General features: G+C 37.5%; 3 protein-coding genes across 4 annotated transcripts; all 3 read left to right on the top strand.

The window, feature by feature from the left end:
* The first annotated feature begins 26,490 nt into the window (after nt 1–26,490).
* Nucleotides 26,491–28,105, top strand: LOC140802040 (serine/threonine-protein kinase BLUS1). Its single transcript, XM_073157449.1, has one exon. The coding sequence runs from the start codon at nt 26,491–26,493 to the stop codon at nt 28,000–28,002; it is 1,512 nt and encodes a 503-aa protein (XP_073013550.1). The 3' UTR covers nt 28,003–28,105.
* A 3,589-nt stretch (nt 28,106–31,694) lies between these two features.
* Nucleotides 31,695–91,018, top strand: LOC140802151 (uncharacterized). 2 transcript variants are annotated; one of them, XM_073157593.1, is made up of 4 exons: nt 31,695–32,092; nt 32,170–32,234; nt 32,645–32,688; nt 90,773–91,018. In XM_073157593.1, the coding sequence occupies exons 1-4, from the start codon at nt 31,736–31,738 to the stop codon at nt 90,826–90,828; spliced, it is 522 nt and encodes a 173-aa protein (XP_073013694.1). In that variant the 5' UTR covers nt 31,695–31,735; the 3' UTR covers nt 90,829–91,018. The 2 variants fall into 2 exon arrangements, with proteins under 2 accessions (XP_073013694.1, XP_073013695.1); XM_073157594.1 differs by lacking the exon at nt 90,773–91,018 and adding an exon at nt 80,429–80,567.
* A 39,466-nt stretch (nt 91,019–130,484) lies between these two features.
* LOC140801852 (amine oxidase [copper-containing] zeta, peroxisomal-like) lies at nt 130,485–143,444 on the top strand. Its single transcript, XM_073157194.1, has 12 exons — nt 130,485–130,959; nt 132,326–132,435; nt 132,551–132,856; nt 133,931–134,043; nt 134,151–134,481; nt 134,575–134,790; nt 134,893–135,129; nt 137,964–138,149; nt 139,188–139,328; nt 140,361–140,629; nt 140,910–140,991; nt 143,175–143,444. The coding sequence occupies exons 1-12, from the start codon at nt 130,740–130,742 to the stop codon at nt 143,292–143,294; spliced, it is 2,331 nt and encodes a 776-aa protein (XP_073013295.1). The 5' UTR covers nt 130,485–130,739; the 3' UTR covers nt 143,295–143,444.
* The last annotated feature ends 735 nt before the right edge of the window (nt 143,445–144,179 follow it).

Genomic DNA, 144,179 nt, shown 5'->3' with positions numbered 1-144,179 from the left:
CCTTCGCTCTTCGCTCCTCCACCTGGGCAGGTGTGAGAGTTCGAACGGGGGGTCTTGTGCCTCTTCTAACATCGGAAGAAGGTCTCAAAGGTGGTCGTGGTCTAGTACTCGCAGCTGCTATTTTTGAAACTGCAGAATTTCAAATCGGCGTTCTAGGTACAAATTGCCTGTCTCGGTTGCCCCAATTGGTTTTTGTTGCCATCTTTTGAGCCTTATGCTTTTATTCCATCATCACGGCCTTCTCAAAGGCCTCCTCATGAGTAGTAGGACATAGAGCACGAACAACCGCTTGTATCTCATCCTGCAGCCCTGAAATAAATGTACTCATCAATGTCCGTTCGGGCCACGGTAGCTCATAATGACTACTAACTCTTTCAAACTCAGCTTGGTACTCCAATACGGTTGTCCTCTGAACTATCTTGCTTAATGTGGAAGCAAAATCTTCATATGCCACTGTCCCAAATCTGCGCATAATCCTCCTACAAAATTCTGCTCATCTGGTAAATTCACTACCACGAAGAATTGATCTATACCAATACAATGCTGTTCCTTTGAGGTGAAAGCTTGCCATCTGGACTTTTGCATCATCCGCTGTACCTTGACAATCAAAATATTGTTTAACTTGAAACACCTAATCCGTTGGATCATCGCCTTAGAATTTTGGCAAGTCCAAGTGTGTGGTTCTCCCCCAAATAACATTGTCAAGTTCACAAAAGATCCTTTGTTCAGGCCTAAACCTTTGTCCATGTTGATTACCTTCTCTAAATCCTCGAGCACGTCTATCACCATCTCCATAGGGATCAACCTCATCCTCATAGTGCTAATCCTCCTCATCGACGAAGCGCACCAGTGCCGCACGATTCTCTGGTTCCACCACCGCCGGTCTTGGGTTTTGCAATGGAGTTGGGGAATGATATGTAGGCATAGGTAAGAGGGAATCATTGACACTCACATGACGCACCTGGACCTGTGGGGTATCAATTCGATGAGGTCTCACTGCTGGTCCTTCTTGAAACTCCGATCGCCGTCAAAGAGATAACGAATCAAATCGGTTCATGACATATTCCTTGAAATCATTGCGATCATTTTCAATTGAGTCAACTCTATGCATCAATGTATGGAACATGCCCCTAAGTTCGTCCATATTCGCACTCATGGACGTTGGTTGACTCGGTCCTACCGTTGTCGCTCCAAAGAAATCGACCTCATAGTTAGGGTCATCATGGATTGAGTCTTCCCTTATCGGTGTGCTCTCCATAGGTCTCCTTGTTGATGTCATCTTCCTTATTTCAACGATTAATGGAGGTCTGAGGTTCGCCTACTCTAATACCAAATGATAGGGCTTTGATACCAAATAATAAGCTCTGATACCAATTGATAAGTTTTGATACCACTTGATGAGTTCTTGAACCAAAGATAGGTTATGCAATGATTTCTTCAAGATCTGGATGTATTATAGGAATCAGTCTATGCGACCGTGGGAAACTATTCGTCAAATATTCTCCCGTAGTCATAAAATTATGAAACCAATTGGGTAAGATCCATAACTTCCTGATCTAGAACTTTCGTATATGCCCTTCACAGATTCGTACTCTAACAAGGACAAAAATATGGAATAATGTGGGTGATAGTGGTGGTGACGGGTGGAGTGGATGTTAAGGTTATGATGGGTATGGAGATGAATGTGGATGGTGGATGTGATTAAGAGATATAGACGAAGGGAACAAAGTGGTCGAGATCCCAAAGAAGAGGAATGGCTCGATAGTCGAAGAAGATTAGAAGTTAGGAGAAACCGTGCCAACGATAGAGGTGGAAAGATGGTTAAGAGGGAGAAGTCTAGATAGATGATAGAGAGACCAGAAATCAATAATCCAATATCATAATGAAGTTGGCTACCATCCACATATATATAGAGGCTAGCCAAGAAGTCCTAGAATAATATGAAACCCTAATTCTAGAACTTTCCTATCGATCGCGTTCGAACGCGCCCGATCGTGTTCGAACACACCAAAAGACGTTCTCTGATACCAATTGATAATATATAGAGGCTCACCCTAGGGACTTATCAACTAAATTATACAACTCTAACAAATCCTAACAAATCAACAACTAAGTTAAAACCCTAACAAACCAACTAAATCAGTCTTTCTTATCTTCTTGGATTAACTCTCGGATTAAGCTTTCATTTTGTCACTGATAGACTCTGAATGTGGAGAAGTTATGAATATCAAAGTTGTAGATCTGAGATTGGTGACCTTATCCAACAAGTTTGATATTATTTGAATATGTGTAGAATATTCTGCGAATATTTTCCCAAAACTGTGCAGAGTTGGATTTAGCGAATTAAATAAAATCCTAACCTACTAAAACTCTAACTAAACCAAACAACCAAATAAGATAATTAGACTCAGTCTATTGAGCCTAATCTCCCTTTGATGTGATCCGATCTGATCCGGTTTGTATCATCTACTCCTAAAAAGATAAAACGATCTAACAGCTAGATAAAAGATAAAGACGAAAATAATAACTTAGCTAAACTCAGATTCATTCCATTCAATTCAATGATTATTATCAATGCATGTCCACTCCTATTTATAGGAGTAAAAATCCTTAGCAGATTGAATCCACATGTGGATTATCCGATTTATTTGAAATTCAAATAATAAGATAAAGCTAAGTAAATAACTTGACTTGACTCGACTTGATTCAACTTAACCCATGTGGTCGGATCGTAACATTGTGCAACGAATTACTATTGGTACTTACCAAGAGGAGTTCAAGAAAATCAGTAGTAGATGCAATCCGACTTGGTTAGATGTGCTTCTACAAATTTCTTTCGTGTCGGGCTACGAAGTGAGATTCAAGCGGACATTAAAGTTTTGCATCCAACTACCTTATATGATGCTTTTTAGTATGCTATATTAATGGAGAGGAAGCATAAAGAACTAAGGAGTAAAGATAAGGAACTATGGCCTAGATGGGACGACAACGATCCTGTTCGACCGACTATGACTACACGTGATCAAGTTGCAACATTGATACTAGCAGTAGCTTTTCTAGGCCTAGTGGATCTACTCGAGCCTTCAGCGAACGTGAAGTGAAGCCATCCACCTGCTGTCTGAACTCTCACACCTGCTCAGGTGGAGGAGCGATGAGCATTAGGTATTTGCTTTCGCTGTGACGAGTGCTTCACACCCGATTAATGTTGCATAAATGATGGGAAGCATGATGCTAATATATGGTCATGATGATGCTAATGAGGACATGGGAGCTTTAGATAATGATGGATCATTGCCTTACTCTACACCTTGAGGACAAGGTGGGGAAGCGTGATGGACTGTAATAGTTAGCTAATAGTTCTTTTGTAGAAGAAATAAAAGTTCTAGTCAGTCAAAGAAGCAAGTCTTGGGATGGGGTGTTTATGCTCTCTAGGCCTTTCGAACGCATTTACCTGAAACCAGAAGATTAATTGGGTTTCAAATGTCTCAAGGCCGTTCGAACGTCCGACGGCGATGAACTCTAGTTTATGTGTTTTAATTAAGTGTTTTTTCTTATGTTAGGCAATAGGATATGAGTGTGTTCGATCCTATTGCCAAGTCTAGTCAAGTTAGGGAGTCACCTATAAATCGATGTGGTGTGCACTTGCATAATCATCTTGGATTATTGAAGTTAATTTGCAAGATCGTCTCCCTCCTTGTTCGACTACCTCTATGCTTTGGAACTCTAGCCACCATCTAGGATCTTCATTGTTGCCTTCAGCTTCGTCAAGTCTCACCCCCTTGACTCTACGGAATGGCCCTACTTCTTCTCTGTACCTTCTCAACCGATTTCATCGATTACCGCCATTGCCATCTCCACCACCTAACCATAACCCTAGGCCAAGCACTACCACGCCTCTTCGGCCTCTCCTTTCTTCAATCCATCTCGATAGATTTGTTCCATCTCAGATTATGTCAATCCCAAAAGTACTATACTATCTAACCGTTTGATCTAGAGTTACATCTTAACTTGGGAGATCCACAATAACTCTAACTTTCTACTCGTGAGTCAAAATCTAATTCCGTCTTTGAATTTGGACTCACATTGATCATGGGGTTAGAAAGGTGTTCGTTACAAGATATTTATTTCATTGGTTTGCTTAATCCAAGATTAGAGGAATATTTTAGTCTTATTTTCATGTGAAACAGAGCAATGATTAAGTACATATATATCACGTTGAAACAAGATTCTATCTTTTGATCTATCAGAAAGGTAAAATTCTAAGCATTTACTTACTCAAATTGTTAATTAACTCCCAAAATTTAAGCATTACTTAGTAGTTTTCTTAGGTATCCTTTAAAAAATTGTGAGAGTTTAATACGATTAGTAGGATTATATAAGAGAGAAGAAATAATTTGACTACTTTACTCTTAAAAATTGGAAGATTGACCTACCGTATTTCCAATCTAGCAGCGAGTACCTACTTCTAGTCATATTTATAAAATAATATACAATTTCAGTTGCTCGATTAGTTGTAAGTACTAAATTATTTTTCATGAAACTACTGGCAGCTTTGACAGTCACAGCCCATATGTACGCCGTTAGAAGCTCACATTGGGTGATGGTTGAGAATCAATCACCAAAGGAGTGGTTCGTGGCTCAAGCGAATATGACCTTGTATATATAATTGCGGATTGATGAATAAGCCGATCTTATAATTATTCGGTTATTAGTGATTAGTTTTGATATGAAATTCGCAATTTTTATCCAGATTTAAGATCTTCTATTACAGACCAGATCTAAACGTAATAAATTTTGAAAATTTAGGTCAGAATGGCTTCTGTTACGGACCAGAGTTTAAATTTTAAATTCATGATTTTTATCTAGATTTTTATCATGAGATAGAGTTCTAATGGCTTTAGTTTCACGTCAATCAGATGTCTGAATGAAAAGATATAATTAAAATAGTGGAGCAAGGTCAGAACGATACAGAATAGTAAATATCTGACGTTGCAACAGTCATTGGAGGGTGAAGGATGGCCAAGAGTGGCTGCTGGATGAAGGTAGTGACTAGGTTTTGGGTGCTTAGAAGGGTTCTACGATTACGATTTACTCCTATGAAGATAAAGACTATCTAACGGATATAATAAAAATGGTAAATGCGATAATAAGAAATTAATTAAACTCAATTAATTCTCAATGTTTTGATACTTGAATTCATAAACAAAGAAGCCCAAGCCCTCTATTTATAGAGCTTGGGTACAATTAGTCCTACTCAGACTTAGCTTTAAAGGCTTATACAACTCGAACTAGAACTTATCTTAGAGACTTACATGACTTATTTAAACTTACCTTAGTGACTTACATGACTTAATTGAACTTGCCTTAGTGACTTACATGACTTAACTAGACTTGCCTTAATGACTTACATAAGCATAAATTAATTAAAATATAGATAGGATCTATCAAGCTTAATGTTCTGATGATGTGATCCGATCTGACCCGATTTGTATCACTTTCACATAAAAATCTTTGTGTTTGTGATTATCTATTTACACTTTATTTCTTATATTTTATGATTGATATTTAAGATCTAATTTCACATTTATAAATTTTCATATGGATATTTGATTTTCGATGGATCATTTTGTACCAATTAAAAGAAGCAATTACTACTTTTACTAGCAATTGTGTTTGCTACTATAATTTTTTAATATTTTTTTATCATTCAAGAGCTTAAGGCTAGATATGGACGAGTATGGCCCCATTAAGCTTTAGTTAATATACTAAGCTTTAGTTTAGGCTTCAAACCATGTGTGTCACCGCTACCGAATCATCAACTGACCCAAGTCACCAATCAACTATCAAATTATTTTCTCCACAATAATTGTTTAAAAGTGGAGTCATCTCATGACTTTCTTGGTTATGGGAAAGGTAGCTACCAACTTTACTAGAGTTAGTCGGCTCTATAATCTTTTAAGCTACATTTATAACCATCACAATTCATTCTATTTATAATAGTGATTGGATTTTCTACTGTATATGCCAAACATATACAACAAATATTAAATTAACTCCTAACATTTAGTGACGATAGTTAATGCAGCAAATAATAATTTTTTTTGCTACTAAAAGTTGTAGAACAAAAAATATTTGGCTTTTAGCAGCCGATCTCCCCTTTAGGCTAAGGTTCGATCTATCCCATTTTCAGATCTAGAAAGAATCTGGCATGGAACTTTGGAAATGGATCCTGAATGATGCAGCCACTAAATCGACGTCAAATTTTGATATATTAGCCCTTGAAAAGAGCTTTCTAACAAATCTAGTTTCAAGGAAATCGAAAAGTAGGATCGCGAGATATTATCCAAGAAGTAGACAAACATTAGGGAGTCCATCTATGGATCCATGGATGGAGGCATGAGATCCTAGGTGTTGATGGATGGTGGTGGATCGGCGATAATGGGGTGACGCCGGTGAGTAAGTGGAGATGGAGGGATTATGGATGATGGAAGGGTTAGGGCAAAAATGTGGCTCCCTTGGTGGTGCAGCCCGGGTTTGAGTAGGGAACTCGATCGCCGCCATACCCCTTGGTGCGCCTATGAGGACTTGAGTCATCGCTTCCATTGATGCTTGCATGGCTCGTAGAGGTCTCTGGAGACGTTTTGATCAGTGAGTTAGGGTTGGCATCCGATCTGATAATCTCTGTGGCCTCTCCCTCAGCGGAGGTGCCTTCATTAGGTCTTGATGCCATGGATCTAGTGGTTGGCATGGTGGCCGAGGAATGGTGGCTCTAATACCACTTGTTTTGTTTCGAACATCCACTTCCGATTGAATGTAGGAAAGTAGCCCGCGCAGTCGGAAAATTATTCACTAGATATTCTACTATAGACGGAAAATTATGAAACTAGAGCTGGTCGATCCATAACTTCCTAATCTACGTTTGAGTATTTACGCCCCTCGTAGATTCTGACTGACACCAGGATGAAAATACTTAAAAGTGATAGGTGGTGGTGATGAAGAGGTAAGGGATGATAATGGCGATAGGGTGGATGGATTGTAGTGTTTAGGGGATAAGAATGAAGGGGGAGAAGGGGTTGAGATCCCAAGGAGGAGGGAGGACTCGAAAGACGAGGGTTTTAGCCCTGGAAAAGGTTCGATCTATCCCATTTAGGCTAAGGGTCAATCTATCCTATTTTTAGATCTGGATAGAATCTGGCATAGAAATGTGGAAATGCATCCCGGATGATGTAGTCGCTGGATCGACATGATATTTTGATATGTTGTAGCCCCATAAAAGAGCTTTCTAAAAAATCTAGTTTCAGGAAAATCGGACGGTGGGATCTCGAGGTGTCATACGAGAAGTAGACAAACATTAGGGAGTCCGTCTATGTATCCGTGAATGGAGGCACGAGATCCTAGGTGCCGATGGATGGTGGTGGACCGGTGATAATGGGGTGACACCGGTGAGTAAATGGAGATGGAATGATTATGGATGATGGAAGGGTTAGGGCAAGGTGATAGATAGATTGGAAGAAGGGGGGAGGAGTTGGCCGCCCCTAAGGGACTAGGGTGAGTGGCCGGTCGAGGGAGGTTAGAAGCGGCGGAGCTGGAGAATGAGAGAACGAGAGAGAAGAAGATGAAGGAGACTAGGACAAAACTCAATTCATTCAATAATGACTCATTGGTTGTCATCCACATCTTTAGAGGCTAACCAAACAATTCAAAAATGGCAATTATTAACCCTAGAAATAGTGGATTTTTGCCGAACGTGTTCGATCGCGTTCGAATGCACATTTTGCGTTATTTATATTTGCGAACCTAATGCAGGCGTTCACCCGCGTTCGAACGTGACATACAAAATTTTTTTTTGGTGAAATAAACACTAAAACAAGAATAAAAGACACCCCTAAAGTTATCCATGCTCGAGATGACATCGGTGGAGTCTGAATTGCCAGTGCTTGCAATATCGACCCTTGCCGTGGTTGATTTTCATCCAGCAGCACTCTTCGACCATTCCTCTGAAATGTAAGCGTGAGGTTTGAAGAATCAAATGTTACAGGTCCTAAGCTTTGAAGCCATTGAGTCCCCAAGAGAATGTCGGCACCTCGCAAGGCCAACGAATAAAGATCCAATGTGAAATTTTGGCCTTGTACCTTCAACTCCACACCACCACAAATAAAATCTGCCTGCAAGGTGGTGCCATCTCCAATCATCATATTGAACTCATCCGTGGGTTTTGACTCAAGCCCAATCTTCCTAAGAAGCCTCTTGTCAACAAAGTTGTGGGTGGACCTGGTGTCGATCAAGATTCTCACTGTGGTTTTTTTGACTACACCATTCACTCGCAAAGTCTTTGGCGCAGCTATCCCGGAATAGGTATGGAGGGAGATTTCAGCTATCATATCCTCCACGGGTTGCTCCTCAGCTACTCCTCCTTACTGTCTAGCCACATCTTCATCTTCAGCTGCAATCTCATCCTCTACCTCCTCCAATCCGTCTATTAGCATCACCAATCCTATCAGTTTAGCGCAGCGATGTCCAGGTATAAACTTCTCATCACAACAAAAGCATAGGCCTTTGGCTCTTCGTTCCTCCACTTGAGCAGGTGTGAGTGCTCGACCCAGACCTCTAGGTGCGTACTTCACATCTTAGGAGGGCTTTAGGGGTGCTCGAGGAGGCACCATTACAGCGGCGGCTCTTGGTACGCTAGTAACATTTCTTGTTGCTATGGTGAGTCGAACTAGATTGCGGCTTTCTTAGTTTGTCCAGTTCTGTTTGAGGTGTATCTTCATGGCTTGATGTTTGTCTTCCATGAATACTGCATCTTCGAAGGCCTCCTTTAAAGTTCTAGGCCTTAAAGTCCTCACGTCGGCTTGTATGTCTCCTTGCAATTCGGATATAAAGGTGCTATGAAGTTGTTGATCCGTCCAATGAGGTTGGCATCGACTACTTATCCTCTCAAATTCTTCTTGGTATGCCCCAACCGTGGTCCTTTGCACTGTCTTTGAGAGGAGAGCATTGAAGTCTTCACACCTCACCGCTCCAAATTGCCGCATGATATCGGTGTAGAAATCGGCCCAATTTTCAATCATCTCATGGGCATTGGCTGCTCGAAACCAATGAAGAGCCGCATCTTCAAGGTGGAAGCTCGCAAGCGTCACCTTATATTCTTCTGCTATACCCTGGTACGCAAAGAATTGTTTCGCCCTATACAACCAATCGATCGGATCACCACCTTTGAACTTGGGAAATTCGAGACACACGATTTGCCCACAAGATCTGTTCTCTCAATCCGGATCATATCCTTGTCTAATCGGAGGAGGATGCCCCATGAATGGGTGACGATCCCTCCTTCGGTTTTGGTTTACTTGATGCGGTTCTGGTTCGTATTGCCCCGCCCAAGGATCTAGATCTCCAAGATGATCCCTATTTTGGTTCGCTCGTCGAATGGGCTCACCTGCAATTGAGCCTGGTGGATGCTTGCCTCTCCCATAGGGTGGTGGCAGCAAAGGTTCTTGTTGGTGCAAATTCTAAACCGGTGGTGGCAGGTTCATGGGGGCGGACTCGCGTAGTGGGGTCGTTGGTGCATTTCCGTTCGCCATGGCTTCTCTTGTTGCCCATATTTCCCACATCATCTCTATCATCATCTGGTTATTGATGGCCATTTGCTCGGAAAGAGACCCAATCATGGCTTGAACACTAGGCTCTTCGGTATTTAGATTTGGTTGGGCGGTTCCGCGGGTGAAAGTTCCCGCAGCCATCTCCCCTCCTCTATTGGGGGGATCTCTTCCTCCTCATTTTGCCATGCAGCCATAGCTCTGGTAGTTATCATCGGAAGCGTGTGTCCAAGAAATGGTGGCTCTGATACCACTCTTGATATGATCTCCCTTTTAGGCTAAGGTTTGATCTATCCCATTTTCAGATCTAGACAAAATCTGGCACGAAACTTTGGAAATAGATCTCAGATGATGCAGTTGCCAGATCGATGTGAAATTTTGATATGTTGTAGCGCTAGAAAGGAAAAAAATCTAGTTTTATGGAAATCAGACAGTGGGATCTCGAGATATCATCCGAGAAGTAGATGAACATCTGGGAGTCCGTCTATGGATCTGTGGATGGAGTAAGTGGAGATGGAAGGATTATGGATGATGGAAGGGGTTAGGGCAAGGTGAAAGATAGATTGGAAGAAGGGGGGAGGAGTGGGCCGCCCTAAGGGACTAGGGTGAGTGGCCGGTCGATGGAGGTTAAAAGCGGCGATGCCGGGGAATGAGAGAACGAGAGAGAAGAAGATGAAGGAGACTATGGCAAAACTCAATTTATTCAATAATAACTCCTTGGTTGTCATCCACACCTTTAGAGGCTAACTAAACAATTCAAAAATGATAATTATTAACCTTAAAAATAGTGGATTTTCGCCGATCGCATTCGAACGCGACATGAGCTTGTTTATATTAATCTATTCATTAGAGGTAGTCGTTACTCTTTTACCTTCATTAATGATTATAGTAGAAAGATATGGGCTTTTTTTTCTTAAAGAAAAGAGAGGTGTTGAACCGGTTTAAAGCATTCAAGACCTTAGTCAAAAAGCAAAGTAGACTTACCTTTGCCTTCCGATCACAGAGGTGAGAAATCAGATGGCGAATGATAAATCTGCACAATAAGATTTTATCATAAAAAATGGGATGGTGAATGATAATTAACAATATTTTATCTATTTCTTTTTCAAAGAGCATGTAATAAAACATCAATTACTACTCGCTATATATCACAACAAAATGGGATGGTGGAAAAAAAGGAACCGAACTATTATGGAGCTTGCTAGAAGTATGATAAAGGCCAAAGGGATGCCTAATATATTATTACCCAAAATCGTTGCATATGTTGTCTATCTTTTGAATCATGCAACTTCCAAAGGTATGCATGGCATAATGCCTCAAGAAGCTTGAAGTGGACATAAACCTTGTATCGCTCACTTGAGGGTTTTTGGTAGCACTACATATATGCATGTGCCTGAAAAAAAGAGAATAATTTTTTATGATAAATCTACAAAATATATTCCTATAGACTATAGTGAAAGATCCTAGGCCTGTAAACTTTTCAATCCATTTTCCAATAAGGTTATTGTAAGTAGGAATGTAAAATTTAATGAAGAAAAATCTTGTGAGTGGGATTCAAAATAGAAGAAAAATATTCTATTCTTGTAGGTGAAGGAAAAAGTCAAGACGGTGATTTTGGAGGAGAAGAAGAAATTACTCCACTTATGTCCCCGTTGTCTTCTTCCATATCTTCTCTAATATTTTCCACCAAAGATAATGAGGAGCATTAGAGAGAACTATAAAGTTACAATAGAAGTATCAAATTAAATGAGGATGTAAACTTTCAACTATTTATTGATGCAGATTCTATCATATTTGAGGAGGCTTCATATAAAAAAAATGGAGGCATGTTATGAACCAAGAAATTGATTTAATCACAAAGAATAATTCTTGAAATCTTCTAGACCTTCCTACTAGGCATAGAGCAATTAGTGTTAAATGAATCTATAAGAACAACTTGAATGAAAAAGTTAAAGTTGAGAAGCACAAGACCCATTTGGTAGCAAAAGGCTACAACCAAAAGTATAGAGTCGACTACGATGAAGTCTTTGCCCTTTGAAAAAACCCCTAAACACACGTATGTATCTAAACACTAGGCAATGATCTTGCTCATTCTCTTAAGTAAAAATTAGAAGAAATATTAAAAACGAAAGCAGAGATGAACACCAAGATTTTAACGTGGAAAAACCCAAATAGGAAAAAACCACAGATCCAAACTCGGATCAAAACCAATCACTAGAATAGTAGCAGTTACAAGACTGATTCACAAAACAACCCGTCGATCCAAATGACTTTGTTCCTCTCAGTCTTGATCGCTAGAACCCACGATTCACTGCTTCTTGTGATTGAAGTCCAATCTCAGTAGCCCTCGAGATTGATCTTTCGTCTAGATAGCCCTTAAGACGAAAGATTAAATTCTTGTAGATGAGTGGAACCTTGTTAGTTGAAGAACCAATGTAGCCTCAAGAAGTCTCCTTCAATAATGCTTCTTCAACCACCCTAGAGATAGGGTTTCACAATCCTTATATATGATCTCCAAGATAGAGCCAAATCCAAGTCTTATCCGTACTCACGAAAGTACAAGATAGAGCCAAATCCTAATCTTATCCGTACTCATGATCTTTAAGATAGAGCCAAATCTGAGTCTTATCCGTACTCACGAAAGTCCAATATTCTTAAACTTTGTTAGTGCGTTCGAACGGGCTCGAGTGCGTTCGAACGCGACAGCTTGAATTCTTCAGGTTGCGTTCGAACGCGTTTGTGAACGCAGCTCTTGGTCAGTGTGAACGCAGTACCAGCGTTTGAACGCGTTTGTGAACGCGGCTCTCTGTCTGTCTGAACGCAGTACCCGCGTTCGAACGCGTTTGTGAACGCGGTGTGAACTCGACGGCTTTTCTCCAATAATCTTGCAATTCTTCAAACCAGAGATATTCTAGACTTGTGTAAAGCTCATATATATGAAAAGATATACTTAGAATATTTTGTACACAATTGCCAACAAATAAAAACCTAACAATCTCCCCCTTTGGCAATTTGTGACAAAACACCTAGGTTACAAGATATTACACAGACTTCAAATGAGCAATCAAGAAGACTAGAATATTTTGCACATCAATCCCTGCAAATAAACATATACCAATCCAAGATCAAGTGAAAATAACTTGAAATGACTAAACAATCCAACCACAAGTTATCAATGGAGCATAAGTTCAAAAGTACTTAAACAGACAAAATTCATAATTTCTCCAAGCAAAGTTATAAGCAAGATTAGAAAGACAGAAAGACTCTAATAAACTCCCCCTATTGCCATGCTCCCCCTACACACGTAAACTCTAAAACTTTAAACTCGCACCACACACGACACACTAGACACTCTCCCCCTTTTTGACACAAATGCCAAAGACTAGGAACTCGGAGGGAACTGACGATGAAGAAACCATGAAGGCCCTAAATGAAACCCATCTTTCACTTGAAAACGCTAAGATATCACATTCAATCGCACAAGAAACATCAAGATATTAACTTTAACGTGATCAAAACTCGAAACCGCACGAAATCAATCAAGATCAAGAGACTTAATTGAATAAAAAATAAGAAAATTGATGAATGATCATACCTCGCATAAAGTGAAGAAAATCTTGAAGTTTCGGCCAAAAGATTTTAAAAGGGTTTGAAGTGAAAATTTTGATGAAAAAGATGAAGATCTAGAGGATTTGGATTTTTTTTTTAAATTTAAACTAAAACAAATCAAAAATCTTTTTGGAGATGCACTTCTAGAAAATTCAAAATAGATTCAAGACATAGAATATGACAATCAAATGAAATAAGTCATACACAGATCAATCAAATCATCAAGAGCATATTATCATCAATTCTAATGCATCACTCAAAATTAAATTAATCTTGATTGATCATAACGATATGCATATGCAAGATGAGCATAGATAACATGAACCAATCTTCTTAAACAAACTTTCATATATAAATAATGATGCAACACAGTAGTCAAACCGACTTAGTATTGAAATTTTGCACTTTTTGACTTATTCTCCATAACATAACAGGAATTTTCCTATATTTTAAAAAAAAAAAATAGTTGCAATGATGACTTTCACACATGAGTAGGTAGCCATTTTCTTGTAATACAAATCAAACAAAGTGCAAGAAGAAATTCACATATAATTTTTTGAATTTTCATATAATGTACTGAGTCAAACTGGACTCGAAACAAGACGGCTTTTACACTAACTCATTGTAGCCCTTTTCATTGATCTTTTATGAACATATTTTTTATGACTAAGCATGAGGTCAAACTGTGCAAATCAAAGTTAATAGTGAGCTATTTAAAAAAAATATTCATGATATCATGCTCACACAAGAATACACATACGTTATGAGTGCATTAAAATTTTTATTATTATAGAAATCGAGGGAGTGACAAAATCAAAATTGAAACAATATACTACAAGATGACAAAATTGACTATAATAACTCATAATCAAGAGAAAAATCATATTTTTATGTCAAGAGTATATTATTGAATCTGGGAGTGAATCAATTTTTTTTAAGCAAAAACTCTCGACAAATCTGAAACTAAAACCAAAGAAAATTTCAGAGTAAAATAAAACCTAAAAAAAATGAAACGAAATAACAAGAAACTCGCAAACTAAAACACAAATCAATCCAAAGCACAAATCCCTAAAGAAGTACGAAGATACTGAAATCTCTATAAATCCAAAGGTTTTGTAAACAAATCACCCAACTGTTTCTCCGTCTCAACATGTTCTAGTGCTATTGTTGTCTTGTTACATTTTAGATTATATGAAGTTCTAACAACATAGCAATTATCAGATGTTCTAGATCCAAAACATATAACATTACCATCATGATCTAGAATAGTACAATCATTTTTAGAGAATTTTATCTCATAACCTTCATCACAAAATTGAATGATGCTTAATAAATTTGCTTTCAAGCCATTAACATAAAGAACATTTTCGAGACTAGGAATACCTAGAGTACTTACCTTTCCTTTACCTATTACCTTAGATGAGTTACCATCTCCAAATGTCACAACTCCCCCTTCATATTCTTCGAGATTAGAAAATAAGGATTTGTCGCCTGACATATGTCTTGAACAGCCACTGTCTAAATACCACAAGTCAGAATTTAAAGCTTTCAAGGCAGTATGTACAACATAACATTTCAAATCACTTTTCTTGACCCATATGGCCTTTGTTTTCATCCCATAAATAAAAGCACTTCTAGGTTTTTGCAAAAGTTTGCAATGAGGTCGAATATGCCCTAGAATGCCGCAATGATAGCATGTCGGAACAAACCTTTTTCTACTCACCTTTTGTCGAGGAGTGTGACTAGAGTTTACTACCGTCGAAGTTTCACTAGTTTGTAGATTCAACTTCAGTTTAGAAGCATTCATCCAGGATTGCTTTGTAAATGCGGTTGATGACTTCAAATATTCTTCCTTTTGTATACCTGCAGAAACAAAGACAGTTTTGTTATTATTTGAATTACCAGTGGATCCAACACCATACCTGTCTTTTCCAGAGATCTGAGCTTTTAGAATCTCATCAAGTTTGTTCTTCCCTTTTAGAAATGTCACTTCCTTATTAAATCGCTCTAGTTTAATTTCATCAGCCTTCATTTTATTTTTCGCATTGTCAAGTTGTTCAGAAAGGTCTTTGACACGTTCAAGTTCCAATTTGTACTTCTCCTCAAATTGAATTCTTTCAGATTCGATTACCTTGAGTCGTTGAAGTAGTCTAAGATTGCTTTTCTTGAGTTTAAACGACTCCAGGTACAAGTCATTATATGCCTTTTGAATTTCAGATTCATCTTTCTCAGCTGGTAACATATCAAAATCATCTGTACTATCAGTATCAACAACAGAGTCAATATTAAGTAGAGAAGAGGTAAAAGCTACAAAGTTTTCTTCATCTTTTTCAGAATCAACATTAGATTCATCTGAGTCATCCCAAGTAACTTTCATAGCTTGCCCTTCCTCTTAAGACGATTAGGGCATTCTTGTGCGATGTGTCCAAAACCAGAATATTCAAAACATTGAACTTTATTCTCAGAACTCTTATTTTTCTATTTGACATTGTTGTTAGTACCACCTATATTTGAACTCACAGTATTCTTCTTTTTCACAAAGGCTTTATTTTTTTCAAATTTTTCAGCATTCAACTTGTTTGGCTTCCGAAAGAATTTATTGAACTTTTTGACAAACATAGTCAACATCTCAACATCTAAATCACCTTCATCATTAGACTCCTCTAAATTTTGTTCAACTGTGGATAAGGCCATCCCTTTGGACTTCCTCGGTTTTGAAAAGTTGGACTCAAATGTTTGTAAATTTCCTACCAATTGTTCAACTTTCATAAAATCGATATCCTTACTTTCCTCAATAGCTGTAACTTTTGCCTGAAACATTTCTAGAAAAGACCTAAGAATCTTACGGACAATTCTGTTTTCAGGAATTTTCTTTCCTAGGTTGAAACTAGAGTTGACTATATCACTCAATTTTGCATAGAACTCATCAAATGTCTCATTCTCCTCCATACGTAGAGTTTCAAAACTAGTAGTCAACCTCTGAAGTTTCGAAAGTTTTACAGTCATAGTTCCTTCATGAGTTGTGTTAGGTTTTTATTTGTTGGCAATTGTGGACAAAATATACTAAGTATATTTTTTCATGTATATGAGCTTTACACAAGTCTAGAATATCTCTGTTTTGAAAAATTGCAATATTATTGGAGAAAACCCGTCGAGTTCACACCGCGTTCACAAACGCGTTCGAACGCGGTGCGTTCACAAACGAGTTCGAACGCGAAATCTGCGTTCACACAGACAGAGAGTCGCGTTCACAAACGCGTTTGAACGTGAAATCTGCGTTCACACAGATAGAGAGCCGCGTTCACAATTGTGTTCGAACGCGGGTACTGCGTTCACACAGACCGAGAGCTGCGTTCACAAACGCGTTCGAACGCAACCTGAAGAATTCAAGCTGTCGCGTTCGAACGCACTCGAGCCCGTTCGAACGCACCAACAAAGTTTAAGAATATTGGACTTTCGTGAGTACGGATAAGACTCTGATTTGGCTCTATCTTGAAGATCGTGAGTATGGATAAGATTTGGATTTGGCTATATCTTGTACTTTCGTGAGTACGGATAAGATTATGATTTAGCTCTATCTTGTACTTTCGTGAGTATGGATAAGATTTGGATTTGGCTCTATCTTGGAGATCATATATAAGGATTGTGAAACCCTATCTCTAGGGTGGTTGAAGAAGCATTATTGAAGGAGACTTCTTGAGGCTACATCGGTTCTTCAACTAACAAGGTTCCACTCATCTACAAAAGTTAATCTTTTGTCTTAAGGGCTATCTAGACGAAAGATCAATCTCGAGGGTTACTGAGATTGGACTTCAATCACGAGAAGCGGTGAATCGTGGGTTCTAGCGAGCAAGACTGAGAGGAACAAAGTCGTTTGGATCGACGGGTTGTTTTGAGAGTTAGTCTTGTAACTGCTACTATTCTAGTGATTGGTTTTGATCCGAGTTTGGATTCGTGGTTTTTTCCTGTTTGGGTTTTTCCACGTTAAAATCTTGGCGTTCATCTCTGCTTTCGTTCTTTATATTTCTACGGACTTTTACTTAAGCGAACGAGTGATATCATTTCCTAGTATTTAGATACATACTTGTGTCTAGGGGTTTTTTCAATTGGTATCAGAGCAGGTTCTCTCACCCTTTGAGAGAGATCAGATAGGCATGGATTTTCATAGAGATGGACCATCATCTATTAGACCTCCTATTCTAGATGGATCAAATTATGGATATTGGAAACCTAGGATGAGAGCTTACTTGAAGTCTATAGATGAACGAGTATGGTTTGCCGTTGTGAACGGTTGGAGTCCACCAATGTACATGGTGGATGATAAACTTGCTGATAAACCGATAGAGTCATGGGATAGGTCGACTATGAAAAAGTTGGATGGAATAGCAAGGCAATAAATGCAATTTTTAGTTGTGTTTCCTCGGAAGAATTTCTACTTGTGAGACAGCAAAAGAAGCTTGGACGATCTTAGAAACAACTAATGAAGGAACTATGGCTGTAAAACTTTCAAAACTTCAGAGGTTGACTACTAGTTTTGAAACCCTGCGTATGGAGTAGAATGAGACATTTGATGAGTTCTATGCAAAGCTGAGTGATATAGTCAACTCCAGTTTCAACCTAGGAGAGAAAATTCCTGAAAACAGAATTGTCCGTAAGATCTTTAGGTCTCTTCCAGAAAGGTTTCAGGCAAAAGTTATAGCTATTGAGGAAAGTAATGATATCGATTCTATGAAAGTTGAACAATTGGTAGGAAATCTACAAACATTTGAGTCCAGTCTTTCAAAACCAAGGAAGTCCAAAGGGATGGCCCTATCCACAGTTGAACAAAATTTAGAGGAGTCTGATGATGAAGGTGATTTAGATGTTGAGATGTTGACCAAGTTTGTCAAAAAGTTCAATAAATTCTTTCAGAAGCCAAACAAGTTGAATGCTGAAAAAGTTGATAAAAGGAAAGCCTTTGTGAAAAAAAAGAATACTGTGAGTTCAAATACAGGTGGTACCAACAAGAATGTCAAATAGAAAAATAAGAATTCTGAGAATAAAGTTCAATGTTTTGAATGTTCTGGTTTTGGACACATCGCACAAGAATGCCCTAATCGTCTTAAGAAGAAGGGTAAAACTATGAAAGTTACTTGGGATGACTCAGATGAATCTGATGATGATTCTGGAAAAGACAAAGAAAACTTTGTAGCTTTTGCCTCTTCTCTACTTAATATTGATTCTGTTATTTATACTGATAGTACAGATGATCAAGATATGTTACCAGTTGAAGAAGATGAATCTGAAATTCAAAAGGCATATAATGACCTATACCTGGAGTCGTTTAAACTCAAGAAAAGCAATCTTAGACTATATCAACGACTGAAGGTAATTGAACCAGAAAGAATTAAATTTGAGGAGAAGTACAAATTGGAGCTTGAACGTGTCAAAGACCTTTCTGAACAACTTGGCAATGCGAAAAATAAAATGAAGGCTAATGAAATTGAACTAGAGCGATTGAATAAGAAAGTGACATTTCTAAAAGGGAAGAACAAACTTGATGAGATTCTAAAAGCTCAGATCTCTGGAAAAGACAAGTATGGTGTTGGATACACTGGTAATTCAAATAATAACAAAACTGTATTTGTTTCTGCAGGTATACAAAAGGAGGAATACCTGAAGCCAACAATCGCATTTACAAAGCAATTCTGGATGAACCCTTCTAAACAGAACTTGAATATACAAGCTGGTGAATCTTCGACGACACCAAAGGCAAACTCTAGTCACACTCCTCGACAAAAGGTGAGTAGAAAAAGGTTTGTTCCGACATGCTATCATTGCGGCATTCTAGGGCATATTCGACCTCATTGCAAATTTTTGTAAAAACCTAGAAGTGCTTTTATTTATGGGATGAAAACAAAGGCCATATGGGTCAAGAAAGGTGATTTGTTTACAAATGTGTTCGAACGCGGGTACTGCGTTCACACAGACCGAGAGCTGCGTTCACAAACGCGTTCGAACGCAACCTGAAGAATTCAAGCTGTCGCGTTCGAACGCACTCGAGCCCGTTCGAACGCACCAACAAAGTTTAAGAATATTGGACTTTCGTGAGTACGGATAAGACTCCGATTTGGCTCTATCTTGAAGATCGTGAGTATGGATAAGATTTGGATTTGGCTATATCTTGTACTTTTGTGAGTACGGATAAGATTATGATTTGGCTCTATCTTGTACTTTCGTGAGTATGGATAAGATTTGGATTTGGCTCTATCTTGGAGATCATATATAAGGATTGTGAAACCCTATCTCTAGGGTGGTTGAAGAAGCATTATTGAAGGAGACTTCTTGAGGCTACATCGGTTCTTCAACTAACAAGGTTCCACTCATCTACAAAAGTTAATCTTTTGTCTTAAGGGCTATCTAGACGAAAGATCAATCTCGAGGGTTACTGAGATTGGACTTCAATCACGAGAAGCGGTGAATCGTGGGTTCTAGCGAGCAAGACTGAGAGAAACAAAGTCGTTTGGATCGACGGGTTGTTTTGAGAGTCAGTCTTGTAACTGCTACTATTCTAGTGATTGGTTTTGATCCGAGTTTGGATCCGTGGTTTTTTCCCGTTTGGGTTTTTCCACGTTAAAATCTTGGCGTTCATCTCTGCTTTCGTTCTTTATATTTCTACGGACTTTTACTTAAGCGAACGAGTGATATCATTGCCTAGTATTTAGATACATACTTGTGTCTACGGGTTTTTTCAAGTTGTTTCTAAGATCGTCCAAGCTTCGTTTGCTATCTCACAAGTAGAAATTCTTCTAAATTCTTCCGAGGAAACACAACTAAAAATTGCATTTATTGCTTTGCTATTCCAGCCAACTTTTTCATAATCTTTCTTATCCATGACTCAATCGGTTTCTCAATAAACTTATCATTCACCATGTACATTGGTGGACTCCAACCGTTCACAATGGCCATCCATACTCGCTCATCTATAAACTTCAAATAAGCTCTCATCCTAGCATTCCAATATCCATAATTTGATCCATCTAGAATAGGAGGTCTAATAGATGATGGTCCATCTCTATGAAAATCCATGCCTATCTGATCTCTCTCAAAGGGTGAGAGAACCTGCTCTAATACCAATTGAAAAAACCCCTAGACACACGTATGTATCTAAACACTAGGCAATGTAACTCTATCCGTACTCACGAAAGTACAAGATAGAGTTAAATCCTAATCTTATCCGTACTCACGAAAGTACAAGATAGAGCCAAATCTGAGTCTTATCCGTACTCATGATCTTCAAGATAGAGCAAAATCCGAGTCTTATCCGTACTCATGTGAACGCAGTACCCGCGTTCGAACGCGTTTGTGAACGCGGCTCTCTATCTGTGTGAACGCAGTACCCGCGTTCGAACACGTTTGTGAACGCGGTGTGAACTCGACGGCTTTTCTCCAATAATCTTGTAATTCTTCAAACCAGAGATATTCTAGACTTGTGTAAAGCTCATATACATGAAAAAATATACTTAGAATATTTTGTACACAATTGCCAACAAATAAAAACCTAACACCCCTGTTGTTCAACTTAAAACTATTCACATGGTCTTAGCTTTAGTCGCTCAAAATAGTTAGAAAGTGTATCAAGTCATTAAATCAGTATGCCTACACGGTGTTCTTAAATAGGAGGTTTATATTTTTAGGCTACATGAAGAAAGATGAAAAACATAAAATATGCAAGTCAAAGAAAGCCTTTGGAAGTTAGTAAGAGTACTTTCAATTATGCTTTCTCTAGTGCAATTTTATGTTCTTCAAAGAAGTAAGCTATTGTCCTTCTTTCTTGTTAGGTTTTTAATTGTTGGCAATTGTGTACAAAATATTCTAAGTGTATTTTTACATGTATATGAGCTTTATACAAATCTAGAAATTCTCAAGTTTGAAGAATTGCAAGATTATTGGAGAAAAGCTATTGAGTTCACACCGCATTCACAAACGCGTTTGAATGCGGTGCGTTCACAAATGCGTTCGAACGCGGGTACTGCCTTAACACAAACCGAGAGCTGCGTTCACAAAGGCGTTCGAACGCGGGTACTGCGTTTACACAGACTGAGAGCTCTGTTTACAAATGCGTTCGAACGCGGGTACTACGTTCACACAGACTGAGAACTGCGTTCACACACGCGTTCGAACGCAATCTGAAGAATTCAAGCTGTCACGTTCGAACGCACTCGAGCCCGTTCGAACGCACCTGAGATCAAGTCAGGCCGTTCGAACGCACCCGGGCCGTGTTCGAATGCACCAACGAAGTTTGAAAATCTTGGACTTTCGTGAGTATGGATAAGACTTGGATTTGGCTCTATCTTGGAGATCATATATAAGGATTGTGATGCCCTAACTCTAGGGTGGTTGAAGAAGCATTATTGAAGGAGACTTCTTGAGGCTACATCAGTTCTTCAACTAACAAAGTTCTACTCATCTATAAAACTTAATATTTCATCTTAAGGGCTATCTAAACGAAAGATCAATCTCGAGGGCTACTGAGGTTGGACTTCAATCACGAGAAGCAGTGAATCGTGGGTTCTAGCGAGCAAGAGTGAGAGGAACAAAATCGTTTGGATCGACGGGTTGTTTTGTGAGTCAATCTTGTAACTGCTACTATTCTAGTGATTGGTTTTGATCCGAGTTTGGATCCGTGTGTTAGGTTTTTATTTGTTGGCAATTGTGTACAAAATATTCTAAGTGTATTTTTTCATGTATATGAGCTTTACACAAGTCTAGAATATCTCTGGTTTGAAGAATTGCAAAATTATTGGAGAAAAGCCGTCGAGTTCACACCGCGTTCACAAACGCGTTCGAACGCGGAATCTGCGTTCACACAGACAAAGAACCGCGTTCACAAACGTGTTCGAACGCGGTACTGTGTTCACACCGACAGAGAGTCGCGTTCACAAATGCGTTCGAATGCGGGTACTGCGTTCACACAGACAGAGAGCCGCGTTCACAAACGCGTTCGAATGCAGGTACTGCGTTCACATAGACAGAGAGCCGCGTTCACAAACACGTTCAAACGCGGGTACTGCGTTCACATAGACCGAGAGCTGCGTTCACAAACGTCGAACGCAACCTGAAGAATTCAAGTTGTCGCATTCGAACGCACTCGGGCCCGTTCGAACGCACCTGAGTTCCAGTCATGCCGTTCGAACGCACCCGGGCCGCGTTCGAACGCACCAACGAAGTTTGATAAAATTGGACTTTCTTGAGTACGGATAGATTTGGATTTGGCTCTATCTTGGAGATCATATATAAGGATTGTGATGCCCTATCTTGAGTGTGGTTGAAGAAGCATTATTGAAGGAGACTTCTTGAGGCTACATCGGTTCTTCAACTAACAAGGTTCCACTCATCATTAAAAAGTTAATCTTTCATCTTAAGGGTTATCTAGACGAAAGATCAATCTCGAGGGTTATTGAGGTTGGACTTCAATCACGAGAAGTAGTGAATCGTGGGTTCTAGCGAGCAAGACTGAGAAGAACAAAGTAGTTTGGATCGACGGGTTATTTTGTGAGTCAATCTTGTAACTACTACTATTCTAGTAATTGGTTTTGATCCGAGTTTGGATCCTGGTTTTTTCCCGTTTCGGTTTTTCCATATTAAAATCTTGGCATTCATCTCTACTTTCGTTCATAATATTTCTACGGACTTTTACCTAAGCGAACGAGTGATATCATTGCCTAGTATTTAGATACATACTTGTGTCTAGGGGTTTTTTCAATTGGTATCAGAGCAGGTTCTCTCACCTTTGAGAGAGATCAGATAGGCATGGATTTTCATAGAGATGGACCATCATCTATTAGACCTCCTACCTAGATGGATCAAATTATGGATATTGGAAAGCTAGATGAGAGCTTACTTGAAGTCTATAGATGAATGAGTATGGTTTGCCGTTGTGAACGGTTGGAGTCCACCAATGTACATGGTGGATGATAAACTTGCTAATAAACCGATAGAGTCATGGGATAGGTCAGACTATGAAAAAGTTGGATGGAATAGCAAGGCAATAAATGCAATTTTTAGTTGTGTTTCCTCGGAAGAATTTAGAAAAATCTCTACTTGTGAGATAGCAAAACAAGCTTGGACGATCTTAGAAACTACTCACAAAGGAACTATGGCTATAAAACTTTCTAAACTTCGGAGGTTGACTACTAGTTTTGAAACTCTACGTATGGAGGAGAATGAGACATTTGATGAGTTTTATGCAAAGCTGAGTGATATAGTCAACTCCAGTTTCAATCTAGGAGAGAAAATTTCTGAAAACATAATTGTCTCTAAGATCCTTATGTCTCTTCTAGAGAGGTTTCAAGCGAAAGTTACAGCTATTGAGGAAAGTAAGGATATCGATTCTATGAAAGTTGAACAATTGGTAGGAAATCTACAAACATTTGAGTCCAGCCTTTCAAAACCGAGGAAGTCCAAAGGGATTGCCCTATCCACAGTTGAACAAAGTATAGAGGAGTTTGATGATGAAGGTGATTTAGATGTTGAGATGTTGGCCATGTTCGTCAAAAAGTTCAATAAATTCTTTTGGAAGCCAAACAAGTTGAATGCTGAAAAACTTGAGAAAAGCAAAGCATTTGTGAAAAAGAAGAATACTGCGAGTTCGAACACAGGTGTGAGCAACAACGGTGTCAAACAGAAAAATAAGAATTCTGAGAATAAAGTTCGATGTTTTGAATATTCTGGTTTTGGACACATAGCACAAGAATGCCCTAACCGCCTTAAGAAGAAGGGTAAGCTATGAAAGTTACTTGGGATGACTCAGATGAATCTGATGATGATTCTGGAAAAGACAAAGAAAACTTTGTTGCTTTTGCCTCTTCTCTATTCAATATTGATTCCATTTTTTATACTGATAGTACAGATGATCAGGATATGTTATCAGCTGAGGAAGATGAATCTGAAATACAAAAGGCATATAATGACCTGTACCTGGAGTCGTTTAAACTCAAGAAAAGCAATCTTAGACTACATTAACGACTCAAGGTAATCGAACTTGAAAGAATTCAATTTAAGGAGAAGTACAAATTGGAACTTGAACGTGTCAAAGACCTTTCTGAACAATTTGATAATGCAAAAAATAAAATGAAAGCTGATGAAATTGAACTAGAGCGATCGAATAAGGAAGTGACATTTCTAAATGGGAAGAACAAACTTGATGAGATCCTAAAGGCTCAGATCTCTGGAAAAGACAGGTATAGTGTTGGATACACTAGTAATTCAAGGTCAAATATTTCAAGACTCAAGACCAATTAGCAGACAGACATTCACCAAGCTATGCTACTAGCCCTAGCATACTTCTTAGCTAGGGTTTGGGCTTTCCTCCTCCCCTCCATCGAGGGTTTTTCTCGTCGGCCGCCGTCGTCAACGTCTTTCTCCCTCTCCCCTCCTCTTAGCCTCGGCTGGTAGGAGGGGAGGGGGTTTTTCCCATTCACGGCAAGGTATTTCTCCTCTCATCTTTCCTCTTTTATCTCCCCTTCTCCCTTTCATTCCCTTTTTCTTCCTCCTCCTCCCTCCTCCCTCCTCCCTTCTCTCTTCTCTATTTCTTCTTCTTTCTCCCTCCCCTCCTTGTTTTGCTTGACCAGGGTCATCGTTGTTAAAGCCGCAGCAACTATGGTCGTCGAGGCTGTAGTCATTGTGGATGAGGCCTCTACAACAATGGTCATCTAAGTCGTGGTCCCTCTCTCATCCTCTTCCCCTCTCTTTCTCACATTCTTGTTCCCCTTTTCTCCACTTTTGTACCACCTCCTCATCATGCCGCCCCTAGCCGGTGACTCCCCTCTGTCGACTCCACCTCTTTTTAGACACTTACTCTGTCATCTCCCAATCCGTCATTGTTCGTCGCCACAGCCGCTCCGCTACCGCCCACTGCCTACCTTCTCCTCCCTTGCCGGCGAGGGTGATGACCATAGTTAGTGGACGCCGAGTCACATTGTTCCCTAGGTGATGATTATTTGATCTTTCTGCAGCATGAAGCTACGTCGCTTCAGATCCGTTCGAGATCGAAAAGATGCTTAAGTTAGCTTGTTTGTTTGTCTAATTAAATGAGTTGGGTGTACTTTATTCAGATCTTGTATACCCTTAGGGCTTGATGCTTATTTTTCTTGTTGTGCCGATAGAGGGGCTCTTAAAAAAATCTCCCTTTCCTTTGTGTATCAAAGCTTGTAAAAGATGTTTGGCTTTAATGGAATTATTGGTCTATGGACCTTCTATCAAAAAAAAAAAGAAAAAGAAAAAAAAAAAGACATTCACCAAGCTCTGGAGATGGATACCTTTACCAAATTGATGAAAAAGCTTGCCATGGAAATGATCTAGTTTAAGAGGAAAAGTTTGAATTATTAAACTAGCTCATTTGACTAGTCAATTAGATTAATTGGCTAGTGTAGAATTTAATAATGATTTAACATTAGTGCTTTAGTTTTGGGTGACTCTTAATCTTCTCTAAGCCTTAGAATTATAACAACCTTTTGGGTTCTCTAAAAGTTAGAAAATGAAGAGTTATGTAATATAACTCAGAGCAATGTAAACCATTATATATAGTCTTGTCTTATGGAATGGCAAGCAAATGAAGTAAAAAAAAAAGTTTAAAGTTTTTATCTATTTCATCTTATGCTAATTGTCATGAGAACAATATTCTTCTCTTGAATTTTCTACCTCTTCTAACACTTATTTAGTAGTCCTTAAATAGATCACATCTCCGGAATTCTTATTCTTGAAAATATAGGAGGAAGTTCTTCAGTTATATGCAGTTTCCATAACAAGTGTGGTCTCTGGTTTAATTTGCTTCATTTGGTTGGTAGTTAATTTGGGACTTATTTCTGAAATGGAGGTACTTGTTTTAGACTTTGGTTAACTAGATGATCCTTTGTGGTGGTGAAAAGAAATGGATGATGGTTATTATAGTTGCTGACATGATGTGATTACTGCAACATTATTGGCCACAACGATCATCCATGCCCCCTTTCCCCCATAAATTAGGAGCTAGCCTGCAAAAGATACCACATATAATATATTCACGGGAAGCTCAGTTCCAGACATGACTCTGTGGCACTTCCATACACCAAGCATCCTCATAATCTACCTTTCTACCCCTTCTCACATGAAACTATCGATATGCTGTGTAGCAAAACGAACCCTCCACCTGTGTGAATACAAAGGATGCCATACCTACCAAGGAACTCTTTATGCCTTCCCATTCATGGAAAAGCCTTATAAGAGGCATCCAAACTGAAACAAATGAAAAGTAGTACTCCTGGCAATGGCTAGAAAAATGTACCCTCTTGATTCGAAGTCCTACAAGCTTCTCTGCGAAGTAGGCAGTGGAGTAAGTGCAGTGGTTTACAAGGCTGCTTGCCTGCCGATGGACTCGGCAATCGTTGCAATCAAGTCCATTGATCTCGAGAGGTCTCGCGCAAACCTTGATGACGTGCGGCGCGAAGCCAAGGCGATGGCGCTGCTCTCCCACCCCAACATCCTCCGCGCGCACTGCTCCTTCACCGTCGACAGCAATCTATGGGTGGTCATGCCGTTCATGGCGGCCGGGTCGTTGCACTCCATCATATCCTCTTCGTACCCAGACGGCCTCCCTGAGCAATGCATCGCGGTTGTCCTCAAGGAGGTCCTCCACGCCCTCTCCTACCTCCACGGGCAAGGCCACATCCACCGCGACATCAAGGCGGGGAACATCCTCGTCGACACCGACGGCTCCATCAAGCTCGCTGACTTCGGGGTCTCCGCGTCGATATACGAGTCGCAGCCGTCGAACGCCTCCATTCATGTATCGCTAACTTCCTCTTCGTTCTTCAACGACATGGCCGGGACTCCATACTGGATGGCTCCTGAGGTGATCCACTCCCACGTCGGGTACGGCATCAAGGCTGACATATGGTCGTTCGGCATCACCGCGCTCGAGCTTGCTCACGGCCGCCCACCGCTGTCCCACCTCCCGCTCTCGAAGTCGCTCATGATGAGGATCACGAACCGCCTGCGGATCGAGGATGCCCATGACAAGAACAACAAGGACATCAAGAAGAAGAAGTTCTCGAAAGCGTTCAAGGATATGGTGGCCTCTTGCCTCTCTCACGACCCCTCCAAGAGGCCGTCGGCCGACAAGCTTCTTCGGCATCCCTTTTTCAAGAACTGCAAGTCACCGGATTACTTAGTCAAGAACGTTCTTCAAGTGGTGCCCTCAGTGGAGGAGAGGAACAAGAGTACTACAAGTATAACGAAGTGCTCTAATATCGAGATTGATCATAAAGACGTTGAATCGATGTCTCCACTCATAAAACATCGAAGGGTGAGCGGTTGGAATTTTAATGAAGATGGACTTGAACTAGATCCAATTTACCCCAGCTATCAGGGCCAAGAGAAAATGGAAAACAAGGTTGTTGTACATGATCAAAAAGGAGAAGAAAGAGATCAAGGAGACAAGAACGAGGGCATGGCTCACGTAGCATGCGAAGTTATACCATCCTCGTCAATCTTCAAGCAAATGTTGGTTCCTAACTTGGTTTGTCTCCTTGGCAGCTTAGATTTGCAGAGAGGAATGGTGATGAATGTGCTGGCACGTTGTGGTTGCATGGATGTTGAAGCAAGGGAGCAGAGGGAGCATGAGCTAATGGCGTATTTGAATGGCTTGCAGCAGACTGTCGATGATCTCAACCTCCGACTACAGAAAGAGATGAAAAAGAATGCTCATCTGGAGGAGTTACTTGATATTATTAGGATGAAGGGCAGTGATCAGGAGAGACAATTTGGCAACAACTTTTAAACAATGCTCTTTAATAAATCTCAACCAGCTCTGTAACTGCTATTTTAACTTGATAGCAGCTTGCTTACTCTAGTAGAGTGTAATACTACTCTCTTTATGGCTATTTATGCGCCCTTCCCTCTAAACCCTGAACTCTAATGTAGGTCAGGAATAAAAGTAACTCTTACAATTGGCATTGATAATTTTCAAAAAAAACTTTGATAAAAATTTAAAAAGTAAGAATTTACAGGTAACAAAGAATTATATCGTACAAAATGGAGAAAACACAAAAAAATCAAACAATTATACATAACATTGAAATATTTAATAAGAGAGATAGGATTCCTACATTGATTGGATTTAGAGATATAAAAGGTGAAAGCCAAAATCCAAGTCTAAAGACAAAGTTCAAATCCGAATTAAACTTGGTCTATTATACTTAGAAAACCAATTTCAAAATTATATTAGAAAACTGAAACACTAGGTCTACAAGGATTAAAAAAAACTAAATACTACTTAAACTATCAAATTCGAACTCAAGTTGGAAAGTGAAAAATAAGTAAGAGTAGGCGACAACTATACTAATGCACGCGGGTAGGTGTATAAAATATGATAATGCGTGATTTTGTTTGACAACAATAATTCATTAATTACCTACCGACGTAAATTCATATGTATACTCTCACCATAGTAATGCACACTGATAAGTGGGTAAAAAATGATAATGCATAATAATACACTATTCGGTGCATGCATAGCATACCTATTATATATTATTTTTTTCTCTATCTTTCCCATTAATATATTTTAAATTAAATTGAAAGATATTTTAATAATTTTCTTCTATCTTTCTTATTTACTTTATATCACATCAAAAGTAATTTTTATGCCCTTATTTTATAATACAAGTAAACATATGAATTGTTATTCGTAAAATAAATCTCTTATTTCGGTAATAACAAATTGCCATTTGCTATTCATATTCTACTCTATTTTATATGTGAACACAACCTTAAAAAACTAAAACACATTAAATGTCATAAATAGATACCATAAAATTTTTATCCCTATATTGTTGGAGGAAAATAATAGGTTTTATTAGTGATAACTTAAAATTATATATCTACTCTTAGACAATATCGATTGGATGCTCTATCTTTCACCTTACCCAAATGTTGTCGCATCTGGTAGTTGAGAGAACAAGAGACACGCAAGGTAAAGCTTCATTTTTCTCTCTTTTAGTCCCATCTTCTTCTTCTTTAATCCATTACTTTCATCGCCATGCGGAACTCTCATCTAAACTTTTCCCTCTCAATTTTGAAGGATGTCAAAGTATAACTCATACTTTAGAAAAGACGGGAGATGCATACATCAGAGAAGATCGATGAGGAAGATAATTTGGGGAAGGACTTGAGAAAGAAGAGAGCAAGTGCCTTTTTAGTTCAGTTTAAGGAAAGGGGATGAGGGCAAAATTGTTTAAGAATTATTTTTTAACTTTTACGAGAGTAATTCAGTTCATAAGCTTAGCATATGAGTTTTAACTCACAAAAGGCTAATAGATAGATGTTATAATAGTTTTTCAAAAATTTAGGTAGGTATTTCTACGCTTTTATAGTTCAAGGGGGGCAAAAGTGATACTCGTAAAAATATAAGGGGAAAGCTATAATTAAGCCTTAATTAAATTATCCATTAGAAAAGTTGGTATAGCTAATGACTATGTTTGCACTTTAATATTAGGCCCGCTGCGAAGACAGTCTAATATGCCATGCAACCAAAGTATGGTGTGGTTCCATCATAAAGCTTACTATGCCAAAAGAAACATAATTCACCAAGTCTGAAATATGTATGAAGCCTTTTGTTATTAATTGTAAGATTACATGAGAAAGCTTAAAAAGAAAGATCGAGGTACTTAGATTGCTCTTTTATGAAATCAAGAATTTTCTATTTTAAGTGAATCTATTGGGTGCTTGCTGTATATCCATTTTTTTTTTCCAACACAATCTGTATACATTGCTTAGCATAGATGATATTTTAGTGTCCAATAAGTATTGAAGTACTTTATTTATTTTATTTATTTTGGACAAGAAAACCTAAATCCTTTAAATATTGTATTTTGCGTGACTAAGATAAAGAATTAAGAAGCATTAACTCTGTAATGAATTTGTAATCCTCTTTTAAGTTTGAGAATGTCACTTTGACGATTATGTTTGAGAATGTCACGGTGTAATTTAAAATTGATAAATTACTTTTTATAATCCATATATATACTACGTAGTACTCTGTAATAAAAAGAAACTTATATATATATATATCGTAAATATACTTCATATTCTATAGATACACTAAATATATTTTTTAAGGATAATTTCTTTTCACTCCCAATATTATCATCATTTTCTATCAATGACCCTCTAAACTTTTATTTTTGGTACATAATGACCTTCTAATAGAAGGAATCAAGTCATATATTTTTAGTAGTTCAAAGGGTCATTATGTACCAAAAATAATTTAAGGGCTCATTGTCGAAAAGAGTAATAATTCAGAGGGTAAAGAAATAATTATCCATATTCTTAATGATATATAAATATATAATAAGTACTATGTCATGAAAAGCAATGTGAAACTACAGTTGAGAGTATTGGAGAACCTTTAACCTTCTTCTCTTCTTGTGTTTGATATTCATTTTCAGTATTTGAATTCTTAGGTCAATTTTCCTTATCAATGGGATGTATAAGAAAAGAGAATATTTGCATAATAAACAAACCAACCAAAGTATTATCCACATATTCAGAATAAAAAAATGGTTAAATATATTTTATCCCCATGTACTTATGCCCAAAATTATTTTATCTCCGTGTACTTTAAAAAAATCTCAAACTAGTCTCTATACTTATGACTAAAGTGAGACCATTAGTTTTTCTGTTAAATTTAACCGAGTATCATGGGTATTTTGGTAATTTTGCTGTATGATATTAAAATCTGCATGTCTTCTCTATTAAACACAATAGGGACATTTTGATGTTATTTAGTTAAGTTTAACGAAAAAACTAACGGTTTCACTTTAATGATAAGTATAGGAACTGATTTGAAACTTTTTGAAGTACATGAGGTAAAGTAATTTTAGGCATAAGCATAGGGAGTTAAAATGTATTTAACATAAAAAAAAACTAAGCCCGATTTTAAGTAATACCTCTTCCAACAAGTCCACTTGTTCTCTTTCTCTACTTTTAATATAAATGAATTAATTCATCAACAAGAAACTTAATGTTACAAATGGGAAATAAAAATAAGGAGACTTGCGTAAGCTTCATACTCTCTGATTCTTCAGCAAAAGAAAGGAGAAGGCCCGGCTGCGTGCACTAGTTCAATTAGCCGTGTACAAAAGTGGGTTCAAGAAAAGGAAAGCTCATTGGCAAGGAAGATAGTAATGTTTTGTATAGTTTACAATTCTCAAAGGTGGCTTCAAGAAAAGGAGAGCTCTCATTGGCGAGGAAGATAGTAATATTTTGGATAGTTTACAATTTGGAGAAGAAGGATTACGAAAATAATAATTAGATTTTTCTTAATCTACAAATAATATCTTCCTGCATTTAATGCATCAAGATATACTCAATATTGGTGCACGGGTAATTTTGATATTTTAAAAAAAGTTTGGGTGAAGTTAAAATGGGTAGTTTATGTTGCAAATCGCCCAATAAAAGCCGTGCGAAAATGAAAACCTTTCAAATTCTTCAATCGTTGGCTACTCCATTTTATGGCACTCTCCAATCTCCCAACTTTCTCCGCCGGAATCCTTTCTCTCCCGCACTCCGATTCCCAAAACCGCTACTTCCTATCTCATCTCTACCCAAAACCGCAAACCTCGGCAAAACCCTTCATAAAACCCTTCGAACCACTTCTCCACCTCTACATTGTCGCCTCTCCAAATCCCACACTCAGTAGCAGGCCTCCTCCTACTCTCCCTTGCGCTTCCTCCAAGGAGTCTTCTTCTGAGGAAAGCCTTGGAGATCTCCAAGAGCCGATCCTCTACTCAATGGGTGGTAACCTTGCAGATAGATTGCTACGGCGAGCCATCTTTGTCGGTGCTGCGACGGTGGCAAGCAAGATTCTGGTATGTTTCTTGATGTTTAGAACTTGTTCTTCCTTAAATTTCCACTTCTTAGTGAGTCATCTATGTGATGATACAAGGGGTTAGTCAGAGAGATTGTATTGGCTGCGGTTATTGGAGTGGGTCCTGTGGCTACTGCATTCAAGTATGATGTCTTCTTACCTTACTTTTTTTTTTCCCTCTTGCTGTTGATGCAGTCTGATTGTTTTGATTCATAACGCCATCATTTGGTGCCTTGAGAAATCAAAAACTTGGACCGCAGATAATTGGCTCGATTTAGTTTGTAAAGTAATTTATCCTGTAGTGGGTGAAGAATAGTCACTTCATTTCATTTTAGTTGCGTATTGGGATTATTTATCTTTGTTTTAGTCCATAGATGTTATTGAATAGTCTGATGGCTCATAACTCTTATTTAGTCAGGAGAAGAAAGTATTGAGAAAGCTTTGACTTGTGTACGTTTAACAAGATTGCCTATTTGTTGCATTGCCAGCAATTTTTGCATGCTGAAATTTCAACTTTTTACTAAATGGTCCATTTTTATATTGTGCGTTTCAGTTATGCTGCAGTCCTTCCGAGGTTCTCTACATCCTTTTTGGGAGGTCCATTCTGAAACTCAAGTTTCATTTTGAAAAATAAGTAAGAGTAGTGAATTTAAAGTTGAGAGCAAATAGGAAAACAAAACCTCTCAGTCGGTCGTGAATAAAAGTACCGTAGATCCACATAAAATCGATGGATTTGTTTTACAAAGCAATAAAAATAAGATTTACTTACAACCTCCCCTAACACTCCAATGTCGTAGTGTTTAAGTAATCTCTTGAACATAAACCACTTGTCTAATTATTCTTGTGAATTAGATCGCCTCTCTTTAGTAAGCACCCTAGTGACAGATAAAAATCTCAAACACAAGTGTGTTAATGGTGATAAATGTCAATGACCAAATTCATGCTAAGGAAAACACATGGCCACAAGTTTTTAACATGAAATCCTCTCTTGCATAGAGAGAAAAAACACCATAGATATCTTTTTCGGGTCAATCAATTTTACACTTAACCGTATATATAAGATTCTCTTACAATCACTCTTATCGTACTCTTGATGATATCTTTGATTAAAGTCCTTCTCTTGCTCAAATTTTTCACATAGATGAACTACTTGGTGGTATAGATCGCTCCTCGTTAATTGTCCTTAACTCTCGATGTGGATCAAACTCGCAAGGTCGTCGTGCAATGTAGGTGTTGATGTAGAAACTTTGGTTCGACTCCTCAGATGGATGATGATTATCTCTAATGTAGCTTAGCACATTGACATATGTCGATAGCTATCTTAACACTTTGTGATACAAACCGAGTTGGGGTCAATCGGAATCACAACAGTTCTGCACAGTCGAGAGAGAATATTCCCCAAATATTCTCCTAATGCTACAAAATTACAAAACTGGCTTGGAATAGCTTACTAACTTTTCAATCTATGTCTTTAGTATTCAAACCCTTGTTAGATTCAGATTAGATTTAGGTCAATTGTAGATGGAAAGCAGACGGTGGTGCGGGTGTTGTGTTGATTACTATTTAGAGGGTAGCACGGGTGGATCGGGTTGTAAATGTGATGGAGATGGCATAGAGAATGGATAATGGTGACGATGAATTGATAATTTAGAGGTGAAGAGGGATGATGATACATTTAGTTAGGGTCTTTTCTTATTACATTAGTTATTTATTTTCATTAAAATAAATTTACTATAGGTCGCGTTTGAACGCAGTTGGGGGCGCGCTCGAACGCATTTGCAAACGCCTGCATTAGGTTTGTAAATACAAAGAACGTGAAATGGGCATTCGAACGCAGTCGGGCGCGTTCGAACACCTGAATCGCATTGCATCGACAGAGAATGCCTTTTGTGCGTTCGAACGCAATCGAACGCGTTCAAATGTGATCGGCGAGAATCTTCTAGAATTAGGGTTAATAATTATTATTTTAGCTTGTTGGCTAGCCTCTATAAAAGTGTAGATGACAGCCAAAATTATTATGCAATTGGATTATTGGTTTCTTGCCTCCTATCTTCTCTCTATTCTCTCTACCCTAATCTCCCTCCTCCCTCTTCACCAATCTACCACCTCTATCATTGGCAAGGTCTAATCTAACTTCTAATCCCCTCGTCTGTCGAGTCCTCCCTCTTCCTTGGGATCTCGACCACTTCTTCCCCTTCGTCTTTATCCCTTAAACAACATCACCCATCCACCCTCATCTCCATTATCATTCATAATCCTAACGTCCACTCCACCCGTCACTACCACCATTATCCGCACTAAATTATAATTTTGTCCCTATTGTATTTCGAATATGTGAGTACAAAAAATGTATATTAGGGAGTTACAGATCGATTCCACTTTGCTTCATAATTTTCTAACTATGAAATAATATTTAGTAAATATTTTCTCTTGGTTGTGCAGACTGCTTCCTACAATAAATCTAGATCTTGAAAGAATCATTTTGTAGCCTATCAATGGTATCAGAGCCAGTCGAACCTCAGACCTCCATTAATGGTAGAAACAAGGAAGATGACATCAACAAGGAGACCAATGGAGAGCACACCAACAAGGAAAGACTCAATCCATGATAACCCTAACCATGAGGCTGATTCCTTTGGAGCAACCATGGTGGACCGAGTCAATCAACGTCCATGGGTGTGAACTTAGGGGCATGTTCTAAATATTGCTGCATAGAGTTGATGCAATGCAGAATGATTGTAATGCTTTAAAGGAATATGTCATGAACCGATCGGCTTCGTCGTCTCCTCAACGAAGATCGATTCCTCAAGAAGGACCAGCGGTGGGACCACACCGAACCGATACCCCACAGGTCTAGGTGCAACATGTTAGTATAAATAATCCTCTTTTACCTCTGCCTACATATCATTCTCCACCTCCGTTACAAAACCCATGACTAGCGGTGGTGGAACCTGAGAGGCGAGCGGCACAAGTGTGCTTCGTCGATGAGGAGGATTGGCACTTTGAGAATGAGGTTAATCCCTTTGGAGATGGTGATGGATGTACTCGAGGATTTAGATAAGGAGATCAACATGCACAAAGGTTCAAACCTGAACCAAAGATCTTTTGCGAACCCGACAATGCTATTCGAGGGAGAACCGCATGCTTAGACTTTTTAAAATTTCAAGACAGTGATCTAACGCATTGGGTGTTTCAAGTGGAGCAATATTTTGATTGTCAAGGGGCAGCTGAGGGCACAAAGGTCCTGATGGCAAGCTTTCACCTCCAAGGAACGGCATTGCATTGGTATCGATCAATTATTCATGGTGGAGGATTTACCAGTTGGGCTGACTTTTATAGGAGGTTTACACGCAGATTTGAGATAGTGGCATATGAAGATTTTGCTGCCACATTAAGTAAGATGGTTCAGAGGATGACCGTTTTGGAGTATTAAGCTGAATTTGAAAGAGTTAGTAGTCATTGTGAGTCACCTTGGCCCGAACCGACATTGATGAGCACATCATTTTAAGGCTGCGGGATGAGATATAGGCGGATGTTCATGCTCTTTGTCCTATCACTCTTGAGGAGGTCTTTGAGAAGGCCGTGAGGATAGAGCAAAAGCATAAGGCTCTTAAGATGGTAGCAAAAACAAGTTGGGGCAACTGAGATGGGCGATTTGCGCTTAGAACATTGGCTGGAAATTCTACAAGTTCAAAGACAATGGCTGCTAGTACAAGACCACGACCATCTTTGAGACCTTCTTTTGATGTTAGAGGAGGCACAAGATCCCCCGTTCGAACTCTCACACCTACCCAGGTGGAGGAGCGAAGAGCGAAGGTCCTTCGCTTTCGATGCGATGAACGTTTCACCCCCGGTCATCGGTGTTCCAAACCAATCGGGAGTGTGATGCTCATCGACGGTCTCGAGGAGGACGATGAGGTGGTTGGTGATGAAGAGTATTTAGAGGAGGTCCATGAGGAGGCCGTTGAGGATGGCGCGGAGGAAGATATCCAAGTAAAAATATCGATACATACATATTCGGGTACTTCTGCGCCGAGGACACTACGGGTAGACGGACTTGTTAGAAAGTATTGTGTGCATATCCTCATTGATTCCGAGAGTACACACAACTTTCTAGATGAGAGGTTAGTAAGGAGATTGGGCTTGGATGCTGAACCGACCACGGGGTTTGATGTTGTTATTAGAGATGACATGAAGCTTAAGGCAGAGAGCTTATGTCACCAGGTCGGTATACGGGTGCAAAGACATGACATCATTATGGATATGTATCCGTTGGCACTGCTAGGAGCGAACATTGTCCTTAGCACTCAATGGTTATAGAGTTTGGGACCTGTCACATTTGATTCCCAGTTCATGTGGATGAAATTTAAGCAAGGAAACAAAAATGCAGCTTGATGGCATTTGATCTCCGTCGATTCCTGCGATCCAGCCGATGGTGGGGCTGGCATGTGCGAGTGATTTGGCTTATCTCCTTCAGTTAGGACCAGCAGGAGACGAGCCTAAAATGAGTCAAAATACTACCATCGAGTTGTCTAATTTATTAGACAAATTTGCTGGACTGTTTGAGGAATCAAAGGAGTTACCACCAAGGCGAACGACGGACCATCACATAGAGATTGTGCCCAGGGCTACACTGACGAATGTGAGGCAATATCAGTATCCACATGTGCAAAAGGAGTTATCTCCAAGATGATAGTCGAGATGTTAGAGCAAGGCCTCATACAACCAAGTTATAGCTCTTACTCATCGCCTGTGCTATTAGTGCGAAAGAAGGACGGGACATTGCATTTTTGTGTCGATTATCAGGCACTAAACGCTATTACCGTCAAGGACCGATATCCCATTCCGATTATAGAGGAGCTGCTGGACGAGTTTATAGGGGCGACCATATTTAGCAAATTTAACTTGAGAGTCAAGTATCATTAAATTAGAGTTCACGCGGCGGATGTGCACAAGACTATATTTCGGATTTCGAACGGGCATTACGACTTCTAGGTGATGCCTTTTGGTCTCACCAATGCTCCAGCTACTTTTCAAGGCCTCATGAATGATATATTTTGTCCTTTATTGTGAAGGTATATTTTGGTATTCTTTGATGATATTTTGGTGTATAGCCGGACTGAATTGGAGCATTGGTGGCATTTTGAGGATGTGCTGAATTTGTTGAAGCAAAACCAGCTGAATATCAAGAAGTCCAAGTGCCTATGTGGGGTACCACAAGTGGAGTATTTAGGCCACATCATCTCAGCAGAAGGTGTAGCGGCGGATCCTCAAAAGGTGGCATACATGACCGCTTGGCCGATTCCTACTACCACCACATGATTGTGAGGATTCTTAGGGCTGACTGGATATTATCGCCGCTTCATCACCGAGTATGGCAAGATCGTTACTCCTCTCACTTCTTTGTTGAAGGATTCTTTTAGATGGACGTATAAAACCACTACAGCCTTTCAAAAACTAAAAACAACAATGATGACGGCTCTCGTTCTAGCGCTACCGAACTTCACCAAAGAGCTCATTGTGGAATGTGATGCATCGGGAGTTAGCATAGGAGCTATACTAATGCAAGGAGGACGTCCCATAGCCTTTTTTAGTAAGGTTTTATCACAAAAATCTCAGCAATTATCGACTTACGAGAGAGAGATGTTGGCAATTCTGCATGCAGTGACAAAGTGAGGCCTTATTTGATCGGTAGGAGATTAATTATCCGGTCAACATATACACACTCTGGTATAGCAAAGATGGGTCACAAAATTGTTGGGGTATAATTATGAAATTCAATACAAGAAAAGAACAAAAAATAGAGCGGTGGACGCACTATCACGCCAACCCGATACCGCCGAACTTGCAACCTATTCTTCTCTTACTTTTCCTTTTCTTGATGAGTTGAGGTATGCATGTACATCTGACCCAGATGTTTTGAGATTGTTACAGGAGGTGTTGGATGATCTGGAGTGCCATCCCGAGTTAGAGAATTGAGGCGGTTTGCTGCTAGACTACGGATGCATTCGGGTGCCCGCAAATGATGGATTGCGGCAAAAATTGTTGGAGCATTTCCACCAAACTCTAGAGGCTGGTCATGAGGGTGTCTTGAGAACTTATAGGAGGATATCATAGAGTTGCACATGGCCAAGATTGAGGTGGGATGTGAGGAGTTTTGTCCATGCTTGCGAAGTCTATCAAAGGGCTAAAGCAACCACATTGAAACCGACCAGATTACTACAATCTTTACTTATACCAGATAGTGTTTGGAAAGATATTTCTATGGATTTCATAAAGGCTCTTTTGCTGGTACATGGTTATTTAGTTATTTTTGTAGTCGTTGATAGGTTGAGCAAGTATGCGCACTTTTCGGCATTATCATATCCCTTTTCCTCCAAGTCAGTAGCTAAAATTTTTGTGAGAGATGTTGTTCGGTTACATGGCATGCCAAGCACGATTGTCTTGGATCGTGATCGTGTATTTATGAGCAACTTTTGGATGGACTTTTTTAAATTATAGGGGACTCAATTGAAGTTCAGTTCGGCCCACCATCCATGGACGGACGGCCAAACTAAGGTGGTCAATCGAGGCATTAAGCAGTACTTGAGATAGTTTGTTGGAGAGATGTCGAGACGATGGTTGGAGTTCTTACCGCTAGCAGAGTGGTCTTACAACACCGCCTACCACAATAGCATTGACATTACTCCATTTCAGGTAGTGTATGGATGCACGGCTCCGACATTACGCACTTATGTCCTAGTGACATCTGCAGATCGGACGGAGGTGGACTTAGCTTTGATGGATAGAGATGCCACATTGAGGAGGTTGTGTGCCCATCTTAAACTTGCTCAAAACTGCATGAAGCAAATTAATGATCATAGCCATAGGGAGCAGGAGTTCGACATCGGCAGTTGGGTGTTTGTGAGGGTGCAATTGTATCGACAGGTGACCTTGCATCCGATGCAAAACTAGAAGTTAGTACATCACTATTTCGGTCTGTTTCGGGTGTTAGAGCGTATTGGTCCGGTTGCATATCGTTTGGAGTTGCTAGAGTAGTTGAGAGTGCATTCTGTCTTTCATGTTTAATTATTGCGGGAGCAGATCGGAGATCATGAGGACGTTGGATCAGTTTTACCAGAGCCATTGGAGGAGACAGAGATCGTAGAGCTAGTTCGTATACTTACTAGGTGCCGACGACGTCATGGTACCAAATTAGAGATGGAGATTCTAGTCGAGTGGCTTTGCCAGCCATCCGATGAGGCGACATGGGAGTTGGAGATGAATATTTTGGAGCATTTTCTCGACTTTTCACCTTGAGGACAAGGTGGGGGAAGCGTGGTGGGTTGATACATTTAGTTAGGGTCTTTTCTTATTGTATTAGTTATTTATTTTTATTAAAATAAATTTACTGTAGGTCGTGTTTGAACGCGGTTGGGGGCGCGTTCAAACACATTTGTGAACACCTACATCTGGTTCGCAAATACAGAGAATGTGAAATGCGCGCTCGAACACGTCGTTTGAACGCCTGTATTGCGTTCACATTAATAGAGAACACCTTTTCTGCATTCGAATATGATTAGGTGAGTTCGAACGCGATCGGTAGGAATCTTCTAGAATTATGATTAATAATTATTATTTTGGCTTGTTGGCTAGCCTCTATAAAGGTGTGGATGGCAGCGAAAATCATTATGCAATTGGATTATTAGTTTCTTGCCTCCTATCATCTCTCTATTCTTTCTACCCTAATCTCCCTCCTCCCTCTTCACCAACCTATCATCTCTACTATTAACAAGGTCTCTCCTAACTTCTAATCTCCCTCGTTTGTCGAATCCTCCCTCTTCTTTGGAATCTTGACCACTTTTTCCCCTTCGTCTTTATTCCTTAAACAACATCACTCATCCACCTCATCTCCATTATCATCTATAATCCTAACATCCACTCCACCCGTCACCACCACCATCATTAACACTAAATTATAATTTCGTCCCTGTTACACTTCGAATATGCGAATGACATAAATACAAAAAAACGTAGATCAGGGAGTTACGGATCGATTCCACTTGGTTTCATAATTTTATGACTATGATAGCATATTTCGTGAATATTTTCCCTCAGTTGCGAGAACTGCTTCCTACAATAAATCCAGATCTTGAAGGAATCGTTTCTTGTCCTATCAGAGGAGAATCAGGCCGGCCCTATGGGAATAAGGAGATCGACGAACGAGAGAGATTAGAAGCAAGATGAGACTATTCCAATAGAAGAGACGGTGGTAGTTGCTGATGGGAAAAGTTGAGGCTGACAACCAAATTGAGAGATAAAAGCAATGTAGTATTACTTACCCTTCTCTGATTAATTCTTCATTCTGCTGCAAATAGAGTTCAAATATGAAAAAAACTTTGAATATAAAAGTTTTAGATCATGATGTCTCCAATCTTATTCAGCTAGTTCCATAATATTTGGACGTTAGACGAATATCTTCATAAAATTTTCTCAAATTTGTGCATAATTAGATTTAGCTAATTAAACAAATTCTAATCTACTAGGATTCCGACTAAATCGCATAAGATAATAAGATAAATAAACTCGATCCATCAAACCCGATGTCTTCTGAGGTGATCCGATCTGACCCGATTCATATCACTTTGATATGTATGTTCTATGAGAGAACTAAAATCTCACAAATAATGAACTTGAAACTCCTTGAGTTCTTATTGTGTCCTATTAACTAGTTTGGTTCCTTTGAAATGCTACAAGTAATAAAAGATGTGTGACTAACATTCTGACTCAAATTGTTCTCCATGCAATGGTAGAAATTTTAAGTTTTACATGAATGACTCTTATATAGATGAAATGCTTTGTCTACCTTTAGATTGTGCAACACATTTCAAAGTGTTTTACGTTCAGAAACTTGCAATTACATAAATTTTGCACTTACATCCCCATTGTAATTTCGTGACATAATTGTTTGTAAACAATTTTTTACCCAATAATACCTTCCTACGATCGCATCATGTTCAGATTTGATTGATACATCTTATGACCTTGATGGATTTCTTCACTTAGATTTTGAATTTATGGTTTACATGAGTTTTTGATTGCACCTACACTAACATGAAAATTGAGTGATACATAGTTTAGTTTTGAACCAGACACCGAGGCAATCTAATTTCACATAGTGATTCATCAAAAATGAGTTCAAGTACGAGATGAACTTCAATCCAAGGTCGCTATAATGCCCTCGCCCAATGGGCATGTGCATGCCCATGCGCCCACACTCGACACTCGTGCATGCGATAGAATGGACATGGTCATCATGCGCAGAGATACACATGTACTCATATACTCTATCTCAAGATAAATTATACTATCATTCAATTAAACATATTAGCATATGGCAATCCAAATTCATAACAACTATACTAGATGACTACATGATCTAGCAGAACCCATATATACTATGATAAACTATAAAGATACAACTAAAATAACTGATACACGAGTATAATATAATCTGACTTGTATAATATAAAACACTGTTTAATACAATAGAGTACAAATATATTCAAAATAGTACAACTCAATTTCTATATAAACTAACTTCTATATCATCTCACATCTAGCTCATCTCATCTTTAGTCTAAAATATCTCTTCATAATATCTTAAGTCGCTATCAGGTACTACATATTTTGGGGGGTTAGAAAAGAAATAAATAGACTCAAGAGTTAAAATCATAGTGAATAGACCTTAGCCTAAATTAGCAAAGTAAAATATAGAGTAAATTATATACTGAATAATATGAATCAAAAGTGAGCATTATGTCATGAATGAGTATATAAATGTCTCATTAATAATATAAAATATTATAGGTATCATATCATGATTGATCAAAAATATAATTCTATTCAATATATACATAAATCTTTAGTCATACCATTATTATAATACTCTCAAATATAACACATCTGATGCATGCCAACCATGACCATACTATGATATTAAATACAACCATAATATGCATGATGACCACTCCATAATTATGCATATCAAATGATAATAGAATCAATGTATTTCTCAATATCTCAATCATCAATATTATCTTTGAATAACATTATTTTACTAGACCACTATGCACTGTTAACACCTGGTACTTAGTCTAATAATCTAGCCCGAATGCTTAGAACATACCCTGCCAACCATTAAGAGTATCTTAATCATAATTATACTCATGCGAATCGGAATAGATCAGATCACATCATGGGTACATTGAGCTCAATGGATTGAGTCCAGTATCTTATTTGCTTATTTGGTTTAGTTAGAGCTTTAAGTAGTTAGGATTTTATTTAATTAGCTAAATCCAACTCTATGCAGTTTTGGGAAAATATTCGCAGAATATTCTACAGATGTAAGAATAATATCATACTGACTGGATAAGATAGCCAACCTCCGGATCTACAAATTTTATATTCATGACTCCTCTATATTTAGAATCTATCTGCAGGGAAATAAAGGATTAATCCAAGAAAAATAAGGAAGGCTGATTTAGTCAAGTTAGTTAGTTAGCTTTATCTTATTGTTTGAATTTTAAATAAATTGGATAATCTGCATGTGGATCCGATCCGCTATGAATTTTTACTCCTATAAATAGGAGTGGACATGTGTTGATAATAATCATGGAATGGAATCATGGAATTATTGAAGAAATCTGAGTTTAGCCAAGTTATTATTTTCGTGCTTATCTTTTATCGTAGTCGTTAGATCGCTTTATTTTTCTAGGAGTACATCATAGTCATATGAACATCCCAACTTTTCAAACCCTAGCCACCTCCTACCTCCAGCAGCCACCCTACTATACGACCGTCCTCCACTGCCGTTGGCCATCCGCTACAACATCGGATATTTACCGTTCTCCCCTCTCTGACCTATCTCCACTATTTTATTTTTAGCTTTTCATCTCGATCTCCGATTTAGGTGAAACTAGAGCCATTAGAACCCTATCTCATGAGACTACCTCCACCTAAACTTTTTTATGTCTTGATTGGTTAGATCTGGTCCGTAACACATACTCTGCTTGTCATTAAGGGTATCAACATCATCCAAACTAATGTTATGATGTGACCATGTGGGTCAAGTCAGTTAAGTCAATTGAGTTAAGTTAAGTTAAGTTAGTTAGTTAGATTTACTTATTATTTTTAAAATTCAAATACAGTGGATAATTTACATATGGATCCAATCCGCTAGGACTTTACTCCTATAAATAGGACTAGTCGTGAGTTGATTATTATGGTTGAATAAATCTTGAGTTAGCTAATTTATTATTTTTACCTTTATCTTTTATGATAGCCATTAGATCACCTTTATTTTCATAGGAGTAGATGGTAACTGTAGAAACCTTCCAAGCTTTCAAACCCGAGCCCACCATTCTCCACCATGAGCTACCATACTCTATGGCCGTCTACCACCACCCTTGGTCATCTGCCACCCTTCAACGTCTACCACAATATCGGATATTCACCAATCTGTTCTATTTTAACCTTCTTTCACTATTTTATTTTTAACATTTCATCTTGACCTCTGATTCATGTGTATCTAAATCCATTAGAACCCTAACTCATGAGGCTACTCTCATATAAAAAGATCATAATATTTTTATGTCCGTATCATTCCAATAATATTAGTATCAAAGCTGACATTCCTTAGAGAATGATTAACACGCGATCCTAGATAAATGAGGAAGGAGCAACCACGGAGGACTAGGAACTCGTCTCCAATTCTCTGGGAGTTTCTTTGGCACCTCCACCACCAGCAACCACCGTGGACAATGAGCCACCAACATGAGCTAAGGCATTTTTAAAGAATTTCTAAGGAGGTCATTAGATCTACCGTGGAGAGCATCGAGAGGATGGAAAAGTCTATTCAAGCCTTGGTGATAGCTCTCCTAGCACACACCTACGTCGCCAATGCTATCGGTCACAGCCAAAATGGGCCCCCACGGTGAGAATAATCCAAGCCGAGATGGAGGGGACAAGCTAGCTCAAATTGTGACCTCACCCTCCTCTAATTGTAATGGAGGCCCCCCGACCACTACAAACCTAGAACACCGCCATAGTGATGCCAGAGTAGACGGTTGAGATGGGTTCTAGGTCGACTTCCCCACCTGCGGTGGAAGCTAGGGACAAAGACCGTAGCTTTCTATCGATAGCGATTCAGCCCCCACTAGTCCAAACCTCCACGTCTAGTTCTTTCCATGGGACCTCCGCACCCTAGCTAGGTCAACTACAACCACAAGAGATGACCAATAGACTACCCACGATGGTTCTCTCGACTGCAGCGAACTCAAGCTATGTTGCCTCAAGATCGGCATTCCTACAACCATTGGTGGCCACAGTCAGCTTCCACTAGCCACTAGAAAGCATTAGATGTTGGGCACGATGCCCTTCTACTTTGCTACCTTCACCGAGCCTCACCTCGTCGGAGCCACTCAACATTCATCTCACCACCGCAGCTCCATTATAGTGGAGCCAAGGGTACCAATCATAGCCCAACACGCGTGCAGCCCAAGCACGACATTAGTTGGATCCGTGGGCCCACCCACATTACCAGCATCAACTATGAGATCACTTGGCGCACGACGATAGGCCACATTTTGGGATTTAAGCTCGGACCGTCAAGCTTCATTTTCTAAATTTTTTAAGAATAGACCCGCTTGATTGAATCTATCTAGCGGAGCAATTTTTTACGTACCATGGCATGCCCAACTACTAGAAAGTCCAGCTCGCATTATTTCACCTAGTGGGCATGGCGATCAGGTGGTACTAGTCGATAGAATGAATTCGATCATTCAAGTCTTAGAAGGACTTCTCTAATGCAATTTGTGATCAGTTCAATCAGACCCATGCGAGTCTTGGCAGGACTTCTAAGCTATGTTGACTAAGTTGACTCAGTCAATAATAGTTCAAGCTTACCGAGAAGAATTTAAATAGATCTGCAATCGGATCACTAACTGGTCTGAAAAACCCCTAGACACAAGTATGTATCTAAATACTATGCAATGATATTACTCGTTCGCTTAAGTAAAAGTCCGTAGAAATATTAAGAACGAAAGCAGAGATGAACGCCAAGATTTTAACGTGGAAAAACCCAAACGGGAAAAAACCACGGATCCAAACTAGGATCAAAACCAATCACTAGAATAGTAGTAGTTAAAAGACTGACTCACAAAATAACCCGTCGATCCAAACGACTTTGTTCTTCTTAGTCTTGCTCGCTAGAACCCACGATTCACTGCTTCTTGTGATTGAAGTCCAACCTCAGTAACCCTGGAGATTGATCTTTCGTCTAGATAACTTTTAGGACGAAAGATTAACTTTTTAATGATGAGTGGAACCTTGTTAGTTGAAGAACCGATGTAGCCTCAAGAAGACTCCTTCAATAATGCTTCTTCAATCACCCTATAGATAGGGCATCACAATCCTTATATATGATCTCCAACGCGGCCCGAGTGCGTTCGAACGGCATGACTTGATTTCAGGTGCGTTCGAACGGGTCCGAGTGCGTTTGAACGTGACAACTTGAATTCTTCAAGTTGCGTTCGAATGCGTTTGTGAACGCAGCTCTCGGTCTGTGTGAACGCAGTATCTGCGTTCGAACGCGGCTCTCTATCTGTGTGAACGCAGTACCCGCGTTAGAACGCATTTGTGAACGCGACTCTCTGTCTGTGTGTACGCAGATTCCACGTTCTAACGCGTTTGTGAACGCGGCTCTCTGTTTGTGTGAACGCATTACCCGCGTTCGAATGCGTTTGTGAATGCGGTGTGAACTCAACGGCTTTTCTCCAATAATCTTGCAATTCTTCAAACCAGAGATATTCTAGACTTGTGTAAAGCTCATATACATGAAAAAATACACTTAGAATATTTTGTACACAATTGCCAACAAATAAAAACCTAACAATCTCCCCGTTTGGCAATTTGTGACAAAATACCTAGGTTACACAATATTACAAAGACTTCAAATTGAGCAATCAACAAGTCTAGAATATTTTGCACATCAATCCCTGCAAATAAACATATACCAATCCAAGATCAAGTGAAATAACTTGAAATGAATAAATAATCCAAACACAAGTTATCAATGGAGCATAAGTTCAAAAGTACTTAAACAGACAAAGTTCACAATTCCTCCAAGTAAAGTTATAAGCAAGATTTGAAAGACAGAAAGACTCTAATAAACTCCCCCTATTACCATCCTCCCCTTACACACCTAGACTCCTAGACACCTAGACACTCTCCCCCATTTTGACACAATTGCAAAATACTAGGAACTCGGAGGAAACTGACACTGAAGAATCGTCAATAGAGAGTCAAGTACAGTCCCTTGATGAGCTTGCTCAGCTCGTAAATCATTCACTGCCGAATGGAGATCCTGCACTTGAGTACTAAGCTGATCGAAACGATCCGAGTACTGTGGTAACTCCCTCTCAGAGTGAGATGTGTCACCGTCAAAGCTATCATCATAACTGTCGAGGTGCGATGAGCGACCAGCGGCGGAAGAGGACGGCTTGAGAGGAAACGACTTGTCGTGAGCTTGACTCCGCTTAAGAGTAATCCGATCCAACGGTTTGTGCGAAGTAAGAGAAGGTTCCGAAGCATCCACATGTACCCCACTCTGAGTGCATAAATTTGTAATAAAGATGCCAAACGGTAACCCCTCACGAGGTGCTTCTTTCTGTGCAGCTGTGAGTATTGAATCATAGATCACCGCAGCCAAATCAACCGAGACTCCAGTTAACATTGCATGAAGAAGGAATGCACGATCCAGACTAATACTTGAATGTCGAGTCTTGGGGGTGACATTGTACAGACAAAATAGGTGAAGCATGCGAGCCACGGACGTCAGCTTCGCATGCGGCATCATGTTTCCCTTACAATGTTCCCCTTTGATCAGTACAGTGCCAGCATATTCATCGACATCTGGAAGTGGAGCAGACGTTGGATACTGGAACTCACCATTAGGAAGACGAAGTTCAGCGCGAATAACATCTGAGTCCAGGTATACAAACACCCCACGAACAGTAGAACGTATACAACGGTCTAAAACCGTGGCATTACTAAAAAATTCCTGAACAACTTCCACATAAGCAGTCCCGCTCATCCCACACACCGATAACCATCCTCGCTTAGTAAATATCTATTCTATCCCCAAAGAAGAAAAATTAGAAATGACCACGGGTCGTTCACAGATAACAGGACATGTGCCAAAATTATGTTTGTAATGCCCCGCAGCCGTAGATGTTGAAAACTTGGGAGCCGAAGTAGGTGAGGAAAGCGGCCTAGGTTTCTTGGAAACTGCAGCTTTTCGAGGCATTCTTGAGAAAGAAACAAGATGCAAAATTCAATACATGCCCAAAGCAAACAAAAAGATAGCAAGAAATAAAAAAATCCAAGAGATCATGAAGACCCTAAATAAAATCCATCATCCACTTGAAAATGCTAGGATATCACGTTCAATCACACAAGAAACATCAAGATAGTAAGTTTAACGTGATCAAAACTCGAAAACGCACGAAATCAATCAAGATCAAGAGACTTAATTGAATAAAAAATGGAAAAATTGATGGATGATTATACCTCGCAAAAGTGAAGAAAAGCTAAGAAATTCGGCCGAAAGATGCTAGATCCGGAGGAGAACTACTCTTTAAAAGGGTTTGTGGTGAGAAATTTGATGAAAAAAATACCAAGATCTTGAAGATTTGAGAGGGAGAAAATGAAGGGTTTATAGGGTTTGGAAGATGGAAGATGAAAACCCTTGGGTTCGGACGAAATATATAAAGAATCGTCGAGTGCATTCGAATGCACTAGTCTGCGCGTTCGAACGCGCTAGTCACCGCGTTCGAACTCAATAATTTGCGTTCGGACGCCCCTTTTTTTTTAAATAAAAAATCTAAGAAAAAATCAAAAAATCTTTTTGGAGATGCACCTCTAAAAATTTAAAATAGATTCAAAACATAGAATATGACAATCGAATGAAATAAGTCATACACAGATCAACCAATTCATCAAAAGCATATTATAATCAATTCTAATGCATCACTCAAAATTAAATTAATCTTGATTGATCATAACAATATACATATGCAAGGTGAGCATAGATAACATGAAACATTCTTCTTAAATAAACGTTCCTATTTAAATAATGATGCAACACAGTAGTCAAACCGACTTAGTATTTAAATTTGCACTTTTCGACTTATTCTCCATAACCGAATATGAATTTTTCCTGTAATATTTTTTATACATAAACCATATAGGTGCAATGATGGCTTTCACTCATGAGTAGGTAGCCCTTTTCTTGTATTACATATTAAACAATGTGCAAGAAGATATTCACAAACATCAAAAAATTTATTTAATTTGCAAGCAATGTACTGAGTCAAACTGGACTCTAAACAAGATCGCTTTCACACAAACTCATTGTAGCATTTTTCATTGATCTTTTATGAACACATTTGTGATGACTAAGCACGAGGTCAAACTGTGCAAATCAACGTCAATAGTAAGCTATTTAAAAAAATTTCATGATGTCATGCTCACTCAAGATTATACACACGTTATGAGTGCATTAAATTTAGTTTAATTATCATAAAAGTCGAGAGAGTGAACAAATCAGAAATGATATAATATACTACAAGATGACAGAATTGACTATCATAACTCATAATCAAGAGAAAAATCATATTTATATGTCAAGAGTATATTATTGAATCTAGGAGTGCATCAAAAATTTTTTTTATGACAAAAGCTCTTGACAAATCTAAAACTAAAACCAAAGAAAAGTTCAGAGTAAAGAAAACCTAAAAAGAAACGAAAAGAATTAATAAAAAAAGAAACACGCAAACCAAACCAAAAAAATTCAATCCAAAGCACAAATCCCTAAAGAAGTGCGAAGATACTCAAATCTCTATAAATCCAAAGGTTTTGTAAATAGATCACCCAACTGTTTCTCCGTCTCAACATGTTCTAGTACTATTGTTTTGTCTTCAACTAACTCGCGTATAAAATAATGTCGGATATCAATATGCTTTGTACGCGAGAGTTGAACAGGATTTTTTGAAATATTAATAGCACTCATGTTGTCACAATAAAGCACCATAGTATCTTGTTCAATGCCGTAATCTTTGACCATCTATTTCATCCATAGTAATTGAGAACAATAATTGAGAACAATAACTTCCCGCTGCAATGTACTCGGCCTCCGCAGTAGATAAAGATATCGAGTTTTGTTTCTTACTGTGCCAAGCAACTAGATTATTTCCAATATAAAAACATCCACCTAAGGTACTTTTTCTATCATCACATGAACCTGCCCAATCAGAATCCGTGTATCCAGAAATGATAGCTCCCGAGTCATACGTAAACCAGATACCTAAGTCAACTGTGCCACCAAAATATTTTATAATATGTTTCACAGCAAACAAATGTGTCTCCCTAGGTTCAAACTGAAACCTAGCACACACACCGACACTAAATGCAATGTCTGGTCTACTAGCAGTTAAGTACAAAAGACTACCAATCATGCTCCTATACTTTGTACTCATAGGAGTTCTAGCATGTTTTGCATTTTCTAAACCGAATTTAGTCACAAGATCCTTAGCATACTTGGTTTGAGAGATAAATATTCCTCTTTCCAACTTAAGTAATTTGAAGTCCCAAAAAGAACTTCAACTCACCCATCATGCTCATCTCAAAATGACTATACATAAGATTTGCAAACTCCTTAGCTAATGATCGACTCGTTGCCCCGAAGACAATGTCATTCACATATATTTGTGCCACAACTAAACTCTTGTTTGACCGTCTAATGAACAATGTCTTGTCCACTCCCCCTCGAGTGAACCCCACATCCACTAAAAAATTTGTCAACTTCTCATACCAAAAACTCAAAAATATTTAACACTAGGTTTCTTACATTTCCAGATTTCATACGTAGTCATTTTTGTACCTGGTCTTAGATAAACACGATTTATCACATGTACCGCTGTATTGACTGCCTCCGCCCAAAACCTTTCAGTAACCTTTTTAGCGTGAAGCATAACCCTAGCCATTTCGTGCACAACTCGGTTCTTTCTTTCAACAATCCCGTTTTGTTGTGGAGTTATAGGAGCTGAAAACTCATGTTGAATACCAAGAGAATCGCAAAATATAGAAAAATTTTTATTTTCAAATTCTCTACCATGATCAGAACGAATCCTAACTAGGGTTATAGATTTTTCATTCTGCAATTTTAAGCATAGTGATTTAAAAACTTCAAAGGTTTCAGACTTCTCATGTAGAAAGGCAACACAGGTATATCTGGAGTAATAATCGACCATTAAGAATATATAGCGTTTACCTCCAAGACTTTCCGTTTTTGTTGGACCCATCAAGTCTATGTGAACTAATTGAAGCACACGGTCGGTGGTAGCTGCATTTACTATCTTGTGTGAGATCCGAATTTGTTCAAGTGAAAATAACTTGAAATGAATAAACAATCCAAACACAAGTTATCAATGGAGTATAAGTTCAAAAATAATTAAACAGACAAAGTTCACAATTTCTCCAAGCAAAGTTATAAGCAAGATTAGAAAGACAGAAAGACTCTAATAAACTCCCCCTATTACCATGCTCCCCCTACACACCTAGACACCTAGACACTCTCCCCCTTTTTGCCACAAATGCCAAAGACTAGGAACTCGGAGGAAACTGACGCTGAAGAATCGTCAACACAGAGTCAAGGACAGTCCCCTGACGAGCTTGCTCAGCTCGTAAATCATTCACGGTCGAATGAAGATCCTGCACTTGAGTACTAAGCTGATCAAAATGGTCAGAGTACTGTGGTAACTCCCCCTCAGAGTGAGATGTGTCACTGTCAGAGCTATCATCAGAACTGTCGAGGTGCGATGAGCGACCAGCGGCGGAATAGGACGGCTTGAGAGGAGACGACTGGTCGTGAGCTTGACTCTGCTTAAAAGTAATCCGATCCAACGGTTTGTGCGAAGTAAGGGAAGGTTCCGAAGCATCCACACGCACCCCATTCTGAGTGCACAAATTTGTAATAAAGATGCCAAACGGTAACCCCTCACAAGGTGCTTCTTTCTGGGCAGCTGTGAGAATCGTATCATAGATCACCGCACCCAAATCAACAGAGACTCCAGATAACATTGCATGAAGAAGGAATGCACGATCCAAACTAATACTGGAAATGTCGAGTCTTGGGGGTGACGTTGTACAGACAAAACAGGTGAAGCATGCGAGCCACTGGTGTCAGCTTCGCATGCGGCATCATGTTTCACTTCCAACGTTCCCCTTTTATCAGTACAGTGCCAGCATATTCATCAACATCAAGAAGTGGAGCAGACGTGGGGTACTGGAACATACCATTAGAAAGATGAAGTTCAGCGCGAATAACATCTGAGTCCAAGTATACAGACACCCCATGAACAATAGAACGAATACAGCGTTCTAAAATTATGGCATTACAAAAAAAATTCTCGAACAACTTCCACATAAGCAGTCCCGCTCATCCGACACACCAATAACCATCCTCGCTCAGTAAATATCTGTTCTATCCCCAAAGTAGAAAAATCGGAAATGACCACGGGTCGTTCACAGATAACAGGACGGGTGCCAAAATTATGTTTGTGTCGCCCTGCAGCCGTTGAAGTAGAAAACTTTGGAGCCGAAATAGGTGAGGAAGGCGGCCTAGGTTTCTTGGAAACTGCAGCTTTTCTAGGCATTCTTGAGAAAGAAACAAGCTGCAAGTTCAATACATGCCCAAAGCAACCAAAAAAATAGCAAGAAATCCAAAAACAATTCAAGAAACCATGAAGGCCCTAAATGAAATCCATCTTTCACTTGAAAACTCTAAGATATCATGTTCAATCACACAAGAAACATCAAGATAGTAACTTTAATGTGATCAAAACTCAAAAACGCACGAAATCAATCAAGATGAAAAGACTTAATTGAATAAAAAAATTGGAAAATTGATGGATGATCATACCTCGAAAAAGTGAAGAAAAACTCAGAAATTCGGCCGAAAGATACCAAGATCTTGAAGATTTGAGAGGGAGAAAATGAAGGGTTTCTAGGGTTTGGAAGATGGAAGATTAAAACCCTTGGGTTCGGACGCAATATATAAAGAATCCTCGAGTGCATTCGAATGCACCAGTCTGCGCGTTCGAACGCGCCAGTCACCGCATTCGAACACAAAAATTTGCGTTCGAACGCCCTTTTTTTTTAAGTAAAAAATCTAAGAAAAAATCAAAAAAAATTTTTGGAGATGCACCTCTAAAAATTCAAAATAGATTCAAGACATATAATATGACAATTGAATGAAATAAGTCATACACAGATCAATCAGATCATCAAAAGCATATTATAATTAATTCTAATGCATCACTCAAAATTAAATTAATCTTGATTGATCATAACAATATACATATGCAAGGTGAGCATAGATAACATGAAATATTTTTCTTAAATAAACTATCCTATTTAAACAATGATACAACACAGTAGTCAAACTGACTTAGTATTTAAATTTGCACTTTTCGACTTATTCTCCATAACTGAACATGAATTTTTCCTATATTATTCATTTTTATATATTAACCATATAGGTGCAATGATGGCTTTCACACATGAGTAGGTAGCCCTTTTCTTGTAGTACATATCAAACAATGTGCAAGAAGATATTCACAAACATCAAAAAAAATTATTTAATTTGCAAGCAATGTATTGAGTCAAACTGGACTCTAAATAAGATGGCTTTCACACAAACTCATTGTAGCCTTTTTCATTGATCTTTTATGAACACATTTGTGATGACTAAGCATGAGGTCAAACAGTGCAAATCAACGTCAATAGTGAGCTATTTAAAAAAAATTTCATGATGTAATGCTCACTCAAGAATATACACACGTTATGAGTGCATTAATTTCAGTATAATTATCATAGAAGTCGAAAGAGTGAATAAATCAGAAATGATACAATATACTACAAGATGAGAAAATTGACTATAATAACTCATAATCAAGAGAAAAATCATATTTATATGACAAGAGTATATTATTGAATCTAGGAGTGCATAAAATTTTTTTTTTTATGACAAAAAACTCTCGACAAATCTGAAATTAAAAACAAATAAACTATCAAAGTAAAGAAAACCTAAAAAGAAACGAAAAGAAATAATAAAAATGAAACATGCAAACCAAAACACGCAAACCAAACAAAAAAAAATCAATCCAAAGCACAAATCCCTAAAGAAGTACGAAGATACTCAAATCTCTGTAAATCCAAAGGTTTTGTAAATAGATCATCCAACTATTTCTCCGTCTCAACATGTTCTAGTGCTATTATTTTGTCTTCAACTAACTCGCATATAAAATAATGTCGGATATTAATATGTTTTGTACGCGAGTGTTGAACAGGATTTTTCAATATATTAATAGCACTCATGTTGTCACAATAAAGCATCATAGTATCTTATTCAATACCGTAATCTTTGACCATCTGTTTCATCCATAGTAACTGAGAACAGCAACTTCCTGCTGCAATATACTCGGCCTCCGCAGTAGATAAAGATATCGAGTTTTATTTTTTACTGTGCCAAACAACCAGATTGTTTCCAATATAAAAACATTCACCTGAGGTACTTTTTCTATCATCACATGAACCTGCTCAATCAGAGTCCGCGTATCCAGATATGATAGCTCTCGGGTCATACGTAAACTAGATACCTAAGTCAACTATGCCACCGACATATTTTATAATACGTTTCACAGCAAACAAATGTGTCTTCTTAAGTTCAGACTGAAACCTAGCACACAAACTGACACTAAATGCAATGTCTGGTCTACTAGCAGTTAAGTACAAAAGACTACCAATCATGCTCCTATACAGTGTCTGATCGACACTTTTTCCTAAAATATCTTTACCTAGTTTGGTAGTTGTACTCATTGGAGTTCTAGCATGTTTTACATTTTCTAAACTGAATTTAGTCACAAGATCCTTAGCATACTTGGTTTGAGCGATAAATATTTCTCTTTCCAACTGAGTAATTTGAAGTCCCAAAAAGAACTTCAACTCACCCACCATGCTCATATCAAAATGACTATGCATAAGATTTGCAAACTCCTTAGCTAATGATCGACTCGTTGCCTCGAAGACAATGTCATCCACATATATTTGTGCCACAACTAAACTCTTGTTTGACCATCTAATGAACAATGTCTTGTCCACTCCCTCTCGAGTGAACTCCGCATCCACTAAAAAAGTGGTCAACTTCTCATACCAAGCTCTTGGAGCTTGTTTTAGCCCGTAGAGGGCCTTTTTCATTCTAAACACATGAGAAGAAATTTTTTGATCTTTGAACCTTTTCAGTTGTTCTACATAAACATCTTCATTCAGAGTACCATTCAATAAAACACTTTTCACATCCATTTGAAACAATTTAAATTTTAAGTGATAAGTAATAGCAAGCAGTATACGAATAGATTCTAATCTAGCAACAGGAGCAAATGTCTTATCAAAATCTATACCCTCAACCTGAGTATATCCCTATGCTACGAGTATAGCTTTATTTCGAACTATATTGCCGTGTTTATCACTTTTATTCTTGTAAATCCAATTTGTTCCAATGACGTTCGCATTCTTAGGTCTAGGAACTAAATAGCAAACATTATTCCTAGAAAATTGCTCTAATTCCTCATGTATAGCATTAACCCAAGAATCGTCTAACAATGCTTCATTCACATTTTTAGGTTCAAAAGAAGATGTATAACAAGTAAATGATACCTCACTTTGGATTTGTCGTCTTGTCTTAATTGGTTCATTTACGTCTCGATCACTTGTGACAAGTGGATGATCCGATTTCACGGCGAGATGGTTCCGGTACGTTGCAGTCATCTTTGTTCATTTCAACTTTGTCCTCGTCCTGATTCTCAATTTCCAAATCAAGCTCCTTTCCTATTTCTTCGTCATATGTATCTGTAGAAACAGAAATAGGAGTAGCTTCAGTTAAATCAGTAGTGGATTCATCTATCATAACATTAGCAGATTCCATAACCGTAGAAGTGTTAAGATTAAATACTCTGTAGGCTCTGCTATTATTCGAATACCCTATGAAGATGCCTTCGTTACTTCTAGTGTCAAATTTAGTCAAATATTTTCGATCACGCAAGATATAGCATTTACTACCAAAAACTCGAAAATATTTAACACTAGGTTTCTTACCTTTCCAGATTTCATATGCAGTCAATTTTGTACCTGGTCTTAGATAAACACGATTTATCAAATGTACCGCTGTATTGACCGCCTCTGCCCAAAACCTTTGAGGAACCTTTTTAGCGTGAAGCATAACCTTAGCCATTTCCTGCACAACTCGGTTTTTTCTTTCCACAGTCCCATTCTGTTGTGGAGTTATAGGAGCTGAAAATTCATGTTAAATACCAAGAGAATCGCAAAATATGGAAAAAAGTTTTATTTTCAAATTCTCTACCAGGATCAGAACGAATCCTAGGGTAATAGATTTTTCATTCTGCAATTTTAAGCATAGTGATTTAAAAACTTCAAAGGTTTCAGACTTCTCACGTAGAAAGGCAACCCAAGTATATCTAGAGTAATCATCGACCATTAAGAATATATAGCGTTTACCTCTAAGACTTTTCGTTTTTGTTGGACCCAACAAGTCCATGTGAACTAATTGGAGCACACGATCGGTGGTAGCTGCATTTACCTTCTTATGTGAAATCCTAGTTTGTTTTCCAATTTGATACGAACCGCACACTCTTTTTGACATTTCTATCATCTTAGGTATTCCTCTTACCACTTCTTGTTTGGACAGAGTAAATAATTCCTTATGATTCACATGTCCAAAACGTTGATGCCAAAGATCTGCAATATCAAAAGATACACTGTTACATTTCAGTTTATGTGATGTTCCAACAAAATAGCAATTATTAGATGTTCTAGATCCATAACATTTAACATTACCACCATGATCTAGAATAGTACAATCATTTTTGGAGAATTTTACCTAATAATCTTTATCACAAAATTGACTGATACTCAGAAGATTTGCTTTTAAGCCCTTAACATAAAAAACATTTTCAAGAATAGGACCCCCCGGAGAACTTACCTTTCCTTTACCTATTACCTTGGATGAATTACCATCTCCGAATGTCACAACTCCCCCTTCATATTTTTCAAGATTAGAAAATAATGACTTGTTACTTGACATATATCTTGAAAAGCCACTGTCTAAATACCACAAATTAGAATTTAAAGCTTTCAAAGCTGTATGCACAACATAACATTTCAAATCACTTTTCTTGACCCATATGGCCTTTGTTTTTAACCCATAAATAAAAGCAGTTCTAGGTTTTTGCAAAAATTTGCAATGAGGTCGAATATGCCCTAGAATGCCGCAATGATAGCATGTCGGAACAAACCATTTTCTACTCACCTTTTGTCGAGGAGTGTGACTAAAGTTTACCTTTGGTGCCGTTGACTTTTCACCAGTTTGTAGATTCACCTTCTGTTTAGAAGTATTCATCCAGGATTGCTTTGTAAATGCGGTTGATGACTTCAAATATTCTTCCTTTTGTATACCTGCAGAAACGAAGACAGTTTTATTATTATTTGAATTACTAGTGTATTCAACACCATACCTGTCTTTTCTAGAGATCTGAGCATTTAGTATCTCATCAAATTTGTTCTTCCCTTTTAGAAATGTCACTTTCTTATTCAGTCGCTCTAGTTCAATTTTATTAGCCTTCATTTTATTTTTTGCATTGTCAAGTTGTTCAGAAAGGTCTTTGACACGTTCAAGTTCCAATTTGTAATTCTTCTCAAATTGAATTCTTTCAAGTTCGATTACCTTGAGTCGTTGATGTAGTCTAAGATTGCTTTTCTTGAGTTTAAATGACTCCAGGTACAGGTCATTATATGCCTTTTATATTTCAGATTCATTTTCTTCAGCTGGTAACATATCCTGATCATCTGTACTATCAGTATCAACAACGGAATCAATTTTAAGTAGAGAAGAGACCAAAGCAACAAAGTTTTCTTCGTCTTTTTCAGAATCATCATCGGATTCATCTGAGTCATCATAAGTAACTTTCATAGCTTTATCTTTCTTCTTAAGACGATTAGGGTATTCTTGAGCTATGTGTCCAAAACCAGAACATTCAAGTTCCAATTTGTACTTCTCCTCAAATTGAATTCTTTCAAGTTCGATTAGCTTGAGTCGTTGATGTAGTCTAAGATTGCTTTTCTTGAGTTTAAACGACTTCAGGTACAGGTCATTATATGCCTTTTGAATTTCAGATTCATCTTCCTAAGCTGGTAACATATCCTGATCATCTGTACTATCAGTATCAACAACAGAATTGATATTAAGTAGAGAAGAGGTAAAAGCAATAAAGTTTTTTTTGTCTTTTCCAGAATCATCATCAGATTCATATGAGTTATCCCAACTAACTTTCATAGCTTTACCCTTCTTCTTAAGGCGATTAGGGCATTCTTGAGCTATGTGTCCAAAACCAGAACATTCAAAACATCGAACTTTATTCTCAGAATCCTTATTTTTCTGTTTGACACCGTTGTTGCTCACACCTGTGTTCGAACTCGCAGTATTCTTCTTTTTCACAAATGCTTTGCTTTTCTCAAGTTTTTCAGCATTCAACTTGTTTGGCTTCCGAAAGAATTTATTAAACTTTTTGACGAACATAGCCAACATCTCAACATCTAAATCACCTTCATCATCAGACTCCTCTATACTTTATTCAACTGTGGATAGGGCAATCCCTTTGGACTTCCTCAGTTTTGAAAGGCTGGACTGAAATGTTTGTAGATTTCCTACCAATTGTTCAACTTTTATAGAATTGATGTCCTTACTTTCTTCAATAACTATAACTTTCGCCTAAAACCTCTCTGGAAGAGACCTAAGGATCTTACGGACAATTCTATTTTTAAGAATTTTTTCTCCTAGGTTGAAACTGGAGTTGATTATATCACTCAGCTTTACATAAAACTCATCAAATGTCTCAGTCTCCTCCATACGTAGAGTTTCAAAACTAGTAGTCAACCTCTGAAGTTTAGAAAATTTATAGCCATAGTTCCTTCGTGAGTAGTTTCTAAGATCGTCCAAGCTTCTTTTGCTATCTCACAAGTAGAGATTCTTCTAAATTCTTCCGAGAAAACACAATTAAAAATTGCATTTATTGTCTTGCTATTCCATCCAACTTTTTCATAGTCTGAAATATCCCATGACTCTATCGGTTTATCAGCAAGTTTATCATCCACCATATACATTGGTGGACTCCAACCGTTCACAACGGCAAACCATACTCGTTCATCTATAGACTTCAAGTAAGCTCTCATCCTAGCTTTCCAATATCCATAATTTGATCCATCTAGAATAGGAGGTCTAATAGATGATGGTCCATCTCTATGAAAATCTATGCCTATCTGATCTCACTCAAAGGTGAGAGAACCTGCTCTGATACCAATTGAAAAAAAGCATAGACATAAGTATGTATCTAAATACTAGGCAATGATATCACTCGTTCGTTTAAGTAAAGTTCGTAGAAATATTAAGAACGAAAGCAGAGATGAACGCCAAGATTTTAACGTGGAAAAACCCAAACGGGAAAAACCCACGGATCCAAACTCGGATCAAAACCAATCACTAGAATAGTAGTAGTTACAAGACTGACTCACAAACCAATCCGTTGATCCAAACGACTTTGTTCCTCTCAGTCTTGTTCGCTAGAATCCACGATTCACTGCTTCTCGTGATTGAAGTCTAACCTCAGTAACCCTCGAGATTGATCTTTCGTCTAGATAGCGCTTAAGACGAAAGATTAAGTTTTATAGATGAGTGGAACCTTGATAGTTGAAGAACCAATGTAGCCTCAAAAAGTCTCCTTCGATAATGCTTCTTCAACCACCCTCAAAATAGGGCATCACAATCCTTATATATGATCTCCAAGATAGAGCCAAATCTAAGTCTTATCTGTACTCACGAAAGTCCAATTTTACCAAACATTGTTGGTGCGTTCGAACGCGGCCCGGGTGCGTTCGAACGGCATGACTTGAACTCAGATGCGTTCGAATGGACCCGAGTGCGTTAGAACGTGACAACTTGAATTCTTCAGATTGTGTTCGAACGCGTTTGTGAACGCGGCTCTCTCTCAAATTAAATTCTTTCTAGTTCGATTACCTTGAGTCGTTGAAGTAGTTTAAGATTGCTTTTCTTGAGTTTAAACGATCCAGGTATATGTCATTATATGCCTTTTGAATTTCAGATTCATCTTCCTAAGCTGGTAACATATCCTGATCATTTGTACTATCAGTATCAACAACAGAATTGATATTAAGTAGAGAAGAGGAAAAGCAATAAAGTTTTCTTTGTCTTTTCCAGAATCATCATCAGATTCATATGAGTTATCCCAACTAACTTTCATAGCTTTACCCTTCTTCTTAAGGCGATTAGGGCATTCTTGAGCTATGTGTCCAAAACCAGAACATTCAAAACATCGAACTTTATTCTCAGAATCCTTATTTTTCTGTTTGACACCGTTGTTGCTCACACCTGTGTTCGAACTCGCAGTATTCTTCTTTTTCACAAATGCTTTGCTTTTCTCAAGTTTTTCAGCATTCAACTTGTTTGGCTTCCGAAAGAATTTATTAAACTTTTTGACGAACATGGCCAACATCTCAACATTTAAATCACCTTCAAAATCAGACTCCTCTATAATTTCTTCAACTGTGGATAGAGCAATCCCTTTGGACTTCCTCGGTTTTGAAAGACTGGACTCAAATGTTTGTAGATTTCCTACCAATTATTCAACTTCCATAGAATCGATGTCCTTACTTTCCTCAATAGCTGTAAGTTTTGCCTGAAACCTCTCTGGAGGAGACCTAAGGATCTTACGGACAATTCTGTTTTCAGGAATTTTCTCTCCTAGGTTGAAACTGGAGTTGACTATATCACTCAGCTTTGCATAGAACTCATCAAATGTCTTATTCTCCTCCATAAGTAGAGTTTCAAAACTAGTAGTCAACCTCTGAAGTTTAGAATGTTTTATAGTCATAGTTCCTTCGTGAGTAGTTTCTAAGATCGTCCAAGTTTCTTTTGGTATCTCACAAGTAGAAATTTTTCTAAATTCTTCTGAGGAAACACAACCAAAAATTGCATTTATTGCCTTGCTATTCCATCCAACTTTTTTATAGTCTGACCTATCCCATGACTCTATCGGTTTATCAACAAGTTTATCACTAGAATAGTAGCAGTTACAAGACTGACTCACAAAACAACCCGTCGATCCAAATGACTTTGTTCTTCTTAGTCTTGCTCGCTAGAACCCACGATTCACTACTTCTCGTGATTGAAGTCCAACCTCAGTAACCCTCGAGATTGATCTTTCGTCTAGATAACCTTTAAGACGAAAGATTAACTTTTTAATGATGAGTGGAACCTTGTTAGTTGAAGAATTGATGTAGCCTCAAGAAGTCTCCTTCAATAATGCTTCTTCAACCACCCTAGAGATAGGGCATCACAATCCTTATATATGATCTCCAAGATAGAGTCAAATCCAAGTCTTATCTATACTCATAAAAGTCCAATTTTATCAAACTTCGTTGGTGCGTTCGAACGCGGCCCGAGTGCTTTCGAACGGCATGACATGATCTCAGGTGCGTTCGAACGGGCCCGTGTGCGTTTGAACGTGACAACTTGAATTCTTCAGGCTGTGTTCGAACGCGTTTGTTAATGCAGCTCTCGGTCTGTGTGAACGCAGTACCCGCGTTCGAACGTGTTTGTGAACGCGATGTGAACTCAACGGCTTTTCTCCAATAATCTTGCAATTCTTTAAATCAGAGATATTCTAGACTTGTGTAAAGCTCATATACATGAAGAAATGCACTTAGAATATTTTGTACATAATTGCCAACAAATAAAAACCTAACATGGTCAAACTCGACCATGAAGAGTACCTTTATCAGTGGGCTCAGGCTTGACATTCAGGCAAAGGTCAAGGCTTTGAGGCCCACTACTTCTGATGAGGCCTTCTCCCTAACTATTCTGATAGAGTCCAAGTTGGATCACTTGAACCAAATCTGTAAGGAGGAGAGAAGAAAGATGGCCTAAGCCCATGACCCACTAAAGACTATAGCTATCCCGAGTCAGAACACAGATGTTTCAACCCAACCACCACCAGATCTCGCGCCACTTTGTAGGCAATGACTTGGAGGAGCGCAAAAAGAAAGGCTGATATTTTTACTGTGAGAATGGTTTTACCCCTATTCATAAATGCAAGCATTAGCCAGCCCACGCCATGTTCTTAGGTAGTCTCGAAGAGGATGAACTCAGGTCCTCCGAGTGGCATGACAAACTATATGAGTACAATGATTTGAGAGACTAGTCACCTCGAGGATAAGGTGTCAGAAGCATGGTGAATGTTACGAACTCGGGTAGTCTCAAAGAGGATGAACTCGGGTCCTCCGAGTGGCATGACAAACTATATGAGTACAATGATTTGAGAGACTAGTCACCTCGAGGATAAGGTGTCGGAAGCATGGTGAATGTTATGAACTAGATCTGGAATGATCCGTTTGTAGGATGATCCTAATATTTTGAGGTAGTAATATCGAAAGTCTCACATCTAATAACTTTGGAATGAAATCAATCGGAGATCCGGATGGAAAATTATGGTTAAAATAGTGGAGCAAGGCCAGATAGGGTAGAATGGTAAATAACCGACGTTGCGGCAATCATCGGAGGGTGGCGAATGACCAAGGGTGGTAGTGAACGACCACATAGTAGGATGACTACTAGAGGAAGATGGTGACTAGGGTTTGGATGTTTGAAAGAGTTATACAGTTATGATATACTCATATGAAGATAAAAACGATCTAATAGCTACCATAAAAGATAAAGACGATAAGAAATATTTGGCTAAACTCAGATTCATTCAACACATAAATAATTAGGGCTACAGTCCACATATTTATAGAGGCTAGTCCTAAATTGACTCAAACTATGATTTCCCTTAAGGGCTTACATTAAATATAAACATGACCTAGAGATAAACATAATTTAGCTAAATCACCCTTTCTTATCCTTCTCAGAATGTTTCTTCGTTCTGTCACAGATAGAGTCTTAATTCGGAGAAGCCTTGAATATAAAAGTTGTAGATAAGGATGACTTCGATCTTCTCCAAGTGATTTAGTAATATTCGGTCGATTGATCGATATTTGCAGAATATTCTTTTGAAACTACACAAGAGTTAATTAAACTAAACTTAGGTGATTAAATAAACTCTAATCTACTTAGACTCTAACTAAAATACATAAGTAGAATAAATAAGATAACTAGACTTGATTCATCGAGCCCAATGTCTCCATGATGTGATCCGATCTGACTCAGATCGCAACTGTGAATTGTTATGATCCGGCCACGTGGGTTAATTCAGTCGAGTAAAATAGAGTCAGGTTAAGTTAGTTAGTTAGATTTTTTTATTCTTTTTAAATTCAAATAAAGTGGATAATCTGTATGTGGATCCAATCCATTAGGACTTTAAGTTGTTAGTTGATTATTATGGTTGAATGAATTTTAAGTTTAATCAATTTATTATTATTGTCTTTATCTTTTACTATAGTCGTTAGATCGCTTTTATCTTAATAGGAGTAGATCATAACCATAGAACCCTTCCAAGCTTTCAAACCTTAGCCACTATCCTCCACCATGAGCCACCTACTAAACAACTATCCAACACTACATTGGCCGTCCGCCACTCTCCAACGACCGCTGTAACGTCAGATATTTACCGAACTATCATGTTCTGACCTTCTTCCACTATTTTAATTTTAACTTTTCATCTCAACTTTGATTCATATAAAGCAAAAGCCATTGGAACCCAAACTCATGAGGCTACCACTTATAAAAATATTATACGTCTAAATCGATCTAGATCTAGTTCGTAACAACCTAGATATCCAACTAGCTGATAGAAATCACATGAGGATAACTCACCATATATTTCCTAGCGAACGACATGTGTTCAAATGTCTGCTCGCACACAAACTACTAAATTTTAATGTTAGCCCACAGAATTATGAATATATCAAGCAATTAATCAACTTTAAGCATGTTACAAACTAGATTTGGAGTGATTTGGATGTAAAAAATTATAAAACTTTAGGTTGTGGTAGTCCATGAGTTAGGGTTTTAATGGCTCTAGTTTCACCTAAATTGGATATCAAGATGAAAAGATATAAATAAAAGAGTGGAGTAAGGTTAGAACGGGGCAGAATGGTAAATATCCGATGTTGTTGCAGTTGTCGGAGGGTGGCGAATGGCCAAGGGTGGTAGTGGATGGCTAATAGGGTGGCTACTGAAGGTGATGGTGGCTTTAGGTCGGAGGTAGAATTATGATTCTAAGTTAAATCTACTCTTAGGAAAATAAATGACTGTGATTAATTTACTTCTATTCCTAAGATAGTTTAAGGCTAAAATATAATTCTTAATTCTTCATTAGATACTTGGATGATTAAACAAAGAAGCTCAGCCCCTCTATATATAGAGGTGGAGTACAATGAGTCATATACGATTTAACCCTAAGGCTTATACGATTTGAATTAGGACTTGCCTTAGAGGCTTATATGACTTAATTGAACTCGCCTTAATAACTTATATGACTTAATTAAACTTGCCTTAGTGGTTTACATGTCTTAATTAGACTTGCCTTAAGGGCTTACATAAGAGATAAACATGAATCAATTAAAAGATAAATATACTTAATTCATTGAACCTAATGTCCTCATAATGCAATCCAATCTGACTCGGTTCGCATCAATCCACACGCTTTCGACCACCTTATCCTCAAGGTGTCCATGGTGATTTTTGTACCTTCCATCACTCTTGAACTGCATGTGGATCTAGTTTATCACATAGAGGAGGGCCCCAAAGTGGGTTCTGCTCTAGGGTTCAATTATTTGAGCCATAGTCTACCTTAGCCATGGGTGGCTCAGGCTAAATCTATAACGCCCCCAGCTGGCACAGGCACGTGCACGCCCACATGCCCACACGGCACGCGACAGGTTGGGCGGGGCCCATCATGCATAGGTACTCCTATGCACATATAAGCATGACATCATCAAATAAAATCTGCTAACCTATCCATGATCACATAATCCATCACCAAATAAATCATATTATTAACCAAACAAACTTGTTAACATAAGAATATCTAATTCCATAATAATATACACTAGACCACTACATAATCTAACAGGACCCACACAGGTCACAACAAACCATCAAGATACAACCAAAACAACTAATATAAGAGTACACTATGATTCGACCTGTATTATACAAATCATCGTCTAATACAAAAGAGTACAAATATTAAATACTCGTACAACTCAATTTCTATATAAACTATCATCTATACTATCTCGCATCTATAGCTCACCTCATCATCACTCTAAAATATGTTCTCAAGATATCTCAAGTTGCTATCACGTACCACATATCTAAGGGGGTTAGAAAAAAATAAAGATAGAGTCATGAGAAAAAGGCTTAGTGAATAGACCTTATCCTGAATCAGTGATGCCAAACAGAGAGTAAATCATGTACTAGATAATATAAATTAGAAAGAGCATTATGTCATGAATGAATATATAAATATATTCCCAATAATACATAACTGAAAAGTTGATAACATGTCATAACTAATAAATTGTATAATCCTCAACAATGAATAAACAAATCTCTATGTCATACTATCATCATAACTCTCTCTCTCAAATATGACACATGATGCATGCCGACCATGACGATGCTATGATATCAAATGTAACTATATATGATGTATAATGACCACTTGATAATTAGGTAATCAGATGATAATAAAATCATATGCATTTCTCAACATCACAATCATCAATGTTCGCTCTATATATCATCATCATACTAGACCACTATGCATAGTCAACACTCGGTACTCGGTTTCAACATCATGCCGGAAGGCTCAGAGCATACTCTGTCATCCGCAAGGAGTATCTCAAATATAACCATACCCTGCTATCCGCTAAGGGTATCAACATCCATCCAAATCGGGCACCTTTCTAGCTGATAGAAATCTCCTAAGGATAATTCGCCATATATGCCCTAACAAACAGCATGTGTCCGAATGTTCTGCGCGCACACAGACTAACGACCTCGGACGTAAGGCCACAAGATCGCAACTATGTCGAGCGACCAATCATCCACCAAGCGCGTCCTAACCCTTGCGCCTACTTGAGTATCCTTACGCTTTCTATCAACTATCATATCAATCATATTTCATGTTTTTCTTCTAAATGACAAATCATATGCATATATCTAATACGATAATAAGTCAATGCATAACATGAATTAAGATGGAACAGGAATAAAGATAAAAATAATGCAATTTAATCTCCAACCATATAGTCAACATATGCATACTCATGTTCATCTATTACATGCATACTCATGCTACATTATAACAGTATAATCATCTCTCATTATCTCTATATATCACCAATGTACTCATATCCCAGATTAGCCTAATCAAATGCATGATAAAATAAGCTCGATTGTAATCATCTCTAGATAAAGTCATATAATCATGCTGAAGGCCAAAACATGCATGCACATAATATATAATATAACATAATTTGAGAAAAACGTCTAGGGGATAAGACTACTCACTATCTGATCAGAAAACCCAATACACATATCCCTCACATCCGCTAATCAACCGAGTGATAACTCATCACTAGCAAGGTCCACAGGGCCTCACATAAGGGGGTTCGGGATCTGAAAATATTTAAGTAATATTAGTTAGTCGTTTATCTATTTAGAATTAGTTCAAGTAGAATATAAAGGTTTATTAGGTTTAAAATCACTTCTTTTATTTTGCACATAACTAGATTCGCATATAGGTACAATTCAAATACTATAACATACTATTATCATAAAATGCTAGTTATAACATAAGGAGAAAATTTTGTTTCTTTTTATTTATAATATTCTAAATATATAATTATAAAGTAAAAGCTAAATAATTATAAATGGGATATAAGTATAGATAAGATCTATTTATAATAAATTTATAATTCTTAGTCTATTTTGATTAATTAGAAGTTATATAGTATTTACTTAATTATGTAAAACAATTAATTAATTAATAAGACTAGTATCTTATTTTACACACAATAGTATATAATAAATTGTTAAGATTACTTAAATTGCATATATTATGAATATCAGTACATAAATCTAATAATTATAATTTACAACACTATCTACTAATCTAATAGAAATATAAATACATAATTAAATAAAAATAAGTATTACCTATATTTATGCATAATAGTTTATAACCTAGTTAATCATTAATTATACTAATTATAATTAATAATCATCATGTTGAAGAATATACATTATTATTAAAATAATTAATGTCTAAATAATTTATCTGCATTAATTAAGAAAGTAATACCTAATTAAATAAATAAACAAATATAAAATAAAGTAGATAATAAAAACAATGTCATCAGTGCTGGGCTGACTCAGCCCAGCACTGCTTGCTGTAGTGCTGGGCCGAGCCCACCACTATTCCAGAAGTAGAGGAAGGAGCTTAGAGAGAAGAAGAATGGAAGAAGAAAGAAAGAAAAAGAAGAAAGAAGGAAGAAGAAGAAGAGAGGAAGAAAGGAAGGGAGAAAGAGGACTTGGTGTCGATGGGAAGGGCACCGGTCGCTGGAGGCCATCCCGCGGCCGGCCTCTCGCCGGTGGCTCGGCTTCGGCGAGCCCGAGCTCAAGAGTGCAAGCGAGCAAGCGAGAGAGAGAGAGAGAGAGAGAGAGGAGGCTCATGGTTGCTAGTGGTGGCGGTGGCACTTGATAAGACCCAATCGATATGGAGATGAGTTTTTGGTCCTCTATGGTTGCTCCCTTGGGTTAGCTTTAGATCACGCGTTCACCATCGTGAAAGGAACATCGGCTCTAATATTAATGTTATGAACCAGATCTGGACCGATCTGAATGTAAGAAAATTATAAAATTTAATGTGTTAGTAGCCTCATAAGTTAGAATTCTAATGGATCCAATTTCACCTAAATCGAAGGTTAGGATGAAAAGATATAAATAAGAAAATGGAGTAAGGTCAGAATGTGGCAGAATGATAAATATCTCACATTATGACGGTCATCGGAGGATGGTGGACGATCAAGAGTGGTGGTGGACAGCCGTAAGGTAGGGTGGCTACTAGAGGTGATGATGGCTTTGGGTTGGATATAAAATTAGGGTTCTAAGTTAGATCTACTCCTAGAAAAATAAATGATTATAATTAATTTACCTTTACTCCTAAGTTATCTTACTCTTACTCCTAAGATAGTTTAAGGCTAAAATATAATTCTTAATTCTTCATTGGATGCTTGGATGATTAAATGAAGAAGCTCAGCTCTTCTATATAGAGGTCGAGTATAATGAGTCCTACCCAGACTTACCCTAAATGCTTATGACTCAAATTAAGATTTGCCTTAGAGACTTACATGACTTAATTGAACTTACCTTAGTTACTTACATGACTTAATTGAACTTACCATAGTAGCTTATGTGACTTAATTGAACTTATCTTAGTAGCTTACATGTCTTAACTAGACTTACCTTAAGAGCTTACGTATTAAGAGATAAATATAAATCATTTAAAAGATAAATAGACTCGATCCATCAAGCCTAATGTCCTCATGATGCGATCCAATCTAACTCGGTTCGCATCAAAGCACACTCAAACCCCTTGCGCCCACTTGGGTATCCTCGTGCTATCTACCAACTATCTTATTTTTGAGATCTTATGCATTTCGTATGTATTTATCCAGTACTATAACAAATCATGCATATTAGAAATTTAGGTGGTAAGAAAGTCAAAAAGAAATATAATATAATATAGTCTACAATCATATATCTATCACGTGCATACTCATGCTAGTCTATCACATGCACACTTTTACTAAAGATTATCTCGTCATAAAGACATGATAATATAATCATCTTCAATCATCCCTAAATATTATCAACATATTCATAACGAAGATTAGTCTAATCAAATGAATGATAAATATGCTCAACTGTAATCATATTTAAGTATGATCATATAATCATGTTAGAGGCTAAAATAAAATATTTACATATAATATATCATATATCATAATATGGGAAAGCTCTCTAGGAGGTAAGACTACTCAAGGTTTGATCATAAAATATAAAACACACCCCTCACATCCGCCAACCAAGCGCCAACGCATCTCTAGTAGAGTTCATGGGGTCTCAAATAAGAAGTTTGGAATCTAAAAATATTTACGTACTATGTAGTTAGCTATTTATCTAAACTAGAATCTATTCATATAATTATGATGATTTATTAGATTTATAATTAACTAGATTCCTATGATATATTTAATTGTGATAAAATGAATATTACTACAAATTATATTTAATTATTAAGAATCATAGTTTGCTAATTAAAGAGTAAGCATATAATAACTAACCTCTTTTTATATATAACATACAAGGGCAGCATATGTGATTTATAAATAAAAAATATAGGCATAAAAATGTACCTAATAATTATTTAATGATTCTTACTCTTGTTTAACTAATCATTAATTATATCTAACATGGTCATTATCCCATTATGTAAATATGTAAGCTTAGTACTTTTTTCTATATAAAATAGTATATAAGATGAATATAAGATTAATATTAATATAACTATATGTATTAACCTAATAGCAATGTATAAGCTATAGTTATATTTATATACAATTATTTATAATTATAATTAATCAGTTATTATACTAATTATACTTAGCTAATAATCATATTAGTTAGTATATATCATTAGACTAATTAACTTTCCAATTAAATCTAATTTATATTAATAAAGTAAAACAAATAAAAAAGGAAGCAAAAATCCCCTACTACTGTGTTGGTCTCAACCTAACATTGTAGCCAAGCCTAGCAATGTTGTGGAGAGGATGAGGAGGAATCGAGGAAGAAGAAGAAGAAGAAAAAGAACAAGAAGAAGAAGAATAGAAGAAGAACAACAACAAGAAGAACAGAAGGGAAAGAGAAGAGAAAGGGAAGGGAAGGGCTCAATCGCTGTTGGCCAGCCGATGGTTAATCCAAGCGAACTCGAGAGAAAGAGAGAGGAGAGATCTAGAAGAGAGGAGGAGGGGCTCACCTTAGTATTAGTAGGTCGGTGTCGGCAAGAGGAAGAGAGAAAGAGAGCTCGAGAGAGAGGAGAGTGGGAGAAAGGCTTCGAAAGTGAGAAACCGAGAGAGAGGAGAGTGGGAGAAAGGCTTCGAAAGTGAGAAACCGAGAGAGAGGGAAATATATATAGAGAGAGAGAGAGATGAGAGAAGAAGAGAAAGGAGAACACACCAGTGCTAATAGCATAGTAGTGGAGGCAACGACGGTGGTCTGAGGTGGTATACCGAAAGGGATAGAGACTTTGACGGTGAGGTGGGAAAGAATGAGAGAGAGAGAGTGAAGGAGAATGAGAGAGATATATGTAAAGAGAGAATAGGTGGGGGAGTACAAAGCTGGGGGGCTCACTACAGCCAACTAGCACAGCCCTCTTGGCTAGGCCAGCGGTCAGGTGCACGTGGCACCCCCAAAGCCTGCCACGGCTCCATGGGTGCGAGGCTGGCCACATTGTGGCTCGCCATGTTGTTCCCATAAAATTTTGAATTTTAAATTTTTTTAAGGGCTAGGTTGTTACAGTCACGAGGACAGATTCAAATTGAATCATGTTTCTATGATTTAAGTGATTAATCTAGTTTGGAAGGATCTGTAGTTATTTCCCCTCTTTGGTGAGAGAGGTTTGTAAGAGTGATATTTTTATAATGGCAAATTCATGGATAAATCACATTTATTTGACTAATACAAATTTACATTCACATATATGGTCAAATCACATAACTTATGGAAGAACGGATCATTAGAAGAAATTGAGTCAAATATTAAAAAAAATGTATCGAACCTCGTCCTGAATAGGACTAAACATGTTTGTACAGTCGGAATACAATCACTTAAACTAAAGTGGCATCTGGATAGGATAAGTGGCATCTGAATGGGATAAGTTGCATCTGTATGGCTTGTCTAGGACAGCAACGGAATTTAGATTTAGAGACATATTTGGAGATTTCTTAAGTAACTTATCCTACCAAAAATCATCCTCACTTTATTTGAGGTATAGAGAGCTAGAGGTTGAGACATTGATTGGAAGGAGAATTCTAGAAACTTCTACTCTCATCTTAAATGAGTTCTCTAGTTTCCTCACAAAGTTTTTGTTCCATCAATGAATGAGGAGACTTGTACACATGTTCGATTGCTTATGCTATAGGTAAGGATGACCCTATATGATTGGAAGGAGCTAAATTTGTTCGTTGACTGCTACTACCATCAAAACTTGTGGTTAAGGATTGATCTATCGTTTAGGTCTTTACCAAATAGAGGCGATCTATCGTTTCATTTTTATTATTTCTTTTCATTTCTTTTTAGGTTTTCTTTACTCTGAAATTTTCTTTGGTTTTAGTTTCAGATTTGTCGAGAGTTTTTGTCATATAAAAAAAAATTGATGCACTCCTTGATTCAATAATATACTCTTGACATATAAATATAATTTTTCTCTTGATTATGAGTTATTATAGTCAATTTTGTCATCTTGTAGTATATTGTATCATTTCTGATTTATTCACTCTCTCGACTTCTATGATAATTATACTGAAATTAATGCACTCATAACGTGTGTATATTCTTGTGTGAGCATGACATCATAAATTTTTTTTTAAATAGCTCACTATTGACGTTGATTTGCATAGTTTGACCTCATGCTTAGTCATCACAAATGTGTTCATAAAAGATCAATGAAAAGGGCTACAATGAGTTTGTGTGAAAGCCATCTTGTTTAGAGTCCAGTTTAACTCAGTACATTGCTTGCAAATTAAATAAATTTTTTGATGTTTGTGAATATCTTCTTGCACATTGTTCGATATGTACTACAAGAAAAGGGCTACCTACTCATGTGTGAAAGCCATCATTGCACCTATATGGTTTATGTATAAAAAATATTATAGAAAAAATTCCTATTCGGTTATGGAGAATAAGTCGAAAAGTGCAAATTTAAATACTAAGTCTGTTTGACTACTGTGTTGTATCATTGTTTAAATAGGAAAATTTATTTAAGAAGAATGTTTCATGTTATCTATGCTCACCTTGCATATGTATATTGTTATGATCAATCAAGATTAATTTAATTTTGAGTGATGCATTAGAATTGATTATAATATACTTTTGATGATTTGACTGATCTGTATATGACTTATTTCGTTCGATTGTCATATTCTATGTCTTGAATCTATTTTGAATTTTTAGAGGTGCATCTCCAAAAAGATTTTTTTTAAAATTTTTTTTTACATTTTTAACTTAAAAAAAAGGGGCATTTGAATGCAAATTTATGAGTTCGAATGCGGTGACTGGCGCGTTCGAACGCGCAGACTGGTGCGTTCGAACGCACTCGAGGATTCTTTATATATTGCATCCGAACCCAAGGGTTTTCATCTTCCATCTTCCAAATCCTAGAAACCCTTCATTTTCTCCGTCCTAAATCTTCAAGATCTTGGTATTTTTCATCAAATTTCTCACTACAAACCCTTTTAAAGGGTCGTTCTCCTCCGGATCTAGCATCTTTCGGTCAAATTTCTTAGTTTTTATTCACTTTTGCGAGGTATGATCATCCATCAATTTTTCTATTTTTTATTCAATTGTCTCTTGATCTTGATTGATTTCGTGCGTTTTTGAGTTTTGATCACGTTAAAGTTACTATCTTAATGTTTCTTGTGTGATTGAACGTGATATCTTAGCGTTTTCAAGTGGATGATGGATTTCATTTAGGGCCTTCATAGTTTCTTGGAGTTTTTTTATTTCTTGCTATCTTTTTGTTTCCTTTGGGCATGTATTGAATCTTGCATCTTGTTTCTTTCTCAAGAATACCTAGAAAAGCTGCAGTTTCCAAGAAACCTAGGTCGTCATTGTCACCTACTTCGGCTCCAAAGTTTTCTACTTCAACGGCTGCCGGGCGATACAAACATAATTTTGGGACCCGTCCTATTATCTATGAACAACCCGTAGTCATTTCTGATTTTTCTTTTTTGGGGATAGAACAGATATTTACTGAGCGAGGATGGTTATCAATTTGTCGAATGAGCGGGACTGCTTATGTGGAAGTTGTTCGGGAATTTTTTTGTAATGCCACGGTTTTAGAATGCTGTATTCGTTCTACTGTTCGTGGGGTGTCTGTATACTTGGACTCAGATGTTATTCGCGCTGAACTTTGTCTTCCTAATGGTGAGTTCCAGTACCCCACGTCTGCTCCACTTTCTGATGTCGATGAATATGCTAGCACTGTACTGATCAAAAGGGAATGTTGGAAGGGAAACATGAAGCCGCATGCGAAGCTGACACCAGTGGCTCGCATGCTTCACCTGTTTTGTGTGTACAACGTCACCCCCAAGACTCGACATTCAAGTATTAGTCTGGATCGTGCATTTCTTCTTCATGCAATGTTATCTAGAGTCTCGGTTGATTTGGCTGCGGTGATCTATAATTCAATACTCACAGTGCACAAGAAAAAAGCACCTTGTGAGGGGTTACCGTTTGGCATCTTTATTACAAATTTGTGCACTCAGAGTGGGGTGCGTGTGGATGCTTCGGAACCTTCTCTTACTTCGCACAAACCGTTGGATCGGATTACTCTTAAGCGAAGTCAAGCTCACGACCAGTCGTCTCCTCTCAAGCCATCCTCTTCCGCCGCTGGTCGCTCCTCGCACCTCGATAGCTTTGATGATAGCTCTGACGGTAACACATCTCACTCTGAGGGGGAGTTACCACAGTACTCTAACCGTTTCGATCAGCTTAGTACTCAAGTGCAGGATCTCCATTCGGCAGTGCATGATTTACGAGCTGAGCAAGCTCGTCAGGGGACTGTACTTGACTCTGTGTTGACGATTCTTCAGCGTCATTTTCCTCCGAGTTCCTAGTCTTTGGCATTTGTGGCAAAAAGGGGGAGAGTGTCTAGGTGTCTAGGTGTATAGGGGTAGTTTATTAGAGGCTTTCTGTCTTTCTAATCTTGCTTATAACTTTGCTTGGAGAAATTGTGAACTTTGTCTGTTTAAATACTTTTGAACTTATGCTCCATTGATAACTTGTGTTTGGATTGTTTATTCATTTCAAGTTATTTTCACTTGATCTTGGATTGGTATATGTTTATTTGTAGGGATTGATGTGCAAAATATTCTAGTCTTGTTGATTGCTCAATTTGAAGTCTTTGTAATATCTTGTAACCTAGGTGTTTTGTCACAAATTGCCAAAGAGGGAGATTGTTAGGTTTTTATTTATTGTCAATTGTGTACAAAATATTCTAAGTGTATTTTTCATGTATATGAGCTTTACACAAGTCTAGAATATCTCTGGTTTGAAGAATTGCAAGATTATTGGAGAAAAGCCGTCGAGTTCACATCGCGTTCACAAACGCGTTCGAACGTGGGTACTGCGTTCACACAGACAGAGAGCTGCGTTCACAAACACGTTCGAACGCGGGTACTGCGTTCACACAGACAGAGAGCCGCATTCACAAACGCGTTCGAACGCGGGTACTGTGTTCACACAGACCGAGAGATGCATTCACAAACGCGTTCGAACACAACCTAAAGAATTCAAGTTGTCGCGTTCGAATAAAATCGGGCCCGTTCGAACGCACCTGAGTTCAAGTCATTCCGTTCGAACGCACCCGGGCAGCGTTCGAACGCACTAACGAAGTTTGATAAAATTGGACTTTCGTGAGTATGGATAAGACTTGGATTTGGCTATATCTTGGAGATCATATATAAGGATTGTGATGCCCTATCTTGAGGGTGGTTGAAGAAGCATTATTGAAGGAGACTTCTTGAGGCTACATCGGTTCTTCAACCATCAAGGTTCCACTCATCTACAAAACTTAATCTTTCGTCTTAAGGGCTATCTAGACGAAAGATCAATCTCGAGGGTTACTGAGATTGGACTTCAATCACGAGAAGTAGTGAATCGTGGGTTCTAGCGAGCAAGAGTGAGAGGAACAAAGTTGGTTGGATCGACGGGTTGTTTTGTGAGTCAGTCTTGTAACTGCTACTATTCTAGTGATTGGTTTTGATCCGAGTTTGGATTCATGGTTTTTTTCCGTTTGGGTTTTTCCACGTTAAAATCTTGGCGTTAATCTCTGCTTTCGTTCCTAATATTTCTATGGACTTCTACTTAAGCGAACGAGTAATATCATTGCCTAGTATTTAGATACATACTTTTGTCTAGGGTTTTTTTAGATCCGTAACTTCCTGATCTACAACTTTGGTATTTATACCCTTTGTAGATTCGAACTGTTGCAGGGACAAAAATACAATTTAACGTGGGTGATAGTGGTGGGTGGAGTGGATGTTAGGGTTATGGATGGGTATGGAGATGAGGGTGGATTGTGGAAGTGATTAAGGAAAGTAGACGAAAGGAACGAAGAGGTCGAGATCCCAAAGAAGAGGGGTGACTTGATAAACGAGGGAGATTAGAAGCGAGAAAAACCTTGCCAATGGTAGATGTGGAAGAATAGTGAAGAGGGAGGAGGGAGGAGTCTAGAGAGAAGATATGAGGTAAGAAATTAAGAATCTAACAGCATAATGAAGTTGACTGCCATCCACATATTTATAAAGGCTAGCCAACAAGTCCTAAACTAATATGAAACCCTAATTCTAGAGGATTCCCATCGATCGCGTTCGAACGTGCCCGATCGCGTTCGAACGCACTCAAAAAAACACATTCTCTAGATTTGCGAACGCGACACAGGCATTCAAACGTGGGCGTTCGAACTCGCCCGACTGCGTTCAAACACAGGCGTTCACAAGGCGTTCACAAGGGCGTTCGAACGCGACTCCACCTGCGTTTGAATTCGACCTACAGGAATTTTATTTTAATAAAAATAAACACCTAATGAAATAAGAAAATATCATAACTAAGTGTATCAACATATCATATACAAGTATTTTTTGGTTGATGCACTCAAGAATTTCAAATTGACTTATGAAAGAAAAAAGTCAGACTCATTATAAAGTTAAAAGGTGATAGATGCACAAATATTTATATTAGCATATTATAAACTAAGTAGTTTGATCACTCAAAATTATCAAAAGGAAATATCAAATTGTAGTATCTCGATAATTCGCTCTTTTAAAGCACGAAAATATAAGACAATTCTAAGATATCAAACTTCAAAAGAAGACACTAAACTAAAGTCAAACCAAACTTAGTTCACATTCTCCCTTTTTAATTCAAAAACATTTTTTTACATTTCATTTTATTTTTGTTTCTCTCCATTTTTCTTATATCAAATAACCATTTTTATGCAATGACGACTTTCATACACGAGTTAGGTAGCCTTTTTCTTACATTGCACTATATTAAAATGTAGATAACTCATGAATAATATAGAGATGCACGGTGTCAAATTGTACACTTTCAAAATGGCTTTCACACTAATCACGTGATTTTTCATTGATGTTTTAATAAGGAAAAATATTAGGAGAGTGAAACTAAATCAAAAGGTCAAATAGTAAATATCAACCTAATGAGTAAGATATCTAAAGAAACACCGCATGAGATAATGCTCATAAAAAGATTGAACCACAATAACTACAATTGATGTGCTTAAAAGGTGATAAAGAATATCCAAGAGTAAACAATACACTTAGAGATAATATATTAAATGTTAACACAAGTGACTCTAACTCTAACAATAACTCTATAATAAGACGTCTTCATATCATAAGAGTCGCTTTTATTCAATAAGTCCATCGAAGTTTTAATTTCTCATTTTTTTTGTTTTCAAAGAAAGCCAACTATAATCCAAAGTAAAAATGAAAATGAGAAACCATAAATATAAAAAAAAATTCTAAAACTGACAAATTATCAATCAATCCAAAAAATATCTAAAACTCAACAAATATATATATATAAGTATATAGCTAGGGAATATCAATAAGCAATCAAACTTCCCATAGCTAACATATCCCACTAATGGATCATTCAATAACACCATCCCAAACGGGTGTCAAAATGTTTTCTTTCCTAACCCAAACTTGTCTAGTTTTTAACCCATAATAAAAGGCATGTTTAGATTTTTGCACAAATTTACAATGTGGCCTAATGTGTCCTTTAACTTCATGACAAATAGGAATATAAATTCTACTATTAGATCCAGTTATATATGTCTTAGCATTCATATTATACTTCTCATTATGTTTCTTAATATTTGTCTTTTAATGAATATGAGAAGTATTAATGTAATGACAAGATGATTGAACAAAACAAGGAGAAGAATATACATTACATTGCACTTTTGAAGAAGAAGTATTTGATCCTTACCATCATATCCTAGCCCTTCTTTCTCCTTTCTCTTCTTTTGTGATCCAAGGAGTTTATTCAAATTTTTAGAATCTACATTAAATTTATTAATTGAGATCTTAACTTTTTCTAATTCAATCTCAAGAAATTTAACCTTTTTAGATAAACTCTCTCAAAGAAACTTGCTCATGCAAATTAACCTCCAAAAATTTAATTTTATCACATAATGAAGAATTTTCAAAAATTAAAGAGTTTGAGTTTAAGAAAATGTTATCCAATTTTTCTTGAAGCTTTAAATTTTCTTTTTTAAGACGCTCCATATCTTTGAACATATTCGCATGATGCTCTGTCATTTTGGCTTTTTCTTCTTGTGTCATCTTAAGCTTTTGTACAAGCTTTAAATTAGTTTATTTGATCTAGTAAGATTCTTTATATAGTGCATCATAGGCGGCTTGGATGTTCAGCCTATTATCATCGTTATAATCACTTTCACTTTTCTTTGCTGCATTTGGCATCTCACAAGAACTATTAAAAGATAACAAGGAAAAGGGAAAAGAAAAATAATTTCCTATTTCGGATTCAGAGTCGTCATCAATAGAATCATCAATATCATCCCAAGTGGCCTGCAAAGTCTTGCCTCTTTTATTAAGGCAATTTGAGTATTCATGAGCTATATGCCCATAACATTGGCATTCATAACATTAAATTACTCCCCCTTAATAATTGCTTCTAGATTCACATTTAGAATTTTTGAAAAGGTCCTTAATCATTTTCATAAAGAGCCTCATCAATTCAACGTCAATATCATTATCCTTATCGGACTTTAGGAAAGAATATATCCTATCGTTCCAATATAAATTTTTAGATCTATCTAACATAGGAGGTTTATCAATACCTTCTTTGAAAAAATTCATCTCCTAAAGGATCTCTCTTTAAGCTAAAAGAGTCTCTGATACTAATTGAAAAGAACTATAACTTACGTGAATCCTTAAGTATGCTATGATACTAAGTGAAAATATATCTTAGAGATAAAATAAATATATCTTCAGAGATTCTCCACAGGTTCTCTTAGAGATAAGATAAATATCTCTTAGAAATAAAATTAAATCTAAGTCAAATTAGGTCTTATATAACTTCAGAAATTGCAAATTATGCCGATGTGTTCGAACACGGCCCAAGTGTGTCCGAGCATGATGACTTGAATTGTGAATGCACTGTGAACGGCCAAAACAAACTCTCTGTATGTGCGAACGCAATGTGAACGTCTGTAGGGTGTGTTTGAACGGGCCGGAGTGCGTTCGAACACTATGTTCAAATGGCAGACTAAATAGTTGAATGCAGAGTGCATATTCCAATGACTTTAGGTAAAGTTTTATACTTCTTTAACCATTATGACACTGTTTAATCACTTTAATAACGATTGTAAAATTGTTCCAAATATTAACTTCAAAATTAATCTTCCACTTTAATATTCTTCATCAAATATATCATAACTTGTGCATATGCTCATATATAAAGCCTAGACATATTACATAAAATAAAATTATATTTTAAAACATAATTTACTAATTATATTAATACAAATAAAACTTGAAGAGAAAAAGGTGGTCTGAAAATACTCAATGGGAGGATTGGTACTTTCTAGCTGTTGTACTTAAGTGATCCACTCGTGATTACTTCTGCTACAGAGAATTTCTTAAAAATTATTTATCCCTAGCTACGAATTTTGGTTTCTCATTGTTTACATTTTGACCCTATTGCTGGTTTTCGTTGATGCACACTTGATCCGATTTTATTGATTTATTTATGTCTGTTTGGCCGGATTCTATCATCACATGTTTTGACCTTATTGGATTTCATGGACGCATCTTGTGATTTATGTTTTTCTTATGTTTAGAGCAGATCTTTTAGTTATTTTACATTTTGGCCCTTGTATCTATTTGCATGAGAGATTTATATTTTTAATTGAATTTCCTTGATCATATTTGATTGACTTATCTATTTACTCGGCGGATTTTCTTCCATATATCTTTTGTCATAATGGATTTCATAGTTTTGACGGATTTATTTAGGTCATAATAATGGATTTTATTGAAAAAATGGAATTAAGTGCAGAAATTGATTTGCTTAATTTCTGGAATTAAAGTGCAAAAAATTAAAACATCTGAATTTCTGAAATTCTGAAAATGAGAAAACTCTTTTTCAGAAATTATTATTTTTTTAATTTCTCGAAATAGCAAAATTTCTGAAATCTAAAAAGATGAAAATTCATTTTGCTGAAATTATTATTTGTTAAATTTCTGGAAATCTGAAAACTGAAACCTGTTTCTGAAAATTTCAGATAATTTCGATTTCTTATTTTTAGAAAAATAAAAAATATCTGAAATTTAGAAATATCAAAAAAAAATTTATAGAAACCTATCTTTTTGAGTCATATTGATTATCTACCTATTTGATTTTTATACTTTAGTCCCAATATATTATGTATTATTCTCATTAGTAGAAATTGTCATTTTAATAATGCATGATGGTTTGAAAGCACATGTACTGAAATATAATGTATTTTCATAATGTCGATATTTGATAATACTAGATTGACAATTAGCTTTGGTGTAAATGCATGTTAGAGAAAGGAAATTCATACTATATTGAAAAGGGCTATCTTGAAAGATAAATGTGCAATCTATCATTGCAAAATTTAAAAGTATTTTTATGCATCTTTTTATAAGTCGGTTTGACATCTAGATTGATTATATATGGACCAATGTTTACATATTAGTGTATGGTTGAATTTTCATTGTATTTTAGTACCTAAAATCATGCATAATAAGATTAATATGACTCGGTCAGATTGGATATATTGTGACATTAGATTTGTTGAAAAGCTCTCTTCAAGGGCGACAACATATCCAACTTTTAGTAAAATCCAACGGCTAGATTGACCGCAATTCTTTTCGAAAGTCATATCTTCAAACTTGTCCAGTTACGGATCGGATTAAGCTGGTGCATAAAAAGATAGTGCTTGATTTCTATATGTTTTGATTGATTTTAATATCTTTATATTTTTTTATTATAGTATTTTTAATTGAATTTAGAACATATTAAATAGATAAAAAATGGAAAAGTTTCATATAACATGCCCGATTTTTACTTGACATATATGTTTCACGTGATTGGATGAGATTTTCTGAATTTGGATTTGTTTAAAAAATTATGTTTAAGATTGGAAATTTTTTGAAATTCTAAATTTTGGTTCAGACTAAATTTCTAAAAAAGTGCAGCACTATACATGGCATCTCGTGGGGTCTTGGCCCAAACGGATGGCCTTAGGGATGGGTATGGATGCCCTAACCTCATTCGGATGAGACATTGCTCGTGCAGACGCAATTGCCAGACTAAGAATTTTATGGTTTTTTTTAGATTTATTGTGTTTTGATTTGATTAAAGCTAATTTTTATTTTGATTTGACTTGTGGATTTTTAAATGTCATTCAAACAGTCTTGCAGATTCTTTATTTTCATGCTTTTGAGCGGACTCTCTCCTTTCCTCGTAGTGCTTCATTGCTACTTTGTTACACTTGTCAATTTGTTGCAAAAAAGGAAAGAATTTGTTTGAGGGGGAGAATCTTATGTTGCCAGCGATATTAGATCTTTGTTGCATACTTTTGAAAAATCTGATTTGCTAGATTTGCTAGGATCTTATTGCATTACTTAGCATCATAAATTTCATCTGTCAGAATTATTAAATTGCTGAAATTCAAATATGGAAATTGATTTGGGGTTTTATTTACAAATTATGTAACAGGTTGAATACAAATTATACAACATGCGATTCACGAGGTTGTTCTTGTGTTTGTGATCTTTGTAAGAATTTATTGTAAAAATATAAAGTAAGTTGATATGCCTCGATCTTAAGAAATTTTGTAAACTCTAGAGAGTTATTTAGGAATAATGTTTTGTCACAAAATTGTAAAGGTAGATCATAAACGAATTCATAAATAAAATTATATTTATTTGAGTTGTATAAATTAGATTCACATGTATAATCTAGTCATATAACTTTTGAAAAAATAGACTATGCAAATAAAACGAATCAAATCAAACATTGAAGAAAGCAGTTTTTCAACTACTATATCAAATCCTCATCTAGACGGGACTCGAGCTTCCAAACCATCAAAATGCAATCTCTTAAGAAAATGTAAATCCGAAAGTGGCATCCTGACTGCTTGCACAAGATAGCAAAGGAAATTTTAGTTTTAGAAATGGTTTTGAAGATTCCTTTAGTGGCTTGTCATACTAAGAATTATAGATATTCTTCACCACTATTTGAGAGACAAAGAGCTAGAGGTTGAGACACCAATTAGAAGGAGAATTCTAAGAATTTCTACTCTCATCTTAGAGGAGTTCTTTAGTTCCCATAGGAGCTTATATTCTATCATTGAGTGTGAAAATTTGTACACATGTCCAATTGATTAAGCTATAGCTAAGGATGATTTGGTAGCATTAGAAAAAGGCGAAATTATTCATCGACATTACCAACATCGACACGTTTGTAGTTAAGGATTGATCCGTTGCTTGGGTGCTTATAAAAGGGAGACGATCTTCTTCACAAATTTGATTCTTATTAGATCTTTATAAGCTTAGTAAAACTTTTTCTTCCTAAACCAATTAAGATTTAGTTTTCGACTTTGACTTGGACTTTCATTTTTTATATCTCTAAACCTAATCAAATTACAAATCCTATCTCCCCCCGAATTTTAAAGGTCTTTCACATTAAAAGAAACATGGTTGTGTGTTTACCATATTTTTACTTTTCTTGCTCTTACCGGCTTTTTAATCTCCTACCAGATTGTAGTTGTCAATGTACGATTCATAATCAAATTTTTTACTCCTAGTAGGATTCGGTTTTCCTAAATTTAAATTGGATTTGAATTTGACTTTATGTTTTTGACTTGGTTTCTTTTTTGGCTATTACGTCGACTTACCATATCTATCTGATACGATTCGGGCTTCACCGAAATCGTCTCAAGCATGGATACACTTTAGGGGTGTCTTTTATTCTTGTCTTAGTGTTTAATTCATAGAAAAATAAGTTTTATGTATGTTGCATTTGAACGCGGGTGGAGTGCGTTCGAACACGATTGTGAACGCCTGCATCAGGTTTGCACATACAGAGAGTGCGAAATGTGCGTTTGAACGCCGCGTTCAAACGCGCCTGCAAACGCCTGCATCGCGTTCGCACATACAGAGAACGCAAAATGTACGTTCGAACGCGGTCGGTGAAAATCTATTGTTTTAGGGTTAATAATTACCATTTTTGAATTATTTGGTTAGCCTCTAAAGGTGTGGATGCAACCATGAAATAAATAATTGAATGAATTAAGTTTTGCATTGTCTCCTTCGTTTTCTTCTCTCCCGTACTCTCGTTCCTCGACGTCACCACTTCTAGCCTCCCTCGACCGCCAATTACCCTAGTCCCTTAAGGGCGGCCCACTCCTCCCCCTTCTTTCAATCTATCTATCACTTTGCCCTAACCCTTCCATCACCCATAATCCTTCCATCTCTACGTACTCACTGGTGCCACCCCATTAACGCTGGTCCACCAACCTTCACCAATACCAAGGATCTCGTGCCTCCATCCATGGATCCTAAGACGGACTACCAGATGCTCATCCACTAATCAGACTATATCTCGAGCTCCCTCTATCCGATTGACCTGAAACTTAATTTTTTGGAAAGCTCTTTTCTTGAGCTACAATATCAAAATTTCACATCAATCCGATGGCTAAATCGTTTGGGATCTATTTTCAAAGTTCCATGTCTGATCCTATCCAAATTTGAAAGTCGGAATAGATCAAGCCTTGGCCCAAAAAGGGAGATCGTATCAAGCTAGTATTAGAGCCACCATTTCTCGGACACGCGCTTCCTATAATGACAACCAGAGTCATGGATGCACGGCGAGATGAGGAAGACAAGATTTCCCCAATAGAGGAGGGGGAAACGATTGCGGGGACTTCCACCCGCGGAACCACCCGACCAAATCAGAATATGGAAGAGCCTAGCATTCAAGCCATGTTTGGGTCTCTTTCTGAACAAATGGCTATCAACAACCAGATGATGATGGAGATGATGCGGGAATTATGGGAATCAAGGGAAGCCATGGCAAACGGAAATGCACCATCGACCCCACGTCGCAAGTCCACCCCCACGAACCCGCCGCCACCGATTCAAAATTTGCAACCACAAGAGCCTCTACTGCCACCACCCTATGGGCAGAGACAAGCAAGGATCGTTCCATCTGGCCCAGTTGCAGGTGAGCCCATCTGATGAGCAAACAAGTATGGAGATCGTCTTGGAGATCTAGACCTGTGGGTGAGGCAATACGAACCAGAACTGCGTCGAAGGAGGGATCATCAACAATTCATGGTGCATCCTCCTCCGATTAGACAAGGACTGGGATATGATTCGGATTGAGACAATAGTATCCGTGGGCAAATCATGCGTCTCAAATTCCCCAAGTTCAAAGGTGGCGATCCGATCGATTGGCTGTATAGGGCGGAACAATTCTTCGCATACTAGGGTACAGTGGAAGAATATAAGGTGACGCTTGCAAGCTTCCACCTTGAAGATGCGGCGCTTCATTGGTTTCGAGCAACCAATGCCCATGAGACGATCGAAACTTGGGCCGACTTTTGCGCTGATATCACACGGCAATTTGGAGCATCAGGGTATGAAGACTTCGATGCTCTCCTCTCAAAAATGGTGCAAAGGACCACAGTTGGGGCATACAAAGAAGAATTTGAGAGGATAAATAGCCGATGTCAACCTCCATGGACGGATTAGCAACTTCGTAGCATCTTCATCTTTGGGCTACGGGGAGACATACAAGTTGACGTGAGGGCTTTAAGGCCTAGAACCTTAAAGGAGGCCTTCGAAGATGCAGTACTCATGGAAGACAAACATCGAGCCATGAAGTTACATCTCAAACAGAACTAGACGAGCCAAGGAAGCCGCAATCAAGCTCAACCAACCATAGCGGTAAGAAATGTTACCGGCGTACCAACCGCTGCTGCAATGGTGCCTCCTCGAGCACCTTGAAGCCCTCCCAAGATGTGAAGTACGCACCTAAAAGTCTAGGATGAGTACTCACATCTGCTCAAGTGGAGGAACGAAGAGTCAAAGGCCTATATTTTCGTTGTGATGAGAAGTTTGTACCCGGACATTGCTGCGCTAAACCGATGGGATCAGTGATGTTAATAGACGGATTGGTGGAAGTAGAGGATGAGATTGCAGCTGAAGATGAAGGTGTGGCAGGAAAGCAAGGAGAAGTAGTTGAGGAGCGACCTATGGAGGACATGATGATCGAGATCTCCCTCCACGCCTATTCTGAGACAGTCACACCAAAGACTTTGCGGGTGAATGGTGTAATCAAGACAACTAAAATGAGAATCTTGATCGACACCGGGTCCACCCACAACTTCATTAACAAGAGGCTTCTTAGGAAGATTGGGCTTAAGTCGAAACCCACGGAAGGGTTCGATGTGACAATTGGAGATGGCACAACCTTACGAGCAGATTTCATTTGTGGAGATGTGGAGTTGAAGGTGCACGACTAAATTTTCACATTGGATCTTTATCCGTTGGCCTTGTGAGGTTACGATAACTTTGATGCTATGTTGACGAAGACAATCTAGAAGACGATGGTGAGGGCATACCAAGAAGAGTTTGAGCGGGTGTCTAGTCGTTGTATACCACCTTGAATGGACCAGCAACTCAAAGCCGATGTTCGTGCCTTGTGACCTCTAAACCTAGAGCAAGCAGTGGAGGACGCCTTGCTTATGGAAGACAAATGTCGAGCACTCGAAGGGCATATGAAGCACCCATGGGTTAACAAGAAGCAGATGAAACTAGGCAGCCCTAGCGACTTAGTTTCCCGCCAAGGACCCTCACGAGTACAATTGGACAAGTGCCTACCTTTCACACTTCTTCAGATGTGAAGACAGCTCCTAGGGATCCTGTACGAACTCTCACACCTACACAGGTGGAGGAGCGAAAGGCCAAGGAGTTGTGCTTTAGATGCGATGAGAAGTTCTGTGACACCCACACTCTAAACACGTGCATAGTACGAGCCCACACGGCACGTGCATAGCACTTGACCAATCGGTTTGTTACAGACAATCAAATAAACCTATAGCAACATCAAAATTTTATTCACAATATCTAAATTAAGAATAACTCAAGTCTAACTGTCAACAGCATACAAATAACCCTACATGGGCCCTACACAGGCCACAACACATCATCAAGAGCTTTTCACAACTACATATACATAACAGAGGTATATACATAATTATACAAGTACAAAGTCACCTACTAAAATATAAGACAAGGATACAGATACACTTTGGAGGATGTCAACTATTACATCAGATAAGATAATTCATTTGGCATACAACACTAACTGCACTCTACTCACTCACCAACAAGACCTCTAAGGGAGTATCCTGCTCCTCTCGTTCACCTGGGTTTTTGGAAAGGAGAAAACAAGAGAGTCATGAGCTAAAGGCTCAGTGAATAGACCTTACTCCGAATCAGTGATACCAAACAGAGAGTAAATCAAGTACTGGATAATATGAATCAGAAAGAGTATCATGTCATGAATGAGTAAATGAATGTGTCCTCAATACTACATAAATGAAAAGTAGATAACATGTCATAATTGATAAGAATACATAATCCTCGACCATGAATAAAGAGGTCACCACGTCGTATGATCATCATAACTCTCCCTCAAATATGATATATGACGCATGCCGACCATGACAATGCTATGATATCAAATGCAATCATATGTGATGTATATTGACCACTCAATAATCAGGTATGCCAGATAATAATGAAATCATATGTGTTTCTCAACATCACAATCATCACTGACATCTCGGTATAATATCATCATACTAGACCACTGTGCACAGTCAATACCCGGTATTTGGTCTCAACACCATGTCCAAAGGCTCAGAGCATACTCCGCCACCCGCAAGAGTATCTCTAATATAACCATACCCCGCCACCCGCTAGGGTATCAACATCCATCCGAACCGGGCACCCACATAGTTGATAGAAACCTCGTGAGGATAACTCGCCACATATGCCCTGGCGAACACCATGTGTCCGAATGTCTGCTGCGCACACAGACTAACAACCTCAGACGTAAGGCCAACAGGATCGCGACTATGTCGAGCGATCAATCATCTCCAGGCACGCCCTAACCCTCGCGCCCACTCGGGTATCCTCACGCTTTCTATCAACTATCTTATCAATCACATTTCACGCTTTCCTTCTAAATGACAGATCATATGCATATATCCAGTACGATAACAAGTCAATGCATAACAGGAATTTAGGTGGAATAAGAATCAAGAGAAAATGATGCAATGTAGTCTCCAATTGTATCATCAACACATGCATACTTATGCTAATCTATTACATGCATACTCGTGCAAATCTATTACATGCATACTCATGCTACAGATCAACTCGGTAAACAATCATAACAGTAGAATCATCTTTAATCATCTCTATATATATCACCAATGTACTCATATTCTAAATCAGCATAATCGAATGCATGATAAAATATGCTCGACTATAATCATTTGTAGATAAAATCATATAATCATGCTGGAGGCCAAAACATGCATATACACAAATATATAATATAACCTAATTTGAGAAAGGCGTCTAAGGGATAAGACTACTCACCCCACTGCAAATACCAAACCACCACTCGTTCACGCTACTACGATAACGATCACGCCTCGATAGCTAAGTCCACGGAATCTTGAACAGGGGGGTCGGGATCTGAAATTATTTATAACAAATATGTCAGTCTTTCTATTAATTAAAATTAACCAGACAAAAGAATAGTTTCTTATTGTAATTATGTACTCTTCATTTCTATATTTGTTTTTGTTATTTATTAATCATAATTATATTATTTATTTGTGTATTTAGAATATATTTTATCTGTCTATTATTCTCTTTGATAATTAAGAAAATAAAAATTAAGTTACTGTAATTAATTACGTAAGAATATACGTACATAACCCTAAAAATTTCTTAGGATTAAAATAGTAATTTATATTGCAGGCATTTTGCTAAACATGGTATAATTAGAACTATATACTAACTATGATATAATTATATTTAATTTGTATAACTTAATCACATTAAATTAACTAAGCTAAACTAATTGTGCATATATATATATATATATATAGAAAGAGAAGAGAGAAAAAAAAACAAAGATATAGAAATGCATATAGTCTTTGGGCTCGGCCCAAACACCATGCAAACAAACAAGGCGCCGGGCCGAGCCCGGCGCTGGCGGCACAAGGGCGCTGGGCCGAGCCCAGCACCACTTGTAGGATGCAGATAGAGGAGAGAAGGGAAGGAGGAGGAGGAGAGAAAGAAGAAAGAGAAGAAGAAGAAGAAGAAGAAAGAAAAAGGAAAAAGAGGGTTGGGCCATGGGGAGGGGTGCGGCCGCTGGTGGCCACTCAACGGCCGGCCTCTCGCTGACGGCTCAATCCTCCGACGGTTCCGAGAGGAAACCGACAAGGAGAAAAAAGAGAAATAGAGAGAGAGAGAGGTAGAGAGAGAGAGAAGGAGGGAGAGAGAGAGATAGGGAGGCTCACCGGAGCTAGAGGAGGTGGCGGTAGCAGCGGGTAAAGAGAGAGAGAGAGAGAGAGAGGAAGAAAAGGGAGAGAGGCGGTGGGGAGGGAGGCTGCGGCGGCGGCGGGGGCCCACCGCGCTAGGTGGCTCGGCTAGGTTGGCTGGGCCAGCGCTTGGGGCGCGTGGCGCCCATCTCTACTGCCACTACATGGCACGAGCTATTGTGCCATGCAGTGCAGGAATAATTAATTATTATTATTATTATTATTATTATTATTATTATTATTTTTAACCTCGGGTTATTACAAGTTCACTCCAAGACATCGCAGTGTGCGACAAATCGATTCAATGATGCTTATCAATGGAGAGGTCAAGGAGTATGATCAGATGGATGACGATGGTGTTGTGGAGACATGATAGATTTGCAGCAACAGATCGAGGTAGAGGAGACGAAGGCAAAGGAGATTAGAGCGGGTATTTCCCTCCATGCCTACTCCAGAGCCACAACACCTCCGAAGACCCTTCGTGTGGATGTTTAATAAGGAAGTATACCATACGTATCCTCATTGACATGAGGAGCACGCACAACTTCCTTGACGAGCGGCTAGTTAAAAAGATTGAACTCACTTCCGAGCTAATTGTTGGGGGTCAACATCATCATTGGAGACGGGACGACGCATAGAGCTGACGCCATATACAGTGCAATTCAGGTTCAAGCATCGTATTGGTTGTAAAGTCTCGAGCCCATGACCTTTGATTTCAGAGAGATGTGCCTCACCTTTAAGCATAATGGTAGACAGGTCCAATTGGATAGAGCGCGTCCATAGCAGGGAGCCACTATGCAACCTCTCTTGTTGTTGCCCAACCGCAATGATGATGCTTTTATGATGCAGCTGGCCCCTACTGATCCACCCAAGGTGCAAATATCGATCACGTAGATGATTTGAGGAGTTTGTGGTAGGAGTTTGCTACTCTTCTCAAAGAGCCAAAGGGATTACTATCGATACGATATGTCGATCACCGCTTTGAGATCGTGTCGGGAGCTGGAACAGGGAACGTGAGGCCTTACAGGTACCCTCATGTGCAAAAGGAGGAGATCTCACGGATGGTGAAGTAGATGCTTATGCAAGGAATTATATAGCCTAGCCGTAGTGCATAATCATCCCCTGTTCTGTTGGTGCAGAAAAAGGACAGTAGCTAAAGATTCTATATCGATTATAGGGCACTAAATCCATTATCGTCAAGGACTAGTACTATGATGATTATTGAGGAGCTTCTTGATGAGCTAGCAGTGGTTACATGTTTCAGCAAGCTCGATTAATGCGTGGGCTACCATCAGATTTGAGTGCACCTAGTAGATGTGCACAAGACTGTCTTCCAAACTCATGACGGCCACTATGAGTTCCAGGGTATGCTCTTCGGCCTGACGAATGCTCCATCAACGTTCCAAGGCTTGATTAATGATGTGTTCCGACCACTCCTTCGATATGTGCTTGTCTTTTTTGACAACATATTAGTTTATAGCAAAGCTTGGTTAGATCATCTACAGCACTTGAAGGAGGTCTTAGAATTTGTTGCGACAACATGAGTTGAAGGCCAAGCCATCCAAATATCTATGGGGGAAGCAACAAGTGGAGTACCTTAGGCATATCATCTCAGCCCAAGGCATTATAGCCGACCTAAGGAAAGTAGCTTGCATGACGAAGTGGCCGACGCCAAAAATCTCAACAGAACTGTGTGGATTTTTGGGTTTGATAGGATATTATAGGTGGTTTGTAGTGAGATATGGGAAGATTGCTACCCCCATTGATCGCGTTGTTGAGGAAGGACAGCTTCATCTGGAGTGAGGAGGCCACGATAGCCTTTGAAACTGTAATAACCCAAGTAGGGTTAGAAAAAAAGGAAAAGGTGGCCTAATAACCCAAGCAGCTTGCATGGTGAGGCGCCACACGCCCACCGCCGTTACCATAGCCAATCGGCTATGGCCAGCTGGCCGTGGTGGGCCCCGGCACCGCCGCCCTTTTCCTCTCCACTGTCTCTCTCTCTCTCTTTCTCTGTCTCTCTCGGCCACCCTCTCACTCTACTCTCTCTCCATTCTCTCTCGCACTCCTTTCTCTCCTCATTGCCGACACCTTTCCTAGAGCCATCATTGCTGATTCTGACCCCCCTGTTCAAGACCCCATGGACTTAGCTATCGAGGCTTGATCGTTGTCGTAGCAACATGAGAGAGTGGTTGTTTGGTATTTGTAGTGGTGGTGAGTAGTCTTATCCCCTAGACGCCTTTCTCAAATTATGTTATATTATATATTATGTACATACATATTTTGGCCTTCAGCATGATTATATGACTTTATCTAGAGATAATTTTAGTCAAGCATATTTTATCATGCATTTGATTAGGCTGATCTAGGATATGAGTACATTGGCGATATATAGAGATGATTGGAAATAATTCTACTGTTATGATTATATACCGAGATGAGCTCTAGCATGAGTGTGCATGTGAAAGACTAGCGGGAGTATGCATGTGTTAGATACATGGTTGGAGACTATATTGCATCATTTTTTTTTTATTCCTATTCTACCTAAATTTCTATTATGCGTTGACTTGTTATCGTACTGGATATATACATATAATCTGGCATTTAGAGGGAAAGCATTAAATGTGATTGATAGGATAGTTGATAGAAAGCGTGAGGATACTCGAGTGGGCGCAATGGTTAGGACGCGCTTGGTGGATGATTGATCGCTCGACATAGTCGCGATCCTCTTGGCCTTACGTCCGCGGACATTAGTCTATGTGCACAGCAGACATTCGGACATATGTCGTTCGCTAGAGCATATGTGGCGAGTTATCCTCACGAGGTTTCTATTAGCTAGAAGGGTGCCCGGTCTGAATGGTTGTTGATACGCTTAGCGGATGGCAGGTTATGATTATATTTGAGATACTCCTTGCGGATGGCAGAGTATGCTCTAAGCCTTTGGGCATGATGTTGAGACCGAGTATCGGGTGTTGACTGTGCATAGTGGTCTAGTATGATGATGACATATAGACATGATATTAATGACTGAGATATTGAGAACTGCATATGATTTTATTCTCATCTGAATACATGATTATCAAATGGTCAATTTACATCATATATGGTTGCATTTGATATCATAGCACGGTCATAGATGGCATGCATCATGTGTCATATTTGAGAGAGAGTTATGATGATACTATAACATGGAGATTTGTTTATTTATTGTCGAGGATTATATGCTTTTATCAGTTATGACATATTATTTACATTTCAATTATATATTATTGAGGTTACATTCATACTCTCATTCATAACATGATGCTCTTTCTGATTCATATTATCCAATACATGATTTACTTTTTGTTTGGGCTTCACTGATTCGAGGTAAGGTCTATTCACTAAGCCTTTAGCTCATGACTCTCTTTGTTTTCTCCTTTCCAAAAACTCAGGTGAACAAGTGGAGCAGGATACTCCCTTAGAGATCTTGCCTGTGAATGAAGAGTAGTGTGTGGTTAGTGTTATGCGCTAGATGAGTTATCTTATTTGATGTATTAGTGGACATCCTCTAAAATGTGTCTTTATCCTTATCTTATATTCTAGTAGGTGACTTTGTATTTGTATAATTATGTATATACCACCATTGTGTATATGTTGTGGTGAAAGCTCTTAATAATATGTAGTGACCTGTGTGGGGCCCAAGTAGGGTTATCCGTGTACTGTTGACAGTTAGACTTGTGTTATTCTTAGTTTAGATATTGTGGATAAATTTATGATGTTGATACAGGTTTATTTGATTGCTAGTAACTAACCAAATAGTCAGGTGTCATGCACGTGCCATATGAGCTCATGCCATGCACGTGTTTAGGGTTGTGGGTGTTATAAAAACTCTCAAGATCGCCATGGATGCAGCTCCTGTACTCACGTTGCCCACTTCATCAAATAGTTTGTGGTGGAGGGTGATACTTCAAGGGTTGGCATAAGAGCAGTGCTAATGTAGGAGGGATGGCCTATTGCTTATCTTAGCAAGGCCTTATCTGATAGCTTAAGGCATTTGTCAATGTATGAGCGTGAGTTGATGGCAATTTTACATGCGTTCACCAAGTTGCGACCTTACCTCATTGGTCCATGCTTTTTGAACCGGACGGACTAGTAGAGCTTACCCTACTTCTTGAAACAATAAGTACATATACACGCGCAGCAAAGATGGGTATCTAAACTCATGGGATATGACTATAAAATGGTGTACAAGAAGGGGACAAAAATACTGTTGCCAATGCCCTATCGTGCAACCCAGAACCAGCGGAGTTGGTGGCATACTCTACACCTATTTTTCCTTTTTTAGAGGAGTTGAGACTTGTAGGTATTGCTGACCCTACATATCTGGCAAAGGTATAAGAAATGAAGGTGGATCAAAGGCAGCATGCAGAGACCGAAGAGAGAGATGGGTTGTTGATTTTTTGGGGCCGCATTCTTGTACCAGCCAATACTGAGCTCCAACAATGACTATTGGGGTATTTCCATGACAGTCCTACAACTGGGCATGAAGGAGTGTTGAGAATATACAAGTGGCTGCCCAAAGTTGTACTTGGTAAGGAATGAAGGCTGAAGTGTGCTATGTCAATAAATATCAAAGTTGCCAACACGCCAAAATTGAAGCCATAAAACCTGCTAGACTACTCCAACCTCTTCCTATCCCAGAGTAGATTTGGGGAGGACTTATCTATGGATTTCATTGAGGGACTTCCAAAAGTTAGAGGATATTATGTGGTGTTAATAGTAACGGATCGTCTTAGGACACTCATTTTTAGCAAAGGGGGTTGCTAAATTTTTTTTCCGGAACGTTGCTAAATTACATGGGATGCCAAGGACGATTGTATCCAACAGATCACTATAAGGCTAGTAATGAACCAAAACCTTTCTTTTTAGTATTTTGGACCCTATAGGGTCAAGGCAAGGGTTGGACCTGATGCATATTTATTGGACTTACTACAGGGGACACGAGTTCATCCGATGTTCCATGTGTCAGTTCTGAAAGCGAAGATTGGACCTAATATCATAGTGGGAATCGACCTGCCAGAGCCAATTGCGGAACAAGATATTAATAAGCCAGTTCAGATTTTGGCCAAGTGAAGATGACGACATGATGGGCGATTAGAGACAGGTGTTCGTGGAGTGAATGGGTTGACCCACTGACGAGGTGACATGGGAGATGGAGGACAAATTGATGGAACGTTTTCCTCACTTTGCACCTTGAGGACAAGGTGAGAGAAGCGTGGTAGCTTGTTGCGGTTCTTGATTTAGATACATAGTGGACATGATTAAACCGCTTCAAATTGTATCAATTTTTGTTTATATTTTAGGAAAATAAGATAGCTTCAGGCAAGTGCATTCGAATGCAAATGGATGGCGTTCAAATGCCTAATTCATGTTCGCACATTTAGAGAATGGTTTTTGCCCATTCAAATGCCTGATTTTGCATTCACACATCCAGAGCCCTATTTTAGGGCGTTCAAAAGCACGACGGATAAGTTGAGTCGTAATGGCATCTATTTAGAGTTTGTGGATGATTAGCTAGCCTCCAAATATGTGAAAAAGTAGCCAACTTTGAATTATTAATTATTAGGATTTATTTTGCATCTAGGCTTGAGCCAACTTCTCCCTCCTCCTTCCTCCCCCTCAAATCCAACTTGAGCTCTCGCCTAAGGTCGAGGTTAATCCTTCGTCACTTCTCCCTCCTCACTCCAGCGACTAGTCATACCTAGAAGCTCTCTTCTCCCACCTCATCTTGTTCAAAGCACTAACACTTCCACCATACCCATTATCATCTCTCATAATCCTAACCAAATAACCCATGTCCATCCCGTCACATCCTAACATTTGGTCATTATTTCCTTCGTAACTTTCGATCTACTAGCCCGATCGATAAGATTTCAATTGCGTTGGATTTCTAACTTCCAAAGGAATAATATATCCAAATCTCATATTGTTCCAATAGTTGGATCGATCTCTATTTCCTACACAAGTGCCATATTGAGTTATGTCTAGATTAGCAAATCGAATAAACAATCATCTTCACTAAAGGCGACCATAACATTCATTTAGGCTCATGTAAAGTCACACTCGTAGGCCACCTCAATACTCACACCCGACCACACAAACAACCCAATGAGAGTACACCCTAGCGGTAACTCGCCAGCCCATCACCCGCCGAATAGGATGATCAATTATTCACTACCACAGACTTAGGACATCAGTCGTAGCCTATCATAGAAGTCAGTATTGCACATTGATGCTACCATATAAGCCCTTGGCTCCACATCATTGTATCACCATATGAAAATTCATGAGTCATCGCTCACGGGGGCCCTCACCCTATGTCATCAGGTATCGCTAGGTGTACATCATCCTACCCTTCTCTCTATAACTTAAATATCTTAAAAGGTTTGACTCTCGTTGATCGACGATAAATCGCCCATCGCCGAGCAAAATGGTCGTTTGATTGTTTGTGATCAATAAACTAAGAACTCAAACGTAGACATTAATATATAAATATAATAAATACCCCTGTCTCTAACCTTGACTAGGGAGGTGTCAAGTACTGTCGAGACGCAGACGTAACTCCCTTTATGGTCGTGCATGTGTGCTAGTGTCATGATATTATATAGCATAAATAAGCATAATGGAACTCACATTATTATCATGTATTATGTGTTATCACACATGATTATGCCTATGAATATGCATAGTAATCATGATAAGAGAAAGTCAAGCAACAAGTAAAATTAACCTAGACTACTTGCATCGATAACAGTATATAAATATGTATATATGTATGATATGAATGTGATGATATTGTAAAGTAAAATATCTCATTCTCTACACTACTCCTAGATTATAAAAATTTCACTTGCCTCTCAACGCTTTTCAGATAACTAGCTGCAATTGTGCCACGGGATCATCCTTCCATGGTATGGAGTCCATCTCAATAATGAAGATAAATAACATAATGAGCATAATATTCCTTGGACTAGTTAATTAAATTATCTTACTAATGTTTACTAAAAGCTTGAGTAGGTTCATCTAAGATCTAAGAAATCCTTGTATTTAATAAACAGGTAGAGCTAGTAAAGTGTACCATAGCCTGACGCGTCATTAGAGGTAATTTAAAACAATTTACCTTGAATTATCATCCCACTAATTATCGATTTAAAGTAAATTATATAGGCAACATCTAATTAATTTGCTTCATTAAATAAAACAACCTGCTTGATACTATTATCCTAACTAATCTGTATTAATTCTCTGATAGGAGCAATTGATACAGATACACTTAGATCATGGAGACATTTGTTAAAAATTGATTTAACCAAAATTATAATTGACCATGCTAAACTCTAATTAGAGTTAATTCCCTGTTATGAGCAATTAGTAATGGCACTCTCAGACCGCAGTTTGAATCATTAAAATTGAATCACAACAATTAATATAACTAACAAGTTATCCTCTAAAAATAATTATTCAAGACTCAAGTTGGATGTGATCAGCTAAATAATTAGAATGGATTAAAGAGTAATTAATTCACTTGGGTCAGCGTAAGGCCCAAAGCAATGGACCGAGCTGCAACCAACTTAAAGACTACAACACTAACTCAAAGATTAGGCCCAAAACTCAAACCCAACTAAAGCTACTAAGTGGGCTAGGCAGCAGCCCAACACACCACTCATCATGAGCTAGTCCACAACCCAACCCACCACACATCAGGCTACACTACCAGCAACCCAACCCACCAAGCTTTAGGCTAGGCTATACCAGCCCAAACCAAACCTGGGTTGAGCTCAACCTAAACCTAGTCCACCATCCTTAGGCTGGGCCACCCAGCCGAAGTCACAATTGGTTTGGGCTCAACCCAACCCAAGCCCAAGCTGAGATGTGCTGCAACCAGCACAGCATTAGCACCAACCCCTACCCCAAGGACTGCTAAGGGAGAAGTAGTGGCTGCCAACAGACACCGCCAAAAATAGCAAAGGCTGGCACAATAGCCAATGCCCCCCAGTCGAGGAAGGCACCCAGGGTACCGACCTATCGATGGAGCCAAGAGCTTCTCTCAATGGTGCAAAATAAGCTCGACGACAAGAGGAGCTACTAGTGATCCCAGCCATCGATGACCCAGCTATCCTACCAAAGTCATCCCCTCGGCTAGTAGAAGCCAATAGAGAGGGAGATCCACCACTAGAGGCAACCAACTACAAGAATGCCTCTTACTAAGGCCGGCGGCAAAGGTAAGAGGACTCTTGAGGACTCCTGCCATGAGGGCATCGATGGATGCCACCTAGGGCATCCATGCAAGAAGGGGAATTTTTTTCACCAGTTAGGGAAGGGCGATAATGACAAGGGTAGCCAAAAGAAAGCTTGCAAGCCGACGAGAAGAGGCTACCAATTGTAGCTTCAATCAAGGAGAGAAACAACCTAAGGAGGGTACCGCCAATATGGGAACGATGAGGGGATGCTATCGGGCCAGAGTGGCGAGGTACGAGGCGTCCGGCTGATTGATCACCCAACGGGATCGAAAGGAGGAAAAAGGGAAGGGGAAAATTTTAAAGAATAAATTAAGCTAAAATTAATTTTACAGGATTATAGAGGACTTACTGGTAAGCTATTTCGTGGCGACGGCTTGCTTTGGCGATACTCCAACAAGGTGAGAAGAAAAAGAGGAAATGGTTGCGGGGAAGAAAGGAAAGAAAGAAAAGAAAAGGAAAGGGCAAGAAGAAGGCGACACGTGTGCTCAATTTTTTTTTTCAAGGGGTGTTATAGCTACAATTGGTTGGCAACTATGGTTGTAGAAATGAAAGTCATATAGGAGGCAGGGACATAGAGTAGAAGGAGAAGAAGGGAGAAGCTGTATCCAAATCAATTTATGTATAACACAACTACTGTTGCCCTTTATATAATTATAGAGGCTAACTCGACTGAGTTGACTTGATTAGCCGACTTGGCTAGGACCCAATTAAGGAAAAAGAAATCGATTCAGATTGAACCCTACATAGACTCAATCTAATTAAATAAACAAATAACTGAATCAAATATAATTAATAAAATGACTCAACTCGAACTTGACTCAATCAACTCAATCAACCCACTACCTTAGGCTAACTTTGTTTTGAACTCAGACTCAGTCTGAATCGTAACATAGTTGTTGTCTACAATGATGAATTAATTAAAATAAACTATGGATGAGGTGAAAAGGGCTTTCTGGTCAATGCTAGCTAGGAAAATTGGTAGCCTGGATAGTTTTTAGGTTAAATTTCATAAGAAATATTGGGAAGAGATAGGCTTTGACCTAGTGCATTCCTTTGCTCACTTCATTCCCCCCAATTGATATTTCTCTCATTCCTTAGAGGTCCGACCTTTGCTAATCAGATTAGGCCTTTTATGGCTGATATTATTAGCCTTAAGTAGACAACATTTATTACGGGTAGACACAATTATAGTAATATTGTTGTGGCTCAAGAAATTGCTCATCTTTTAAACAATTATTCTTTAAAAGATAAATTCATCATGATAAAAACAGATCTTAAAAAGGCCTATAATCATATTAATTAGGAGGCTATTACTACTTTGACTCAGATGACCTTTCATAGTAAATTTGTTTATTGGAATAAAGCTTGCATTATATTCCCCCAGCTTTTCTTTGCTTTTGAGTGCTTGTGGTTCTTAGTGGTTTTGCGCCAAAAATGGCATTCACCAAGGAGACCTTCTATCTTTATATTTAATTATTATAGTGACTGAATATTTTTCTGCACTTGTGAGAGATACTATTCTTAATTGTAATATTGTTCCTTTTAAAATCAACAATAGATGCCATATTAGTCGCCTTATGTATGCAAATTATCTGCTCATTATTATTCAAGCATATATGGCATCTTAAGACGCTCTTATAACTATCTTTCATAAGTATCAAGATATAAGCAATTTATATATTAATACGGATAAATCTAAAGTTTATTTTCCTATAAATTTTCCTATGAATAAAAATCTGCTATACTTGACTCCCTTAGAATGCATGAGGAATTGTTTTCCTATTAAATAGGTGCTAATATTTCTTTTGAACATCTTTTAATTAAAGATCATGGGGATTTCCTAGCTAGAGTTGAAGCAAAACTAGCCGGTTAGAAGCTCACCATGCTTTCTCAAGCAAATTGTTTTACCTTGATTAAATCAGTTCTCAATGCCAATCCATCTTTTTTCTTCCATTTGGATTCTCCCGGCTATTGTTAATCGCATTGCTAAACTTTCTAGAAAATTTTTGTCGGATAAGGGCAAGAATATCAAAGGGTTTCCATTTGATTAGTTGGGATAAAATCATTGGACCCAAGCGTGAAGGTGGTTTAGGCATATGTGGCCTTCGTACGCTTAGGCTTTCCATTGTTGCTAAGAAGATTTTATCTGTGCTTAATTATAGTAGGGACCTTTAAACCATCTGTCCTCGATAAATAGCAGCTCCCTCTCTTGGAAAAATACTAAGCACAATAGGTGTGCTTGGAGTTGGTTTCTAATCCTTGATTCCAATGGTGCTATTCTATTGGTAAAAACATCCTTAAAAACATATCTGTAATGGTGCTAGTGCAAATAAGAACTGATCGTTGGCTCTCCCTCTCCCTATTAACAAATGGCCTAATTATGTTAATGTTTCCTCTTTTCAGACTTTATCTCGCGTGTCTGATTTCATTAAGGATAAATCCCGAAGGGAGGAGATTATTATTCACACCTTTGGTGTTGATCTTTGTAAGAAAATTTTTGCTATTAATTTGCCTATTCAAGATAAGGATGATCGTTGGATTTAGTTCCCCCACCCTAGGGGTAATACTACTATAAAAATAGTGTATTTGTTTCCTTTGAAACAAGGCAAAGCTTAATATGCCTCAGTGTGTTTTCATCTACCTCCTAACATAAAATATTTCGTGTGAAAACTGTGTTGGGAAATCTTCACTTAGGCCTTGAAACTCTCTTTCCTAATTGTGGGCAACCACATCCCACCTCTTTTATCGCCATGGATTTTTTGCCCTTTTGAGACTTGGTCCTGGACTGGTTTGATTTAAACACCTCAGACTCACTACAGTGGAAAATTGGTCATTTGATGTAGACCTCTCTAAAAAGAATATAGTGGGAGTTACCATTGGCTGAGCTGGAAAAGGAGGAATGAAGCTCTTTTTAATAGGATTAAGACACTAGCAAGATTTGGGAGAAAGCCTTAAACTTATATTAAAATATTTTAAACATTTATATATAAGGTGTGAGAAATCGAACTCCTGTGACTTTTTGATTAGATGGGACCCTATTAGGGGTGGCTCGAGCTCGGCTCAAAATCAATTTTGAGTTTTAGAATTGGGCTTAGGCTCGGCCCAACTCAACTCGAGCCGAGCCCGAGCCGGGCCAAACTAAGCTCGAGCCGAGCTCGAGCCTAAAATGAGCCTATCATTAACCCTCATTCAAGCCGAGCCGGATCTAACCAGATCGAGCCCAAGCCGAGCCGAAGAAGAAGAAAAAGGAGGAGGCAGCACCGCGGCGGCTTGTCGCTGCCGAAGGAGGAGGAGGCGATAGCCACAACACCGTTGCTGCAGAAGAAGAAGGAGAAGGAGGAGGAGGTGGAGACAGGGTACCGCGGCCGCTTGCTGCTGTCGAAGGAGGAGGAGGCGGCAGCCGCGTCACCGCTACTGCAGAAGAAGAAGGAGGAGGAGGAGGAGGAAGATGGGCACCGTGGCTGAAGAAGAAGGAGGGGGAGGAGGAGGCAACACCATTAACGAGCCTATCAAGTCGAGCCTGAGCAAGTTGGCTCCAACTCAGGCTTGGCTCGATATTAATTTCGAGCCGATTTTAGTGACTCAGGCTTGGCTCAGCTCCAACCGAGCCAAGCCCAAGCCGCTCGTCGAGCTTGACAGCCCTAGACCATGTCCCTCCTGGATGGATGAAGGTCAATGCTAATGGGCCTTTTATAGGCCCAACTGTGGTTAGTAAGACTGAGTCTCTAACCGTGATTACCTAATAATTTTCCTATTATTTGGGAATCGCTATCACTATTTCAAAACAGTTTTTTAAGGCTAAAGCTTGGGCTATTAGGGAAGCATTGGTGGCTATCAAAAAATTTCAATATTTCTCACCTATAGATTGAGATGGGTTCTTTACCCTTGACTAACACGTTCAATGGATTTCACATTGAAGACATTTCTTTTTTCTTACCAAACTTTATCTACTTGCAAATACTGGTAGATTATCAAGTTTTGAATATACTTGCGAAGGGATTTTTCCGATACTTTATTATAACTTTTGAGCTTTGATATGGGCGGTGCCTACCGGGTCACGTGGAAGCTAAATTAATATATTTTTCTTTTTATTAGAAAAAGATGTTCATTTGTTTCATTCGTACCCACAGGTTTTAAAGATGGGAAGATGGGAAGAAGGGAAAGATTGGTTGGCGTTAGTGGGGTAGTGTGTAACTACTACAAGTGGATGAGTGGCACATAAAGTTCAAACACAAGTGGGAGCTGGCACAAAAGGTAAGGCCACCAACCCCTGTCCCATACTCCCATGACACGGTGGAGTCCATATTATAGTAGGAAATTTGTGTTCGACACCCTATACTTTCTATTTTTTTCCCTTTTTTTTATATTTTAGTTTGCTTTCACTATTTGTAGACCCTTTTTAACCCTATGTTTTATATGTAGAAGACATCCTGCGCCGTTTAAATTATCAACACTGGAGAGGCCGAACTCCTTTTTAATTCTCCAGTCTCCAAATAAGAGAATCCATCAAGCTCTCCTACGCATGGGAATAGTTTCACATGAAATGGGCACATGGAGGAAACAGACAAGAAGATGCCTTGTCGATGAGTTGTTTCTTTACTTGTATACTTTCGTAGACAACATAGTGATCTGGACGAAATATTCTTATTGTTAGATAATCCAACTAGATAGTGTTAGTGCTAACTTAACCCATAGTATTTTTCCGATTAAATATATTTTACCTCTTATAGTTAACGCTCAAAAATTAATTTACTTTTATGTACTTTAAAAAATCTTAAACTAGTCTATATACTTATAACTAAAGTGAAACTGTAAGTTTTTCTATCCAAATTAAAACTAGCGTGCTCAAAAACATGTCTAAAATTGAATAACAGCCTAAATTCCTTCCAATTCTAGTTTTTTTTTATGAAAATAAATATTGTTCCATTAAGATGAACATAGGTTAAAGAAAAATCATATCAAAATCCTATTTGTTTTGCCTAAAGTATACGATAAAGTATTTTGGTCATTTGGATGCGCTTCATTAACTTTGACAAAAAAAAATTAATGGTCTCACTTTAGTCGTAAGTCCATTAGTTGGGTTTGAAACGTTTTGAAGGACATGGGGTAAAGTGATTTTTGACATAAGTATAGAGAAAAAAAAAATATTTAATCATATTTCATATTTCTTTTAATAGTAAATTAATTTAACCCAACTAAAGAATATATTTTATTAGAATAATAAAGGTAATTTTTAAAATATATAAATTATTCTCTGCTCACTTCTTCATTTTGTTGATGGGCTTGTAACTAAAATTTATGGTCATGCTTTCTCTACCATTTCAATTGGATATCTTTAGTTTTAGAGAGAGACATCATAAAAAAACTTAGACATGAGTATGTATCTAAATCCTAAGTAATTTTTTTCAATCATTTGCTTAAGTACATATGTGGAATAAAAACCAACAAGTAAAGTAAAGATAAACACCAATATTTTTTTACATGGAAAAACTCAAATAGAAAAAAAAACCACGGATCTAAATTTGGATCAAACCTATCACTAATAGATCTTATTAGTTAATAAGACCGACTTATAAAATAATTTGTCGATCCCCACGACTTTATTTAGCTTAGTCTTGATCACTAGAGCTCACGATTCATTAGTTCCAGTGATTGATCTCTAATTTCAGTAACCCACGAAATTGATCTTTTGCCTTGGTGGCCCTTAAGACAAAACTCTTGATATGTAGAATATAAGGCGAAACTTAGTCGATGAACGAACGTTGTTTCTTCAAAAGCTCCACTTGAAAAGCAAAAGTCGAGATCTCTAGGGTTAAGGCATCCCAATTCTTAATACATTATAAAGATAAAGCCAAATCTAAATTAAATTAGGTCTCACGTAACTCCAAAATTTACAAGTTACATAGTTGCATTCGAATGCAGCCCGAGTGCATTCAAACACGATGATTGATGCCCCAGACACATTTGAAAGACCAAATATGACTCTTTGTATGTGCAAATGCACTGCAAAATTTTCAATTGCATTTAAATGACTAAATATACATTTTTGTATGTATGAACGCGCTATAAACTTTTCAGGGTACATTTGAATGCATTGCAAATGCAATGCGAATGTGACTTATTTGCTCTAAATCTCAAAAATCTTAAGTCCAAATCTTATCAAAACTTGTACAAATATAGAGATACTTAGAATAGTTTGTACACATTTGCCAATAATAAAAACCTAACCATCTTTCCCTTTAGTAATTTGTGATAAAATATCTAAAAGTTATATCAATCGCAATAACACCTAAATGAGCATTCACACAAGTTTGATAAATTGAGCATTTAACTATGCACAAAATATATACTAATATAAGAATAAGTGAAAGAAAAAATGTAGAAATAAAATATAAGATCACAAAAAGATAAGCAATTATGACACGATAATCTTAAAAAGTTCAACTATCAACAAGAAACCACATGTAGGCAAGCAGTTTAGAACAAGTTCTACTAGTAAAGTAGAAGAAAAGATGCAAAGTAAGCAAATTGAATTACCCTAAAATTCCTAAACCAATAAACTACGCGACTCAACAACTCTAGTCGGGCCAACTCTCCCTCTTTTTGGCCCTTTTTTGGCTCAAATTGACAATGGTCACTCATGTGGAGGAGGAAAGTTCTATTTGAGGATTGTGAGGATATTATTTAGCATTGAACTTTGACGAGCTTGCTTAGCTCAAATCCTTCCTTGATCAGCTCGTATCTTTACTACCAGATAAGAAATTCTAGATACTTCTAGTTTCAAATCAATAATTTGATTGTTGAGATGATCAAAATGCTCATACATAAATTGAAATTCCCCCTCCGACTCAAATGTGTCGTCATCCGAATCAGAAGACATTTTAAGACTTAAAACACTTGCTTCAGTAGCCAAAAAAGAACTTAGTTTGAGGGGAGATGATTTGAAAGGAGAGTCATGTGTTGACTCCGCTTCATGGTAGTATGATCCAAAGGTTTTAGAGACTTAATAAAACTCTCAGATGAGTCAATATGGACACCATTATGTACGCACATATTTATAATAAAAATGTCAAATGGCAAGCCCTCACGAGGTGCCTCTTTCAATGCGGCATACTCAATGCTTTGATACATAATGGAGGCTAGATCAATAAAAATATCTGAAAGCATAGCATGCAAAAGATAAGCTCGCTCATGATTGATACTTGTATGTTGAGTCTTAGAAGTGATGTTGTGTAGACAAATATGGTGTAACATCCGAGCCACTAGAGTCAGCTTAGCATGTAACATCATATTTCTTTACCACTCCTCCCTACATCAAAAGAACACTAACGATATCAGTAATGGGACGAAGAGGATCTGAATGAGGGTAAGCAAAAAAACTCTCGACGGTAGATGAAACGTGTCCAAGTACACTAATACTCCTCGAATAGTGGATCTCATATACTTGTTAATGACAGAAGCATTATTAAATAACTCTCTAACAACTTCAATACATGTAGTCCTAGACATATTACATATTTGTAACCATCCATGCATAAATATTCGTTCAATGTCCAAAGATGCAAAATCTTGTAGAATAACGGGTCTCTCACATATCACTAGCCTTGAACCAAGATTGTGTTTGTATTTCCCTACAGCTATGGATGTAGAGAACTTTCTTGGGGAGGTCGACGTTGAAGGTGAAGAGGGCCTTGGCCTCTTGAATGTAACTCACTTTCTAGGCATCTTGAGAGACAAAATCCATAAGAAAATTCAACACATACCTCTCAAAGATATTCAAGAGAAACTCTCAAACCAAAGAACACACAAAAAACATCCTTCATGAAAAATCAAGCAATCCCAAATAAAATCAAGAACCCATACAAAACAATGATTCTACCACGTTCAATCACAAAACAAAACATGAAATCAAAATTCTAATGTGAAGAAATCTCAAATCCCTATGAAAACATTAATCATAATCAAGGTATTATTAAATTAAAAAAATAGGCACAGATCATACCTTGCAAAAGTGAAGAAATCACAAAGTTTGATTCTCAAAATTTATAGATCCAAAGGAGAAATCACCTTTGGGAAGGCCTAGAGTCAAATATTTGAGAAGAAAAATAGGTTTGAGAGTGATTTGAGAGTCGAGAACATGGATTTGATCCGGTGAGTGCAAATGTTGTGATTGATATCAATAACTCTAAACAAAAACCAAAAATCAAAATAGTAACATACGATGCTATGAATGTTCTAGTTTTGATCATATTGCATAGGAAGCTCAAGAGGAAAGGTAAGGCTATAAAGGTCTCTTAGAATGACTCGGATGAGTTAGATAATGATTCCGAGAAAGAGTAAGAAAACTATATGGTTTTTATCACCCCTCTCTCTCTCTCTCGCACTAACTCTACTGTTAATTCTAATAGTAGAGATGAGCAGAAATTCTTATCACCTAAAGGAGAAGACTTAGAAATTCAGAAAGCATACAATGAATTATACCAAGAGTGATTCAATTTGAAAGAAAAAAAGCAACCTAAGGCTACTTCAAAGACTCAAAGTAATTGAAGCTAAAAGAATTCAGTTTGAGACATGTTTGGTGACAGTGGTTGTTCAAGACTTATGTCTGATGATAAATTCATATTTTCTAAACTTGAAGAGTATGAAAGAGGAGTTGTGACCTTTGGAGACGAAAATTCAACCACGGTAATTGAAAAAGGAAAGGCAAGTACTCTAGATGTTGCTATTCTTCAAAATATTTTGTATGTTGAAGGTTTGAAAAAGAATATCTTGACTATCAAATAATTGCTATGTGGTTGAAGGAAAGGTAATTGCTATGTGGTTGAAACTTCAAATAATTTGAAACATAACAGTGCTATTTTGAAAATTGTAGATTGTTGGCACCAACGATTTAAACATTTGAACCACAAGAAACTATTCAATTTGTTCAAACATGAGGCAATAAAAAGAATCCTAAGATGAAGGAAAAGTTAAAAAGTGTGTGCGGTCTGTGTCAAATCGGGAAATACATAAGGATCTCACATAAGAAAGTGAATGCTGCTACCACTGATCGAGTTCTACAACTAGTTCATATAGATCTAATTGGACCCAAAAAAATTGAAAGTCTTACAAGTAAATAGTATATATTTTTACTAGTTGATTATTACTACGGATTTTCTTAAATTGCCTTTTTTTATGTGAAAACTCCAAAACCTTTGAATTTTTAAAATCCCTATGCTTGAGATTGCAAAACAGAAAATCTATACTCTAGTTAAAATTCAGTTTTACCATAGTAGAGAATTTAAAATAAAAATTATTTTATATATTGTGATTCTCTTGGCATCAAGCATAAATTTTTAGCACATATAACTCCACAACAAAATTATATTACAGAGAGAAAGAATAGAGTTCTGCAGGAAATAGCAAGGGTGATGTTGCATGCTAAAAGGTTTCTCAAATATTTTGGGTCGAAGCGATAAATACAATGGTACATGTGATCAATCGTGTCTATTTTAAACTAGTTACAAAAATGATAGCATATGAACTGTGAGAAGGTAAGAAACCTAATGTTAAATATTTTTGATTGTTTGGTAGTAAATGTTACATTTTGCGTGATCAAGAACATTTGACAAAATTTGACCCCAAGAGTAATGAGGGCATATTCTTAGGTATTTGAATAATACTAGAGCATATAGAGTATTCAATCTTAATACTTCTACTATTATGGAATCTACAAATATTATTATAGATGATAACTTTGTTGAAAAATCTAAAGTTTGATGCACCTAGTTAGAGTCTTTTCTTATTGCATTAGTTATTTATTTTCATTAAAATAAATTTTCTGTAAATCACGTTCGAACGCCTTTGCAAACGCATGTATTAGGTTCGCAAAAATAGAGAATGAGAATACAGTCAGGCACATTTGAACGCCACGTTCGAACGTCTACATCAGATTTGCATCGACAGAGAACGTCTTTTGTGCGTTGGAACGCGGTCGGACGCATTGGAACGCGATCGACCGAAGTTCACTAGAATTAGGGTTAATAATTATTATTTTGGCTTATTAGCTAGCCTCTATAAAGGCGTGAATGGTAGCTAAAATTATTATGCTATTAGAATATTGGCTTCTTGCCTCGCTATCTTCTCTCTAGTCTCTCTACCCTAATCTCCTTCCTCCCTCTTCACCAACCTATCACCTCTACTATTGGCAAGGTCTCTCCTAACTTCTAATCTCCCTCGTTTGTCGAGTCCTCCCTCTTCCTTAGGATCTCGACCATTTCTTCCCCTTCATCTTTATCCCTTAAACAACATCAACCATCCACCCTCATCTCCATTATCATCCATAACCCTAACATCTACTCACCCATCACCACCACCATCCTCCGCACTATGTTGTATTTTTTTCCCACTTACAGTTCAAATCTGCGAAGGACATAAATATGAAAAACGTAGATCAATGAGTTATGGATTGATATCACTTAGTTTAGTAATTTTATGACTACAGGAGAATATTTGGTGAATATTTTTCCTCAATTGTGCAGACTACTTCCTGCAATAAATCCAAATCTTGAAGAAATCGTTCTATAACCTATTAAAATACCTCTTGTTATTGATCCTACAGGTACATTCGATGACAACAAAGAAAAAGAGATTGCTCCAACAACTTTGCACGTGAATGAAAATAAAATGGAAAAGGAGAAAGGTGATGACGGCGGGTTGGAACCATCGGCTATAGTCAATTTAAGTCATTCGCTGTCTCAAGTGATTATAAATGTGACTAAGCGAATGAAGTTTTAATGCAGGGTGCCACTGGCAAGTTCCAAAGTCTCCTCCACCTAGTCTATCTCTCCACCTTATTCTTGTTAAGGAACTCGTAAACAGATTTCACCTTCGACTCTCCAGACGAGTGGCTGCTCCATATCCATTTGTTTTCGACTATGGCTTGCCCACTTTGCCACGTCGCTAAATGGAATGCAACGTCCTCCCCTTCTCCTCAGATTAGCCTCTCCCATGGCCATAAGGTATCGTTTAAGAGGTGCAACACAAGGAGGTTCTTGTTAAGCATGGTTGGACTCATAACGCGTGGCTATTTGCACCACAAATTTCGAACATCCATGGGTCCCTAGTTGCTCTAGTTGTATTGCCAAAGCCTACTAGTTTCTTGCAACCCATTTTGATAGAGGCCATTGCATGGTTGATAGCACTCCAGACCCAAGATGACAATGGTGCTACCATAGTCTCCCAAGGATCCAACTCACCATATTTCCCTCTTATTAAGTTCACCCATGGGATATCCTCTTGGTTAAGTACCTTGAAGGCTTGATTGCTTAGTAGCACAACATGAGCCAGCTTTAGCCTCCTAACACCCGGCCCACCTTCTTCTCTATTCATGGTCACCACCTCCCAACTAACGAGGTGCATGCCTCGGCCCCTACTGTTTCCTCATAGGAATGCATAACCAATGCATTCAACCTTGTCTTGCACCGTGTCCAGCACCCACATACTGTTGAGCCAGTATGTGGGGTTAGCCTAATACATGGTTCATTAACGTGAGCCTCCCTTCAAGCGATAACAATCCTTTCTTCCAACTCGCTAACTTTTTCCTAATCTGATCTATCAACCCTTGATGCTCCTTGGCATTGATTCTTCCCCCTGAAATAAGAATGCCGGGATAGGCGAAAGGCATCGATGCTCTCATCAAATTAAGAATATTAGTCAGCTAATTGACCTCAGCAGGGTACATCCATCTCGTAAGGAACATCTCTTGAAAAAACCCCTAGACACACGTATGTATCTAAATACTAGGCAATGATATCACTCGTTCGCTTAAGTAAAAGTCCGTAGAAATATTAAGAACGAAAGTAGAGATGAACGCCAAGATTTTAACGTGGAAAAACCCAAACGGGAAAAAACCACGAATCCAAACTCGGATCAAAACCAATCACTAGAATAGTAGCAGTTACAAGACTGACTCACAAAACAACCCGTCGATTCAAACGACTTTGTTCCTCTCAGTCTTGATCGCTAGAACCCACGATTTACCGCTTCTCATGATTGAAGTCCAATCTCAGTAACCCTCGAGATTGATCTTTCATCTAGATAGCCCTTAAGACGAAAGATTAAGATTTGTAGATGAGAAGAGCCTTGTTAGTTGAAGAACCGATGTAGCCTCAAGAAGTCTCCTTCAATAATGCTTCTTCAACACCCCTTTGAGTTAGGGCAACACTATCCTTATATATGATCTCCAAGATATTGCCAAATCCAAGTAATATTCGTACTCACGAAAATCCAATAAATTGCAAACTTCATAGGTGCGTTCGAACGCGGCCCGAGTGCGTTCGAACGGCCTAACTTAATCTCACTTGCGTTCGAACGGGCCCAAGTGCGTTCGAACGCGACAGCTTGAATTCTTCAGGTTGCGTTCGAACTCGTTTGTGAACGCTGCTCTCGGTCTGTGTGAACGCAGTACCCGCGTTCGAACGCGTTTGTGAACGCGGTGTGAACTCGACGGCTTTTCTCCAATAATCTTGCAATTCTTCAAACCAGAGATATTCTAGACTTGTGTAAAGCTCATATACATGAAAAATTATACTTAGTATATTTTGTACACAATTGCCAACAAATAAAAACCTAACATCTCTGATTGGAGAGGTTGACTCACTAGGATCTCTATTTAGCCGACTTTGAAACTCGTAAGCTTCCCATCCCTACTCTTGGTGTTAAGGGTGCTAGACAAGAGCTAGGATGCCAGGATGAACAAATATGGTGACAAAGATTCACTTTGTCGGAGTCTCTGGTGGAGTATGATCCACTCTGATGGCGTTCCATTGATGAGGACGAAAAACCTAGAGGAAGAGATGCATGCACTTATCCAGTTGGACCACTTGTTTGGAATCCCATATGATATGATCGAGAGTGCCAAGAACAACCCCCCAACTCACCCTCCTATAAGCCTTCTCCATGTCCATCTTAATCATCATAATCGGTGGCCTAAGCCTATCATGAGTCATGTTGTGCACCATCTCCTGGATAGTTAGGATGTTGTCCATAATCAACCGGCCAACGACAAAAGTCACCTGCTCTAGCCCGACGAGCTTTGCTAGTTCACCAACAACTTGACAATGACCTTGTACACTACATTACATAGCGCAACAGGTCTAAATTCTTGAATTATAGCAAGGCAGTCCTTCTTAGCGACTAAGGTGAGGTACGTCTAGCCCTATCTTTTTGGCATGCTAGTAGTTGTGAAAAAGAACCTCATAGCGTTGCATAGACTATCTTCAAGGATGTGCCAATATCTAGTATATACCTCTGCTTGGATGTTGTCTGGCCTAGGTGCCTTCCTTTAAGGTAAACTCCAAAGGGCCTTCGGTATCTCCTCATTGGTGATTGGGAGGGTGAGGTTGTAAGCTTCCTCGGCTGAGATAATCGGCAACTCCTGCCACCTTAGATCCGACTGGTTTGGTTCCGCCTCTAGGCCCCAAAGGTTGGAGTAGAACTCGACAAAAGCTTCCTTCACCTTTTCGTCATTCTAGGTCTAGGTGTCTTCATCCTTCTATATAACTAATATGTGATTGCGTCGTTGTCTCATGGAGGTAGTGGTCTAAAAAAAGTGGGTTTTCTGTCTCCTTCGCACACCAATTTCAACTGAGCCCTCTGCTGCCACTTAATATTGAGCTGTCTACTTTGCGCAGCCTTACAGTGGTATTGGCTGAATATTGAACTGTCTACTTTGCACAGTCTTGCGGTGGTACTGGCTGAATTGGCCGAAGCACTCCTCATCAAGTTGCCCCATAGCATCCCGATCCTTTAGAAGTCTCTTGTAAGTGTTTGTCCAAGTTCATGATCCGAAAGGGTCCACGCAAGTCATGACAAACTATCATGATACAACTAAAATAACTAATACATTACTGCATTATAATTTGACATGTATTATACAAATCATTGTCTAATACAATAGAGTATAAATATTAAATACTAGCACAACTCAATTTCTATATAAACTATCATTTATACCGTCTCGCATCTATATCTCGCTTCATCATTATTCTAAATATCTTCTCAGGATATTTCAAGTCACTATCACGTACCATATATCTAAGGGTGTTAGAAAATAAATAGAGTCATAGGCTAAATGCTCAGTGAATAAACTTACTCTGAATCAGTGATGTCAAATAAAGAGTAAATTATGTATTAGATAATATAAATCAAAAAAAGCATGATGTCATGTATGAGCATGTATATATGTATCCTCGATAATATATATATAAATAAAATGGATATTATCTCATGAATGGGCATATTATATTTTCAACCAAAATATATCTCATGATGAAATTATACAATAACATCTCTCAATATAATAGCATATGATGTATATCAATCATGATCTAGTGATAATAGCCACATCAGTAATGATGCATGATGCATGTCAACCACTCGATATCATATATGTCAGAGTCAGATACAATCCACATATCTCTCACTATCGCAGTCATCCGTCTCAACTCTGAATATTATCCACCAAGCTAGACCACGGTACCCATGTTACAACCTATTCTTAAAAATAAAAATAAAAAATTGCATGGCACGACGTAGCCGGCCACAATGTGGCCAGCCTCGTCCCATGCTGGGGTAGCGCAAGCTAAGGGTGCCACGCACCCCTAACCGCCGGCCTGACTAACCAGACTGAGCAAGCTAGCTCTAGTGGGCCCGCCGGTGTCGCAACCGCAGCACCGACGTCCCCATCGCCTTCTCTCTCTCTTTCTCTCTCTCTTGATCACCCTCTCACTCTACTCTCTCTCACACTCTCTTTCTCTCCTCATTGCTGGCATCGGCCCACCGCCACCTCTCTTAGAACCGTCGATGCCGGTGAGCTCTCTCTCCTTCTCTCTCTTCTTTTCTCTCTCTCTTTCTTCCTCCTTAGCTCAGGTTTGTCGGAGCCGAGCCGCCGGCGAGAGGCCAGTTGCTGGCTGGCCAGCAACGGCCGGCGCCCTCCCCGCTGGCCCGGGTCTGCACCGTCCTTCCTTCTCCTTCTCCTCTTCTTTCTTCTTTCTTCTTTCTTCTTTCTTCTTTCTTCTTTCTTCTTTCTCAGCTTCTTCTCCTTCTCTTTCTACACAGTACTAGGCTCGGCCTAGCACTATAGACCGATGGCACCACCATTTATTTATTTATTTATTTTGTTTTATTTTATTTATGTTATATATTTAGGTATTTCTTTCTTAATTAATGAAAATAGATTATTTAGACATTAAGTATTTTAATAGTAATATATATTCTTCACTATAATTATTATTAATTATAATTTGTATAATTAATGATTAATTAGGTATAAATATAGGTAATACTTATATTTATTTATTTATTTATACTTCTATTAGATTAATAGATAGATTTGTAAATTATAATTATCAGATTTATATACTAATATTCTTATGAGATACATTTTAAGTAAGTCTAATAATTTATTATATATTATTATTTTGTAACAAATAAAATACTAGGCTTATTTATTTATTATTTTATAAAGTAGTGACTACATAGTCCCTAATGAATCAAGATAGAGTGAGAACCACAATTTAATTATAATTAGGTTTTTATCTATATTTATATTTTTATTTATAATTAAAAATCTAGCTAGTTATAAAGATAAGTAGAAATTCTAAAACCTCATAAATCATCATATTTTACATGAACAGATTTTAATTAGATGAACGACTAACTTCTTGCTACTTAAATATTTTCAGATCCCGAACCCCCTTATGTGAGACCCCATTGACCCTGTCAATAAGTTGACGTTTGATTGACGGATGTGAGAGATACGTGGTTTGTGTCTTCTGATGGGACTATGAGTAGTCTTATCCCCTAGACACCTTTCTCAAATTAGGATATATTATATAATTATGTATATGTATGTTTTGGCCTCTAGCATGATTATATGACTTTATCTAGAGATGATTTCAGTCAAGCATATTTTATCATGTATTTGATTAGGCTAATCTAGGATATGAGTACATTGGTGATATATAGAGATGATTAGAGATGATTATACTATTATGATTTTATACCGAGATGATCTCTAGCATGAGTGTGCATATGATAGACTAGTAGGAGTATGCATGTGTTAGATACATGGTTGGAGACTACATTGCATCATTTTTTTTCTTGATTCCTATTTCACCTAAATTTCTCTTATGCATTGATTTGTTAGCGTACTGGATATATGCATATGATTTGTCATTTAGAAAGAAAGTATGAAATGTGATTGGTAGGTTAGTTGATAGAAAGCGTGAGGATACTTGAGTGGGCACGAGGGTTAGGGCGTGCTTGGAGATGATTGATCGCTTGACATAGTCACAATCCTGTTGGCCTTACGTCCGAGGTCGTTAGTCTGTGCGCAGCAGACATTCGGAGATTCGGACACATGTCGTATGCATTTCCTCACAAGGTTTCTATCAGTTAGAACGGTGCCCGGTCTGGATGGATGTTGATACCCTAGCGGGTGGCAAGGTATGGTTATATTTGAGATACTTCTTGCGGGTGACACAGTATGCTCTGATCCATTGGGCATGATGTTGAGACTGGGTATCGGGTATTGACTTTGTATAGTGGTCTAGTATGATGATGACATATAGAGATGACATTGACGACTGAAATATTAAGAAATGCATATAATTTTATTATTATTTGATTACCTAATTATCGAGTGGTCAATATACATTATATAGTTGCATTTGATATCATGGCATGGTTATGGTCGGCATGCATCATGTGTCATATTTGAGAGAGAATTATAATGATAGTATGACATGGTGATCTGTTTATTCATTGTCGAGAATTATATACTTTTATCAGTTATGATATGTTATTTACTTTTTATTTATATATTATTGAGGATACATTCATATACTCATTTATGACATGATGCTCTTTCTGATTTATATTATTTAGTATATGATTTACTCTCTATTTGGCATCACTGATTCGGGGTAAAGTCTATTCGCTGAGCCTTTTGCTCATGACTCTTTATTTTCTTTTCTAACCCCTTAAGATATGTGGTATATGATAGCGACTTGAGATATCCCGATAAGATATTTTAGATTGATGAGGTGAGCTATAGGTGCGAGACAGTAATTATATAGAAATTGAGTTGTATCATTGTTTGTTATATTTATACTTTATTATATTAGACAATTATTTATATAATACATGTCAAATTATAGTGTACTCGTGTATCAATTATTTAGTTGTATCTTGATAGTTTGTCGTGTCCTGTGTGGGTCCTATCAGATTATGTAGTGGTCTAGTGTATTTTATTGTGGACTTTGCTATTCATATGCTAACAAATTTATTTTATTAATAGTATGATTTATTTGGTGTTGGATTATGTGAGCATGGATATGTTATTAGGTATTATTTGATGATTCTATGTGCACAAGGAGTGTATCGTCTAATCAAAAGCATGATAAAATATGCTTGATTGAAATTATCTCTAGATAAGGTCATATAATCATGCTAGAGATCAAAAGATGCATATACATAATTATATAATATATTATAATTTGATAAAGGCATCTAAGAGATAAAACTACTCACCATCTGATAAGAAAACCCAACACACATATCCCCACATCTATCAAATCAACCACCACTCATCGCTAGTAAGATCCCGGGGTCTCAAATAAAAAGATTTGGAGTTTCAAAATGTTTAAGTAGTATGAAAATAGTCGTTTATCAGATCGTAATCCATTCGAGTAAAAATATGATAATTTATTAGGTTTAAAAATTAATTAGATTCATATGATAAATTTAATTATGATAATTTTGATATGCTAATACCATAATTTTTATTTATTAACAAGAATCCTAGTTTGCCAATTACAGAGTAAGTAATATAGTAATTTATCTCTTTTTGTATATAATTAATGACAACCATATATATGTATGATTTATAAAATATAATTATAAATTTAATCTTATTAATAATTATTTTGTGATACTTACTCTTATTTAATTAATCATAAATTCTATGAAAAATAGCCATTATCCTATTATACAAAATTAATATGCAAGCTTAGAATTTCATTTTATACAAAGTAGTAGACAATAATAAGATGCTAAAATAGTTATATAAAATATAAATATAACTATAAGATTATTATTAATAAGACTACATGTATTAATCTAATAAATAATAACTAAACCATAAATACAGTTTCTATGCAAATATTTATAATTATAATTATAATTATTATACTAAAATACTTAGCTAATAATTATACTAGTGAGTGTAAATTATCAAAATAATTAATTAATTATCTAAATAAATTAATTTACCTAACATTAGAAAATAGTATATAATTAATAGAAAACAAAAAACAATTCCTCTTTGTTGCTAGGCTCGGCCCAACACTGTCTGCTACAGTGCTAGGCTATGCCCAGCACTATTGCAGCAAGAGGAGGAGGAGGAACTAAGAAGGGAGAAGAAGAAGAAATGAAGAAGAAAAGAAAGAAAGAAACAAAGAAACAAAGAAAGAAAGAAAGAAAGGAAGGAAGAAGAAGAAGAGAAGAGAAAGAGGATAGAAGAGAGGGGAAAGCTAGGTCGGTGGAGAGCGGCTCGGCCGCTACTGGCCAGCCAGCAGTCGACCTCTTGCTGGCGGCTCGGGTCCGACAGATCTAAGATAACTCGAGAGAGAGAGAGAGAGAGAGAGAGAGAGAGAAAGAGAAAAGAAGCAGGGAGAGGGGCTCACCAGTGTCTGCAAGAAGAGGATAAAGAGAGGGAGAGAGATAAGGATAAAGAGACCGAAAGAGAGAGAGAGAGAGGAAAATGGAGAGAGAGAGATAGACTGTGGGGGGGTGTTGGCGAAGGCTGTGGCGACGGCGGGGCCCATCGAAACAACTAGCCCAGTCAGGTTGGCCGTGTCGGTGGCTAGGGGCACGTGGCGCCCTCAGTGCACGCCAGCCCACCGTTGCATGGCACGAGGCTGGCCACGTCGTGCCATGCAACGATTTTAATTTTTTTTATTTTATTTTTTTAAGGTAGGCTATAGGGTATCGACCCTTCTAACTGCACCTCTTCCTGTTGCCTTGGGCCAACCCCTCATGCGCCACTAATGCTAGTTGAGCTTGTCTTTAGTCTATCTCCATATCCTCTTGAGCCACCTCTGGGCCTTGAGTAAGGCCCACTGATAGGTTACGGAACGATCCCTTCAAGATATGGATATATTATTGGAAGTAGTTCGTATAATTGAGGGAAAATATTCACCAAATATTCTTTCATAGTCACAAATTACAAAACCAAGTTAGTTCGATATGTAACTCCCTGATCTACATTTTTTTGTATTTACGCTCTTCATAGATTCGAACTACAACTAGGACAAAATTATGATAGAGTGGGGATGAAGGTGGTGGTGACAGGTGGAGTGAATGTTAGGGTTATGGATGATAATAGATATGAGGGTGGATGGTTGATGTAGTTTAAGGGATAAAGACGAAGGGGAAGAAGTTGTCGAGATCCTAAGAAAGGGGGAGGATTCGACAGACGAGGGAGACTAAAAGTTAGATGAGACCTTGCCAACGTTAGAGGTAGCTGGTTGGTGAAGCGGGAGGAGGGAGATTAGAGTAGAGAGATTAGAGAGAGGATGAATAAGAAAAGAAATCAATATTTATTAAGCATAATAATTTTGGCTACCATCCACACATTTATAGAGGCTAGCTAATATGTCAAAATAATATTTATTAACCCTAATTCTAATGGATTCCCGTCGATCGGGTTCGAACACGCCCGACTGCGTTCGAACGCACAAAAGGCGTTGTTCTCTATCGATGTGAACTGATGTAGGCATTTGAATGCACATTTTGTGTTCTCTGTTTTTGTGAACTGATGCAGGCATTACAAAGGCGTTTGAACTCGACCCCTTCCTCGTTCGAACGTGACCTACATAAAATTTATTTAAATAAAAATAAATAACTAATGCAATAAGAAAAAATTCTAGTGAGGTGTATCAGCCCACCACGCTTCCCCACCTTGTCCTCATGTGTAAAGTTAGGGAAACGCTCTAAGATGTCCATCTCCAACTCCCATGTCGCCTCATCGGATGGCTTGCCAAGCCACTTGACTAGAACCTTCATCTCCAATCTGGTCCCACGATGTCATTGGTGCATAGCAAGTACTCGAACTGGCTCCACGATCTTTGTCTCCTCCAATGGCTCTGATAGAACTGATCCAATGGCCTAATGATCACCAATCTACTCTTTCAGCAATAAAACATGGAAGACATGATGTACTCTCGAACCCTCAAACAGCTCCAAACGATAAGCAACCAGACCGATACGCTCTATCACCCAAAACGGATCGAAGTAGCAATGTGCTAACTTTTAGTTTCACATCGGACGCAAGGTCACCTGTCGATACAATTGCACCCTCACGAATACCCAACTGCCGATGTCGAACTCTTACTCTCGATGGCTACGATCATAAACTTGCTTCATACAATTTTTAGCAAGTTTAAGATGAGCACGCAACCTCCTCAATATGGTGTCACTATCCATCAAAGTTAAGTCAACCTCCGTTCGATCTACAGATGCCACTAGGTCATAGGCGCATAATGTCGGAGCCGTGTGGTACACCACCTCGAACAGAGTCATGTCAATGCTGCTGTGGTGCGCAGTGTTGTAAGACCACTCCGCCCACAGTAAGAACTCCAACTATCATCTCAGCATCTCTCCAACAAAGCACCGCAAACACTACTTAATGCCTCGATTGACCACCTCAGTTTAGCCGTCCATCTGTAGATGGTAGGCTAAATTGAAGTTCAATTGAGTCCCCTGCAATATGAAAAATTCCATCCAAAATTTTAGCCAGTGTCTTGGCAGAAAATGGATGTGACAATCCAGCTCTGTGATATCCTCCATAAGTCCTCAATGATGTTGTGCCCTTGCACCCATATACCGACTTGGTGACACAAGCTCTCAGCCCGAAACTGCGTGCTGTCTCTAATAACAACGTAAAACCCTGCGGTCAGTTCAGCATCTAAGTCCAACTTCCTCATTAACCTCTCGTCTAGAAAGTTGTGTGTACTCCCGAAATCGATAAGGATGTGCACACAATGTTTTCTAACGAGTTCGTCCATTCGTAATATCCTCAGCGCGGAAATACCCGAATATGCATATATCGATATTTCAGCTTGGATATCTTCATATGCACCCTCCTCCATGGCCTCCTCATGGACCTCATCTGGATACTCTCCATCTCTAGCAACCTCATCGTCGCTCTTGAGACCGTCGATGAGCATCACAATCCCCATTGATTTGGAACACCGATGACCGGGAGTGAAACGTTCATCGCATCGAAAGCAAAGGCCATTCGCTCTTCCCTCCTCCACTTGGGCAGGTGTGAGAGTTCAAACGGAGGTTCTTGTGCCTCCTCTAACATCAAAAGAGAGTCTCAAGGGTGGTCGTGCTCCAGTACTAGCAGTCGCTGTCTTTGAACCCGCAAAATTTCCAACTGGCATTCTAGGTGCCAACCGCCCATCTCGGTTGCCCCAACTTACTTTCACTGCCATCTTGAGAACCTTGTGCTTTTCCTCAAGAGTGGTAGGACAGAGAGCATGAGCATCTGCCTGGATCTCCTCCCGCAGCCCTGAAATGAATGTGCTCATCAATGTCGGTTCGGGCCAAGGTGGCTCGCAACGACTACTAACTCTTTCAAATTCTGCTTGGTACTCCAATACGATTGTCCTCTTAACTATCTTGCTTAATGTAGCAGCAAAATCTTTATATGCCGCTGTCCCAAATCTGCGTGTAATCCTTCTACAAAAGTCAACCCAACTGGTAAATTCTCCACCACGAATAGTCGATCGATACCAATGCAATGTCATTTCTTAGAGGTGAAAGATTGTCATTTGTACCTTTGCGTCCTCCGCTGTCCTTTGACAATCAAAGTATTGATCCACTTGAAATACCCAATCCGTCAGATCACCGCTTTGGAATAATGAAAAGTCCAAATGTGCAATTCTGCCCCAGATAGCATTGTCCGGTTTGCAAAAGATTCTTGGATCAGGTCTGAACCTTTGTGCTTATTGATCTCCTTCTCTGAATCCTTGAGCACGCCCATCACCATCTCTGAAGGGATCGACATCATCCTCTAAGTGTCAATTCTCTTTATTGACGAAGCGCACCGGTGCCGCACGTCTCTCGGGTTCCACCACCACCGGTCTTGGGTTGTGTATTAGAGGTAGGAGATGATGTGTAGGAATAGGTAAAAAAAGATCATTGACATTAACATGTCATACCTGGACCTATGGTGTATCGGTTCGATGTGGTCCCACCACTAGTCCTTCTTGAGGCACCGATCTTCGTCAAGGAGATGATGAAGCCGATCAATTCATGACATATTCTTTCAAAATATTATAATCATTATGTATTGCGTTCACCTTATGCAACAATATTTAGAACATGCCCCTAAGTTCATCTACCAAGCCCATGTTCATACCCATAGACATTGGTTGACTCAATCCTACCGTGGCCGCCCCAAGGGAATCGGTCTCTCGGTTAGGGTTATCGTGGATTGAGTCTTCCCTTGTCGGTGTGCTCTCCATTAATCTCCTTGTTGATGCCATCTTCCTTATTTCCATCATTAATGGAGGTCTAAGGTTCACCAACCTTTGATACCAATGTCATTGCTGATATACCTTGCTAGAGTCTTTTCTTATTGCATTAGTTATTTATTTTCATTAAAATAAATTTTCTATAGGTCGCATTCGAACGTGAAAGAGGTCGCGTTCGAACGCCTTTGCAAACGCATGCATCAGTTCACAAAAATAGAGAACATGAAATGTGCATTCAAATGCCTGCATTAGTTCGCATCGACAGATAACACCTTTTGTGCGTTCGAACGTGATCGACGGGAATCCACTAGAATTAGAGTTAATAATTGTTATTTTAGCCTATTGGCTAGCCTCTATAAAGGTGTGAATGGTAGTCAAAATCATTATGCTTAATGAATATTGATTTCTTTTCTCCTTTATCCTCTCTCTAGTCTCTCTATACTAATCTCCCTCCTCCCTCTTCACCAACTAGCCACCTCTACCATTGGCAAGGTCTCATCTAACTTCTAATCTCCCTCGTCCGTCAAGTCCTCCCCCTTCCTTGGGATCTCGACCACTTCTTTCCCTTCGTCTTTATCCCTTAAACTATATCAACCATCCACCCTCATCTCCATTATCATCTATAACCCTAACATCCACTCCACCCGTCACCACCACCTTCATCCCCACTATATCGTGATTTCATCCCAGTTGCAGTTCAAATCTTTGAATGGCATAAATACGAAAAACATAGATCAGGGAGTTACGGATCCCTTCAGCTTCCTAACCATCTAGTCAAGCACCTTCGTCGCTTTTTTCCTTTGCAAGTATTGTCAAACCTGAACTTGCATGTGCTAACCCAACCTATAGTATTTTAGTTAGGTAATGCCCTTTGGCCTTGCCATCTAGAGCTGTGGCTTTATAAGACTTCACTTAAGGGGTGCAAGACTCTCTGAGTTGACCAGACCCCAGCGAACATGCACCCAACCTTGGGTCTTCTTCCTCCTTGATGCCAATGTTCAGCGTTGGTCCAGTCATAGATTTCCCTCTTCTTTCATTGTCTTCATTTTCTTGGGCTTCCTTTTCCTTGTCCCTTCTTTCACCTAATTGGCAAGTTGGCAAGACAGCTAGCTTTTGCGGTAAATTCAACTGTGAAGTCTTCGTTGCTCCCTTTGGCTTAGGGTTTGTAGGGTTTGCATGGTTTTGGTTATTCTAAAGTATTGGATTTGGATAGTTGTCCCTTCCTCCCACTAATTTTTGGGTTGTTGCATGTCCTCCCCCTCTCCCATTAGCTGGGATGGTTGGTTTAGGATTAGAAGTCTCCTAAAATGATTTTCTTTGCTCTTGCCTAAAACTTTGTGCAAGCCCCTCTTGGTTAACTGTTGGTTTATCATAGTAACCTCCACTATTGTCTATTAGGTAAACACTTGGTTTTGCACTGGGCCTGGCCTAGCCGACGGTCGTCTTTAATAGCTCGCCCAAGTCCATCTAATGTGATTCGAACTAGATCGGATCACCCCAAAAGAAATTGGGCTTGATAGATCAAGTCTAGTTATCTTTTTTATTATTCTTATGTGGTTTAGTCAAAGTCTTAGTATGTTAGGATTTTATTTAATTAGCTAAATCTAACTCTGCGCAGTTTTAGAAAAATATTTGTAAAATATTCTACAGATATCCGAATAATATCAAACCAGTTGGATAAGATCATACCTCCAAATGTACAACTTTGGTATTCACAACTTCTCTGGATTCAAATATATATGTGACAAAATGAAGTTTTAATCTGAGAAGATAAGGAAGACTGGTTTAGTTAAATTTGTTTTAGACTTTTTAATTTAATCTCTATAAATAGGGCCTTATGGCTTATATCTTAGGCATTCTTGGAATAAAAGATTAATTGACTTTTGCCCTGGCATCTCTCTCAACTAGGCCATTGGCCTCTACATCTCCCTCCTCCCTCTTCACCAACTAGTGCCACCTTTTTCGTTGGCAAGGTGTCATCTAACTTCTAATCTCCCTCTGCCGCCTATCCTCCTAGTCCTGTAGAGCATGCCTACTTCTTTCCCTTAGTCTCTTTATCTTAATTGTCTCTATCACCCATACGGTTTTTACCATAGTTGTAGGCCAATCATAGCCTTCAACTATCTATTGCAACCGCATCCGCAAACCACCACCACCATCATCCTATTGTCAAGCCACCTCCATCAACTACTTGGCCTCCTCTCCATCATCACCTCCATCCTATACCTAGGAATTCGTGCCTCCACTTGCGGATCCCAAATCCCGTTCAAAACCGCTACGAATCGGATCAAGCCGGTTTGTAACAATTGCACTCTCATGAACACCCAACTATCGATGTAGAACTTCTGCTCCCGATGGCTGCGATCATACTTGTTTCATGTAGTTTTGAGCAAGTTTAAGATGGGGACGCAACCTTCTCAATGTAGTGTCTCTATCTATCAATGCCAAGTCCACCTCCGTCCGGTCCGCAAATGCCATAGAGTCATAGGCGCCGACGACATCATGCTACCAGATTGGAGATGGAGGTCCTAGTCGAGTGGCTTGGCAAACCATCTAATGAGGTGACATGGGAGTTGGAGACGGATATCTTGGAGCGTTTCCTCAACTTTACTCCTTGAAGACAAGGTGGGGGAAGCATGGTGGGCTGATAAACCTTGCTAGAGTCTTTTCTTATTACATTAGTTATTTATTTTCATAAAAATAAATTTTCTGTAGGTCACGTTCGAACGCGGAAGGGGGCACGTTTGAACACCTTTGCGAACGCCTGAATCAATTCGCAAAAATAAAAAATGCAAAATGTGCATTCTAACACGGTCGGGCGTGTTTGAACGCCCGCGTGCAAATGCCTGCATCAGTTTGCATCCACAGATAACATCTTTTGTGCCTTCAAAGACGGTCAATCCCGTTCGAACGCAATCGGCGAGAGTCCATTAGTATTAGAGTTAATAATTGATATTTTGGCTTATTGACTAGCCTCTATAAAGGTGTGGATGGCAGCCAAAATCATTATGATGAATGAATATTAGTTTTTCTCTTCCTCTAGAGAGTCTCTACCCTAATCTCCCTCCTCCCTCTACACCAACCTACCTCTACCATTAGAAAGGTCTCATCTATCTTCTAATCTCCCTCGTCTATCGAGTCCTCCCTCCTCCTTGGGATCTTGGCCACTTCTCCCCCTTCATCCTTATCCCTTAAACTACATCAATCCTCCACCCTCATTTCCATTATCATCTATAACCCTATCATCCACTCCACCCGTCACCACCACCATCACCCCCCCACTCTAGCGTATTTTCGTCACCACCACCATCACCACCACCATCACCCCCCACTCTAGTGTATTTCCATTATCATCTATAACACTAAGTTTCAGTCTAACCAAAAGTATGCCTTTCCTAGGAATCAGCCAAGCGAGGTGAGTCTCCATCTACCTATGCGTGCTTGTAGTACCTCAGGTTCTAGGATAATATAGTCATCCATTTGGGCTTTTATCTTAGCAAGTATGTCCTTTGAAATGCGTCTCTATGGACCAAGGGGTCGTTGATGGCCTACTGCCACATCAGCCCAGGTCCTCTGCTTATCTTGCCTATCATTTGAAATTTAAATTATTTTTAGATAGATGTTAAAAGGACTTTCTTGAATGGTGTTTTAATGAGAGCGTGTATATTGAATAACCTAAGGATTTTGAAGATCCTCAATTTCTTTCTTATATGTATAAACTGAAAAAGGCTCTCTACGAGCTAAAACAAACTCTAAGAGCTTCGTGTGAGAAATTGACCAATTGTTTAGTGGATTCGAGGTTCACTCGAGAATGAGTGGATAAGACTTTGTTCATTAAACATGAGAATAAAAATTTTGTTGTGACACAAATTTATGTGGATGATATTGTCTTCAGAGCAACAAGTCTAAACTTGGCTAAGAATTTTGTTACTCTCATGTATAGTAACTTTGCGATGAGCAAAATGGGTGAGTTGAAGTTATTTTTTGGACCTCAAATTACTCAATTTGAGATAGAGATATTTATCGCTCAATCAAAGTATGCTAGGAATTTTGTGACAATATTTGGTTTAGAAAACGCAAAACATGCTAAAACTACATTTGGCTTAGAAAATGATAGTTCAAAAAAAATGTCGATTAGACATTATATCAAAGTATGATTGTAGTATTTTATATTTAACTGCTAGTAAATCGGACATTGCATTTAGTATTGGGGTGTGTGCTAGGTTTCAGTCTAAACCTAAGGAGACATATTTGTTATCGTAAAATATATCATAAAATATGTTGGTGACACAATTGACTTGGGTATCTGGTTTACATTTGACATGAGTCTTATCATATTGGGATACATAGATTCTGACTAGGTAGGTTCATGTGCACCTTTGGTGGTTATTTTCATGTTGGTAAAAATTTTACTACATGGCATAGCAAGAAACAAAATTCTATATCCTTATGTACTGTAAAGTCAGAGTACATTACAGTAGACAATTATTGTTTATAATTGTTGTTGATGAAACGGGTGATTAGAGACGATGACATTGGGTAGGACATAATGATTTTATATTATAACAATATGAGTGTTGTTAATATTTAGAAAAATCTTATTGAATACTTACATACAAAACACATTGACATTTATCATCATTTCATACGTGAGTTGGTTGAAAATAAAATAATATCACTAAAACACATTAAGACAGAAAAATTGTTTGGCGATATATTCACAAAAGCTTTGGATGTTCAGAGATTTGAGTATTTTCATAGTTCTTTAAGGATTTGTACTTTGGATTGATTTTTTTTTTACTATTTTTAATAGTTTAGGATGTGTGTTTTTTATTAGTTTTTTATTTTAGTTTAGGAATTTCAGTTGGAGTGTTGTCTTTTAGTTGGTTTGCAAGTGCATTTGTCCTTTTTTTTTTGTTATAGTCTTTTATAAAAAAAAATGGGAAAACAAAAATTAATGCACTTCCTAATTCAAGATATTTCCTTGATAGAGATATGATGTTCACTTGATTATGTGTGTTTGTAGTCAATCATGTCTTCTTGAAGTATATTAGGTCATTACTAATATTTTTACTCTTAAGACTTATACGATAATTGATATTGTAACATAATGCCTTCATAACTTGTGTATATTCTTGAGTGAGCATGGTTTCACAAAATATCTCTTAAGTAGCTCACTATTAATTATGATTTGTAGAGTTTGATTACATACTTAGTCAAAAGTTATATATTTAAAAAAATCAATGAAAAGAGGTACAATGAGCTTAGTGAAAGCCATATTATTTAGGGTCTAGTTTAACTCATTACTTTACATGAATAGTTGACATTTATGCATTGATTAGTATGTATTTTATATGATAGTTGATATGACACGTTTATGCATATGATATATTTATGTGTAAAAGCTGTCATTGCATATATATGATATACGTGTTCAAAATAAAATAGGAAATTTTTTTGTCAAGAAAAATACGATTATGTGTAAAACTATCTAATATTATATCCAATACTATAGTACAAGAAAATTATATCTTATTTTATGTGAGATAAAATTATTTAGAAATTAAATTATTTAAGATTTTGGTGACAACTCTAATGTTTTAAAAGAATTTAATGATAATTATAAAATATTAAAAGTTTTCCGTTGCGATTATGATAAAAAAATCTCAAACTAATAAGGGCCATTGGCATATAAAACCCTGTCTTTTAATGCAATTATATTTACACCCTATATTTTAATTATTTATAGACCACACCTTACATTTAATTTATTTTATAATTCACACTTTGTATCGAATTTTTTCCTTTTAAGTTAGGAAACATTATTGAAGGTTTTATAACCCGGTATTATTTTGACTAACTAAAATGCCATCACCTCTCTACCCTTCTATTATGGTCCTTCATCTTCTCCCTAACTACCTCGTCTCGTGGTTGCTGTCGCCACCACCTCCCCTCCTTCTCTTCTCCGCCTCTTCCTCCTCCAACTCTTCTTCTTCTTATTCTTCTTCTTTTACCTCTTCTTTTACCAATCCCATGGGCAAGATCGGAGAAAATGGGAGGAAGAAGAACACAGAGATAGTTTGAGTGTTTTATGAAATATTTAGTATGCTATAAAGCCACATTAATCTAGAGTATTAAATAAAAATTATAGAAAAAAATGAAGGGCCAAATTAAATTATAAAATTCTCAAAAATGAAATGTGAATAACAAAATAAGTAAATTATAGGATATGCTTTATAAAATTCCATAGAATTAAACTAACACTATTGGGGGTAGATAGGAATATTCCATCAATATCATATATATTTCTTAAAAATCACTAAAATACTCTTAATTTTTTCTTTATCTTCTTCTCTATTTCTTCCTATTTTCTCTTTCTCTTTTTAGAATATAACATACTTCTTCCACCTTAGGCAAATCAAACAGTAGTTTCTCCTCTAGGGGCACCCTTTTTTCTTCGCACGTTAGGTATAGCTTGGATGTAAATCATAATTTCATTAAAAGGCAAGGTTTGATATGAAAATTTCCCTCATAAAAATAATGGTCGATGTAGCCAAGTGATACCCTTCCGCCAGGTTTTCTCCAGCTGTACTTTTCGTGCCTTTGCGTTAAGACAACAATCTAGTACTGTTTCATTTTGATAAAGAGTGAGGTTATAAAATATAAACATATATACAATGAAAAGCACAAGAGCTAATGAGTGCGGGTGCGGATGACGAAAGGCTTATCAAGCAACCACTGGTCCTGGAAAGAGAAAAGAATCAACTTTATTCTCCAACAAACCCGGTGAGAGTACCACCGCCAGGAATCAAGAATAAGGTGCCGGATCAGATCTTACTTCTAGGCCCGCAGTATTCTGGTCTTTGGCGGTGCCGTTCTAAGCTAATGTTCTAACTTTTCTCTTAATATAAAGTAAAACTTGTTATTTTTAAATAACAGCTCAATATTATAATAATTTTATTTTAAAAATATTTATTATAACTATATCTTATACCACATATACTAACTCAATACTAATTTACTTTTGTATTTATTCCATCAACTTATTTATATCAAATCAAAAAATATTTATAATAATTTCATAAAAAATAAAATATTTTAAAATTTTCTATTTCTGATAAGATTGTTGGGGGCATACCTAATTCCGAATAACATAAGGGTTTGTACGTTAATTTTGTCCTAGGGTGCACACCACACTGTTCTGAATGTGCAACCTTCCTACATAACCCCAAAATTACTATTTTGACTTAGATTTCTCATTCATTCTTCTTGGATCTTCTTTGCATTAGCATTCTTCTATAACATATGTTTTGATCTTATATTAAAACTAGATTGTGTCCACGTACTTTCCATGACATAAAATTGCATTAATAGAAAAAGCAAACAAGAACATGATATGTTTAATATTAATATATATGCACTAACCGAAATAACAAGCTAGAACATATGTTTCATGCTAATATATGTTAAAAAGAGATTTTGTTTAATAATTCGGTTAAGGAAGTGTGACCCAAACTCGACAACGTTAAACCCAAATTTATTTTAAGCCCTCGAATTCATGTCAATTTATTGTTCCTGTACAAAGATTATCAATCTTAATTTATAGTTAAGGGATTTTTCAAATAACACTTTTTATTTTAGTTATTTTATGAATTGCACTCCACTTTATAATACGACCCTTTTTTTGCCCATAATTTTTATATTGCACTCTACTATTATTTTGCCTAACTATCTAACAATAAATTATGATTAAATTTAGTCATAAGTACAAAAAGTAATTTAATAAAATAAATATATAATAATTTTGAATAAAAATACAGAAGTTAAAATATATTTAACTCTTATGATCTAGTCATCAGAAAGAGCCGTACCCATAGGCCATAGGGGGGGGCCACCACCCCCACCCCCAGCACAGAGGCAATTTGGATTTTAGACAACAGTCACATCTAAGGAATTAAGGTTACCGGAGGTGGTGATATGCAATTTCGGATAACGATAAGAGGAGTGAGTGATTCCTTATAGGAGCACCAAGTAGTCAGTGAGTGTACGGTGATTTACAATGCCTAAATATAGGACAATGTACACATCACCATCTCCCCCACCATTACCACTTTGTTTACTTCTTCCAAGAAGCATTTGACAAGGTAATGCGATCTGACCTGGACCTCTTTGTGGCCACGAAAGGGACAACCAACCTTTGCCAGTTGCCACTCCTTCATGCCCACCCCTTCAGTCTTTTTTTTTAAAATTAATAAAAGAGAATCTCAAAACTATATTATATATTAGGTTTTATTTGTATTATGTCATTGTCAAATTATATTTCAAAACATAACTTTTATTTATTTAATGTCTAAATTTTATGTATATATATATACATAAGTTATGATAAATTATAAAATATTTGATAAAAAATATTGAAGTGGAAAATTAATTTTGAAGTCAAAGTATTTGAAATGATTTTAGAGAATTAGGAAAACATACCCCAAGACATAGAAACAATTACTCAAATTTAAATATCTATTTAGTCATTTGAATGACGAATGCATTTGCCCAATAGTAGAAATGACTTTTAAGTATTCGAACGACCCTTGTAGGTGTTGAAATGGCTGGGCTTATTGAGTCCAACTTATTATGGGCATTCAAATGAGATCAGCGGGTAATTTATAAGCGATTCTTATATTTGCTCTTTATTAGTGATTAATTTAATCCTAGTGAAAAGGATCCATAGTTTTTATCCTAGTTTGGAGTTTTCCATGAAATTTTTTTGTGTTTGTGTTACTTACTATTATTCCTCCTTGTCAATTGGTTAGCCTGCCACATTAAACTACAATTTATCATGCCTTAGATTTTTCAATATATATGATCATCCTATCACTTGCCATGAAATCAAAATTCTCTTTGTTATTTTTCAAACTATATATGATATGATAGGTTTTAATATTGGCAAAATGTGTACAAAATATTCTAAGTATTTTTATATTTATACATGAGTATATCTATAAGTTCTATAAGATTTGGACTGAAGATTTTTGAGATCTAAAGTAGATAAGTCACCGCGTTCACAACACATTCAAACACACCCTAAAAAGTTCACAACTTGTTCACACATACATAGATGCATATTTAGCTATTTGAATGCACCCTAGAAAGTTTGCATAGTGTTCGCACATATAGAGAGGCATATTTAGCCATTCAAACTCACTCGGACTGTGTTCGAACACAACTATGTAATTTGCAAATTCTGGGATTACGTGAGATTTAATTTGATTTGGATTTTGCCTTATCTTCATAAGGTATATAAGGGTTGGAATGTCTTAACCCTAGAGATATTGGCTATTACTTTTGAAGTGGAGTTTTTGAAGAAACAATGTTTTTTGTTATCGACCAAGGTCTATCTCATCTTTTAAGCATCAAAGGTTTTATCTTAAGGGTCACTAAGGCGAACGATCAATCTCAAGGGTAACTGAGATTAGAGATCAATCATGGGAAGCAATGAATCGCAGGCTCTAATGATTAAGACTGAGTTAAACAAAGTCGTGGAGATCGATGGGTTGTTTTATAAATCAATCTTGTTAACTGCTACAGTTTATTAGTGATTGGTCTAATCCGAGTTTAGATATATGGTATTTTCCCATTTGGATTTTTTCACACAAAAAATATTGATATTCATCTTTGCTTTACTTGTTGATTTTTATTTCACATATTTACTTAAGCAAATAGTTAGAAATATTGCCTATGGTTTAGATACATACTCATGTCTAAGTATTTTCAATTAGTATTAGACTGACTCTCTTAACTTAGAGAGAAATCTACTAGGTATGGATTTCCACAGAGATAGACAATTTTTAATTAGACATCCTTTTTTTGATGGAGCAAACTATAGTTATTGGAAAGCTAGGATGAGAGCTTACATAGAATCAATAGATGAGCATATTTGGATTATTATGATAAACAGTGGAGTGCACCTATGTATTGGGTAGACAATAGGTTAGCTAAAAAATATGATGAGTCTTGTGATAAGTTAGATTATGAAAAAATTGGCTAAAATAGCAAGACAATAAATGCTATTTTTAATTATGTTTTTTTGATTGAATTTGTATGAATTCCTACATGTGAGATTGCTAGAGATGCTTGAGTTATTTTAGAATATACATATGAAGGAACTACTGTTGTTAAGCTCTCAAAGCTTTAGAGATTGACAAAATATTTTAAAACTTTTCACATAGAAGAGAATGAAACATTTTGATGAATTTTATGCAAAATTCAATGACATTATCAATTCTAGTTTCACCGTAGGAGAGAGAATTTCGAACATAAAATTATACGTGAGATTCTTAAGTCTCTCCTTGAAAGATTTCAAGCTAAAGTCACATCTATTGAGAAAAGTAAGGATATTGATACAATAAAGTTGAACAATTGGTAGAGAATCTATACACTTTTGAATCCACTCTCTCTAAAGCTAAGAAATCCAAAGGTATGGTCTTAACTATTGTTAGAGAAGATTTATATTACCAACCAGAGTTGAATCGATCTAGATGTAAAAAGTTATGAAATTTATATGGTGGTAACCTCGAAAGCTAGGGTTCTAATAGTTTTGGTCTCACATAAAGGTCGAGATCAAAAGATATAAATAACATAATAGAGGAATGTTAGAATTGGACATATTAGTAATTATCCAATGTTGTGAGGGTCGCTGGAAGATGGCAGCTCGTTCTAATAGTTTTGATTTCACGTAAATCAAATGTTAGGATGAAAAGTTATAAATAAAATAGTGGATAAATGACAAAATTAGACAGATTGGTAATTATCCGACGTTGTGATAGTCATCGGAGGGTAGTAGATGGCCAAGGGTTGTAGTGGATAACTATAAGGTAGGGTGGCTTGTGGAGGTGATGGTGGTCTATGGTTTTAGAATTAGAGTTTTAAGTTAGATCTACTCCTAAGAAAATAAATACTATGATTAATTTATATTTACTTATAGATTATCTTACTTTCAGTCTTAAGATAAGGCCAAAATAATTTATCAATACTTGGATAATTGGATATTTAAATAAAGTATCATAACCTCTATATATATAGAGAGGTTAAGCATAATGAGTCCTACTCGGACTAGCCCTAAAACCTTATATGACTCAAATTAAGACTTGCCTTATAGACTTAAATGACTTAATTAGACTTATCTTAGAAGTTTACATGACTTAATAAGACTTGCCTTAATAACTTACATGACTTAACTAGATTTATCTTAGTATATTACATGACTTAACTAGACTTGCCTTAATACCTTACATGACTTAATTAGACTTGCCTTAGTACCTTATATGATTTAACTAGACTTAATGTAACTAGACTTCCCTTAAGGTATTTCCATGGGTTTGCCTTGGTATCATGTTCATACTATCATATTAAATGATACTGATCAATTGATTTCTGTTCATATAATGCATACAACTCTAGTTGTAGGTTGTGCCGGTTCAATGGCTTTCTATGAATTAGCAGTTTTTGATCTCGTTCTTGATCCAATGTGGAGACAAGGTATGTTCATTATACGTATCATGACTTGATTAGGAATAACCAATTCGTTGGCTTACATAAGGAATAAGCATAAATCAATTAAAAGATAAATAAATTCGGTTTGTATTAATTTAGGAGAGTCCGATGATGAAAGTGAAATAGTTCATGACTATGTTTGTTAATTAAGAAGCCACAGTAGTGAGAAGTTTGAGAAAAATAAAAACTTTGAAAGAAAGATTACCAGAATGATATTTTTGAAATTTCTCAATAATTTTGTGAAAGTTTTTGGGTAATTATATAAAATTTCTAATTATTTTTAGTGAAATTTATTCATGACACCTTTTTTTTAGTAATTATTTACGCTTTATTTTTTATTTTTATAACTTTCATATCAGTTATTTTATCTAGACCTTTTATTCTTTATTTAACTCTATCGGTGAGTGTATTTGAGGCACTATAACTCCGTTAAAAAGGGGTAAATGAAAACAAGAGTATTTCAGATAGTTTATAAATTAATCTTATATCCTTAAAAACGATATTGCTAGTCCGAGATTAATCATTTTAAATTAACAGAAATATTTATGAAAATAGTACAGTGCGGTTACAAAATATCAAGGCCGAGATGTTAATCGTAAAATTACAAAATGTAAGGGGTGAAATGAAAACAATCCATATTCTTTAGATTACGGATTGGCTGTCGCATCATTATTCCAGAACAGCAAAGGTCTTCATCCTATAAATGCACGTGAAACGCCGGCTGTTCCGTGGCAGAGTAAATTTCGATCCATTTTGGAAAGAAAGAGAGGAAGATATAGAAAGTGGGTTTCCTTCTTGAAATATAGAGGGGGATAAAGAGGAGGAAAGTCGCTTCCTGAAAGAAAGAAAGAGTCAGGAGAAGGGAGAGAGGAAGAGGAAGAGGAGGTGAAGAAAGAGGAGAAGGCGGCGGCGGAGTATTGCTGTATGTCAGATCGTAGTGAGGGATACTACGGCGGATTCGGTGAGCTCGCAAATCCATTGCAATGGCCACAACTGAGGAAAAAGCGACGCCATGCTGCTCCGCTACCGCCATCGGCGGCGGCGGTGGCGGTGCTGCTGCTGTTGTCGGAGGAATCGGCCGGAAGGCGGTTCAAGATTGGACCGTGGACGGGAAAGCATCTTCGGCGGCGGCTGTGAGCTCTTTGATCCGCCCCGTTGAGGACATCGTCGAGCCTTCAGCGACCGGCAAGGCTTCTGCCAAGGGTAAGAAGGCCACGGTTTGGGATTTTCTTCGTTGTTTGCTTGCTATCTCGATTTTGTTTCATGGATAGATGAGAGGATGACCATTCTCATAATTTTCATTGTTAAAAACTTCTAGAACAGAACAAAATGTCGGTAGTTTTTTTTAATATGTAATTGTTTATCAAACATTCCTACTTGTACTTGGGCAGTGCCTAGTTCTTTTTCAAATTCCGATTGTTTAATAAAGTAATAGTATGCATACTTGGGCGTTGCTTGATGTGATGACGGTAAGGCTTGCCTCTTGCATTAATGCAATAGGTTATGGGTTCAACTTACCTGCTTACATTTTTTTGTTCTCCCTAGACCCCTGTCTGGGAGGAGCCTCATGCACTAGGAGACCCCTTTTAAGGATAATCGTGATGTTTTTCTCATACAAGGGTTCTTTTAGTGGTACAAAATTAATCTTTTGAATGAATAGTGGATAATTTGACCATGCAAAAGAATACTTTTGAGATTGAACTCAGCAGATCATGCTTGCATGTGAAAGAAAATCAGGAGTATGTGTACATTTAAGGGCTCTACCTAAGAAGTTTGCATCACGGTATGAGTTCATACAGTCTAAATGGTTGTGCGACCTTTGATCAGACCAGTAATAGGAACTCAATTTAGTTACTCATAAAGTCAGTATAGAAATATCAACATCAAAATTCAAAAGAACCATTCACGTAACCAAGCGCATCAATGGTTTAATATCTATTCAGGCATTTATTTTCAACTCACATATTCAAGTATTTAATATTAACAGGAAGCATGCGTTGTTTTGGTCAGCAACAATTTAAGCTGCAATTGATTCATAAGGATTTGCAAGTCTTGAAAGTAAGAGGATTTATAGTCAAGTGCCTCAAACCAACTGGTTTCACAAACTTTGTTGTATCTTGCTTGGCTGATGAATAATTACTTTTATGCAAATGCAATTATGTCATTTTAATTCATTTGTCTCTTCAAATTTTATGTGCATAAGTTATGAAAATATTATCATTTAAAGTTGACTTCTTTCGCTACATCTGCATTCCCCTGTCCAAAGAGGTTCAGGACACTTTTTTCTGTATCTGCTTCATCTTAGGGACAAGTAGGCCCTACCAATTATATCTTGTGGAGACGTAAAAGGCTTTAATAATGATGATGAATTAGTGGTTGATTATGGGTTTATGCACAGTCGCATGATTATAACTTGGTTTCTCTTTCGTTATAATTTTTGTTTCAGTTCTTTATTCTTTAGAAGGAAATGTTCCTTTTGGTAGTTTGCTAAGTGTAGACCTTTCAGTATTGTTTAATATGAATGTTTAATATTCATGGATCTTTTTTAACGTCTTGTGGGAATATCCAGGTATACCTATAATGACAAGGGCTCAGACAAGACACCCTTTAGACCCATTATCTGCTGCTGAAATATCTGTGGCAGTAGCAACTGTCAGAGCTGCTGGTGCAACTCCTGAGGTCAGTAATTGTATTGAATTATTCATCAACTTTTACTTGCTTGTCATGCTTGATGGTATTTTCTTGTGCTTCATACATATGATAGAAGTCTAACAAGTAAATGACTGAAATGTAGGTGCGAGATAGCATGCGCTTTGTTGAGGCAGTTCTGTTGGAACCAGAAAAGATTGTTGTCGCATTAGCTGATGCCTACTTCTTCCCCCCTTTCCAACCATCGCTACTCCCTAGAACTAAAGGAGGTCCTGTCATTCCAAGCAAACTTCCTCCTAGGAGGGCAAGGCTTGTTGTCTATAACAAACAATCAAATGAGACTAGCATCTGGATAGTTGAACTGTCAGAAGTGCATGCAGCAACTCGTGGTGGGCATCATCGAGGAAAAGTTGTCTCATCTGAAGTTATTCCGGATGTCCAACCACCTATGGTATGCTGTTAGTAGAGCTTGTCATGCTGTTAGTAGTATCCTGCTTTTTTATTGAGTGAGATGCTATCATTTTGCTTACAATCTCCTGATTTGCCTCCTCGGATGAACTTTCTTTGATATGTTTTAATGCACAGAAGCAGAAATATGAGACTGAATCATAAAACAAGATGGATCTTGCACAGAAGAAGAAAATGAGAGTGAATCACGAACAAGATGGATCATTAACTCTTCTCAATTCAAAATACCAAATTTTGCACAGAAAATTAATGTTTGAATGTGAAGTCTGTGGATCAGTCGATATACAAAGGAACAATGGAAAAGGACTAACAGACCTAGGATTTTAAGATAAACGATTTCCAGTATTCATTCAATGATTGAACAGAAGAAATGGTTGCATGCTTTAAAAGATGACTTAATTATTAGGTACTTAGGCCCCACTTAGTTGAAGGTGATTGCTTGTCAACCTCTTTCCTTAGTTGTCAGTTACATGTAGAATGAGTTTGAAATATTGATGGTAACATCTATATTAAAGGTGGATAAGAGGAGATGAGTAGAGAGGTGAAGGGAGAATAGGTCACGACCATAGGGAACAAATAGAGAGGGGAAGGAATGAGCTGGGGAGGAAGGGATGTGGAAGGCCATATGATGTAATGGTACTTTATTCAAAATAATTCCTATATCTTTTATGACATCTTTTGCATCTCTTTTTAGGAAGCAAGTCAAGAGTTCGTATCATAAGTTATTGGACTCACTTTGGATTGAATTAGAAATTTGGAACTTTAGTTGTTTGAGCAGTCCAATTTCCAAATAGGTTTGTTATTTGGGGCAGCCCTAAATGGGGTCCAGGAAGTTGGCCAGCCACTTTTGAAATTTGAGCTCTCCTAAATCCTGATCCACTTTGGAAAGTTTTCTTCTACTTAATTTAAATTATCTTGAATAGTATGTTTCTGAACTAGCTTTGTATTGACCAATTAAGAAACTTTGTATATTTGATTTATCTTCATATGATGTCTCTCAAAAGTGATCTTGTCTAGTTGATGATTATGGGCTAATTTTATTATTTGTCAACTGTAGGATGCGGTAGAATATGCTGAATGTGAAGCTGTTGTGAAAAGTCACCCTGGATTTATAGAGGCAATGCGAAAGAGAGGTATAGAGGATATGGATCTTGTGATGGTAGATGCCTGGTAAGCTAGCTTTATATATATGCTTCTTGCCGGTTTGCATTGAAAAAATGTCTTCAATTCCATTTGTTACAATATGTAAATTAGGATATCCAATTCAATGTCTTCAGGTGTGTAGGCTATTATAGTGATGCTGATGCTCCAAGTCGTAGACTTGCCAAACCATTAATCTTTTGTCGAACTGAGAGCGATTGCCCCATGGAGAATGGCTATGCACGTCCTGTTGAAGGGATCCATGTTTTAGTTGATATTCAAAATAATGTGTTAATTGAATTTGAAGATAGGAAGCTTGTTCCTCTCCCTCCAGCAGATCCTTTGAGAAATTACACTCCAGGAGAAACACGAGGAGGCGTCGATAGAAGTGATGTTAAACCACTACATATTCTTCAGCCTGAAGGTCCAAGTTTTCGTATAAATGGTTACTTCGTTGAGTGGCAGAAGGTAATTTCATTCTTTCTATATTTTGTTTTTCAGCTAGCTCTTATTTCTTTTATTACTTTGTTAATGTAGAAATTTTCTTCTTCTAATGAGCAGTGGAATTTTCGAATTGGTTTCACCCCGAGGGAGGGGTTGGTGATCTACTCTGTGGCATACATTGATGGTAGTCGTGGACGAAGACCTGTAGCCCACAGGTTGAGTTTTGTTGAGATGGTAGTTCCTTATGGAGATCCAAATGAACCTCATTATCGTAAAAATGCGTTTGATGCTGGAGAAGATGGGCTTGGGAAAAACGCGCACTCTCTTAAGAGGGTTTGACTTCCATTCCTAGTGCTTTGATTCAACTTCCTGAAGTTATGCTACATTCTATTATGATGATTTGTTGTTAATTCACAATGTTCATCAATAATGCAGGGTTGCGACTGCTTAGGCTACATAAAGTATTTTGATGCACATTTCACAAATTATACTGGTGGGGTAGAGACAATTGAGAATTGCGTCTGTTTGCATGAAGAGGACCACGGGATCTTATGGAAGCATCAAGACTGGAGAACTGGGTTAGCTGAAGTTAGGAGATCAAGAAGGCTTACTGTGTCATTTATATGTACAGTAGCTAACTATGAGTATGGATTTTTCTGGCACTTTTATCAGGTAGAAGAATTTTCTATTGTTCTAATACTAGCTTATTATATTCTGCAGTATATATGAGATCAACGATGGCCGTGCCACCATCGGCATAGCACAGCACATGCTGGTCGACATGGGGCATGCCTACCGACACGCCCTTGGCATACTTTTGCGTGCTAGTGGCACACCCATGTGTGTTAGTGGCACGCCCCTATGTGCCACTGACACACATTTATAATATTTTTAATAAATTTTTTAGGATATTTAGATATGTTTTTGGGTTTTCGGCATGTCAATATGTAATTTTCAGTTTTAATATATGTATTAAAACCTACATTATAGTGTTTTATCTTTAGATTATTTTTGTCAATGACCTATTTTATTAAAGATAAAGCAACAGTTAAATATAAATATTATTCAATACATAATATGATTGAGTACATTCATTACAACTAATAGTAATTATTGAATACTCTATAATATAATTGAACATATAATAATATTCAAACCAATATATTAATTAATAATTGCTCAATAAGAACATAGTGTGGGCGAGAAGGATCAAAAACTTCATTTGCCGACATAAAAATAACATGAGAATGTTGCATTAAATACTATCGATAATCTTTAAAACTCATCCACATATAATATTATTGTAATGTCTCACATAGTCTTCATACAAATACGAATTTTGTAATTCTCTTATGATATGATATGGATGGTGAACATGCATGTGAACGACTGACACACTATAAACATATGCAGATTATGGATATGGAGTATAATAAAGATGTTGTGGCTTTAGTATGTGATTGATACAAATTCAAGTCTTTTCCTCAACTGGCTGTAATCATGTTTAGGTTGAGATGGTCCCTTTCCATTTTTATCTCTGATAAATTCTGCCTCGTAGTTGTCTAAGTTTAGCCCCGTGGTCTTGATCTTGGTTGCATGTGGAGTTTTCCTCTGTAAAAATAATATCTCTGAGAAGGTTGTGTAGCAGGGACACATGTCTCATCTTTTTCATCACTGCTACTAGACTAAGTCTCGTCATTATTACTATCACCATCAACATCACTATCATCATCATCTCTAGTCTCATTATCATCAATTTATCTAAGCCTTCTAAGGGATAAATTGATCGTGAAGATAATCTAACTCGACTAGTAACCCATTGTAAAGATTCAGCTTGACTAATAGTTAATTAATGATGATTGATGAAAATAAGAAAAAGTAAAAAAAAAAGGGCTCCACATGTCATATAATGTTGATTAAAAAATAACTAAAATTGATTTAATGATGATTGATTGAAATAGAAAAAATTTATAAAAAAAGCTCCACATTGGCACAATGATTAGCATGGCTTGGCATAGGGGTGTGCGGGCGTGCTAACCGGCATGGCCATCCTTGTATGAAATAACTGTTTTTAGCCATTCCTAGTTTGAATTGATTCATATTGACACTTGCTTGAATTTTTGCTCTGAAGTGGCGACTGCTGTGTTGCTCAAGATTTCATTTTGGAACATCTATAGAAATATTTTTGTGTAGATGATGAACATGCTTTTCTTTAGTTTTCTATTTTCATGTATAGGCTTTGACATGTAGGCAGAGCTTTTTTTTCCTCTTTATTAAAAATGAGGTCAACTCTAATTTAGTTAGCAGTGATGCTTATTTCCTTAACTTTACCATATTCAATCAAAGTATTGAAATGGGCTAGACTTTTTTGTTCTTTTGAAACTACTTTAGTTGAACGAGTATCTTTTCTGGCTTCATTTTCATGTTATTTTGCTTCTAAGGAATTCTACAAGTGCAACCAACCATTTAGACCCAGCCATTTGGGGTCGTCTATGTGGGCCATTTTCCTCCATTATTATCTATTTAGAATAAGGATCTGTTTGACCTTTTTTCTTAAATTCATTTTGCGGCAGCTTATGCACCAGAAGAAGGCCTTAAATTAAGGGGTATATGATGACCAGAACATACTGGAAGTGTTGCTAGTTTGCTGCATTTTGGCCACCATGCTCAAACGCATCACTTTTTTCTCCCTTCATTTCTTCTTACATGATAGCTTTTGAATTTTGTTTGTGATTATCGGAAACTTGTACTTTTGTTTTGATTGCTTCCAAATTTCACATGTATAAGTAAATATACATATAGGTAACCAAGTCTGAAGAAAGGATACTTGAACATCCTAGTCATATCTATATTGTATCATCATTAGATACTATTATTAGTCATATGCAACATGGATGTGTCTAATACTTCTTTCAAAAATACAAAATTGTAAAATTAAACAGTAAGTTATGGATTTGACTTGAATGCTTTTGAGTTTTGAGTACTAAATATATACTATGGGAAATGAGTTCATGGTGTTGATAGTACAGCTAATGTCAATAAGGATCAGGTGAGATCTTCAGAAATAAATGAAGACTTCTGGTAGTAAGAGGATTTAGTCTTATGATGAAGGTTAAAGTTATATTCATTCCATGATACAACCAGGTAATATATAGTTGTATTGCCATTTACATAATGTGGTGGCTGGATTTGACAGTCATCTTCTTCAAGTTCGTATGCCACAGATAACTATTTGTTGTCGGTAGCTGCTTTTATCTTTATATCTTTCACTATGCTCTTGATAAAATTTATGGTGACAGCTCATCCGGTTTTCTTTCTCACCTCTGGGAATGGGAAGAGGAAGGTCCATTCAGACTTTCCTTTCCTACTAACCATTAATTCTTACAACATATTGATTTCGTTTCTTTCGGGATGGAGATTTGTGTCTACATCCAAATTGGTCTGCTTTCTCTAATATCATTAGTGTATTGTCTATAACTTAGTTTATCCTTCTCTTTTGTTTTTAGGATGGAAAAATTGAAGCAGAAGTAAAACTGACTGGGATTCTAAGCTTGGGAGCATTAATGCCTGGTGAATCAAGAAAATATGGTACAACTATTGCACCAGGTTTATATGCACCAGTTCATCAACATTTTTTTGTTGCTCGCATGGACATGGCCATCGATTGTAAGCCCAATGAAGCCTTCAATCAGGTATTTCGAGCTCATTGAAATCATATATTAATTACGCCAACAACATCTTCATCACTTTCCACTCGCAGAATACAGATGACTTTTCTGTCTGATTGCTAGATTAGAGAAGTATAAGATATTTGTGGATACAAATGTGTGCCTTGCTTCAAGTAGAAATATACTTGGTCCTTGTTTAGCAGCAAGGAAAGCTTGTAATATTCTCAAATGGTTCTAAGTGTTGTCGCTGTGATTCTTGAATCATCCCTGTTCTATTAGCTTTTGGTACGAAATCTGTTTGTATAAATGTACTGCCTATCCTTTTTGTCCCTCCCACTAGATATTTCAAAGTGATACCTGAAAATATAAGTTTGATAGACTTTTTCAAACTCAATTTTCCACTCCTAAACTAACTTCAATGTCTCACTATTCTGAATTTCGTTTTGTTTTTCAGCAGGCCTTTAATTTTTCTTTTCAGTGTCTTAACGAGATTACTTTTTCAGGAACCTCATAAGTTGTTGTGCTTGTTCATTATCAGTTCGATCTAATCTTGATAGACAATCTGCTAATTGCTTTGTACAATAATACATGTTCCTACTTCTTATCTACTGCCAAATTTTATTCTTCATAAACAAAGGCATGATTTATAAATTTTCTTACTTAAGAACTCTTGCCTTAGTAAAAGAAAAAACTAAAAAGAGTATTAAAACGAGAATAAGTTTGAAAATGCATATCATTCTCATATCTTACTGAGTCCATAAAGGGCATATGCACAACATGATACTTCAAGTAGATTACATTTTCTTTTTTTTTTTTAGAAAAAGTAGATTACATCAACTGGATAAACCCTAGATAAGATGTGTAAGACTGTAAGTATATACTGTAGAGCTGCACATAAGGGCATAAGTTGGCCTCATCTTATTTTAGAATCATATGGTTGATTGGCACAATCATGTTGTAGGCTACACTTTCGTAGTTTGTGTATTAGATTTGTTCTTTTACAGTATTTGCCCAATGTGTCTCTAAATTCCTAACATTTTGATGTGCCTGTGGTTCATGTAGGTGGTTGAGGTGAATGTCAAAGTTGAAGAACCAGGCCAACATAACATTCACCATAATGCCTTTTATGCTGAGGAAAAGCTTCTGAAATGTGAGTTAGACGCAATGCGTGATTGTGATCCTTTATCTGCACGCCACTGGATTGTAAGTCAGCATATCCTTTTGTTTGTTAGTTTATATTGGCACATCTTTTTCACCTCTTGCATATCTTCCTCAATTATGACCGAATGGCATCTTAAGGGATTCAGATAGATATATGTAAGAGGTGCCACTGGATTTTGTGTATCTCTATGCATGTTTATTTACATGCCTCCTACATGATGTGAAATGTAAGGAGAGAAAGAATGATGACCATGAGAGTCAACTTAAATTGAATAAAAGGAAGAAAATAATTGATATACTAGTGAATGAAGTGTTGACAAATTATAAAATTACATCTATACAGAAACTGTAATGTATTGAGATAAAATGGAAGGAAGAATGTTTATCTAATAATTGTAGTCCAGCTATCATATAGGATCATCAAAACACAAATATAAGAGATCAAGATAGTGACGTAGTGTTTATTGAGGTGGGTGATAGTCATGTAAAGAGTGACATTGCATATCTTCGTCAATTTTATCCTAATGGTACTTTTCAAGGGAGGTTCCTTAGTGGATTTTATGTTGTGTTGTGTTGTGTTGTGTTGTGTGTTTTGTGTTTGTGGTGTACTTGAGCTCTGGTTCAACACGACAATTTCGGCTGCAACTTAACATGTGTTATGGCTCCTACTAACTCCAACCAGTCCACTGCTGTGAATTGGGCTGTGATCGGCCAAAACCGGCTACCACAACCATACCATTGTAAAAAGTTTGTCTTTTATATACTGCCATAACTACTTATGATTTAACATTGCAATGATCTGCCTTCTTGTTGATCTTAGCTTTCACTGAGAATCTTGATCAGCCAAATAGCAGAGAAAACTGAACCATCAATAAGTTAACTTTGATTTAAATGCATTGTAAATAACTAAATATATTGTTTTTCCTGTCCATTTTGAGATTAATTTGCTCATGTTGAGATATGGAGCCAAACTGTGCCTCTCGACTCCAATATTTATATATAAATCTGAAGTTTGATATTTATATGGAAATTATTATCAAGTTCATATTTTCTGATAACTTATGCACTTTTTAGGTAAGGAACACAAGAACAGTAAATCGGACTGGTCAACCTACTGGCTACAAGCTTGTCCCTGGTTCAAACTGTCTACCTTTAGCAGGTCCAAAGGCAAAAATTTTGAGACGAGCTGCCTTTCTGAAGCATAATCTTTGGGTTACAGCATATAAAAGAGATGAGATGTTCCCAGGAGGAGAGTTTCCCAATCAAAATCCACGTATAAATGAGGGGTTATCTACATGGGTTAAGAAAAATAGATCCCTTGAGGAAACTGACATTGTTCTATGGTTAGTTTATAATAGTTCTGAAGTTGGTTAAATTGACGGATAGATTTTTAAATTCCCTTTTACGATATATTTTTCACCTATGTTTTGATGCACTTTTCCCTACTATACCTTCTACTTTTATATAATATGTTAGGTCATTGGAAGTTTCTTTAGTTGAGACCTCTATTTCTAACAGGATTCTTATTTCTTTAATTCTTTAAAAAATGAATCCTTTACAGCTTTTCTGATTGGATTTCTTAATCTTTATGAGTTTTGCCTCATTTTTCTGTTTTACATACAGGTATGTGTTTGGAATTACCCATATTCCACGCTTGGAAGACTGGCCTGTCATGCCAGTGGAACACATAGGTTTTATGCTCATGGTATGGCTTGTTTCTTTAGCTTCTTTTGATAAGTTATCTCAATGGATTGATTAAAATATTTGCTCAGATGATTGCTTCTTCAAATTCTTGTAAGTTATGCTATATCTTGATACATAGCCCATGGATTCATGGAGGCTGACTATGTTGGTGCAGGAATATGACATTTGGTAAAGTTTATGATTTTCATCTAATTCCCTGTTTAACATCCAAATCATATAGATTTCTAGTAAGTGCATTTGACCACAAATTTATTAATGTAATAATGTAAGGTTACAAAGGACTAGGGAGATGGCCTAGTGTTGTATAGTATACTGTGAAGAAGAATCTTCAGTTAGTATTTTCTTGATTTAGTAGCCCTGAAATATCATCTGCTGGTTGACTCTTCCATTTAATACCAAGTTTAGCCTTACAGCATTAGAAAATGTTGAGTTATCTCCATGTTAAGTATGTTTTTATAGTGGACCGAGAGCTTTCCTTGGATGGAGTGTTCTCCTGCAATGTACTCATTTCTTTGTTGTGCTGGCACATGTCAACTGAGACAACTTGGATAAGTGGTACTGCGATAGGTGCCCTGGTTCAGTACTTCAGTGCTCCTATGTTAGCGAGTCTTAAATTTAAATGACTCTGTTTGGCCATCAAATATGCTAAGCCCCAATCTATTGAACAAAGGGTCCAACCTATGGCTTGGCAATTGATATTATTCAAGTCAGTTCTGCATATGCCCAAGTTATTATCAGATAAGTGATTAAATACCATTAGTCTTGATCTGATCTGACCTGAGATTCTGGGTCAGGATTTGAGTTCTTTTCTCTAAATTAATCAGATAATCTGATCTGATATTGGAACCACTGATTTCTGTGCATGGAATTTTAGGATATGAACAGTTATCTTATTTGGATTTGGTTCAAGCTTTCCTTTAGTGTGGTCTACTGGTAGAGAGGAAATGTCTTTCTCCTGGCACAGCTTGTTCAATTTTTTCCTTCTTCAAATGTCAAGGTAAAATAGAGGGAGAAGGTTCTCTCTGCCTAATTACTCTTAGTTGAGGGATTGTCATTTATATACTTCTATGTTCTAGGTCATTCCTCACAAATTTCCCATGCATAATGTGGTCGAGCATAGAGAGGGAGGGAACAGGGGAGAGCTCTTGTGCAATCTTGACTCTTGAGTGTTGAGAGAGAACAGATTGATGAGGTTCTTCACCTAGTGATTTCAGAGAATTGGAGAATTTGTGGCTTTAGATTCTCTTTTGTTCTAGGTCATTCCTTAATTTTAACTAATGATGTGGAAATACTGTCTCTTTCTTGCTATTTATATACTCTGATTGGAAGGTGAGAAATCTTAGACATTTCACTCTGCCTTTTCCTGTTTGTTTGACTCCAACCAACACTAGTCTCTTGTTTTAAGTGCAGGGACTTCACAATTATACTTAGAATAATTAATCTGTTATATACATCTATTTTACTATATCTACATAATTCTAGACTTCAAGATTGTTACGGAAATTATGACTGGTTTCAAACCAAATCTAATATTAGATGCTTGACTTTTAATGTAACTCTAGAATAAATTTCCAAAATATTTTGTCAGTACTCTGCTGTGATATTCTTTTAATTTTTGTTTATTATATTTTCTACAATTCACATTATGTAAAAATGTAAGCTCAATGTCAGAATTAAGAAACACATATTATGAAATGAAAGCCCATTTTGAGAGTTGAGAACAATTGTGTGTCAATCATGTTCATATATCTAAGTTTTTGTTGGCGTTAGACACAGTTATCACTCATATCTTAGTTGCATCTGGCTAAGTTATATTTGACTTGTAAGAGTATATTTGAATTCATCATATACTTGAACAGAATAAACTTGCACGAGAGAACTTGTAGAGAAGTATCTTCATTTTTTTTTTTCTAATTTTGGAATTCAAGTAAAAGATTAACTCATTTAGTAGTAGTTTCTTTTAACACATGAAAAGTATTTGACTTTTACACTAACAATCGTCCACCCTCCTGCTTGTTAATTCTTTACTAACATCTTATTATATCTTACCCTTGTTATCTGTTCTTCACCAACAAGCTTTTTCTTCTTGGCCTATGGATCTAGTTTCAGTTGATATCATTTCGACGTTCCTGATAATTTCTTTTGCTGAGAGATAATTGATGGGTTTGGTAATTGATTGTGCAGCCCCACGGTTTCTTCAACTGCTCTCCAGCAGTGGATGTGCCTCCAAACGCTACTGACGTGGAGATCAAGGAGAGTGCGACGACCAAGCTGATTCAGAATCCTCTGGTTGCGAAACTTTAATCGAGAAAGAAAGAACTGAAGAAGTGATATAATAAATGAGAAAACAAAAAACTCGATCTGCTATTTTTATGATAGTTTTATCTTAATGTATATGAAATGACTAGTTTAAGTTGATTGCATCACCTTATCATTTGATCTTGGCTTAAATAAGCTATTCTGTTGTGCATCCAAATGAATTTACGTGCAGCATTTGTTAATATTATGAGAATAAAATGGGATTTCTATTTGGCTGGTGACGATCTCCCACTCTGAGCGGCATGTCTAGAGGTAGCCAATTATATAATCGAAAACCTTCTCGTCCCATCCCCTCCACCCTCAACCCTTTTACTTAGGCCCGGTTTACTTACTTTATTTTAGTATACTAATTTAATATTCTATCATATTATTCTATATAATTTTTTTAAAAATAATTAAATAATAACTTATAATTACTATTTTACCTCTTGATTAGATAATAGTTAATTACACGTCATTTCACTCTCTCTTCTCTATCTCTTTTTTCTTAAATATTAGTTATTTCAGCTACAATTGAGATTTTCTCTCATGTATCTTTTTTTTTAATATTAGTCTCTTACTTAATTTTGAGATTCCATCTTTTTTTTTACTAGTAAATTATGCAAAAATAAAAAATAACTAAGCCCATTCTTTTTTTTGCACTATGGGCTTATAACCCCACATGTTTTCGACATAGCTTCTCGTATTGCACAGTTGTTATTTTATATAGAGTGAGATTATTTTTTTGTAATGTGCGCTTATACCCTGCATAGTTATTTTATATAGAGTAAGAGGTATTTTCTCGCTGTGCAAGGTAATCTTGGTAGTACATGGTTATTTTCCAATAGTGCGCGCTTATAACCTCACAGTGCTTCCTTATTTTTCGTAATT

This window comes from Typha latifolia, chromosome 15 (genome assembly GCF_019914945.1).
Source record: "Typha latifolia isolate L0001 chromosome 15, TyphaL0001v2, whole genome shotgun sequence".
NCBI classification, from domain to species: Eukaryota; Viridiplantae; Streptophyta; class Magnoliopsida; order Poales; family Typhaceae; genus Typha; species Typha latifolia.
This window is presented reverse-complemented; position numbering and strand designations above follow the sequence as displayed.

Coding starts and splice junctions, on each gene's coding strand:
- LOC140802040 (XM_073157449.1), top strand. CDS start 26,491: ATGGCTAGAAAAATGTACCCTCTTGATTCGAAGTCCTACAAGCTTCTC.
- LOC140802151 (XM_073157593.1), top strand. CDS start 31,736: ATGGCACTCTCCAATCTCCCAACTTTCTCCGCCGGAATCCTTTCTCTC. Junction 32,235..32,644: donor CCTGTGGCTACTGCATTCAA/GTATGATGTCTT, acceptor TGTGCGTTTCAG/TTATGCTGCAGTCCTTCCGA. Junction 32,689..90,772: donor CTCTACATCCTTTTTGGGAG/GTCCATTCTGAA, acceptor CCAAAAACTCAG/GTGAACAAGTGGAGCAGGAT.
- LOC140801852 (XM_073157194.1), top strand. CDS start 130,740: ATGGCCACAACTGAGGAAAAAGCGACGCCATGCTGCTCCGCTACCGCC. Junction 130,960..132,325: donor CGGCAAGGCTTCTGCCAAGG/GTAAGAAGGCCA, acceptor GGGAATATCCAG/GTATACCTATAATGACAAGG. Junction 134,791..134,892: donor ACGCGCACTCTCTTAAGAGG/GTTTGACTTCCA, acceptor TCAATAATGCAG/GGTTGCGACTGCTTAGGCTA.